At 33.9% G+C, this 121,130-nt stretch overlaps 17 protein-coding genes and 1 pseudogene across 27 annotated transcripts in view; 9 read left to right on the top strand and 9 right to left on the bottom strand.

Annotated features, from left to right (window-relative positions):
* Positions 1–6,014: 6,014 nt before the first annotated feature.
* Positions 6,015–19,044, bottom strand: LOC110610739 (phospholipase D zeta 1). 4 transcript variants are annotated; one of them, XM_021750797.2, is made up of 20 exons: positions 18,523–19,042; positions 17,585–17,686; positions 17,328–17,443; positions 17,085–17,226; positions 15,815–15,985; positions 14,844–15,017; positions 13,638–13,880; positions 13,423–13,539; positions 12,939–13,078; positions 12,692–12,841; positions 12,061–12,217; positions 11,465–11,974; positions 9,159–9,269; positions 8,684–8,830; positions 8,407–8,604; positions 8,076–8,177; positions 7,350–7,481; positions 7,125–7,190; positions 6,621–6,682; positions 6,015–6,533 (listed from the first exon to the last, which is right to left on the bottom strand). In XM_021750797.2, exons 1-20 carry the CDS (start codon positions 18,805–18,807, stop codon positions 6,302–6,304), a joined length of 3,357 nt encoding a protein of 1,118 aa, XP_021606489.1. In that variant the 5' UTR covers positions 18,808–19,042; the 3' UTR covers positions 6,015–6,301. The 4 variants fall into 4 exon arrangements, 3 of the variants coding, with proteins under 3 accessions (XP_021606489.1, XP_043811423.1, XP_043811424.1); XM_043955488.1 differs by having other exon boundaries at positions 12,692–12,804; positions 12,989–13,078; XM_043955489.1 differs by having other exon boundaries at positions 17,581–17,686; positions 18,523–18,539.
* Positions 19,045–20,436: 1,392 nt separating this feature from the next.
* LOC110610436 (60S ribosomal protein L19-3) lies at positions 20,437–22,786 on the bottom strand. Its single transcript, XM_021750357.2, has 5 exons — positions 22,607–22,786; positions 21,441–21,563; positions 20,948–21,261; positions 20,771–20,817; positions 20,437–20,699 (listed from the first exon to the last, which is right to left on the bottom strand). The coding sequence occupies exons 1-5, from the start codon at positions 22,716–22,718 to the stop codon at positions 20,675–20,677; spliced, it is 621 nt and encodes a 206-aa protein (XP_021606049.1). The 5' UTR covers positions 22,719–22,786; the 3' UTR covers positions 20,437–20,674.
* A 1,488-nt stretch (positions 22,787–24,274) lies between these two features.
* Positions 24,275–25,279, top strand: LOC110610609. Its single transcript, XM_021750609.2, has one exon. It carries the CDS (start codon positions 24,498–24,500, stop codon positions 25,068–25,070), a length of 573 nt encoding a protein of 190 aa, XP_021606301.1. The 5' UTR covers positions 24,275–24,497; the 3' UTR covers positions 25,071–25,279.
* Positions 25,280–29,937: 4,658 nt separating this feature from the next.
* Positions 29,938–31,106, bottom strand: LOC110610896 (ethylene-responsive transcription factor RAP2-3). Its single transcript, XM_021750968.2, has 2 exons — positions 30,728–31,106; positions 29,938–30,632 (listed from the first exon to the last, which is right to left on the bottom strand). Exons 1-2 carry the CDS (start codon positions 30,924–30,926, stop codon positions 30,052–30,054), a joined length of 780 nt encoding a protein of 259 aa, XP_021606660.1. The 5' UTR covers positions 30,927–31,106; the 3' UTR covers positions 29,938–30,051.
* Positions 31,107–33,465: 2,359 nt separating this feature from the next.
* Positions 33,466–36,465, bottom strand: LOC110611994 (stress protein DDR48). Its single transcript, XM_021752601.2, has 2 exons — positions 34,811–36,465; positions 33,466–33,862 (listed from the first exon to the last, which is right to left on the bottom strand). Exons 1-2 carry the CDS (start codon positions 36,155–36,157, stop codon positions 33,689–33,691), a joined length of 1,521 nt encoding a protein of 506 aa, XP_021608293.1. The 5' UTR covers positions 36,158–36,465; the 3' UTR covers positions 33,466–33,688.
* A 1,911-nt stretch (positions 36,466–38,376) lies between these two features.
* On the bottom strand, positions 38,377–40,164 carry LOC110610407 (exopolygalacturonase clone GBGE184). The gene is made up of 5 exons (XM_021750318.2): positions 39,964–40,164; positions 39,546–39,848; positions 39,173–39,462; positions 38,812–39,028; positions 38,377–38,722 (listed from the first exon to the last, which is right to left on the bottom strand). The coding sequence occupies exons 1-5, from the start codon at positions 40,162–40,164 to the stop codon at positions 38,498–38,500; spliced, it is 1,236 nt and encodes a 411-aa protein (XP_021606010.1). The 3' UTR covers positions 38,377–38,497.
* A 9,316-nt stretch (positions 40,165–49,480) lies between these two features.
* Positions 49,481–56,486, top strand: LOC110611700 (sucrose synthase 2). Of its 2 annotated transcripts, XM_043954589.1 has the most exons (16): positions 49,482–49,718; positions 49,791–49,912; positions 50,008–50,140; positions 50,998–51,149; positions 51,335–51,527; positions 51,821–51,939; positions 52,079–52,295; positions 52,454–52,549; positions 52,680–52,853; positions 53,465–53,581; positions 53,691–53,857; positions 54,252–54,476; positions 54,815–55,136; positions 55,209–55,453; positions 55,552–55,690; positions 56,083–56,482. In XM_043954589.1, exons 2-16 carry the CDS (start codon positions 49,848–49,850, stop codon positions 56,116–56,118), a joined length of 2,400 nt encoding a protein of 799 aa, XP_043810524.1. In that variant the 5' UTR covers positions 49,482–49,718; positions 49,791–49,847; the 3' UTR covers positions 56,119–56,482. The 2 variants fall into 2 exon arrangements, with proteins under 2 accessions (XP_043810525.1, XP_043810524.1); XM_043954590.1 differs by lacking the exon at positions 54,252–54,476 and having other exon boundaries at positions 49,481–49,718; positions 56,083–56,486.
* Positions 56,487–58,468: 1,982 nt separating this feature from the next.
* On the top strand, positions 58,469–67,259 carry LOC110611131 (probable acyl-CoA dehydrogenase IBR3). The gene is made up of 17 exons (XM_021751273.2): positions 58,469–58,948; positions 59,046–59,180; positions 59,303–59,443; positions 59,579–59,710; positions 59,968–60,153; positions 60,399–60,476; positions 60,629–60,748; positions 61,207–61,305; positions 61,405–61,522; positions 63,313–63,578; positions 63,687–63,881; positions 64,606–64,748; positions 64,918–65,002; positions 65,084–65,293; positions 66,148–66,300; positions 66,673–66,777; positions 66,899–67,259. The coding sequence occupies exons 1-17, from the start codon at positions 58,814–58,816 to the stop codon at positions 67,088–67,090; spliced, it is 2,493 nt and encodes an 830-aa protein (XP_021606965.1). The 5' UTR covers positions 58,469–58,813; the 3' UTR covers positions 67,091–67,259.
* Positions 67,260–68,793: 1,534 nt separating this feature from the next.
* Positions 68,794–71,273, top strand: LOC110611133 (putative FBD-associated F-box protein At5g56700). 3 transcript variants are annotated; one of them, XM_021751275.2, is made up of 5 exons: positions 68,794–69,004; positions 69,142–69,241; positions 69,438–70,349; positions 70,454–70,603; positions 70,749–71,273. In XM_021751275.2, exons 2-5 carry the CDS (start codon positions 69,197–69,199, stop codon positions 71,073–71,075), a joined length of 1,434 nt encoding a protein of 477 aa, XP_021606967.1. In that variant the 5' UTR covers positions 68,794–69,004; positions 69,142–69,196; the 3' UTR covers positions 71,076–71,273. The 3 variants fall into 3 exon arrangements, with proteins under 3 accessions (XP_021606967.1, XP_021606968.1, XP_043811133.1); XM_021751276.2 differs by having other exon boundaries at positions 69,428–70,349; XM_043955198.1 differs by lacking the exon at positions 68,794–69,004 and having other exon boundaries at positions 69,025–69,241.
* A 28-nt stretch (positions 71,274–71,301) lies between these two features.
* Positions 71,302–73,656, top strand: LOC110611132 (putative pectinesterase/pectinesterase inhibitor 28). The gene is made up of 2 exons (XM_021751274.2): positions 71,302–72,737; positions 72,821–73,656. Exons 1-2 carry the CDS (start codon positions 71,726–71,728, stop codon positions 73,516–73,518), a joined length of 1,710 nt encoding a protein of 569 aa, XP_021606966.1. The 5' UTR covers positions 71,302–71,725; the 3' UTR covers positions 73,519–73,656.
* A 3,604-nt stretch (positions 73,657–77,260) lies between these two features.
* Positions 77,261–81,348, top strand: LOC110611026 (annotated as a pseudogene).
* An 8,387-nt stretch (positions 81,349–89,735) lies between these two features.
* On the bottom strand, positions 89,736–91,048 carry LOC110610459 (RING-H2 finger protein ATL2). Its single transcript, XM_021750387.2, has one exon. The coding sequence runs from the start codon at positions 90,955–90,957 to the stop codon at positions 90,088–90,090; it is 870 nt and encodes a 289-aa protein (XP_021606079.1). The 5' UTR covers positions 90,958–91,048; the 3' UTR covers positions 89,736–90,087.
* A 944-nt stretch (positions 91,049–91,992) lies between these two features.
* On the top strand, positions 91,993–93,050 carry LOC110611837. Its single transcript, XM_021752350.2, has 2 exons — positions 91,993–92,214; positions 92,307–93,050. Exons 1-2 carry the CDS (start codon positions 92,128–92,130, stop codon positions 92,760–92,762), a joined length of 543 nt encoding a protein of 180 aa, XP_021608042.1. The 5' UTR covers positions 91,993–92,127; the 3' UTR covers positions 92,763–93,050.
* Positions 93,051–95,002: 1,952 nt separating this feature from the next.
* On the bottom strand, positions 95,003–97,261 carry LOC110611836 (probable acylpyruvase FAHD1, mitochondrial). Its single transcript, XM_021752349.2, has 7 exons — positions 97,055–97,261; positions 96,808–96,973; positions 96,631–96,683; positions 96,191–96,253; positions 95,778–95,828; positions 95,563–95,680; positions 95,003–95,304 (listed from the first exon to the last, which is right to left on the bottom strand). Exons 1-7 carry the CDS (start codon positions 97,166–97,168, stop codon positions 95,189–95,191), a joined length of 681 nt encoding a protein of 226 aa, XP_021608041.1. The 5' UTR covers positions 97,169–97,261; the 3' UTR covers positions 95,003–95,188.
* A 594-nt stretch (positions 97,262–97,855) lies between these two features.
* Positions 97,856–102,429, bottom strand: LOC110612064 (lipoamide acyltransferase component of branched-chain alpha-keto acid dehydrogenase complex, mitochondrial). The gene is made up of 8 exons (XM_021752717.2): positions 102,126–102,429; positions 101,837–101,983; positions 101,433–101,558; positions 100,556–100,932; positions 99,773–100,020; positions 99,062–99,150; positions 98,392–98,619; positions 97,856–98,252 (listed from the first exon to the last, which is right to left on the bottom strand). The coding sequence occupies exons 1-8, from the start codon at positions 102,327–102,329 to the stop codon at positions 98,139–98,141; spliced, it is 1,533 nt and encodes a 510-aa protein (XP_021608409.1). The 5' UTR covers positions 102,330–102,429; the 3' UTR covers positions 97,856–98,138.
* Positions 102,430–110,184: 7,755 nt separating this feature from the next.
* On the top strand, positions 110,185–111,839 carry LOC110611698 (protein DETOXIFICATION 55). The gene is made up of 2 exons (XM_021752085.2): positions 110,185–110,193; positions 110,282–111,839. The coding sequence occupies exons 1-2, from the start codon at positions 110,185–110,187 to the stop codon at positions 111,779–111,781; spliced, it is 1,509 nt and encodes a 502-aa protein (XP_021607777.1). The 3' UTR covers positions 111,782–111,839.
* Positions 111,840–116,420: 4,581 nt separating this feature from the next.
* On the top strand, positions 116,421–117,485 carry LOC110610522 (FCS-Like Zinc finger 15). 4 transcript variants are annotated; one of them, XM_043954611.1, is made up of 3 exons: positions 116,421–116,773; positions 116,927–117,024; positions 117,070–117,485. In XM_043954611.1, exons 1-3 carry the CDS (start codon positions 116,565–116,567, stop codon positions 117,129–117,131), a joined length of 369 nt encoding a protein of 122 aa, XP_043810546.1. In that variant the 5' UTR covers positions 116,421–116,564; the 3' UTR covers positions 117,132–117,485. The 4 variants fall into 4 exon arrangements, with proteins under 4 accessions (XP_043810546.1, XP_021606165.1, XP_043810547.1 ...); XM_043954612.1 differs by having other exon boundaries at positions 116,431–116,773; positions 116,930–117,024; XM_021750473.2 differs by having other exon boundaries at positions 116,429–116,773; positions 116,927–117,485.
* Positions 117,486–120,141: 2,656 nt separating this feature from the next.
* The window catches only part of LOC110611407 (dynein light chain 1, cytoplasmic), a 3,980-nt gene continuing 2,991 nt past the window's right edge, over positions 120,142–121,130 (bottom strand). For both annotated transcript variants that reach the window (XR_002487358.2, XM_021751718.2), the window contains one exon: positions 120,142–120,633. Coding sequence is in view for 1 of the 2 variants with exons in the window: in XM_021751718.2 (XP_021607410.1) it covers positions 120,551–120,633 (83 nt within the window). In the remaining variant the exon portion in view is untranslated. The remainder of the gene's footprint in view (positions 120,634–121,130) is intronic.

Below are 121,130 nucleotides of genomic sequence, written 5' to 3'. Positions count from 1 at the left end.
AGGTGATTGGATAGAGCAAGATGTGATCCTTCAGTCTTATATTAGAAATTTCTTTTGCCAATTATATATTGCTGAAACTCTTCATGGATGTGATCAAGTTCTAAGTTTCATCCTTTCCTTGGTTATTCCGGAGCTTAATGCAATTTATTATTTCCTATCTCTATTGAGGAAGTGTGTACGGCTGTCTTCCAATTAAGAGGTAATGAAGCATCAGTTCCTGATGGTTTCTCTGGTTTTCTTTATCAGTATAATTGGCATGTTGTGGGGTCATCTCTTTTGTCGTGCTATGCATAACTTTTATGAAACATGATTTTTGCTTAAGGAGTTTAATAGGACTAATATTGTTCTTATTCCGAAGTGTCATAATCATGTTGGTATTTATTAGTTTCGACCCATTAGCTTATGCAATTTTGTTTATAAGATTATTTCGAGGACCATTGTTAATAGGTTAAATCCATGGATGTGTTCTCTCATCCTGCTAGATTAGACTGCTTTTATCTATGGTAGGACTATTCAAGATAATCTTGTAATTGCTTATGAAGTGTTTCATTATCTAAAGGTATCTAAGAGTCGGTTGCACTCAATGGCTTTGAAGCTGGACTTGTATAAGGCTTATGATCAAGTGGACTAGCGCTTTTTGTGTATAGTGCTTCTCAAAATGGGTTTTGCTTCACAATGGGTACATATGATTTTGCAGTATATCTCGACGGTTAGTTTTTCTATTTTAATTAATGATATTCCTTCTGCTCCTTTTGTGCCTTCTAGAGGTATCAGGCAAGGAGATCCTTTGTCTCCATAGTTATTTTTATTTGTTTCGCAAGCCCTGTCTTACTTATTATCTTCGGCACATGATCGGGATCTTCTCCAAGGCATTAAGGTATCTCGCTATGCTCCAGCAATCACTGATATATTATTTGCAGATAATACTTTATTATTTGTACGAGCATCTCGACAGGAGGCGAGTAATTTGTTGTACATATTACGGTCTTATATTGCTGCTACTGGTCAGTCTATTAATTTTCAAAAGTCGAGTATCTTACCATTGAATCTACAAAGAAATATTTTATCATGGTTTTTTATGCATGAGGTAGCTTATTCTAATAGATATTTGGGCTTACCAATACTGTTGGGACGTTCGTGCCAGCAAACCTTGGCAAAAGCTATTATCACATGCTAGAAGTAGGGATGTAAATGGGTAGGGTACCCGTGAAATTGAGGGTACCCAAATCCGAACCCGATTATATATAAAATTTTCGACCCGTCCCAAATCCGTTTAGTATTTTAATTTTATTACCCGTACCCGTTCCAAATCCATTTAACAATACCCGCATAATACCCGAACCCGACCGAACCCGATTTTTTTTAATTCAATTCAATGATAAAAAATTTAAAAATCTGGATACTCATCTTCCTTTTCTTATGCACCACATGAATTTAATTCCACAACCATCATTATACATATTAAAAAAGAATGAAGCAAAAACTGTTATCAGCAATATCCAAAACCCACAACTGACATTCAAGAGAAATTTGAAAATCCAAAGTAATGAAGAATATAGCAATTCATACTAAAAATTAAGAAAAAAAAAAAGAAAGAAAGAAAAAGAAAAACAACCAGAATATAAAAAAAATATGAATGCTTATTATTATTATTATTATTTTCAATGTTCATGTGGTTAAGAGACGACGGATCAGAGGACGGACACAGGGGAGCAGGGTAGAAAATAATAAGACCCACTCTTTTTTTCTTTTCTTTTTCTTTTTGAGAATACTGTGGGAGATGTCAGATGTGTGGGAGATGTGGTTAACGGTGGAAAGTGGAACTGTGGGAGATATGTCACCGACAGGAGAGAGGAGATATCGCTGGAGAGAAAGGAGACGTCGCCGGAGAGAGAAAGGAGACGTCGCCGGTGCCGATGCCGATTGGGGTGCCGGCAGTCAGTGAAGTGGGGAGAGAGGGACCCGTGGAAAGTGAAACTGTGGGAGATGTCACCGACCGGAGAGAGGAGAATATCGCTGACTGGAGAGGAAGGAGACGTCGCCGAGGAGAGAAAGGAGACGTCACCGGTGCCGATGCCGATTGGGGTGTCGGCAGTCAGTGAAGTGGGGAGAGAGGGAAGAGAAGCAGGGGAGAGAGGCCCAGACGGAGAGAGAGAGAGGTAAAATGAAAAATGGAATCAGTAAAATGGAAAATGGAATGAGGGATTAGGGTTAGTTTGTTAATATAGGTAATCGGGTTCGGGTAATGGGTATCCGATCACTTAATTCCGAACCCTACCCGAATCCGAGACAGGTAAAATTTTTCAAACCCGAACCCGCCCAAATCCGTTTTATAAAAACCCAAATCCGTTCTAATAGGATTTGGGCGGATCGGATACCCGTGAAAACCCGCCCGCCTGACATCCCTAGCTAGAAGTACTACGATGGTTCAGTCAATGTTGGCTACTATCCCTTCTTATCCAATGTTCATCTTTTTGTATTCTAAGCAATTTTCTACTAAACTTACTAGTTTGTTGTTCTAATTTTGGTGGGGTGGTGATCAAAATTCTCCAAAAATTAGAAGGGTAAGTTGGCAACGCTCTTGTAGTTCGAAGTTCAACGATGGTTTAGGTTTTAAGAATTTTGAGCACTTTAATTTGACGACTATTTTGGCGAAACAATATTGGAGACCCATTTATAATCCATCTAGTTTATGGGCTAGGATTTTGAAAGGTCTGATTTGAGAGGTTTAAAGTAAGCGAAATAACTCTTGCATTTGGCAGAGTTTTTTAGCTGAAAGGGATGTGTTGCGTAAGGGTATATGTATAAATATTAGTGATGGCAGAGCTACTCATATTTGGTCTGATCTTTGGTTGCCTCAGTCTGATACTTTTCTATTGCTGCAATCTCCTACATGTCCAGATAATGTTATTATGGTGACAGATTTAATTGATCATAATACTCTTGATTGGAACTATCGGCTTGTGTTTAGCATTTTTCCACAGTACAAGGCTACAATAATTTTGACAGTTCCAATTGCACCTCTTGGTACTCCATATTTTTTAGTTTGGCGCTACACGAGGGATAGGCAGTATATTATTTGTTCTGGATATAAATTTTTTATGCATAGTAGTCATATTTTAGGTCTAGCCAATCATCCATTTTCTTCTGTGACTCTTCAGCTAGAGACGTGGAAGAGTGTTTGGTTCCTTGAGATTATACGGAAATTGAAATATTTTCTTTGGCGCACTCTTCATAATGTTTTACCAGTATTAACTAATATAGTCAAGAGAGGTTGTTCAATGGATTCTCTATGTCCTATTTGTCAGTCTAAGCCCGAGACTTTAAAATATATATTTTTTCACTGTTTTTATGCTCGCTTAATATAGTTTATTAGTCCCTGTACCTATAAACCTATTTCTACTAGTTTTTCTAACTTTCTCTTGTGGAAGGAGGCTTTATTGGCACAATCCAAGATAGAGATTCAGAGTTCCTTATTGTTGTCTTTAATAACGATTATACTTTGACATATATGGAAAGAGAGAAATCGATATATTTTTTATAACATGGCTCCTGATCCCATGCTTGCTTTGTCCTGTATTTCCCTTGATTTTTTACATTTACAACAAAATGGTATTTTGCTGCTCCTTCTAGTGTACATGATCATTCGGTTGATTGCAATGTATAATTTTCCGTTCATCAGGGATTCTTCAAACTTACTTGTGATGTGTCATGGAAGGAGCAGTTTAGTTACGAATATTGCAGGACATAGAGTGTATGGTATAATTAGGTGAGTTTGGTATTTGTCAACTCTAACAAGAAAAGCGCGAGCGATGTTAGAAAGTATCAAATTAGCTTTTGCTTTTAGATTATCGGCCATTATATATGAAATAGATTCACAAGTTTTGTATAATATTATACAGTATTTTTTGAGTCCCTTGCCATGAGAAATTAAGATATCAGTGATGTCAATATTGTATTTGCAGCGAGTTTCTCAGAAATATATATCACGACATCATAATATTTATTAAAATATTATGACAAAAATTTTATTTAAATCGAATTTTACAGCAGAATTGAATTTTGTTAACTTGTTTTTCCTGCCATCATTGTTGTACTAAGTTGCTGTATTTGCAGGCTTGCAATGCAAATATTTTATCGGTGAAAAAAAATTGCCTTCAAATAAATTAATATGCATTAAATTTTATTTTATTAATAAATTATTATTGTTAAATAAACCGAAAAAGTCAAATTAATTATAAAAATAATAACTTAAACGAAAAATGATTAAGAAAAACATTAAATAACTTAATATTAATATAATCAAATACTAAACAATTAGTCAATATACATATACCAAGTGGGTCAAAATCTAAGGAAGCATTTTGCTTGACAAGTGGGTATGCAAATAATCTTATTATTAATATAAAAAAAACTATGAATATTTTATTATAATATGAATGATCATCCTTAAACTCAATTAAAATAAAGCGTAGGAATTAGGTCATAAAATTAATAAATAAATGAAAGGTCGGTCAAGAACATACAAGTATGATAGGGAAAGATTGTTACATAGTGAATAAAATAAGATAAACTCATGGTTATAAGAGCATAGCAATAAAAATATTTATCTTCAGAAACTGTTGGTTGCAATATGATTATGAAAGGATCTTTGAATTAAAAACATATACTTTGTGGGTGGTTGCAACAAATCAATAATTAAATTTCATATATAAAAACAGTATGCATACGTATGTACATACTTTAGAATGAAAGATCATGGAATCTAAGATGGCTCTCTATATATATATATTATTTTAATTTTATAGTTACTCAATTTATCTCTCAATTTTTTAAACTATAAAATAACTTCACTTTTAAAATTCAAGCTAGTTGTACAGGTAGTTCAATACTCTGTTATGCATATGAAATTCATTAAATAAGTTAGAATGATAAAAAGTTGAGAGGTAAGTTAAATTTTTATAAAAAAATTATTTGATAATTAAAAAATATTGTAAAACAAAATAATATTATTTGGGTATTTATCTAATTTTTGTTATTAAATTTCTTCAAACAATTATAGAAGTGTCTTATTCTATATCAACATAGAGTATTCAATATTATTATTTATGAAATGTTCTTTTTTTGGAAGGTTAAATTTTAATTAATAAAGAATAAAAATATTTTATTCTTATTAATTTACTAATTTTGTTTGGTTGATTAACGGATAGTATCAAATACATGGCTGAAATTGAAGGAGTCAATTTGGGGGACCATGGGATTGGGAATTAGGAGGTCAAACATTACATATGATAATGACATCCTATGGTTTGGATTAAACATCAGAGTTAATAACCATTAGATGCATATGTATGGATCTTGATGGACTGTCGTCTATGGGACCATATATACACATTATGTGAAAGACAATTGCCATTCTTTTCACAATGGAATGTAAAGCAGAAAATAAATTATGTGGCTTGTGGGCCCTTGATTGAGAAAAGCATCGCCCCCAGTGTAAAAATTATAGGTGTTGAGAATATAATATTAAAAAAAAATACAGGATATTTTAATAATTTCTGAAAATATCAAAATGATTAAATTGATAATTCAATAATTTAAAATTTTTATTTGTTTATTTGATTTTAATAGAAACTTAAATTTAAAATTTTAAGATTTTATTTTCTTACAATTATTCCGACAAATCGTTTTCTATTAAAGGAAGGAGAAGTGGAGAAAGATATTTGAGAACATGAGATTATTAGCATTCCACTTGCAACTAGTTTCTACCAGTTTCTAGCATGGGGGATCATAGCGATGTTGATGTTCCATTATTCATCTCCTTGAGAAGATGGCCTTGCGTTTTGCAATCAACCAGTACTAAAAAAAAAAAAAAGAAAAGAACTGGTTTTATTTGATTATACTTTCTATTAGGGTTCTGTTTGATTTATGGTAATAAAGTTTCTTATTGGATTAAAATGCTCAATCCTACTGTGTGGAACCCTTGCCGTTGACAACCACACCAGCCAAATTGCAGCAATTACGCTTGTGAAGCCATTATTATTGAAGAAGGTAGATCTTGAATTTGGTACAACAGTGTTCTTTTTCATATTACATTTCTCTAAGAGGTCATCATAAATAGAACCCCACTCTTCTTTTCCATTTCCTTTTCCTCTCTAAATATATTTGCAACTTCGTTAAAGTCCTATTGCTCACCACCAGATGGCAGTAGACTGACTTTCTTAACAACAGCATTTACGGAATGATGAAAAATACTTGGGCTGTTGCTCCATAATTGAGAAGACCTTCAACTGCTATAAGACTAATAAAACACCTGAGAAGCATAGTATTCGCTCTCATTAAATACAGGTCTTAGATCTTCTTTGCACATGAAAGACAAAGGCAGAGAAACGAGATGTCCATGGATTGCCTGCAATCTCTCCATAGGATCTGTTTTTTTTATGTCTTCAAGCTTTTGTGGGGCTATTCCTAAATCAATGGTAGTGTGACCAACTTTTTCCTTCCAAAGGGCCATGCTTTGTCTGAGTGCAGCTCTGTATATGTGTGATTAGTTATAGCACGCCAAGTAGAGTGAAAGACATTAGGAGAAAAAAAATATTATTCATAGAAAGTATTCATACCTGGAATGTATAAGATCACTAGGAACGCAAGAAAAGACTTCCTGGTAGATGGCGGTATTTGCCTGCCAAATGAATCACCAGTACATGATTATTAATTTCAAGACCAAACACCAGGCAAGATGCAAATGCAATTCAAGCCTCCTCTTTGTGTGTACTTGATCTGGTTCACTAAATTAGAGAACAGCATGGCCAGGTCGATGGATGCACAGCATAACTGTCAAGCTACTGTGACTAGGTTGTCCATAGTGATTCAGCCAGATTGGGCCAAGTTCTAGGACACTCAAGGCCAGAAAGATCATCTGGATTGTTTTTCAGAATTTTGAAGTTTCAAAACATTTTTTTTTTCTGTTAGACTGTCCTGCCATTTCACCCCTTTCCCTAGCCTAGTAGAAAAGCCATATAAATACCCTACAACAAATTCTGCCGCTAAGTTCATTGTTGAACCAAAGTTTTGTTTAGAAAAATGTAGACTTCAAATAGATTACCATCAATTCTGCTTCTCACCTTTGCAGTCGCGACCCACATGTCTTTGTAAGTCGAATCAATTACTGGGTCTATTATTTGTTTGATCTGAGATGATAAGAAAAAGGAAAAAGGAAAAAGAAAACAGAAAGAGAGAGAATACATTATCAGCAGAATCACATAAGTCACTGTGGTACTACTAATATATCCATATTAAATTGCCTAAATTGTCTAGCTGATTATATTTCTATTGTTAGGCATACTGACCTCTTTGGCTTGAAGACCGAGGTGTTCAGACCACAATGAAAGGCGAAGACTCAAAGAAAATTTCCCAGCTTTCCAAGGCTTCCCTCCCATTAATGAGTCAACCAACTCTTTGTCTTCAATAAGCACACCAATCTAAAACAACAGATTCTCCTCAGGGATAAAGTTTCTTCACAAAGGATAGAAGTGAATATTATAAATGCCTATATTTTACAAGGATCACAGAAAAGTAGGTGGCATATAAAATTGAAAGGACCATAAATTTGCACACAGCTCGTTATTGCACATGTAATTTCCAGTGGAAAAAGAATAGAGTCTGGCAAAAACATTAGACTGCTATAGAGAAATTTTGAATTGGGAAGGAAACAGATACAGTAAAACTTCCTCCGTGGCTGCATAATAGTTAGCGAATGTGTAACCAAAATGATAACAACTGACAATAACCAAGACTCCGGCAAAGATGTTTTGGAATCACGGAATCCTTGAAATTATTCTTGATGGCGAGAATGCTAAATGGTTTAAGACTGTTGAAATGATTAAATCATTTTATGTATATTGTACCAACGTCCTTAAATTCTAGGCAAAACTTGTGAAACATATGCTCTGAGATCGCCATATGTCATAAGCAACTCAGGCAGGGAGAACACCATTTAAATTTTGAATACAATCATAATTTCTTGACCAGAAGAAAACACAAATGTCGCCAGAGGAACATAAAATAAGTGATACCTCTGAATCTCGTGAACCAAGCAAACTCCTATCATTGATATTGGCAGATCCAATCAAAGTTGTTGAGTCATCAATCATCATGATTTTACTATGCACGTACACCTGCATATCCAATACAAGAACAATATGATTTGTCAGATACTAGGGGAATATTACTGAACCTTAGTACAGGACATCACTAAGATGTTAAATATTGTGGCACGGTGCACAACAACTGCAATTGCCAATGAAAATAATAATAATACAATAATAATAATGATAATAATAAATACAATTATTATTATTATAAAAGGGCACATAAACAGTCAGATGAATGCATACAAGTCAATACCTGACTGGTGGCTACTGGACCACCATCAAAAAGTCGACCATAAGCTCTAAGACCATAAAAAGAAATGTAATCATGGGTTTTTGCACCAAGAACCTCATAAAGATTATGCAATATTGAATGATGTCCTCTGCAAATGGTTCGATATTGCCAATGCATTATGGCTCTCAGAGATGCAGCACCACTATCATCCAGACCCCCCTGTAAAACTAAAAGTTCAGTGAACAAAAAACAATAAATATCCAAATTTAAATTTCAAAAAATTAATCAGGAATTGAACCTGGAAACCAGGAATCAGAGGTATGACAACAATAACCCTGAAACACTTCTTCTCATTGTATGCTCGCAAGATACGACGATATAATGATTCTAATACACGATTCCGTATAGTTTCATCTCCAGAAAGACCTGATATAAAAAATTGATTCTGGGAACAGGTTCCCAAAAATTAAGCATAAATCAGAAAAATGCAACAATAATTAGAGGATTAGCAAGCTTCTGTAACCTCAAAGCTCTAGACAATCTAATGAAGAAAATTTAAAAGCCAAAGGAAATGCTTGAGAGTGTGTATGTTTGTGTGTGTGCGCATTGAGTAAGCACACTTGAATTCTAGCTACCACTCTTTATGGTTCCAAACATATTTCCTCCAAGCGTCAGCCTAATTTCTACAGGATATGATAGTTCGTAAGTTACTCATGTGATGAACAATAAGTGCAATTCACTGAAGTTTCAATCACATCAACAAAAAATTATACCTCAATATATATGAAGTGCTCTGCTTTCTCAATGAGAGAACAATAAGCACAGTGAATACTCTCCTCAACTTGGCTTGTTCCAGCAGACCACTGGCTCACACTCCTTACAACCTGAAAACGAGAGGTCATCATTGAAACCAGAGCATATAATGCTTGTGGGAATACCTCCAGTAAATAATGAAGAGAAAAAAAAAATAATTGTACCGTGATCCAACATGATAAGAGACCTTCTATCATCTACAAACAATAAATCATAAACTTCCTGTATGAGCTACAAAAGCATGATAAATGCATATAAATCCTTCATTTTGACTTTCCCAAGGTATCAAACTAGCACTCCAGGGCTAGTACAATCTTATATTTCAGAACTTGTTTCTTCCAAAGAACAACAATTTACTACAATATTGCTAAGCAGCTGATTAATTTAACCAAATAAAATATAAGATACTCTAGCCGACTTTAACAGAACTAATATGAAGCTCAATAACCATAAAATGATTAGCAAAAACTAAGTTCCATAATATAGGAGTTGAAGAATAAACTATTGGCATGTTTTGAAATAGCGCGGTTGTTACATTACATAACGGCCATTATGTAATGGGAGATGAGGGACCGTTATCCATTACCTTGTAATTTAAAAGCCCCCAAAATTTGCATGTGTAACAGCTGTTAAGGCAGTTACATAAGGGTAATGGCCGTTGCTAAACGTACCAGTAACGACCACTACTAATAATTTAATCCTTTTATTTACATGTCAAACAAAATATATTCTAAGATTCCAACAGTTCCAGAGCTATTTTCTTTGAAAATCTCCTTTTTTTTTTAATCAAATAATTCAATTTTTTCCTACATTTTTCTCATATAAGTTTAAATCCAACATAAACTATTCCATTTCTTAGGATAAACTACTCCATTTCTTAGTATCCTTAATCTAAAAGATGAGTTTATTTTTTATTTGTGTTTTTATTTTTATAATTTGCTTCTTTGCATTTCTTTTATTTTTTTTTGATATTTTTGTTGATTGAAGATCATTTTGATGTTATTTTTTAATTAAAATAATATTTTGAGCTATTAGTTTTTCCAGATAGTCACAATGTGATTTTTTTTTATATATTTTAAACTACACTTGAAAAATCTATTTCCATTAAATTAATTATAAGATAACTTTACATAAAATTTTATACTTGATTTATTAGTTATTTGTTAATGCTAATTGTTGTTCAATATTTCGGATAAATTATAAATTTAATATCTATGTTAATTATTATAAATAAAAATTAAGATATAGGTTTAAAGTTTAAAAAAGTTGAAAAATAAATTTTTATTAATAAAAAACATATTTTTGTAATTGATTTGCAATGTATTACTTAATTTTATTTTATTAATTTGTTATAAAGATATTTAATTTAAATTATATAATTTATATTTAATATATTTATATCTATTATATAGTTGTGTATATTAATTTGATTTATATTTATCAATATTAATTCATTTTATGATCTGTACAAATTATTTTTAAAAAATTTATATAGCGCTAGACCACTAGACCGATACCATTGTGTTACGGCAGCTATAAGCTTGTTTCCATAACCTGCAACCGCAACCACAAATGTGGCTGTGACCATGATTTAAACCGCAACCACAAATGTGGTTGTGACCATAATTTAAAATTAGGAAAATTTACTTTTTAGTCCCTGAGGTTTAATGTAATTTACACTTCAGTCCCTCTATTTTGGCGACCCAACACTTAAGTCCCTCACTTTCTCTTCCGTCCAAATTCGTAGTCCTTCCGTCCATTTAAACCGTTTGGTCAAAGAGTCAAAGGTGAGATGTGATAATTTTTTCCAAAAATACCCTTCTTTTAATGTGAAATTCCAGAAGAAGAAGAAAGAAGAAGAAGAAGAAAGAAGAAGAAGAAGAAGAAGCTGCTGCACAAAGAGTAGGAAGAAGAAGAAGAAGAAGAAGAAGAAGAAGAAGAAGAAGAAGAAGAAGCTGCTGCAGAAAGAGTAGGAAGAAGAAGAAGAGAGGGTTAATTTTGTCAATTCACGTGTTCCAAACGGCTATTTTGGACGGAAGGACTACGAAGTTGGATAGAAAAGAAAGCGAGGGACTTAAGTGTTGGATCACCAAAATAGAGGGACAGAAATGTTAATTACGTTAAACCTCAGGGACTACAAAGTAATTTTCCCTTTAAAATTATGACTATTGGAACCCAGCCAGGGTGTTGAGACCATCATATATCTCCTTACCAGAAAATTCTTAATATTTTGGACACTAATATAGAATTGTATACTACAGCCCACCTGACAACGGCAAGAAGTACGCGGACCAACTTGCGCAGTTTCATCTCCAAAGCCAATCTGATATCCCCGCTCTTGTGTTTCCCACCACTCTAAATCTGAAGTTTTGCTGCCCAGATGCGGAAATATATCTGAAGACATTTTAACATGAAGATCCGCAAGATCATGGTCATCCACAAATCCTTTCATTGGCATATCCGGACCAATAGGTGCAACTTTGGATTTCCGAAAAGCAAGAGAGAGACTTCTTCCAGGAATGGAGTCCAACCCATTTAATTTTGGACCTCCAACAGAAACATCTGGTCCTTCAGCTTCTTGAGGTAAAAGTAGAGGGATATCTTGTAAAGATGATCTAGTGGAAAAACAATCCTGCCTTTTCATTCCATTTGAATTATCTTCGATGTTCTTCTTTTCAACCTCCAACTCTTTGCTATTTCCCCTGTAGTGTGGAATAACCATGTGCTGCTGAGGCATAAGTAATGGAATTGATTCTTCATAAAGAGCTTTATTCCTCTGGAGAAATCCAAATTTATATAAATATTAGAAGGTTTCCAGAAAATTTACTAGAATAGTCATACTGATTTGCAGTGCTGAGTAACCTTTGCATAGTTCCAGCGCTGCACAAAATGCCTAGCTATATCACGACATGGTGGTCCCCATAGGGCACAGTGGACATCATGCCAAGGCATTCGAGGATATTTTCCACGATCCAGTTCATCTTTCATTGTATCTTCCCAAGAATTAGGTTCAGATTCCCTGCCATGTAAAATTGAAAGTTCATCATATTTATTTATAAAATGCACACCTAAAGCGACTTAAGTTATGTTGCAGCATGCTAATTAGTGTCATCGACACCTTGGAGATTTTTCAGACTCCAAACCTCTTTGCATTTCAGTTTTTTTCTTGTGACTGGCAATAACTCTAGGCTGATTGTATGCTTTATACTGCCAAGACATAAAATAAAATATACTAAAAGCTTACTGTAAGAATTTGAATCTCTTTAATTGATTGTGCTCCTTCAAATGCTAATTTCCATAATTTTCAATATATAATCTTGAAAATATTGTTAGCACGACTAAAAGGATGGTGTGTTTTGAAGCCCAGGATCAACGGCAACAGACATGGGATAAATTAACCAATAGGCAATCAATTGTATTTCATTATCTAAACCTAGATAAATGTCCATTCAACATTCTTTCAAATAATAATAATAATAATAATCATCCTTACCTTGGATTATAATAATCCTTTCCAGGCCAAACAAAAGGAGGGCAGTCACCCACTTTGTGTTCACCTGAGTCATAACGGCCAAAGCACAAATCCAGTCCTCCGACATAGCAAATCTGATAATCAACAATGACAAGTTTTTCATGGTGGGACCTAGAAGTAACCAAACTCTATCAGAAACAGAATAATTCCAGTCTCATACAGAAAATAGCTAATACCAAGAACCCTTAAAATTTCCAACAATGCATACCAAAGGTAAACACCAGTAGAAAAGTGGTCAGGATAACGTAAAACCCTCACATTCTCATGAATGCTAAGCAGCTTCCTCTTGCTATACACACTGTTGATTTTCAGAGCAAGAGCCACCTCTTTATATAGAAGAATGTAAATCTGCAGTCAAGAGATTTACATTATAACAAATCATCCAAATCCAACAGAATCAGAAACAGGTCTCGAAATTATTAGTATGAAGGAGTCAACAAAGTTCCATTGTTCCAAGCAGCATAAATTGCTGACAAAGCTTTTTCTACTATTCCTCCCAAAGTTTAATTCCGTTTTTCCAAAAAGAGATTATTTGACAGAAGAAGCAAAGGATTCATGTCCATACAAATGATTCACAACCCGTTATCACCTTAGCTTCAAGAAAAATGCTTTATAAAATCAAAACAAATGAGATATTCTGATAAGCAACTGCAGAAGCAACCATGATGACAATATAAAGAAATTCTAAGTACCTGAACTCCTTGCTTAGCCTTGGCTTCCAGCAAAGAATCAAGCCTTGAGGATGCATGGGCTTGAAAGGGACGTTGTAGATAAAGTTCAGGGCACAACCACCATCCACAAATAAATATCTGCAAAATTTTTAATCATCCAATATATGTTTCAAATTAGACATCAAAAGAACTACTGCTTAGCACAGCTAAATTTATGTGCTAGAGGTGGAACAGACCTCTGACTTAGCATCCTCGATTGATGAAGCAATAGCACTAAAAGCTGCCCTACCATCTACAAACCATTGAGCCTGACTACCATCTTCAGTCAAACCTCTGGGAGGAGCGAAGGAACCAAAGCGATGAGGATGACACCAACCTTCAGGAGGCCTAAGTCCAGCATCATTAATTGCGGCAACCCAATCTTTAACTCTAGCACCAGTCTTGGTTCGTAACCTTATGCTCCGATTACCACACATGACCTTTGAAGTTTCAAATCATCTGTTAGTGAGTGCAAAATCTATATTCCATCATTATATATAAAAAGAATTACCCAAAAATTAATTACCAGAGAAGGTAAAATCCAAGAACAATTTACACAACCATTGGTACTCTGAATCTTATTTTCTCTATTGGCGAAAAGATCCTATAAGCCTCCAGGCCTAAACCAGCTTGTTCAGGTAAATATGCAAAATTTACAGAGTTTGAACAGAATTTGATATATTGTTTTGATGCCAATATTTTAAATTATATAATTTGTATTATGAATTTATATTGATCAAAACTATAATCTAATTTTATAATACTTCAGTATATCATAGATAGTGTCATAAATTAGTTTCATGCTTTGTATAATTTTTATTTATTACATATTTTGTTCTCTATTATATGTACACATCTCTCGTCGTGTGCTCACATAAGCAGGCCCTAAAGAGAATTTTTTGGCACCATCCTTGGACTCCCCTCCTATTGGAGCCAACTATATTGTTAGCAAAAGCCCATTATATCCTTCCAGAATTAGACATTCATGTCTTGAGGAAACATGAAGAATTCCAAAATTTCTTCTCAACTCTTTTAATCTGTTGTCTCTCCCACATCTTTTCCTCAAAAACATGCCACATAAACAATTAGTCAAAAACTAATACATGGCAAGAATGCATATCATCAGCAACATATTGGTAACTCTCCAGATCCTTTCCGTACATAAAAAATCTCCTTAGTTTAATAAACTCAGCAGACGCGTAAACTATGATATACAATTATTAGTAGAGAACTAGAATAGACCATGTAGAAAACGTTAACATTAACAAAGTAAGATGAATGCTGAGAAGAGACGTTTAATGAATCCTTGAAGGATAATGTGGAGAAATCCCCTACAAGAGAAAATGATGCATATGCTGCTTATTCTACCAGGAGAAAAAAAAAATGATGCATATTCTGCTTACCTTAAATGCATGACGTAAAGGATTGCGTTCCTTTGTTTCTACAGCTAATGATATTCGGCCCTCACCACTACCATCTGAAGCTGGGAGTACATCAAAAACAATTATATCCAAAGGTTTGTTATCAAAAGGATCAGCCAGCAGGGCCAGGAAACCAGGTTTCAATACAGCCCACACCTGCACAAAATCATAAAAACCATGAAATTAGCATGATTGCTCTTATTAGAGAATCACTAGAAAACAAAGCAGTCTAATTCTTTGAATCATAAGTGAGTCACCAAGGCCAAATCAAACCATTGTCTTCTGGTTCTACTATTGTGATTCCCTCTTCAACTACAAAGGTCTTACTTTCCCAGCATGATCCAAATTTTTCGTGCTTAAATTTCAACTACAAATGAACCCAAATTTCAAGTCCAGTAGGGCTAAACTATAGAGGTATGATTTCAAAAGGGCATTTTAGATTGTTGGTTCTAGTTGCAAGAGATTTCTAAAGGTTATCATCGATTCTCTGTTCCACATTTTGACTTTTCTTCTTGTGTGATAAATTAATTTTATGTATTAGTGATTCTAAAGAGAACCCCAAGAATATTATGGAGAGTCTCATTATGTTTTGTCTAACAGAATATGCAGTTGATCCAGTTGGTTTTCAGAAAAATTCCTAAGTTGCGCCTACAAAAATTGCATTTCAAAAATGATGCTGAAGAAAGAAATGCTTTTGAAATGGTATTCGTTATATTTTAACAGACAATTTATATTAAGTATAACAAGATCTAAGCCATTAACCACCTAAATGATGAAAGGAGAATATATGAAAGGAACCTTTAAGTAAACGTGTGTACCTACGAGTGCAATTCAAGAGGCTTCGTATACATACATATCCTAAAAGAATATTCCACTTTAATTGTTCAGAATTTTTTTGGAAGATGAAAAGAAATGATTTCGCACCATACATCAGAAATACAAGGTTGCATTACCGTCTGCCAGTTGTCATTACAGCAATTAAACCATTGACAAGCACAACATTTCCCAGAATCATCAGTCCTTGGAATTTTTGGCAAGTGTCTTGCCATAACATAATCTTCTTTCAGCTTAGGGCCATACTCTGGAGAAAAGGACAACTTAGAGACCTCCAAGAATTTGCAAACCTATTGCGAGGATCACATATCAATAATGTGATAGGGGAGAAAAATGGGAAAAAAACAGTTCAAATTACTAGCAATCGGAAATCAAAAGAATTGAAAATCAATGTGAAATTACTCAAACTACTACGATCTAACAACCAAAGCTTTGCAATTATATAGTCACATGCAGTCCAAAACCACCTTCAAAATTTCAAATGATTTATCATCACATGGCACAGTTGATAAATATGCCTACCCAAACACAACTAGCAATTAACATTTGCTTTCAGATATTAATGTCTATAGCTGTACCTGATTAACTGAGCAGCAGCTCACAAGTTAAATGATGCAACGGTGAGAAAACTTAAGCTAAAACGAATGCTTATGACAAGCAAGCACACAGACTTGTAAGGTATTCAAAAACTTGCTCAATGCAGCATAACAGAAGAAGACAGAAATGTCGCCATTTGTCAATTACAGTACAAATTCCACGGATGAAAAGTATTTGGTCAGAAGACTTGGAACAAATAACAGCACTGATGCCTCAATGAGATGCCAAGTGCAGGCTTTCTGCCTGAAATTTCAACTGATTCACAAGAGAAGCCATGAAATTTGCATTGCGACAATTTTTAGATGGTTGAACTTCACAGGATCATCAAGTAACACGGAATTATGAAAGCTGACATCAAATTTTTGTTGCATATTACCAGGTATCAAAATATAAATGAATCATACTGAGTAAATAAATAACTACAAAGGGCAACATAATGAGGACATCTAGTTGCAGAAGCAAATTTGAGCGACATGGCAGTGAGGTCACAGTAGCAAACTAGCCTCTAGTAACATCTACTAAAACGTTTGTTTGGCTAAATTGGTTGCTAAAACTGCAATCAATCTATGTCACAATCCAATTGCACTATAAAGACTTAGTAGGGCCCAGCAGATGATGAAAGATTCTGCCACACCAGCTGTTTGATTGTTTAAGTAGGAAAAGGATATTATTTGACATTTTATGTTACCTGAAGTTATTTCCCCTACTGGAATCATTTTTATGATGAATTTGAAAAGAACAAAGATGAGAGTTGCAAACTTGAAAAATGAAGCATCTATGCCTTAAGCATACCTCTCTGGAATTGACAATATCTAAGTTGCCTAAAAAGTGATTTAAATATTCCTGCATTGCAACCTTTGCTCTGGCTGACATGGAATGCTGCCTCCCCAAGGCTGGACGTATAACTGGCAAGGCAGCACTTGATGGAACGTCTCTGAGCCAAGAAAAAAAAAACCTGTAAGAACTATAAAAAGTACAAGTTTATGACAGAGGGCATGTTGATGTTTGTGTCATCTTAACATGTGGAATTATTACCTGTTTTTAGCACTTTCATCGTTATGCAATGGAGTAGTCTCATCGTCAGGATCATCATCATCTGGCATCACTGGTGCATGATCACCTATTCCTAGATTTTGCAGCCATTCTTTAACCTTTAATATAATGTGCCAATGAAAAGTATATCAGAACCACACATCTTTTCAAAAAAAAATGTAATTGACAATACAAATGAAAGGTAAAACGACAATGTGAAACCAAAGATAAAAGGCAGAGCGATGTCTTTTTATACCCACATGCTCCTGCTTCTCATGAATTTCTTCAACAAAAGCTCGTCTCTTCAGTGCAAAGTGCAAATAGAATACTTGCGCTGCTTTCCTCAATAACTGCCACTTGAACTGATGGGAAAAAAATGCAAAACATTAAATAAAAATATTTAACGAATTCAAAAACTGATCACCGTTATAAAATTTCCACATTAAATAAAAATATTTAACGAATTCAAAAACTGATAACCGTTATAAAAATTTCCACACGTGATAAATTTCATACAATAAAGCAGCTATTGACCACATGGATGAATGGATATAGCAAACAGAGTTTATTGGAAATAACCACCAAAAGAAAACAGAGTAAGGAAGAGAGCAAAATGACGCCTTACAGAGAAAGCACTGAAGACGTAATTATGGATGCAGCTTAAACAAGGAACTCAATTATTTGCCTTTTTTTCAAAAAAAAAAAAAAAGAAGGAAAATCGTATTGAATAAGATAAAACTTTCTTCATTTATCCATTATATGTCAAATGAAGCAAATAACAATAAAATGAAACTATATTTAAAAAAAAAATACCATTACACTTCCCCTATAAAACAAGTGGTTCATTGTGAAGAATTCAACTGAATTCTTAAAAATCCATTCATTTTAAGTTAAAGAAAATTGAATTCCAATATTACAAACAAGAGAATTATTAGGAAAAAAAAAAATCAAAAGACAATAAGCTTATACTTGTTCACAAAAAAATATCATAATCAGGTAACCACTTTTTTTTTAATATGCTTTTCGCATATTCTCATCATTTAAAAGGAGCATAAAAGCTAAAAGACATTCCAAATTGAATCGTTGAAACCTCAATTTTCAATTCACTTCCAAAAAAAAATCAACGATACATATATTAAGATAAACGATACACTTGATTCATAAGCCAGATTAAGAGATCATAGAGATGAATTCGTGCCTGCTTGTATTGAAAATCTATTGTGTAAGACAAAAGCACGGGACTAATATCGCCTGCATCGGGTCTAGACACAGAGATGATGGTAGCCGTGGGCAGCTCTTCGAAAATTCGAGTTCCCTCCGGCGTGACGCCCTGAGTGAAAGAGAAGAAGGACGACAACATCGACTGATGATGCTGTTGATAGTGGTGATTACGCGGCGTCGCTGGCTCTGATTTCATTTGGACGTAGCGGGGACCATTAGTTCCGCTGCCGCTCCCGCCCATTAACTGCTCCGAGGAAGCCATTCGATACCGAAAATGTGATTGAATTCAGTAATAGGCGTCAAATCTTGGAACGTTTGAGAAAGCAACTCACACGAGAGAGAGAGAGAGAGAGAAAGAGAAAGAGAGAGAGAGCTATGTCATATCTGGTTGCTTTGCAATTGACGTTTTGTATGTGGATAGTGGATAGTCCGATTTTCCAGAAAACGGATCTGCTTTCTCCTTAAATCGGAGGGACATCATTGTGTGTCAATAAATGGTGGAACATTATACTGCTACCCGCCAATTTATTATTTAAAAAAGTTCTTTTTTTTTTTTTCTTTTTTTTCATTTTTTAACTTTTCTAGCGCTGGTTGGTTTATATAAACAGTCGACTCCGTTTGTTGGGATCCGTAAAATGGCTTATTGTACCACTGGAAAGTTTAAAAAAGGAAAAACAATATAATCCGCCTCGTCCCATAATTTTTTTTATTAATTTATTAATTTTTTTATTATTTTCATTTGAAAAATATTAAATTTTATTAAATAGTAAAAAATATTTTAAAAACTTTTTAAAAAATTAAATAAAATTATAATATATATTATTACAATAAACAATAATTTTGAAATAACAAAAAAAATATAATTAATTCTAGCATTATCAAACTAAAAAATAGTTTAAAACATATTTTTAAACTAAATAAATTTATGTTAAATGTAATATAACTTTTAAGAAAAAATATATTTAAATATGAACACATTTATTCAACTTATTTGCTTTTCAAGCACTCCAAGGCTTAGCCTGGTGGAAAGTGCATCCTATAGTCTTTAAAGGTCTAAGGTTCGACTTCCCCAACCCCTATTTAAAAAAAAAAAAAAAAAACTTATTTGCTTTTCAAAAAATTATTCTTGTTTAAAAAAAATTTATACACACTTTCTTATAAAATTATTTAAATTGGATTGTTTTAATATAATTAGAAGCATTAAATTCTTTTAGTAAAACTAACTGAATTCGCAATAACTTTTGAATTAACAATATTTATGGGCGAAGGAAATGGTAACCCAATTATTATTTAAATAATATCAAACACGTTTTAATTTTATATTTGTAATTAATGATTTATACATAACATATTCTTATAAATAATTTAAATTTTATTTACTCTAAATACAATTACATATAATAACTAAATTATTATTATAAAAATCAAGTTTAATGTTAAATTAACTACAAAATTCATACCCAAATTTCATTACATGTTTTATTTAACTCAATATATTTCAAATCCAATTATTACCCAAACTAGGTGATCAACTTACAAGAGAGATGACCTAAAGCACCGAACTAGTACATAAAGTGATGAAGAGAAATTGTCCCGTATTTTAGTTGTGTCCAGCTCCATCTCCCTCTAAAAATACTGGCGGCCATTTTGTGCTATGATGCCACTGGATTTTCTTAGAAATTTATGTTCTCAAAGAAAAATAAAATAAAATGAATATAATAAAATTTAAAAAAAAGTAATAAAAAAACTCTGTATCCCTCCACACGTCTTGCGAGTTGCTATAGCACCTCACTACATTTTTTGCAGTGCCTAGAATTTGCAAGAGCATAAAGATATCTTTATTTAATTTAATGCAAATCAGAGGGGAAATAGGCATGAATAAGAAGATATCTAAACTTAAAAAGTTCCTCATGTCCAATTGCAAGTTCCACCACGTTTGGTCAAGTAATTTATCAAGAAAAAAAAAAAAGATTCAACATACAAGCAAAAAAAGTACAGGTCACATAATTCTGTACTTGAAAGAAATAGAACATTCCCACAAAACAAAAACAATGCTTTTCAAAACAACTCCTAAACCAGATATCAGTATAATTTAGTCATCAATCGCCAGCATTCATCATAGTCTGCAATCACTTCTTGGATTTTTTTGCTCCCCTGCAAAACCACAAATATTAGTTTTGTGTATTACAAAATGGCAGATACCACGAGGTAATTTAGTGCCTTACTCAGTCTGTTGAGGGGCAGGTGCTTGTGGTGCCTTCTCTCCAGGTCCCTATGATACAAGACAATGAAATTACTACATGCAACGGATGCCATAAAAGAATATCTGGTTCTCAATGATTAAACACCACAGTTAAAGATAATCTGCAATAAAGTAATGCATTACAAATTATTTATTCTACCTGTGCCAAACGCTCCTCTCTTCTGGCAATCTTTCTCTCCCTGCTTGCCTTATTCTTAGCACGCTTAGCCTCAAACTGGTCAGACAAAGTCTTCTCTCTTGCCTTCTCAGCCTTTGATTTATGGATACTTTCCATCAGTACACGTTTGTTCTTGAAAACATTACCTTTCACCTTCATGTACATGTCATGATACATGTGTTTGTCAATTTTCTTGGATTCCCGGTATTTGCGCAGCAGGCGTCTTAGGACACGCATTCTCCTCATCCAGAGGATCTTAGTTGGCAGCCTAGCCTCCCTGGTACCCTTGCGCTTACCTAAAAACATAAAAGAAGTAAAACATATTGTTAATCAGAACAATTAGAAAGTATTGAAACCCAAGACTTTTGTGAGATATATATTTCAACTTGAGTGTCAGTTTGCCATCATTTTGACACACAAGGCATGAAATTGCATCAATTTAAATGGAACCAGAAAATTCAGAATGAGAACGTACCATATCCAGAGTGGCGACCCTTTCTCTTGGCCTCCTTCATTCTGCGAGCACGAGAACGTGAGTGAATCTTTGTTGGTTTCCTGATGATGAAACCATCCTTCACTAGCTTTCTAATGTTCTGCCCTGCAATAAATAACCATGATAAACAATTATTCATGAATTGTAGGGAATATGTGTATATATATATATAAGATCAAATCAAAGTAGCTGGTAATATCTTAGCCTTCAAAATATTAACATTGACAGAAATGACCAGATGCTATAAAAGCAGTATTCTAAGGGATAAACATGTTAAGCATGTCAACCTAAAAAGTAAAAAGTTATTCTCTATCCATTTGACGTGAAGAACCATGCTAAATTCAAATTGCTTGACAAATGCATAAACTCTACTGAACAAATAAGGTAGCCTCATCCTACCTCAGAAAAATGCCCTCCTAAATTGCATGAGACTCTGATTAACAAAACATTTATATTAAGCTGATTTTCTTACAAAAATATTATTTACTAACAATCATAGCAGTCATCTAAATGCTGTATACGAGGTTTTAAAGGAAAACTATGGCTGTATCGGTTAATAAGAGGAGTAATGATGTGATATCAGGCCGTTCCTCTTTTTTTTTAAGCTTATGCAAATCCCTCTTAAATATCACGTCTCAGCAATGACTCACTACAAAACCCACTGTCACTGCGACCACTTTCAGATACTCCGCAAGAGCCACAGCCAATTTCCCTACTAAAAAGGAATAATGGAGCTTTTTCCACTATCGCCACTGTCACCTCAGACGATTATCTTCTAACAACCCCCAGCACTACATGACAATTCGACATTTTCTATCTTGGTTTTACGTTTTTCGTCTTAAACAACTATAGTTTGATTTGTTTCGATTGTAGATCAACTTTATGCGCACAACTGTGATTCTGAGTGAATGAATTAACCTGAATATTTTTTGGATTTTAGAATAGTGCGTAGGTTTTGCTTGTATTTTAGAATCAGCTACCATTTAAATTGGCAATCGAAAATATCTAAAGAGAATATTCACGAGTTCAAACCGGAGCATAATTTCCATTTAAAATCAAAAGCTCATACATCTGAGGTTCACTAATCCGGTCTGCTCTTTTAATCTGGAAATCAAATTATGTGAAGGTGGGTGAAAATGGGCACTTACTGGAGTTGGCCATGGAGATTTCATTGACTTCATTAGGATCAAGCCAGACCTTGCCTTTCCCGCACTTGAGCACGCTAGCGGCAAGCCGCTTCTGGAGCTTCAACGAAACCATCGTTTCTCCCCGTTATCACTCGGCGTGATGCAAATGGAGGGTTTTGCGATTGAATACAGATGCAGTCTTATACTATGGCATACAGGTTAGGGTTTTTCTTTTTGATATTTACATAAATTGTCCACGAAATATCTAGAATTTCACTTTTCTCCCCCTAGTTTTGAAATTGACAAATATCTCTAGATCTTTTAATTTAACAGCGTTTTAATCCTTTAAAGTTTAAAATTAGGATAATTACCCAAATACCCTAAATTTTACCACTTTTGCTAGTTTTATTCTAAACTTATTGTTTTCAACATATCTACCATCAATTATGCTGATTAAGTTAATTATACCTAATACTGTTAACAAATTTTATTAAACTTAATCATAATTAAGTACTAAGTAATTCTAATCAAAACTTGTAATAAAATATAAGTTATAGAGCTTTATAATTTAGAATATATGATAATTTTATTTAAAGTAATATTTTTCATATATTTAAAATAGAATAAAATTAATATTATAATCTTAAAATGATTTCAAACCCAGTCTTAAATCAATACCTTTTTTTTTCCTTTACCAATTTAAACCCGAACTTAAATCAAAACGAAATCTTTTCTTTTACCAAATAAAAAAAAAAATAAAGATACTAATAAAATTTGAAAGTGGCAGTTAATTGTGATTTAATTTACATGTTGATAGTGATTAAAGAGTTAATACGATAAAAAAGTTCAATTTAACAAGATGAGCTAATGATAGAGTAAAATTAATTCAATTGCATAACTTAAAATAGGTCAGTTTAAAAATGTGATAATATCATTGAAACTATTAAATTTTATGATCTTTTAAATTAATTTTCATAAATATAATTAGGTTTGCTAAACTAATCGCTATATACACCCGTAGTGGATATTAAATAATTATATTAACTGTATTAACATTCTCCATTCGACACATTAAAAAAAAAAAAAAAAGAAAAAAAAAGTGAAAGGAAATTTTGTTTAATCACTTTGATTGAGAAAAAGACAATTGTTTTCTATCATTATATTAAACCTAAAAGCTATTTTTAGATCTTAATGATTTTTTTTTCAGTTGGGACTGAGAAAATAGAAATTTAAATATGATTTTTATTAAATGAGTGATATTTTTTTAATTATCAGATTAAATTAAATTAAATTATTTATAACATTTATAGTAAAATATGGAACAGTTATCATAATTTATTTTAAATGACAGCAATAAAATTTAAAAATATTTATGATATTTATTTAATCTTAATATGGTTTGTCATTGAATACTAATTAAAAAGGAGGAGTTAATTATATGTATAAATAAGAAAAGACATTTTAATTAGGTTTGAGAAGTACAAAATAAATTAGGGAATTTTCGAAAATTTTAGGATATAAAAATATCTACAATTTTTAAGGATATCATCATTACTTTGGTGGGCCTAGAATATTTGAAGGCACAAAGCCCATTAATTTTGGGTCAGAAACAATCCATTCTTCAAGTATCCAAAATTAGCCACGTGTTAAAAAATGAAGCAAATTGCCGCTGAGACTCAACCCGCCAGCACACAACACGTTCCGTTTACCATTCGCATATCCTGGTACTTGTCAGCCACCGAATCCAATTCCCTTTCCAAATTGGTTTTCCCTGCCCTTTATTTTCCTGGACCTTCCTTTACCCGGGAAAATAAGTTCCCCAGCCCACATACCTTTCTTCTCAATCACTAATCCCTAATTCTCAAAATATCATTCTTATTTGTCGTTTCTGTACCTTGAATCGGCGATATCCATGGATGTTTCTCTCATCGCCGATGCGGTAACTGTAGCCTCGCAGCAAGGGTTAGGGTTTGCGAATTCGCCTCTTCACCGACAAAATTGCGTCTCCAATGGCAACTTTGCTCTCTCCGCCAGATTCCTCCAAATCTCCGCCGTTATTTTGGATGCACTAGCTCCTCCCCCTGTTAAATCCAACTCGTGTAAAACCACTCGCCGGACTCTTCTTCGCAAGAAGCGGCGGACGAGGCGGAGATCGTGCAGCGGCGGAGGATACGAGGAATTCGGTGAGGATATCGGGTTTTGGGGTGGTGACGGTGACGGTGATGGTCCTTTTGGTGGAGCTGGGGGAAGTTGGGGCGGTGGCAGAGGGTGGAATTTTGACAGATTTGGAGGGCAGAATTGGGACGAGTCATCGTGGTCGTCTTCTTCTGAGTTTGCTTATGGGTTTGTTTATGAGGTGATTTATTGGATTGCCTTATCGACTTGCATGCATTTTGCTTTCGAGAAGGTTGTGAGGATCATGGCCAATGGAATTGGTGATACTGAGAGGGAGAAGGTTTCTATGAGATTGACTTCCGTTTGCTAATTTGCTACATGATATGAATGGAAGGTAACGAATTGGGGATAATAGTTATTGTATTCAGTTGGGGTATCATATGCTAATCACTAGTTGCTCTATCTTACTTTTCACAGATAAATGTACATATTGTATATATTTATTTATCCACATTGTGTCTGTGAATTGATAATGTTCCACTTTGGTTTATAATTTTCCATTTTATTTCGGTCTGCAAATTTTTTTTTATTTTATACCTTGACTGAGTCAATGAAGTTGCTCTGGCCGAGTAGTTAGTTGGCAATGGTGCTGGTTTCACATTTTTAGTCTTTGACAGAATTGCAACTTTAGAAGCCGAGTTCCTTAAGAATGATACTAAATTAAGTAGTTATAATGTGGGACAACAATTACATTATGCTATCACTACGTTGAGGTTCTAGATTGAAAATGGCAGAGGATGCTCAAGTGTCATTGTCTCAGGACATATGCACAAGTGTCATTGCAGGATGTATCTTGATGGAGACACTAGTAGTTTTGCATTTTTTATAACCTAGATGGCATTCTTCTTATTTAAAAACTGCATCATCCTTGGTTCATGGTATCTTCATGTGTTACACTGTAAATATAGTTTACTCAAGTTTGAATATCAACGAAACTTTGATGAAATTCTAGGGTTTTGTTCTTTACCCTTTTTCTCATGACTAGCTGTTAAGGTGGGTAGATATTGAAACACATTTGTTGGGTAGAGATGGTGCCTTATTATGTATTTTCTATGGCGACACTCTATGACAAAATTTGTATGATGGAAACAGACATAGTTCCATGGACTTCCTTATGGAAGTGTTCCTAGTGTTGAGCTTTGGAATGTCCAGTGTTGCCATGATAATTACTCATGGCAGTTCCATTATTTCTTATACTACAAATCTTTATATTGTGGTTTCTCTCCATCCTTCCGTGGCTCTGTGTTGTAAATCGTTTTCTTGCCGTGCTTCTTTCTTAATCGCACACAAGCAAACATGTCAGTTTTGGAAAACTTGATTCTACCGCAATATTCTCACCTTTTTTTCTTTTTCTGTTGTTTATCAACTGCTCATATTCTTTACTTTTAACCTTTCTCCAATGTATATTTGCTTATATAACTTGTCAGATTGTAGATGACTTGTTTTGCCATATTGTAGATGATTCTCTTGTTCTTTGTCACTCTCTTAGGTAAGATTTATATCTCAAGTATTTCTGAAGAATGAATATTTTTCAACAGATGAATACTTTATGAAGGTCGTTGTTTTGCGGGGTGGGGTTGTATTAGAGTACATGTATTTTAGAGTTTGTATGTAAATTAACGAACTTGTCTCAAAAAGCCTTGAAGAAAATGTTTATTTTTAGTTTGTGGCTCTGGCCTTGTAGGCGAGACTGGGTATTTAGCAACAGTATTGCTGTTCACTTGTATCTGGTTGTAGTATGATCTCTGGCAATGCAAATAAGGTCCTCTTTCATCTCATAGGACTTGCTTTTTTGGAGGTTTTGGATGTACCTATTATTAAATATGTGGAGATGGTAAATCTTGATACAGACATGAAAAAAGAAAAATAGTGCTTGCTTGTCCTAAGAGTGAGTATTTTGACATGGATATGGTGTATAATGCATCTACATTCTTAACAAAATACGGAAAGTGTCTTGTAGTCTGGTTGTAGACCCCTTGGTGAAACCCAATGAAGGTTAGATAACTTCCTCATGGACTACATGCTATCCCAGCTAAATAGTCTTATCTGATTATTCTCTTTCAAATATACAAGAACAATTTTCTCTCATGTCTTGAGAAATGAAGCTGGATTCATGATGTTGGTGAAGTATCGTACTCTCCCCCACCCCTATCTCTCTCTTAAAATATTGAGAAAGGAGATTATAATTGGTGCAATTTGAATGTTGGTACCCATTTCTAGATTATCATCACTTTAACCGTTAGGCTAAACAACGGTGAACTTGGTTAACTTGGTTTTTGATTATGAGAAATCAAATAAAATCAGCTGTTCACATTGGATTTCAGTTTTTGGAAATGCTTGTCCATATGTAGAGCATTGCACTAGTTCAATGGGTGAGGAATTAATGTCACGGACTTGGTATTTGTAAATCCCAATCCGTACGGCAGTTAACCCAATTTGAAGGAATTGTGGAGGTGTGACATTTTAAGCATGGGTGAGCGTTACACACACTCGTATTGGTTAACGTATTTAATATTCACTCCATGATTGATGGAATGCTCTAGTGTTTCTATTGATTTAAGTGTTTGTTAACCTTGTAAACAATGTACGAGGCAATGACAAGTGTATTATCAGTCAATACTGTTTGGTTCCAATGTCGTGTGAAGTAGTCTTAATATGGTAACACTCCCACTTGCACATGTCTCGAGTAGCTTCCAGTTTTGGATTTAGGGCCCAAACTAATCATCAAAGAAATCAATGAGATATAGAAATAGGGTAGTCCATGTCAACATCATAAAGAACCCATCAGTTTCTTCTTTTTTTTTTTTTTTTTTTTGGGGTTGGGGGGGGGGGGGGGGGGTGTGGTGTGGGGATTGAAAATTGGACGACCAAAATGGCTTTTGATTTCGAACCTTTTAGTTAAAAAATGCTAGTCGGTTGGCTTTTACAAAAGATGCTTAAATTAGTCGCCAAAAGGAATTTCCAGATGCAAATTGGGGGTGGTAGGACCTTCCTAATCCTCTCTTCTTCTAGACTGAAGAAGATGCCATGGATTTTCACCAAGTTGCTATTAACCAGCTAAGTTGAAGTCAACTGGATTAATTAATATTTTAAATATAAAATTGGGTCTTGAGATTGTGAAAATTAACAAGAATGTGTGAAATCTGATCTAAAATATCATTTTCTTTGCGAGATCAGCTGATATGATCTCAATTTAAATGGCCCCAATTACATTACATGGATTATGGAACACAAAAAAAAGAGGGTTGGCGATTCGTTTCATCCAAGGAAAATGTGTATATCGATTTGGTTCATGCATCTTTAACTATGTTACATTAGCAATCTAATCTACCAATATATTCTATTCTCGGTAATTGAATTTGACATATAACTTTTTGTCCTTGACATTTACAATAAATTTTTTGCTCACCATCATCCCCCAAATAAATAAAGCTTTTAGCACAAATTCCCCCACAAAGTAAAAAACATGCTGAATTATTAATTAAAGTATAATTTGCACTTAAAAGGTGGAGTTGATACAATGTTGGGTTCTTTTTTTATTTTTAGTTAATAATTTTAAGGTTTATGAGGCTGAAAAGGTCCCTTGTTGTAGATTTTGATTCGATTTTTAAATTTGGTCCAATTTATATGAATAATTTAAAAATAAAACTAATTTTAGTTCAAAAATGTTGTCCACATAAATTCTGATTTATTTAAAAATAATTAGGCTTTAACCTATTTCAAAATAAAGTTAGGCTAACCTAATTGCAGTTTCAAATCTGCCAATGTTGTCATTGGTAAACTGAGAATATCTGTTATCTGTTTGTAATGTTTTCAATTTAGAGGCAGAGAAATTAGTATGATGTGGGTAGCTCTAGTTGATAATCAATCTCTGTAATTCAAGTCAAATTGGATTTACGTTTCAAAATTGGGTAATTGTAATGTCAATGCGGGTAGGGCCGTGTAGGGGTAGGGGAGATGCATCTATTATTAATGTTGGGTAGTGAAATTAGACTAATGTTTGCAAATTATCCAACAACCATAGTAGAAGATTGGTTGATTCCAGGCAAAACCAGTACACAACACCCCAACAATGACTCATCTAGTGGAGAAAAGCACACAATTCCCTTGATTTTGTTGATACATGGGTCCACGTTTATTACTTCTTAGAATATTTACACGGTAATTAAAAAATTAATTAAATTACTGTATCTCACTTAATTATTCCACTTTTTTATGAAGAGTTTAATGGAGGGAAATTAAAAGTAAATGAAAATAATTATTTTATTTCGTAAAAATAAGAGTAATTTTTTTATCAATCAATAAGAGTAAAATTGTCAAAAAATTATTAGGACTTGTTAATTTATTTTTCAAAGGTATAAATAACTTGAGACAAAATGATAGGGAAAAGGGGACATAAGGATCACTATTCAACGCATGCCAGAAAACTTCCCATCGCTAAGTTAATGAATGGATAAAGGCTCTTTTTTTAAAAAAATTGCTTAGACTCTGCATCGTAGCTTTTAAATTAAATATTTAATCACAATTTATATTGTGTTTAATATAAAAATTATAATTTAAATTTTTTATTAATATTTTTATTTATTAGTTTATTAAAATTTAAATTCCAGATATTACACTATAGAAAAATTTCTAGTAACCTTAGGTTTATAAATATGATTTTTTTGCATTTCTCCTTGCTACTTGACATTAGATTAATTAAAAATATAAAATGTATTTAATTAAATTACTAGTTTTTTTTTTATTTGGTACAAGTTTGAATTCCTGATGAACATAATTTTAAAATACCATGATAAACTACAAGTATTTATTTAGTATTGATTTAAACATAGGCAAAAGCAGATTTGCAGCCTACAAACTCACGATCATCACATAATTAAGTTCTTTTTCATGTTTAACCATGAATATGAAATCTTCTTTCTCCTTTAATCAAATGAAAATTTTCATTTAATAAACAATCCATTTGAATTTTTTAAAACTAGCTAGTGTTGATTAGTAAATCCACAATTGCGATATAGTGTATGTACTATAAATATATACTCATTAAAATTTATTTAATGCCAAATTTAATTATAAAATACTTTTTGAATTAAATGAAACTCTTGAACAATCATTTCTTTTTTAAGAAAATTTAAATTCAAACAAAAAAAACAAAACTCAATAGGAAGCGATTAATCTCAAGCAAAACCAGTCTAACACATTATGGAAAACAGTAAGCATCAAACATAAAACGCGGCAGCAATTCTAAGCACAAACCGCCATTACTGCATCAACTTGTATATGCATATACTTTAAAAAGAAAGCCAACGCTGATTCTGATGGTGGCTCACCAGGTCATCCAGCATCCACAGGTCCACCGACTCACTCGTCTCACAGCTGCTTCCACTCAGCTGATCAGCCGCCATCTCTGGCTCCAATCCCAGAAACGTTTCTAGGTTCAAGATTTGCTCTTTCAGCTCATAATCACTGCTCAGTAATTCTTTTTCATGTCCAACACCCATGTATGGCTGCTGCGCTGGTGCTGCTACGGCGCCACCGCTGCAGCTTTGGACTGTAGCAGCAGGAGCCATCATCGGGCACCGCTTCTTGGATTGTGGCGGCAGTGGTGGAGCTTGAGTTGCTGCTGGTGACTGCGCAAAATTGAGCTTTGCCTTGTCTCCACGAATGCGTTTCGCTGCCTCATCATAGGCTCGGGCAGCTTCTTCAGCTGTATTATAAGTACCGAGCCAGACACGAACACCCTTGTGTGGGTCTCTGATCTCAGCAGCCCATTTCCCCCATGGCCTTTGCCTTATTCCTCTGTAAATACTCTTTCGAATTCTCTGAGTCTTGTTCGATTCCATTACAGTGCTACCCTTCTCAGTCTTCTCCACTAAAATCATATAAAGAACAGAGAACAACAATCATGCAATAAAACCAAAGGCAGATATGATTACCCAATACCCAGATAAAATAGAAAAACGTTACCTTGGTTAAGCTTAAGCTTTGGCTTTTCATGGAGTTCAAGATCCAACTGGGTAGATATCTGTTCTTTATTGGCATTATTAGGGTAGTCCAAGCCAAGAAAGTTAGACAAGGTGTCAAGATCAGACCAGAGATCCTCGGCATTCAATCTCCGGCTGCGTTTCACGGCAACGAAATCGGAGATAATAGCACCACCACACATGTTTCCAAGCAGCGTGTTAAGGTGAGAGACGGAGGAAACAGAGGAGAGTGTCTGCTTTTTATAGAGTGACGGTTACAACCAAGCTACCAGAAGAAGACAATATCTCTTAAACGTTTTCCGGGTGACGTTTGTCTTTTATTGGGTATTTTGATCGTACGGTGAATATTCAATAAAGTAAAAGTGGGGAAATGAGAGAAGCCATCAGAGATTACAGACAGACGTGGCAATGCTGAATGCTGAATGCTGAATGCTGAATGCTGAATGCTGAATGCTGAATGCTGATGAGGTTTATTTTTTATTATAGGATAGTGGGGACCGCTTACTTGGATGCGTAAGACGTTGACGTGGCATTCTATAACCGGATAGAGATAGTTGCTGGTTTTTTGTGCTGCCGTGTGTAACGCCCGTCAAGGAGTAGTTCCAAGAATTGCAACCGCCCAGTGAAGGGACTTGTGTTTTTTGACTTTTTAGTCCTTCTTTCCCTTGATAGATTTGCAATTCCCCCAAAAATTTTGATATGTAAATGAATTTAAATATATATTGATTGAAGGTTATTGGTCTGGATCAAATCGATTAACAATTAAAGGTTTTGATTTAGTATGACCAAATAATAAAGTGTCTTTAGTTTCAAATTTAATTTTAATTTTAGTTCAATTTCAATTTAATTAAATTTAATGATTACAAATTGGTTTTCTAAATAAAAAAATTATGATTTTGAGTTTCAATTCGATGTAGAACTAATTTTATCAAAATAATTTAATAATTTAAAATTTAAATCAAACCAAGCTAATTTTAATTTCAAACTAACCTCTGGCCAGATCTACGCGTATTGCACAAAAATTCTGATACGTTTTACCTGCTTTGATATTTTTATAATAACAATACTTTGAAAAGTATGGACAAAAAAGATTACACGTGCAACGCATGCATATCATAGTTTGTTACTTCATCATGTGTCCAATGCAACGAGTACTCATGATTTTTTTATACAAAATTAGTATACAATTTATCTTTTTTTCAAAAAAAAAAAAAAAGACAAATCGTTATTGAATTCAAAAAGAAATTTATTCATAAAATCTAAAAAAAAAATTTCTGTATATATAACATTTATTTATTTATTTTAGTGGGCAAAATCCATCCGTTGCTCGTAAAAACAAAATAGAAGGCAATCATGGCCAAATTGTGTGGCATCAACATTAAGGTGTAGCATTATTGCATTTGTTGCCACTAATCAAGAAATGGGTTTCTCATGTCATGAACCAAAAAACTTTTGCTTAATGTTATTAGACTAAGAATTTATAATTGTGAAGTTTTAAATTGAAACCAATTATTGAAAATAAAAATTAAATTGTATGGTAATTTGAGTTATCTCACATATCTAATTCTGAGTAGCAAACCTTGTCTGCTTGTGCATTGAAAGTCTTGATTTCTCACCAAGAAACAAATCTGAGTGATGTAATGATTTAGGCCTTCACCTTAATTTCGCTTCCCATTTTACTTTTTATAGACTAATTATTGGAGGTCATATCTCGAAGCTATCTTAACCTATACGGTATTTGTCCCCAGCACAGCACAGCACAGCACAGCAGCTCCAACTCACAATCAACACTTGTACATCACAGCCCTTTTAGATAGCTATTACATTAATGATGCATCCCAGCTCTGTTATTGAAGCTTCAATGGATAAGTTCACTTCTTATTGCCATACTTGCAATGCGCAGGAACAAATTGTTAAAAGTGGCAAAGGCATCTTCTATTTAAGTTAAGCTCCAGCGAACTGGGAAAGCATCCAGGATACCCAATTTTGTTAATTCAAGAAGAAAACAAATCATTGTAACAAAAAAACATTAATGAACTAGAAGACTACTAACAAACATCATCATCCCCCCTCCCTCTTAGCCCTTATCTTCTGCAGCCCTTTTTAACCATACTCTCATATTTGGATTATGAGAATCAATATATATGGCTGTGTTTGTGCGTTGGCAAGAGAAAGAAAGAGAGAGAGAAGAAGAATTGGAAAAAAAAAAGCCTAGACCCTGCCAAAGGGCTATTTTGGGTTCAGGAGAACTGAGATCAAATCACAAGAAATGGTTCAATTCAACTCTAGTTCTGTTCTACTTTGGTTTTGTTCAAATCAAAGCTAATTTTTTTTTCCCATTTTTCTTTTTTAATTTGATTTTGGCCCTGAATCAAACAGGTAGTTCTAGTCTATCTAATTTTAAGTAGTTCTGGTTCCGGGTCCAACTCCACTAATTCACGAACTATTATCATGATCAGGTCATACCTCCTACACTTGGCCAGGTAAATGGATGTAAATGTACTCTAATGAAGGACAGAGTTGAGCCTAAATGATAACCTTTAAGCCACAAACATGAAAAGTTATGTCCACCACCAAGCAAAGATCCGTACTGCAGAACTTCTAGACAGACGAGAAATGTCGAGTCATTGAAAACAAGATTGAATTAATGGACAAACAGAGCAAAGAGAGACAGACAACACTTCTCAGCTATTCAATACTCTCTCACATTACATTGCAATATAATAGCAAAATTCCAAAGCTTCTTTGAAGTAGCAAATAATGTTTCCATTGTCACAATAAACGGAACTGAAATTCAACAAGACATATATTTAATCCACAATTATCAACTGAAATACATATAATTCAAGCAAAAAGTGATCATTCCCCACAAATTTAATAACAGGGAGAAGGTACCAAACCTAAATGAAAAAAGCTAAAATACAACGTAAATTGCAGATTCTTTTTAGTCTACCATTTTTGTCAAGCGGTGAATGGTACTCCTTGCAATCCTATTAGCAGGATCGATCTTCAGAACAGTCCTCAGGTCTTCTGCCCCAAGTTTGTACTTTTCCATACTTTCATACAGGAGTGCACGTTGTACAAGAACAGATACATTTGCATCGTCATGTTCGAGCACCTGTATCACATGAAGTATGCCATAAATTTCCTACTTTAGAAGCATAGACATTTTAGAAAAATGCTAAATGATTAGCAAGAATAAAGCAGGTTCCGGCATTAACAGAAAATAAGTCAGCACATTCAATTACTTCCTTGGTCAGCATGTTGAGTAATGGACTGATACCAGTGAAACTTGCACCATTATGCAAATTGCTGAACTTCAAATGGTCATCGCTTAGTTATTTGTTTCATTGGGTTTTATGAACTTATCTTTTTAATATGTTCAGTAAGATTTGTTCACAGTTACGTGGTGCAGGTCCAAGCAAACTCCGCCGTGGACCAGACAAGGTAAGCACCAGATTGGCCAAATAGGGTACTTCAAGATAGCACCCCAAAGGCCAAACTAGCAGAACCTATACCACTAATTAACCATTGTGTATTGCTTCTCTTTTCATTTGTTCTCCATAAAGCATTAAACTAAGTCATTCTTATGTGCATACGATGAGTAAGTTCATTTCTTGGATTTCCACGTACATATAACAAAAAAATCTTAGGATCTGATATTTTAAGCATAACTAGGATATTTGATAGATTAAAAAATTAGGAAATTTGAGAAGACAAAAGGAAGACAATAATTGAAAGGATAGAAAACTTTAGGGGAGATGTGAAAAACTCCAGAAAGAGAAATTGAATCCTCAGCTCTGTAGACACAAATCCCATACAATTCTACTACTATTCTTTATATGTGCAACCTAATAAGCTAGAGTTGTACAAGTAACTGAATTAGTTTTAACGACCGAAGTGCTAACTATCAACACCTTATTGTCTTTCCGCCTGTAACAATGACAGTAACAACTTGGTCTTAAAGAGAACATCTCAATTTCAGAAAATCAACTACAAAAAAATAAAGTAGGAAGATGATAAACATGACTACAGACCATAGGATAAATGCAAGAAATTATTATACCTTTGTACAGTCAGCCACAGCCTTCTTATATTCTCCAACTTCTTTATAACATGAAGCTCTGGAAGACAAAACTTCCATGCTGGAAGCCTGATCACCAGTTTTCTCAAGAAGTACTATAGCCCAAGACAACCACTTGATGGCATCAGCATATTGGCCCTGCTTTTGGTTATCAATACCTTTGTTCTTTGCCGCAGAAGCTGAGACCCCAGCAGGAGGAGGTGGAAGCCCTTCAAGCTCAGTGGTGGCCCCACCTGAATCATTTCCAGCTCCTCCTCCTAAGTCTGATTCCAATCCCCAATCATCAACTTCTGAGAACTGCTGCCCTCCCATTCCTCCAGATGTTGTTGCTGCACCTCCCGAGGAAGAGGAAAAGAACATGTCAAGTGGATCTCCACTTGATGTTTGAGCAGGAGTCTGCTTCTGAGAAGTAAAGACATTGCTGGGCATCCCGAAATCATCAACATTAGAATTGGAACTGATATTTGATCCCATGAAATCAGTGTTATTTGCACCGAAACCACCTGATGGAAAAGCTGTGGTGCTTGGTTTTGCAGCATTTTGAAAATCTCCAAATGCATCATCTCTTTCACTAGTCTTACCAGTTTTACTTGCCGAATTAAGACCACCAGATTGTTGTTTTGATCCAAAATCAACCAAAGAACCAAATGGATCCCTGTTTCCACCCACTGCACCTCCACGTCCAAGTCCACTTCCAGCCATACATTTCATTGAAGGACCACCGAGATTTGCACTTTTACTACTACCAACATTGGCATTACCGAAACCAGTAGCATTAACATTACTACTGTTAATATTGTATCCACCAGTATAACCCCCAAAATTATTATTAGATCCAAAACCATTGCCACTTTTCACTGAATTACTCGTTTTTGGCAATGAATCAGCCAGATTTCCCATCGAATATGCACTATTGCTCGATGTGGTAGCATTTTTCAGAGGAACATTGCTATTGCCCTTATTTCCCGGCCCCAAAGCAGAGCTAACTAGATCCCCAAACAAATTTGGGTTCTTCTCCACGATCCCAATCCCAGAACCTGAAGCTGTCGAATTCCAGCTCTTCCCAAAAATATCACCCACCATAGAAGTGGGTCCGTTTAGTCCAGGTCGTGTAGGTTGACTAGGTGCGGGTTGGTGAGCCCAGGAAGGCTTGTTGGGTTGCCACGCGGGCTTTGGTTGCGTAGTTGTTGAAGATGTATATGACGAATATGACGAGGAAGTTTGGTTCTTTTGTTCGTTGAGGGATTTGGATCGGTTGGAGCCGATCCCGAAATCAAAATTGAAATTGTTTAAGGACCCAGATGATCCTTTCTCATAGTTAGAGTTCATTTTGGCCTTGTATTTCACAGATTCAACAAAACATAGAACAAATCTGTTGGGATCTAGTAGGTGAAAATCAAAATCTGTTAAAACAGAGAACGTACCTGCTAATTGAGAGCGAGAAAGTCCCGATCAGAAAATCCAAGAAAATGACGTATATCGGAGAAAGGAGAAATGGGCAGCAGAGGGTGGTGGGTGAGCGTCCGATGGAAGAGAAACCAGAGGGCGATGCGATGACCTCTTCTCTGTTTCCTATGGAGTCGGGTTTAGGACAGACTTCCCTTCCACTGTTATTTTTGGGAAGTCGTTTATGGTTTCCACTAATCAAGTGTTTAAAATGCTAAAAATAATTAAAATTACCATTTCAAAAAAAAAAAAATAATTAAAATTATTAATCCCCACTTTCATTTAATTTAGTTTAATAATATTAGAATCCTTTTCAAATTTAATTTAAAATTTAAATATCAATAAAAAAAGAAAAATTAAAATAAAATAATTTAAAACTTTAAGGTAATTAAATAATTTTTTTAAAATATAGTATTTTTTCCCTCTCAATTTTAAACCTCAACCGGTCTTTTTTAAAAGGAAAATCTAAACCAGGCATGTGCTGGTTTAAAAGCTTATTTCTCTCTATCTTCCAGTTCGTTAGTAATTTTTAATTTTATAAAATTGGATATATTTTTAAATTAATAAAATTATAATATTAATTTTTTAATAAAATTTGATATTCATTTATTTCAAAATTGCTACCATATTTCTGATTTTAAGCACAAATTTGGCAGTTGAAATTTTAATAAATAGAACATTATTCTAATCCAAAATAAGATATTTAATAAAATGATCAACACTTATTTTATATATATGTAAGTTGCAAATATTTATTTATTTTTTTTTTTAAGCTTGTACTCAAGAAACCTGCAACTATCAAAGCTGAGTGAACATTTTAAGAGCTCTGAACTTCAAGAACATTCAATCAGTGATGTGATCTATGTTTCTTGTATTGGAGGCAAATGTTTAAGTATTAGATAAATGTATTCTGTCTCTCCATCAGCGATTCCTCCATACTGGTTTACATCAAAATCTCCCTCCGGAAGTCCGAAATCCGATTCCGGAGATTCTACCGGCGCCGGTGGTAGAGGTGAAGGAAAATCAGCTGATGGTCCTGCATCTGGGTCTGATGATGGCAGAATTCTGGCAGCTACTACATTACTTGAACGAGAAGATAATGTATAAAGAGCAAATAGAGTTATGCAGAATGAGAGCATTCCCTTCATTTTCTTCACTATCAGTTAGGCTCAGCTTTGAAGCCAGCTTATTTTTGGCTTTGATATTTATAATCCAAAGCAAGTAAAGAAACTGAATCATTTGCTTAAATATTCATTAATTTTATGACTGTTTTTAATTTTATATTAATTAGTATTTAATTTGCCAACTGTTCTTAAAATTGTCACATTCGTTGCCGAGTGCAATTTGAAATTTTGGTGAGATTTCCTTTAAAATCGTTAATTAAATAAGATAAATTTATTTAAAATGCATGAATATTTCTCAATAGAATGATTTATGGCAACTAATTATATTTTAAAAGTTTTAAAATCATTCTATTGAAAAATATTCATTTAGTTAACAATTTTGAGAGAAACATCGTTTATTTCAAATCATACTCATCACCCTTGGCTAGGGAATAAGTCTGACAAATATTCTCTAGCAAATTTAAGAATCTTATGGTTTGGAGTGAGGTTACAATTCAATATTCCAATACAAAAAAAGGTCGGGGATAAATTAGAATAATTCAAGACCCATCTTATCGAATTACTTGGAAAAAGTTATGAAATTTTTGTATTTATATTTCAAGTCCATCATAACCTGTCCAGGCAAAAATAGCAATTAGCTATAAGCAATTAAACCCTTTTGCAAAATCAGGAGTAAACCCAGAATTCCAATTATAAATTAAAAAAAAAACAACAAATTTTGGATTATTAATATATAAATCGTCAACGAGATGAATTATATGCTTAATTTTATTGGATTGCTGGTAACTCCTCGTTTTGGTTATCATTGTTTTTTGTTTTCCAATTGATTATGAGAAACTGGCAAGGATTAAATTGCTGTAAAACTTAGACTTATCTTGAATTTGAAATTTTCGCTTGTGAGTTGAAAATAAAAAAGCATTCTAACTGGCAAAGGTGCATGATCATATTAGACAAACTTGTATTTTGCATAGCTGCAAATGAAGTGAAGGGAAAATATATCAATTTCTATTTGATCCAAAAGCTGCATCGCCTTGTACGTAGTTGTAGCTAATAATACAAATGCTTGATGCTTGGTATATATTGCAAATTCAAACCCTTATCAGCAGGGTGGTGGAAATTGAATCCCAGAATAGCTCACTTCTGCATTTTCACATACAGAGGAGAGAGGGTTTTTTTTAGCACCAGTGTACTTCAAATTGATGTTTGCCAACTGAACTCTTTGGCAAGGAAATTGCTTGCTGCATTCAATGTCCACGCCAACTTCTGAGGTGGTGGTTCCCCTAACGTTCATGTATTTAACATCGCTGATCTGTACCTTTGATGGCTGCATGCATGCAAACGTCAACTAGTTATAAGTTTTGTTATATGTTTATAGTCTTTACTAAGTGATTATAATTGTCAGAGAAAACTAACCCCCTTCGACTTGGATCCGTAGGATTGATCAATAATAATGGGGTTTCTAACTTCGTGCATAATGAGGTCCCGGAAGGTCAAGGCTGTAGCTTTGCTTGGAGGTGATACTCCCCATGTTTTGATTCTGATTCCATTCTCAGTTTTCTTCATTGTGCAGTTTGTCACAAGAATACCTTTCACGTCCTTCTCATCCGGGTACTTTCCAAGACTACCAATGCTGTTTTAGACACTTGAAACAGGTTAAGATCATAGAAACTCGTAAAAACAATTACTGAAACATGCTTCCTACATCCTTAACTTTAAAGGGTGTTCGCTGGATTGTGGAAGAGTGTCGTTAAGACACTTCTTGATGGTAAGTTACCTGATGCCATGTCCAGGACCACAGATTACTTTCTTGATGGTGATATCGGTGCTTCCTTGAATCATGCCAACGCAATCATCTCCGGTTGCAATAACACTTCTATCTATTACAACTTGACTGGATTGGCTGATATGGATACCATCAGTGTTGGGGCTATCTTCAGGAGCTGTTAAATGGAGATCTATGGCTTTAATATTCTGGCTGAGAACAATACCAATGTGGAATCCCATGGGATTAACAGAATTTATTTGTCTTATAATTCCATCAGTCACATGATATAATTTAATAGACTGCACCAGGAGAAGAATTCGTCAACCCAATTTATATTAATATTGCTTTGTAATGAGAAAATTCTAGTAGTTTAGTTGCTTACTGCTGGAAAAACACTGCCTGAATGATCGTTATATTTCCATACATTAGGGCCTTGGCCATCAACAATGCCGTTTCCAGAAATCACCAAGCCATTTATATTTTGGAATATCATCCAAAAATCTTCTGAATAACAGGTCAAATCTGATAATGCCTTGAGAGTTCCTACAAGTTGAAAAACAATGGGAGCTGTATTGTTGCATGGTCCAACAAATACCATTGATGAGGCTACGAAAACCCCATTAGGAACAAGTAGCCTCGCCTTTCCTTTCCAATTGCATGCAGCATTCCATGCCCGAATGAGATGCTGCAAATTAAGAATAAACCCACAACGCAATGATCAGTTGTTTTCAGTGAAGTTGGCCAACTCTATATATGTATGCAGCTCATTGGCACTAATACTTCTCCATGTCAATTCTTACCAATGCATTATCCTCCTTTGGATCAGTTTTCGCACCAAAATGCAAGATGTTAAAGATTTTCACAGTGGGATCTTCACGACCAGGAAGACGACTCGGTTTAATCATGCCACCGCGCAAACCCTTGGCCTCACAAGAAGCCATGGCTAGGCATAAGAGAAGAATGGCATTTGCCAAGAGTTTTTTTGTTATGGCTGTTTCCATTCTTCTTCAATCCAATGATCTGTTGGTCCAGCTGATGCTTCTTCTTCTTCTTCTTCTCTGGTGTAAGACAAAGAAAAATAAGAAGCCCCGACAAGGAGGCTTGACAGATGCGATTGTGACAACTTCTCTTTCCATTTTTCATTCTTCTATGGACATGGTTTTTTTCTCAAACAGAGATTTGCAGGATAAATTCTATCTATAGAATTAGAATTAAGGTGTCTTGACTCCCATTGATTATTTTTGGTTAGCTGTTTGTTTCTTTGGTTGATCCTTTGCCATAATTAGCGTCACCTTTCTTGCATAAAAATTGGGCTGCTGCTGCTGCTTCTCCATTCTGGCCACCAGTTTACCACCAAGCATTTAAAAGACCCGATTCCTTCCTGATTTAGAGGAGAATTTTCTCGCCAATTATTTACTCATAATATCTTGTAAATTAATGTATACTCAATGTTAGTGGTAAATTTTCTGTTTTCGTCCAATCCAATCAATTGTAAAACCATATAATACGAATTGAAGTTATCACATGCCGAAAGTATTAACATGATTAATTCAGCGCTTTTCTCAGTTAGGTAAGATTTTTGTAGATAAAATAAATATTTATTAGAACTATTTTACTTTTCAGTGAGTTGAGTTGATATGAATAGAATTTAATATCTGATTAGTAGATTAATGATGCTCTTGTCTCACATATTAACGACTATGAATCTATGATGCTTTGGCAACTATAGTAAAATGATAGTCATTGATTATATATTGCTTAGTTTAGGAAGTGTTGTTCTGTTTTATTACAAAAAGGGTGTAAAAAAAAAAAGATGATGTAAAGCCAGAGAATGGAATTTAAAGAAATCTTCTTTTTGCGATATGGAAGTATCAAATACCATGCATATTGTCGTTTGACTCTATCTCTAGAACCTTATCATTATACAACTGTTAATTTGGCTTTTAGAATAAAAGAATAAATCAAAGAGAGCAATAATATGTGAATCAAAGTATGGTTGTCCATCCCAATTGCCTATATATGGATATAGAGATCATATCATGGATGAAATACGCCTTAATTATGGAAAATTTTATAGTAAAACAGACACCTTATGCATCTTTAACTAGTAATTAACAGTCCACAAACACTATTATTTAATTCTCTCCCGTACTGTAATTGAGAATTTAAATACTGATAATTAGAAAGGAAAAAAGAAAAAAACTAACAACATTCTAAAGCTTTTCTAGCTTCTACGCTAATTGGTAGAATGAAAATGGTATCTCCTACCATAGTCCATGGTCACAAAGCCACCGTGAATTTTCATTGCCTCGTCGCTGAAGATGACAGGCTCTCTCACAGTGTCGGTGCCACTGCAGTAGTATTGAGCAATCTCATAACTATTGGAGACGATGACTGGCATCCTCATCGTTGAAACTTGAGGTCCATAGTAAACTAATTGTTGTTGATTATTTTGATGATGCCTGTTGTTCTCTGACCTGCCGCTCGAGCTGCTTCGATCAAACCCTTCATGCCCGATCCTGACAAGATGATCCAATTGAGTGGATGCCATTTTTAGAGATGCTAAATCACAATGCTATCTATAAATTTGAGAAAGTTTCTGTTCTTCTTGCTTCGCATTTTGTTTGTGTTGAGGCAAGTCCTTATATATAGGAGTCATCTCTACCTTAGCTTCCAATTTATTGGTTTTGTCGCAATCATCTTTAACTGATTCCTTCAACTTTTACCTGCACTAATAAAAAAATATTCCAAAGTACAAACTCATATATATATTAGATTTATCATTTTTACAAAATAGAAAAATTAAAGTGATAGGTGTGAAGTCCAATATGTTAGTATAGAGATTTTTTTGTATAGAGATTTTTCTAATAGATTCTAGTAGTAGTGATGATCTAAAATCCAGAAAATAGGGCTTTACAATGGGTTCTGTAAAACTGGAAAAAAGCCTTTTTTTTCTAGAAGAGAGTATTTCTCCTTTTAGATGTTTTTTTTTGTCTGCTAGTGACGTATTAACAGAACGTATATCATTGGACCACCTGTCCCTGCTACGTTGATACGGACGTACGAGGGAATCAGATCTCTGTCCAATGCGTAACGGCCCTGATTCTCCCCGGACGCGCATGCGTATGGACCCACATGACGGACAGGTGGGTCTCCCTCCTGATTCTGGACTGGACTGGGAGATAAGTCACGGGCCGAGCCCAAGAAGGATCTATTCATCGGGCCTAAGAGGTTAAGCCGGCCTGATTGAGGAAATTGGTTGGAGTCCGATCTGGAGGGGAACGGGCTGGACCAGTCTCACGGAGAAGGCCTTGGACCCCCCAAATGATGGGCTCACGATATGGGTCTGGCCCCCGTCCGAGGTGGAGAAATCTAGCGGTCATCAAAGTAGGTTCTTGTATTTTTTAGTAAATACCTTGTAGACTTGGATCACCTATAAATAGATGAGGTATGTGTACTGAAAAGATACTTCAGAATATATAATATCAATACATGTCAAGATACTGTCATCAAGATATTATCATTTAATCAAAACAATCCAATCCAAAACATGCTAGCCAGATTTTTAACTACCAACACTACTCACGACTTGTGGTTTGCCAATATATTACAGTATATAATATTTACCAATAAGCACCACGAATTGGCCTTCCCTTGGGATAATAATCCACAAAATTCCTGTGGATAACGGACGCCGGAGCTGTGTTTACGCCCTGAGGTGGCTGAGGAGGGCATCTCCCAAACCTTTTGGGTCTTCCGAAATATTCATAAATATCTTCCACCTGCATTTGAGATGCTCTAAATTCTAAAAGTAACATCTTCACATGCCGTGCCCACACAGTCCATCTTTCTACTCGTCCTAATCCGAGTCGATGCGGAGGCTAATGAATTATTCAACCATTGATGGATTCTCTATGACAGTTCTAATCTCAATTGATCACTACTTCCCGTTAATTTGGTATCAAAATTTTATAAAAATTTAATTCAAACATATATCTTTTAATTTATTTTAAAAAATATATATCCACCACATAATTTTTGTTCATATATAATACATTAAAATCATCCTTTGTATCACTAATTTATAATATAATCTGATGATCTGGCATCCAGAGAAATAGGGTTTTACAGAGGTTTTTGGAATAATGAAAAAACTTAGAGCTTAGGGGAGGATCATTCTCCTTTTATCTCTTTTCTTCCTCTGCCAGTGACGTTCAACGGCGTGGCTATCATTGGACCACCTGTCTCTGCCATATTGATTCAATTGTACGAGGATATCCGGTACCTGTCTCATGCGTAACGGCCCCTGATTCACTTCGTGCGTGTGTGGACGGGTCTACAAGGCTGAAGGTGGGGCCTTCTTCCCGATTTCGGGCTGGGCCGGGAAATAGGAATAAGACTGAGCCCAAGGGGATCATCCTGAGGAGCCATGAGGGCTGAGCCAGCCTGAGAGGCAGTGGAGACTGGATCGGCCTGGTTGAGAAATCCACATGCACCCTGTATAAAAATTCAAACGGGATGGACCTGTTTGTATTGGGATCGTGTGGGCCTCTAAGCGATGGGCCGTGATTGAGGGCTTGGCTCCTGACCGGAGTAGAGAAATCCAGCGGTCATCATAATCACTTGCACTTAATATCAAATATATTAAAAATTTCACAATTTAAATATATATTTTATTGACTTATCACTCTATTCTACCATTTCAATACAAGATTTCACATTCTTAATGCCAGTTATTCTAACTTACACTTAAACAACTTCCATATTGGATAAACTGAAAACAAAAAATCACATGGTTAACAGCCATAAATATTACTAATAAATTATAATTCAATTTTTTAAATTTAGTAAAACTTAGTTATGTATTAATAAATTAGTCAATTCAATTACTATAAATTTTTATATTTGCACAAAATAATTTTGCATCTTTATTTAATTTTCATATTTCACATTTGAAAAGATGGATGTAATAAAATAAAATTAAGTTGATCATTTGAATGCAATATGCAATTATATTCCAGCTCAAATAACCCTTTTCATTTTTTTTTCATCCTATTGATTTAATTAGGATAAAAATAAATTGTCACATTCTTTATTTGATTTCATTTTATTTTTAAATATAATATATTTAAATTTAATAAATATGGTGGTTATTTTCAAAAATTAATAATATATTTATAAGTAACTATAATAATTGATAGTGTAAAATTAAATTATATTTTTTTACTAAATTTCAAGAATTAAATTATAATATATCATCAATATTTAATTGTATTAAAAAAAATTTCTCTATCTTATTAATACTTTTAATGATAAGAGTTTCATTAAGCTATAATGTGATTGATCGGTATATAAAATGAGAGAACGTGAAGTGGTTAACGTTGATAGCAATTATTTCAATACTTAAATAAGTAAACTGAAAATAAGTGCGAGTATAATATAATCTTTTACATTTAACGGTAATTACAAATGTAATGTAATTCTTTAAATTTAACAAGTGATTATATAAAAATTGTATATCTTAATTTGTATGATGTTAATTTTTATATTTAATTAGTGTTGAAAAAATAAGATAAAATAATGAAATATGAGTCGTGTTGAACACTGTCCTTAAACATTTATTTTGTAATCCCCATGATTAAACAGGTTCTTCTAAAATTTAATTTCCAGAATTAGGACAACAAGAATTCATCTCTAATTTATAATTAGCAGAAAACACAGAAAAAAAAAGAATAAAGTAGAAAAATGAGAATTCTTCTCTTTGTAAAGATGAATGTTATTTATAGTAGAAAAACCGATCGTTATATATGATTATAAAAATCTTGAGATAATATAATAAAATCATAATGGTCATATTTAATATTATATTTAAATCTCATAAATAAAATATTTAATGGCCATAAAATCTTTAACGACCATAAAATCTTTTGAAATTTAAATTAATTTTACAATAATCCCCCACGGATTTCAAAACAATTTTCATTGTTGGATTTAGAAATTTAGTGTATGTATTTCGAATATGGTGCCTTTTAGATTATGAACCAGACCTAGATTAATAAGACTTAACATACAGAGTATTGGTGAAACTTTTATTTCTATGAACCAAAAACTCTTTTTTGTATACTAATATCCCATCAATCTCATAACACTCCACAGATCTTATTGTCAATACTGTTTTGCGCTAATAGGCCATGCGCACGCCTGGTAGTTCATAAGTGTTCTAGAGATTATGTCACAATCTCATAGAAGCGGTCCCACTCCACACTTATATAGGTGATATCATCAAGTGTATACTGCAATTTATACACCATCTATAAGGGATATGAATATCATTAAGAGCTTCTATCTCATCCTCTCGTTAATGCAGTCTAGCACTTCTCACACCATAGGAAGGGACAACAATAAATAGTGCTATTAGAACTAACAAGTGACTTGTTATTACCCATATGAACCTTTTTCATGGATTCTCCAATCACAAAGGTTGAGTTTCCATCACTGTTAATTTCAAATTGGTTCAAGTCCCATTTTCCTCTCAATGTTTCATCTATTAGTTTTCTCCCTAAAGGTTTAGTTAGAGTATTGGCCAAATTCACTTCTGACTTCACATAATCAATAGAAATAGTTTCATCTTTCATCAGCTGCTTAATAATATTATGTCTCATACGAATATGTTTATTCTTACCATTGAAAGTTTTATTCTTTGCAATGACTATTGCCGGTTGGCAATTACAACACATTGATACAGATGTGTTGGTGAAAAATTCATTAAATGCAACAAACTCCCAATGATCTGTGCATATTCAGATTGGGCAACATAGTCACCTCTATTTTTCTTTAATTGACAGTTAGGATCATAAGGGGTACTCACTGGTTTGACATTGAAATGTCCAAACTTCCTTACAAGCTTCTCAACATAATGCTCTTGTGATAGTATTAGACTATCATTCTTCCTTGTGATTCTAACTCCCAAAATCACGTTTGTCTCTCCCATATCTTTCATATCAAATTTAGAGGTAAGGAAAGTTTTGATTTACAAATTATATCGTAACTTGTACAAAAAATAAGCATATCATCCACATATAAACAAATAATCACAGATTCATCATTTATACGTTTTGTATATACACACTTATCAACTTCAACAGAGGTAAAACCATCATTCAACAAAACTTGATCAAATTTCTAATGCCACTGTTTGGGGTCTTGTTTTATACCATATAATGATCTAAGAAGTTTGCAGACTTTATTTTCTTAACCAAAAATAATACAACCATCAAGTTGTACCATATAAATTTCTTCTTCCAAGTCTCCATTTAAAAAAGTTATTTTAACATCCATTTGATAAATAACAAGTTTATGTATAGAAACTAAAGCAATTAATACTCTAATAGAATAAATTCTGTCTCAGGAAGCTAAAGCAAGTTTATATATAGAAGGTAAAACAAGTTTATGTATAAAAGTTAAAGCAAACTTATAAACTTGAGTTTATAAGTTTCAGTATAATTTATAAACATGCAATCAAAAATTTTTGAACATATATTTCATTTCTTAGGATCAGGAAAAATTAATTTAGCAAGACACCCCACACTTTTAAATATTTTAAGTTATATGTATAACATTTCCAAAATTCATAGGGTGTTTTGTCAGTTTTCTTATAGGGTCCCTCCAAAGGTTATTAGGTAAGGAAGAACTTATTAATAAAACATTCATCATTCCTTTTAATGTTCTATTTTTTCTTTCCGCTACTCCATTAGATTCAGGTGAATAGGGTGGAGTAAATTCATTAATTATTCATTCTTTTTCACAAAAGTCATTAAATAAGATATATTTTCTAGCTTTATCTGATCTAATCCTTTTTATTTTCCTATTTAATTGATTTTTTTTTACTTCAGTTTTATACAATTGAAACATATCAAATACTTCATCTTTGTTTTTAAGCAAATATATTTTAGTATATCTACAATAGTCATCAATAAAAGTTACATAATATTTTTTATAACCTTTAGTCATAGTTTGTTTTAAATTCCCCAAGTTGTGTGTATTAAACTAAGCAATTCAGATTCTGTATCTGTAGTTGAACATGATTTTTTAGTTGACTTATAACTCTACACAAATCTCACATTTATGTAAACATGTATTACCAGTGCCAGATATTATATCAAGATATTGCATTTTTTTTTCAATATAAGAAATAATAACATGTCATAATCTAGCATGTCATAAATCAAAGAATCAAGCAAGAAGATGCATTTCAATTTGTTACTGCAGAAATATTGAGAACAAAGAGTCCCTGATTACAATAACATTTTCCAATAAAAATTTTATTTTTTGTTAGTATAATTTTGTCTAACTCAAAAGATACCTTAATTCTAGTCTTTCCCAATAGAGCTACAAAAATTAAATTAGCTCTCGTATTAGGTACATGAAGCACCTCATTAAGTGCCAAGGTCTTGTCATATGTGAGTTTGAGAAGAATTTTTCCAAGGACACTTGCAGTCCTAGAATCAGCCAAATACATATATTCTTCTCCTTCCCCCACTGTAGAGTATGAGGTAAACACATTTCTGTTTGTACAGATATACCTAGTAGCACCAGAATTTACTACCCATTCTTGCACCTTAGCTACAAGAAAAGTTTGAGAAATGACCGCAGCAATAATATCATCTCCTTTTTTGGTTTAGGAGGATTGTCATTTATCACTCTTTTCCTGCACTGATATGCATGATGACCCGACTTACCACATATAAAACAATGTCCTTTCTTTTTAAAGGTGGAATTATTAAACTTAGGTTTGTAATCAGATTTTTTATTTTCGTACATATTATTTGATTTGTGCACTTTTTCTTGTACAAGATTTGCTATTGTAACCAGCATCCTCAGCAGTATATTTCAGGTTCATTGAATCCCATATTTCATTGAATCTCATATTTTCTTGGCTTCCTTATAGGAACAGTAGTTATAAAAGAGATCAGATTTCATGCAATTTGGATCAACAGCAGATACAGGTCTTGATTCTATGAGTGTCGAAGCAACGCCATGCATGTCAAGTTTTGAAAAAAATTCTCTCTTGTCATCTCCTTTAAAATTCATTTGCAGAAGCAGAGATAGTGATAATGTCATTGAAAGTGGACAGTGCAGAAGTAGAGATAGTGACAACATTTGATTTCATTTGTATAAAGATAAATCCTTAAGATTGTTGGAAAAATAGGATAAAATAATGAAACCTGAGTCGTGTTATCACTGTTCTTAAGGATTTATTTTGTAATTTTCCAGAATTAAACAAGTTCTTCTGGAATTTAATTTCCAAAATCAGGACAACAAGAATTTATCTCTAATTTATAATCCAGTAGAAAACACATATAAGATAAATAATAAAGTAGAAAAATGAGAGTTCTTATTTTTATAAAGATGGAGGCTATTTATAGCAGAAAAATCAACCGTTATATATGATTATAAAAATCTTGAGATAATATAATAAAATCATAATGATCATATTTAATATTATATTTAAATCTTATAAAAAAATTTTCAACCATCATAAAATCTTTAAAACTATAAAATTTTCAATGACTATAAAATTTTTAATGAGCATATAATATTTTAAAATTTAAATTAATTTTATAATAATTAGTACCGGCTAGTATATAAAGAATTTCATAATTATAAATGAAATGAGAAATATTCTCATACTATACATTTTATATTAAGAGCACAAATTTAGATGAAGAGTTAAAGATTTACGATGAAATTGAGTATCATTGTATCTGATTTTTATACATAATTTTATTCTTAAAATCAATTATTTTAAATAATTATTGTGTTATATTATTATGTTTGCTCAGTCCCAAGTAAAGTAAAAATTTTCATAATTTAGAGCTGATTTGTTTATATAAGATAATTTGTATTTGCGAAAATTATTTTTTATCAAAAATTATTATTCAAGAAAATAATTAAGTTTTCATTGTCTGCTTTGTAATATTAAAAAATAAAAATAATTTTACATTAGTAGTATTCATAACATATTATTAAAAAATTTAAAAATATTTATTTTTTATTTGATAAAAAATATTTTTTATTCATGTAAAAAAATATTTTTGGTGCAACAAATTCAGACGAGAGTAGATTCTAAGCCGTTGTTTGCAATTATTCATTTAAAAAATAAATTTAACTTTTTTCTTTTTATGAATGGTTTAAATTAAAAATTAAATTATTTTAATAATAATAATAATAATAAATAAATCAATTACATTAAATTATAAAAAAATTTGATTTGAAACGGATCACGTGGATAAACCTTTAGAAGGCGTGACCGTCTATGAACAAAAGGAAACAAACTCGAACACAGAGCCCACCGTTTCGATTCAAAAAGAGAGGGAAGCTGTTGAAGTCCGATGCCAAGTGCCCCTTCTTATTCATCAGATTTTTTGACTCTCCCGGCAGACGCAGAGTCACTGGCTATGTTCCTTTCTCTCTGTCATCTCCTTTTGGCTACACTTGCACCTCCTCTATTTCACCTCTCGCTCTATATATTGCTCTACATGCTTCTCCCCAACAGGTATCTCTTCCTATCTATCTTTATTATAGTCTCTCCTTTGCCTTTGATTTTAATTTCTTCTTGTTTCTGTAGAGTTCTCTCTTTGTTTGCAGATAATTTTGAGGACTGTTGGTGATAATTGTTTATAGAATGAGAGAAAAGGTGCAGGACATCCTCTCTACTTACAAGATCGAGCTTGTTTCTCTTCTCTCCAGGTTAATTCATACGTATATTTGATTTCATGTGTGTTATAGGTTAGGTTATTATTTCAAAGGATTTGAGAAATGGGTTTATAATTGATTTTTTCTAGGTATGTTGCTCAGGGGAAAGGGATACTGCAACCCCATCACCTGGTATGTGAGCTTGCAGAAGTTATTAAAAATGACGAAGCAATGGAGAAGCTTAGCGACAGCCCCTTCACCACTATCCTTGAATCTGTGCAGGTAGACTCACATTCTGTTGTTTCGAATTGGATATGCACACACTCGCGAAAAAAGGGTAATGAAAGAGAAAATACAAAAAGGCTCGGCAATGTGCCCATGTACACACTGAGAAAATCCATAGATAAAAAAATTGCTCTGGTCTCGGGAGAAAAAAAAAACATACGGGACCACAACCCCTCACCCCCGACCATCTACTGATGGTACAATATATTTAAAGCTTTTAATGCACAATAATGTTCATGAGCCACTCTAACTGATTCAACTTATTAGTCTTATGTGCATTCCAATGTATGCGTTTGGCAACAAATGGATGCTTAAAATTAAATTATTTTTTTTTCTTTTTTCCATATTAAGGTATTATGGGGATATTTAGAAACATACTTGTCTAGTGATTCAGGATCTATTTGTGTGATTTTCCCAATTTTCAATAGAAAATGGAAGAAAGAGAGAGAGAGAAAATTGCAGCTGGTGAAAAATGATTCTCATGAAATTCCTATCATGGGGAATTGAGGATAGGTAAGTTCTCACTTCCACACGACAGTAACATGGTGGGATTGTCATGTGGAAAGCCGACATAATGGTGAAATCCCCATCATGTAATTTAATACTTCTGTGTCTTCCAAAGTTGGTAAATTTATGTCTTTTCCCTTTTTCCCACCTTGGCTTTCTTTCTCTGTTATTATTATTATTTTATTGTTATTATTATGGTGAAGTTAAACTTTCTACATAATCTTATTAAATTATGAGCCTGGATGTTATGCAAACATGGCCTTTTTTTCCTTTAAGGATGTATGAGTACTAACGGGAATTTGTGTGTTTAACTCCCTTAATAACTTTATTCTTTAACATGTACTTAGGAAGCCATTGTCCTGCCACCGTTTGTTGCAATAGCAGTTCGTCCAAGACCTGGTGTTTGGGAATATGTTCGTGTTAATGTCTATGAACTCAGTGTTGATAGCTTGAGCATTGCTGAATACCTTCGATTCAAAGAAGAACTTGTGGACGGACAGTAAGAATTTCTCTTATATGATAAATTATGGTTACTGAGTTTGGAAAATTTTTGCTTACCATAATTTTAATTTTTTTTGTAATAAATTGGGCTTAGACTCAGAATGTTGTTTTATTTTCCAACTTTTACAGCAACATTCTTCGTTGACAAATTAATCAGCATTTGAACATTGCAATTTGCACCAGGTGTGATGACCGTTATGTGCTCGAACTTGATTTTGAGCCATTTAATGCAACATTCCCCAGGCCAACCCGGTCAAAATCCATTGGAAATGGGGTTCAATTCCTGAACCGTCACCTGTCTTCAATTATGTTTCGTAATAGAGAAAGTTTGGAGCCTTTGCTTGATTTTCTGCGCACACACAAGTATAATGGCCATGTAAGTTTCCATATTGCTCTTGCCAATAAGTAAGTCTTTCTCAAATGTTTTCATATTCAGGAAGTTGCTTCTTTTTTATTGAATTGTTCATTACTTAACACTTCCACATTTAAATTCTCTTAAGAACTTTGTTAGGCTTGCTTTTTGATTTGCCTATGAATTATACAACAATGCTGGGCTTTATATATCATGCCTGCATGCGTTCATGGTTATGGTTATTGATTTTTTTTTTTGGTTTTGAAATGGGAAAAACTTAATACCAAACCTTCTAATTTCACCACTATATTCTGCAGGCATTGATGCTTAATGATCGGATACAGAGCATACCCAAACTTCAGTCTTCTTTGGCAAGGGCAGAAGAACACCTCTCTAAGTTTCCCCCTGATACACCATATTCCGAGTTTGAATTTGAGTAAGAACTTATTATGTTTCACGTCTTAATTCCTCTTCTCACAATAAGTTTAATTCTTAAAGAACATTCTGCACCATTACCATTATTATTATTTTAATCAAGTACTTATGATTTTTCACTTCACTTTTCTTAACTACAGTTTACAAGGAATGGGATTTGAAAGAGGTTGGGGTGACAGTGCGCAACGGGTATCAGAGATGGTGCATCTGCTTTTGGACATCCTTCAAGCTCCTGATCCTTCTTCCTTAGAGTCATTTCTTGGGATGATTCCTATGGTTTTCAATGTTGTTGTTGTGTCTCCGCATGGTTATTTTGGCCAGGCAAATGTTTTAGGATTGCCAGATACTGGTGGGCAGGTATCTTTGGATTATCCCAAACTTAAGTGTCTAAGATTTCCTGTCATAATGCATTTGTTCGAATTCTAGAAAAAGCAAGAAACCTTCCATTTTATAGGTAGAGAAAAGGTTCTCCATCTGAAATGTAATGCATTGTACCATTGCTTATCATTGCACAGATTGTTTACATACTTGATCAAGTGCGTGCATTGGAGAATGAAATGGTTTCTAGAATACAAAAACAAGGATTGGATGTTACCCCAAAAATCCTAATTGTAAGTATTATATCTTTATTAAATTCGCCTGATAGAAATATTCCATATTTTCCTTCTTACACGTTCACTTAGTTTGACTTGGATTTCCAACTTTGATGTTCATCTTGCATGTCTACGAATGGTGTTTAAGGTCACACGACTAATACCTTTTGCACAAGGTACAACATGCAACCATAAGCTTGAAAGAGTCAGCGGAACAGAACATACTTATATTCTGCGGGTGCCATTTAGAACTGAGAATGGTATTCTACGCAAATGGATTTCAAGGTTTGATGTGTGGCCATACTTGGAGACCTTTGCCGATGTAAGCAATTGGAAAAAAAAACCCCTTTTTGTTTCCTTGCATTTTTCATTCTTTTCTATTTTCCTCCATTGGGATTCTTTTAGTAGTATAATAAGCACTCTACCTCATTTGATGTGTGGTCATGTTTTTCGATCCTTCTAGTTATGAATGCAAGTGAAATCATTGTGAAGAGGACTGCATCGGAATTCATCCTTGATCCCTTTGGGGATTGGGATGCTTTCATATGGTAGAATAAACATTCTTCCTTGTGTTGGCTTCTGATCCTTCTAGTTGTGACTCTAGACTTGTGAGTGACATTGCAGTGCAGAAGCCTGCATTGGAAGCTTTGAAATTTCTTGGCATGTTAAACACTGTTCTAATAAGAAAGCGTAAAATATGGCAATTGTTAAAAGTTCAAGTATTTTCATGATAAAGAATTAATGAAAGAAAACCTGGATCAAGTGAAATAATGAAAGAATTCAAATGTTGAAAGAATGAATGTAGAAGTTGAATATCAAGGTTATGACAGCAGGATGTCATGTAGATAGAATTCTGAACCCCATGACTGTGTAGTGTCTTGTTTATATTTTATTTTATCATATGAATGTTTCTTTATATTCTTCCACCATCAGGATGCATCAAATGAAATTGCTGCTGAATTACAAGGAATTCCAGATCTGATCATTGGAAACTATAGTGATGGAAATCTTGTGGCTTCTCTGTTGTCTTATAAGCTTGGAATTACGCAGGTCTGCTGAGCTTTCAATATTAATATTCTGAAAATGCAGTACGACAATCAAAATTTTGATCAGGGGCATATCTACTTGTTTGATTTCTCAAATTGAACTTTCCATGTAGTGTAACATTGCGCATGCATTGGAGAAAATAAAATATCCAGATTCTGATATATACTGGCGAAAATATGAAGACAAGTACCATTTTGCAAGTCAGTTTACAGCTGACCTTATTGCAATGAACCATGCAGATTTTATCATCACTAGTACATATCAGGAGATTGCAGGAAGGTAAATGAAACTTCCAGGGGAAAAATGGAGATCTGATCAAGATTTGTCCCCTACATCAAGTCTCAGTTGTTTTGCCACCTTCTATGTTTCACTGTTTTATTCATTATGATGCTTGCACATGTTGGTCTAATATTTTTATTTTTTATGAATTTAGAAATATAGCATAGTTTTCATTAGGTTCATTTCCTTGATTAGACTAAACATTCTATGTCTATTGTTTTTACCGTTTATGATTATAATTTTTACTTCAGATATAACTTAGTTACCATTAGGGTTCCTTTACATGACATAGCTTTTAGTTTCTTACTGCCATTCGTGTCTTCTGTTTCTGCTAATGTTTCTATTTGAAAGCATGTATCAGTATTAGCTTAAAAAAGTTGTTTTTTTTCCTCAGCAAGAATAATGTTGGACAGTACGAGAGCCACACTGCTTTTACCCTTCCTGGGCTGTATCGAGTTGTTCATGGCATCAATGTTTTTGATACCAAATTTAATATTGTCTCTCCTGGAGCAGATATGAGCATTTATTTTCCATATTCAGAAAGGGAAAGAAGACTTACTGCTTTACATGGTTCAATTGAAAAACTCTTGTATGATCCCGAGCAGAATGAGGAACATGTGTGAGTAGCTTTTGTGCTGGAAAAATTGACTCTCACCTGCCATCTGCTACTTCTCATATTGCAGTTGATATATAGAGTGCCAACAATCTAATTACTGTTACTGAGATACCTGCTTAGGATTCTGAAGATACTTATTTTGTTGGATACATTATTCTAACTATTAGTCTTTGGTACTACAAAAAGTAGAATGGTGTAATCCAAAATGATCTGCAAGCACAATGAATTATTGGTTCTATATTTATGGGATAGTTTAATATTTTTTGAGTAACAGATCATGATTGACACATGGGTGACAATGTTGACAATGTTTGATACCTATTTCATCTTTGCAACTGCAGTGGATTTTTGAGTAACAGATCAATGCCTATCATCTTCTCTATGGCAAGACTTGATAGGGTGAAAAACTTGACGGGACTTGTTGAGTGCTACGCTAAGAGCAGCAGGCTAAGAGAACTTGTAAATCTTGTAGTGGTTGGTGGTTACATGGATGTGAAGAAATCTAGAGATAGAGAAGAGATGGAAGAGATTGAAAAAATGCAAAGCCTCATAAAGCAATACAATCTGCATGGCCAATTTCGTTGGATAGCTGCCCAAATGAACCGTGCACGTAATGGTGAGCTCTACCGCTACATTGCTGATGCAAAAGGTGCTTTCGTTCAGGTAAGTGGTGAATGATGAAATGCTTATGTTAGCTTCTTTATACACTTTGTTAATTCCTTGTATTTATTGCAGCCTGCTTTCTATGAAGCTTTTGGCCTCACTGTTGTGGAAGCCATGACTTGTGGGCTTCCTTGTTTTGCCACCTGTCATGGAGGCCCTGCAGAAATCATTGAGCATGGCATTTCAGGGTTCCATATTGATCCTTATCAACCAGATAAGGTCACTGCACTTTTGATCAATTTCTTTGAACACTGCAGAGAAGATCCTAGCCACTGGCACAAGATTTCTGATGGAGGGCTTAAACGAATTTATGAAAGGTATAATTGCCCTCAGAACTTAAACCTTGTAATTTTACTCCCAGTATAACTGGTCTTTGAGTTTATATAGTCTCACTAGTTCAATCTCAAATTTGTAGGTACACATGGAAGATATATTCTGAGAGGTTGCTAACATTAACTGGGGTTTATGGCTTCTGGAAGCATGTGTCTAAGCTGGAGAGGAGAGAGACAAAGAGATATTTGGAGATGTTTTACATGCTTAAATTTCGAGATCTGGTTAGTAATCTTACATTCTTATTCTCCTCAAATTCCTTGGTACTGATTGGCTTTGATAGCCAGTATGATATCCTTATTCTCTTAGCCTGGTTTTAAATAATATTAGAACATTTATGGATTTTCCATGGTCCCTTATAACATAAATGTCGTGGTTATAAGTCCTTATAACCACGACCACTTATGTGTCTTGATAGCCAGTATGATATCCTTATTCCCAGTATTATTCTGTTATTGTGGTTGGGATCAATGAATAGGATGTGATGATTTAAATTGGTGGATTTTCTTGTTCTAAACCATTGCCAATCCCAGACAAAGCCTAGACAATGAAGCTCAATTTTGATCCAAACGAAAGGGAAGTGGATTGATTTTTTTTTCTTGGGTTTTTGTTGTAGGTGAAGTCCATTCCTGTAGCAATCGATGAGCAGTAGTAAAATCTATGAGCTGAAGAAGCTGCCAACTTGTTACTTTTTAGCTTTTTTTTTTTTTTTTTTTTTTTTTTTTTTTTTTTTATGTATAAAAAAAGACCGTTTAGCATGTTTTGCGGTTTCCTTTGAATTGTTAGAATGTTATTGTATTGGTAGAGCAATGTGAAAACTCTTGGCGAAATGCAAGGTCTATTGTGTCGTGCCTATTTGTGGCATACTGTAGTGTTTGCCGTCTCCTGTCTGGCCATGTCCGGCTTCAGAATCTCGAGATAGTCGATTGGGCCAAACATGTTCGGCAACTATGATATGAACAAGGAAGAAAAAGTTGGAGGTGAAACAGAAAACTGGAAAATTGAAATTCCAACCTTTTTCCTATCATGAAACAGAAAAGTTGGAGGTGAAAAAAAGGTTAACAAAAACGGTGACACTACAATGCCAACACCCACTAAATACCAAGCTCTTAATTCATGGGAAGGTTTTTCCTTGGACTAGCTCGGTTTTAGCTGATTTTTTGATATTTTTGTTTGCATATGAAAAATATTTGAAAGATTTATTATTTAATTTTTAAATATTATTATTATTAACACATAAGATCTATTAAAATATTTTTATTTTTTTTTCGTCAATAAAATAGATCTGCTCTGAAAAAAATTTTAAAATCTAATTTTTGCTATCAATAAATCTTCTATATAGTTTGACATTATTAATAAATTAATTACTCTATTTTTAAAAATCTATTAAAATATTATTTTTTTTATTAATGAAATAATTTTTTTTAATGAAGAAAAAAAAAGTAATTTAATTTTTTATTATATTTTTAATGATATAAAGAGATAAAATTTAATAAAAAATTATTAAAAAAAATAAAAATATTTAAATAGATTTTTCAAAATTAAAAAATTAACTCATTAAAGATAATATTTAGAAATTAACTTATTAATGATAATATTTAATAATTAAATAATAATTTTTTTAAAATATTTTAATTTAACAACCGAATAAACAAATGATTTTAATTTAAGAGTCAAATAAGCTTTTTAGATACAAAATTTATGATATTAAAAATATTTCTAAAAGAAAAATTTTTATATGCATTCAGGTGATTAAGTCAATTTATATGCCCAACCAATTTGAAAAAAGAATATCATATGTATTCCTTCTATTGTTTTTGGCTTGATTTCTACTTCATGCCTTTGTGTAGGCGACAATATCGGTCCTTTGTGGCTATCCCTTGCCACGGAAGGGCAACGATGATGGTGTCTTGGATTTGCTTTTTCGCTTTTTCGAATTATTTTACAGGTCTTCAGTATTTTTTCTTTATAGGATGTTTCCTCAGACTTAGTTGTGGATTGAGCATTGGTGGCTCTGCTTCGGCTCTAAGGAGATATTCCATCAGTGCAATGTTGACAATTCGGGACTGCATTCCTGTATCCGGTAATTCACACTCTCACAGCTATACAATCGACTGAGAGCTCTTCGACATCTGGCGTGCATTTGGTTTTCATTTTGAGCTGCCTCTGCCTCTGTCTCTATTCTTCTGAGAGCTTCCTTGTTTTGCTTTAGCACATGCACGAAATTTTGTTGTGTTTCTACTGTCCTATGGTTTCAAGCAGTGTTGGGTTGTCTGCTGCAACGTGACGACTTGGTTGGGCTTTGCAGCTTTTGCTAATCAGTGACTATGGTGCTAGGCAGATGGTGCTCTAGCAGCGTAGTGCATCGGGGAGTCAATGAGTAGGTTGGGTTGTGGTTGTAGGGTGTGGACTGAGAGTTGTGGACCTTGGAGTTTTATGGGCTGTGGGTCTTAGGGTTTTTTAGGAGATGGGTTGTAGTTTTGTGGGTTTGAGTTGTCGATGGATTGCTGTAAAGTCAGTTTTTTTGGGTTGGATTCTGATTTTTAAACCTTTTTAGCTATGTAATTAATCTATTTGTCCATAAAAAATGCAATATATTGTATTATTAAAAAAGAATATATTTTTTAAATCTTAAAGAATACGTGATGAATATGTTGATTTTACAGTAAATGAGTGTATATATTGAGATACCCACAATTTGTTTTAGGTCAACCCACATACCTGTTTTTTTTTTCTTTTTCCCTACCTGTTTGTTATGTCTATAATGGAGCACAAGGTTTTCCATTTTATCCTAATTGATGCGTACAATCAATTGTAATTAGGTTTCATGATAACCAATCATTTTTCGACCTCAAGCTTTGACCATCTGACATTGGATTTTATAATTTATAATCTGGTTTCATTTGTAACTATTAGTTTCGCAGTTGAAAAGAATTATTTTCACTTGAAAAAAAAATTGATGGAGAAGAAATTTGAATTAAATTTTTATAAAATTCTTATGAATTGACGTCGTGGTTATCATCGATGAAACGAAATAGAAAAGCTTGAAACAGCTTCTGTTCCCAAAGCATATCCGTATCTGCACCTCGCTCTGCCCATACCTCACTCGCTGCTTCGTGCTTACGTGCCTCAGCCTCGTAGCCTCAACACGCGTCCTTAGTCATATTTTCCCAGTAACATCCGCTGCAAGTTCATTATTGCATAAATTTATCTCACGCGCCACGCGGCAGCTCGATTTCTGCAAAGTGCTAAATCACTTTATCCGGAGATTTTCATTGCGGAAACACTACAATTTAATTTTTTTTTTCTTGTGCTTGAAACGCCCTAGTTTCTCCTAAGATTTGAATATGGCGATCCTTTCATCTGACTTGTTAGGGCAAGTGCAGGAAGCTAACGATTTTGATCGTCACGCTTTGTTTCGCTATGCTTCCGCCAATGTAGCTGGATTCCCCGCCTCTCCCTCCACTTTCGTTGTCAAACAGGTATTTGTTTGTTTATCAGGATTTTGATCCTCTTCTGATATTTTACTTCTGATTATTTCTATGTTTTTTCTGTTTATTCGTATGTGTAACAATTTAGTTCGGGCATGGACAATCCAACCCTACGTTTCTACTAGAAGTGGGTACCGGAGTTTCGGTGAAACGATACGTTTTGAGGAAGAAGCCTCCTGGCAAATTGCTTCAGTCAGCTCATGCCGTCGACAGAGAATATCTGGTATTTTCGGTTAATTGATTATTTCCAGGCTTTGAATGCTGAGCCTTTTTTTCAGTCCCCTCAGAAAAAAGAAAGAGCAAATAACAAAAGCTTTTTTTTTTTTTGATATTTTTATGCGTCAGGTTCTGCGGGCGCTGGGCGAGCACACACGAGTTCCAGTTCCTAAAGTTTTCTGTTTGTGTACAGATCCGAATGTAATTGGAACTTCATTTTACATTATGGAATATTTGGAAGGTCGCATTTTTATAGACCCCAAGCTACCGGTATGGTCCCCTCCCTCCCTCCCCGCCCTCAAAAAGAAAAAATAAAATAAAAACACAATAATTTGGATATCTTGTGATTGCTGTGATATAAGTTTGAGGAGTAGAAAAATCGAGCCAATAATTTTGTTTGATCAGGGTGTGGCACCTGAGAGGAGGGGGGCAATATATCGAGAAACTGCCAGAGTGTTGGCTGCTCTACATTCCGTTGATGTGGATGCTATTGGACTAGGGAAATATGGACGGCGAGATAATTATTGTAAACGACAGGTGGGTTGTATTCTAACTTTAGATGTAGCTTATCAATTCTGCTGCTTATCTGAGTTACATGCTCATTTGTACCTAGCAAGGGCACAATATTGTAGTAAAATCTTTTGTAACTTAGGTTGAGATTGTTTAATGTGCATAGTGGGAGCGGAAGGAAATGGAGGGGGACTGTTTGGAAGAAAAGTACTGGGGGCTTGAAGTGTTCCTTCGCTACTTAGCGGTGGTACTTGTGATTTATTTTAATTTGATTCTTTTTCTAGGTAGAGAGATGGGCCAAACAATATATTGCATCAACTGGTGAGGATAAGTCTCCCAGAAATCCGAAGATGTTGGAGCTCTCAGATTGGTTGCTGCAACATATTCCTCCTGAAGATTCTTCGGGGGCATCAGCAGGCCTTGTTCATGGAGACTTTCGCATTGATAATCTCATGTTTCATCCTACAGAGGTCTGTTGCACTATTGGTTCATTTTGATTTGAATGCATATGTTTCTTCTTTGGCTAACTTATATGCGTGCTTAAATTTTTCTAGTCAAGTATCTCTATCAAGTCTATGCCAGAGAAAGAGATGTGAATGCAGTACAATTTATGCTTTTGTTACTTGTATTCTGGTCAAAGCTCAACTTTTGTAAATAATCTGGAACTGCATAATTTATTTGTCATTTCTCTAATGAGAAACTCTTAGTGGTGCAGGATCGTGTAATTGGAATTCTTGACTGGGAATTGTCTACTCTGGGAAACCAGATGAGTGATGTTGCTTACAGCTGTTTGGTATCAAGCCCTTTTTTCCCTTCTTCCCTTCTGCGTGTTTTTATTTCTACCTTGTGATGCAGATTCTGTAACATTCTGCTTAATCGCATAATTGGTGAAGAATTTATTTTTCTTTTACCCAAGTTAATTGCTTCCTTCATTTTTTTTGGCAGGCATATATTGTGGATACAAACCTTGACAATCAACAATTGGGTAAAGGCTTTGAACTTACTGGAATTCCAGAAGGGATTCCTTCACAGGCAGAATATCTGGCTGAATACTGCTCTGCATCTGTAAGATCCAATCTTAAGCTTTGATTTAATTGTGTTGGCTTTTAAAATGTTAATCCTTGTGAGGAAATCAAAGTATGTATCAGATATATGCAGTGAGTTTTTAGAAAAAAAGAGATCTAGTACTGGATGAGTGACAAAGGCAATACTGTTAGGCTAAAAGCTTAAAAGTATCAATCAATTAGGTTTTCACTTTGCAGACTATATGTTCCAAATTCCCTTTTGGTCAATTTCTTCATGAATTTCTGAATGTAATTTTAATATTTAAAAGACTAAGGAATCCAACTTGTTTGTTCAACTAAAACTCATGAAAGTTGATGTGGGTTAGGTCCAGCAAATCTTATACTCTCCCATAAAATTGTAGCTACTGTGCATGTGACCGTGCATTTTGGTCTTCTAGCTGCTTATGCTTGATATCTAGTTTGCTGAAAAGATTGAAAATCATTAATTTGGTGATCTAGGGAACACCATGGCCAGCCAACGTGTGGAAGTTTTATGTTGCATTTGCTTTGTTCCGTGGGGCATCTATTTTTGCAGGTGTACATAGTCGATGGATCATGGTAATCTCTTGAATAGAAAATTTGTTACTTTTATTTGTAATCTTGTGTTAAAAGCCTTTGTCATGGAAGGCCAAATGTAAAATCTCTCATCAAATGCAGGGTAATGCTTCTGGAGGTGAGCGTGCCCGAAATGCAGGAAATCAAGCCAATGGTCTCATAGACTCTGCATGGGCCTTTATTACAAGAAAATCCATCCTACCTCCTCACCCTCCATCAGGTAGCTCTACCATTTTGTTATTTTTTCTGTCTACCAACTTTGCCATAGTCAGCAGACCATACTTTAGAAACTTTTAAGAACATTATTTTGGTATAGAATTACATAATTCATGCCCAGGACACAGAACTCAATTAATAACGAGAACAATAAAGGTTTTAGAGGGCTTGTGGAAAAATGAAGCCATATTTATGTACGGAGTTTATATTGTACTTCTCTATAAGGGAGAGGAGAGAGTTTTTGTCAAAAGTCAAAGTTCATCTTGCACCAACAACATTCACTGTTAGAAATGTTGTACAAAGGTGTAATGTGGCCAAGTAAGAAATTTGCTTCCACGGAGAATCAAATGCCCCAACACAGAAGTGTGGTAAGTTAGCAAGGGAGGAGTGAGAAAGGAAGGGGGGGAGACATAAGATGATGTGGAAGGAAGAGGTACCAAAGGATTTACAAGTTTTGGATATTGATGTTGACTTGGTGTCTGTAGAAAGATAATATTTATTGTTGTTGTATTTCACAATAGAGATTACAACCTATTTATATATAAGAGACGATATCTAAACAGGAAGGAAAATCAAGTCTATGATTATACACATTTAAGATTAAGTAACTGATCCATCTATTAATATTTACTTCCTATGTTAACATATTTACTTCCTATAACCTATAACACTCCCCCTCAAGTTGGAGCATAAATATTAATCATGTCCAACTTGTTACATATATAATCAATTTCAACCATAAGGACAACAAACCTAAAACAATCAAAATAAACAAAAGATCAGAAAAACATAACCCGTGAACAGTAACTCGTGAACAGATGAACCGTATCTGATGAAGCCAGATGTCTCCAAATGTTACCCTTTATGAGTAACCCAAATGACCTCTATGGGTAACCCAAATGAACAGAGCCTTAAATCTCCAAATGTTATTTGGGTAATCCCGATGAACAGAGGGCTAAGTCTCCAAATGTTATCCTTTATGAATAACCCAAATGAATAAAGCCCTAAGTCTCCAAATGTTATCCTTTATGGATAATCCAAATGAACGGAGCCCTAAGTCTCCAAACATTACCCTTTATTGGTAATCCAAATGAACGGAGCTCTAAATCTCCAAACGTTACCCTTTATTGGTAACCCAAATGAATAGAGCCCTAAATGTCTAAACGTTACCCTTTATTGGTAATCCAAATGAACAGAGTTCTAAGTCTTTAAACGTTACCCTCCAAATGTTACCCTTTCTTGGTAACCCAAATGAATAGAGCCCTAAGTCTCCAAATGTTACTATGGATAACCAAAATGAACAGTACCAAAAAACGCCTCCACCCAACACCCAAACGGCAAACAAACCACAAATCTGACAAGGGGCTGCAAGGCGACTTTAGGTGGACAGTGAGAGATAAATATTACTCTAGATGGATAACACAAAAGAACAGGAGCCCAAAAAAAAATTTAAATCTCTAATGAGGCTCTGATACCATGTAGAAAGATAATATTTGTTGTTGTTGTATTTCACAATAGAGATTACAACTTATTTATATATGAGAGACATATCTAAACAGGAAGAAAAATTAAGTCTATGATTATACACTCCTAAGATTAAGTAACTGATCCATCTATTAATATTTACTTCCTATGTTAACATATTTACTTCCTATAACCTGTAACAGTGTCTAACAAACTAAATAATGAAAAGAGATATAGAGGTGATCCAATTATTTTGCGATTAGGACTTTGTTATTATTTTTTATACTCAGATCTTTTTACCTAAGCTGCTTTCTTCTTTTTATTATGTAGATCCAATTGCACAGGATTACATAACACGACCTGGTGGTGAGAATGAAGTTGAAGGCCTTACAGGAGTGAATGGGAGGTTTGTTCCCAGCAAAAAGGTGCTTGAACTGAGGAAAAAATTGATTAAGTTCATGGAAGATCACATTTACCCTTTGGAAAATGAGTTCTATAAGCTTTCTCAGTCATCATCACGTTGGACGGTGCACCCAGAGGAGGAGAGATTGAAGGAACTAGCAAAGAAAGAAGGACTGTGGAACTTATGGATACCTGTATTCTTTTAACATCTTACCAGACTCCTCTTTCACTGTTATTACCATTTTTATTGGTAAGGAATGTGTTTGATCATGAATTTCTTGTGAACTTGCATTTTTCTGCAGTTTGATAGTGCTGAAAGAGCAAGAAAAATGATATTTGATGGAAGCAATTACGCTGTCTCCAATGATGCCCATGATCAATTACTTGGTGCGGGCCTCTCAAACCTTGAATATGGGTACCTTTGTGAGATCATGGGCCGTTCTATTTGGGCTCCACAGGTGTTCAATTGTGGTGCACCTGACACTGGAAATATGGAGGTAATTTTTTAATGTCTGGAAAAAATTTACTACTTTGGTTACCACATGAGGTTCTCCTTTGACTATCAAAAGGTGTAACCACTGTATCTAAACTCAAGGGCCAAATAAGTGCAATTCAAATTTTTTTTCCAAATAAGCTCAATTCAAGTTTTTGGACCAATTAAGCCCCTGTATTTTTGTTCAAATAAGTTAGAATATATTTTTTTAATGATAAAATGTTATTTTTTTTAAATAATAAAATATTATTTTTTATAATTCAAAATATCAAAAGTTTAGTATTTTAATTAACATAAGAATATATAGATATAATGAATAATTTTTAAAATTACAAAAATGAAAATTTATTATATAAAAAGTATTTTTATTATTAAAAAATAATATTTTATTATTAAAAAATATTATATTAGATGAGAGCTTATTTGGCTCTTGACTAAAAGTACAAAGGTTTAATTGGACTTATATTTGTAGGTTTTATGATATTTTCCCTTTCCCAAATGCTAAGAATGGAAAAGAGAGTAACTGAGCTGCTCGTATGAACACATAGAACTATTCTTTATCCTGCTGAGTATAGTGGCATGCATGAGCTACATAAATCTTGCATTTCTTAAACTTCATCAAGATAATAGTTGATAGAATTTATGACATCTGCATGTAGAATGATATGGTTGGATTGCTCATTTAACATCTCGAAGCATTATTACTTGGGTTATTTAATTTGTATTAGGTATTGCTGCGCTATGGGAACAAAGAACAACTACTTGAATGGCTTATACCAATTCTTGAGGGAAGGATTCGTTCTGGATTTGCAATGACGGAACCACAAGTTGCATCTTCGGATGCTACAAATATTGAGTGTTCTATTAGAAGGTATCTTATTGAAAGGGAGGGGGAGGGGTGGAGTGCCTATTTTAATAAAAGCATATAGAAGTTATATTTTATAGTCCGTCCCTTGGGGTGTTAATTATTTCTGATATGTGCTAATCTTTTTGGACTTCTGCTCTAATTATCACTAGCCATTTTGGTTTTGCTTGTATAGGCAAGAGGATTCCTATATCATCAACGGGAACAAGTGGTGGACAAGTGGAGCCATGGATCCAAGGTGTAAACTTCTTATAGTAATGGTTAGTTCTTCCAGCTTGGTTACTTGTTTAGACATGATTGTTCTATTGTTGTGTTACTAAAGCTCATTGGAAAATATGCAGGGAAAAACTGACTTCACTGCCGCTAAGCATAAGCAGCAATCCATGATTTTAGTAGATATTGAGACTCCTGGCGTATGCATAAAGAGGCCGCTCATGGTCTTTGGCTTTGATGATGCACCTCATGGTCATGCTGAAATTTCATTCAAAAATGTATGCGTGCCTGCAAAGAATATCCTATTGGGAGAAGGTCGTGGGTTTGAGATTGCCCAGGTAAAGTTGGTTCCTTCCTATTTAACTAATTTAATGAACTTCCACAAGTTGGTTTCCATATTCTGTTGATCTCTGAATAAATTTTGAATTCAATCGCTGAGGCAGTCAACTTGGGCTTTCGAGTTGAACTGCAGGCTTCATCAAACTTCGACTTGTATAGACAGGATTCTTGAGTTTTCCTGCTTTGCAATTTTTTTTACCAGTTCCACATTCAACCTGTAGTCTCAGGCTTGTTAGAACCTAGTTTATCTAGAATATGGATTGCTCTGATACTGAAAGAAAACAGGAATGCATGACATCCTTGTCTAGAAATGTGGTATATCTGAAGATAAACTTCTCTATTAACACTTCTTAGATAATTAAAAAGTTTGTGGCGGTTCTTATTTCAAACAGTACAGGGTTTCGTTACATAACAAAAGAATCTGTGGCTGTTCCTATTTCAAAATGGTACAGGGTTTCAGTACATAACAATTGCATTTTGTTCCTACAAGTGTTATAAAGTAGTTTCAATTAAAATGTGGTATGCTAATTATTTTATGCTATAAAAGTCCAAATCCTAATTCAAGTAACAATACTGTTTGATTCTCTACCCATGTTTGCTTGCATTTTGGAATGCTAGTTTTAAGTATCTTGTGGTCTGGAAACACAATTGCTAGTGATGCAGTGAATTTTGATAACTGTGGTTAGAACCTGGTTTTCTGCTTATATTTGGGAACATCCATCTATAAAACATGTTTTGATTTGTTTACCAGGATAGAGTTGATCTATCCAGTTGGTGAGTGACTGCTCTGTGGTAGTTGTAGTTCCCACTTGTAGGAGAATTTTACATCTTTGTTGGCTCTGCATCCTTGCAGGGTAGGCTGGGCCCAGGAAGATTGCACCATTGCATGAGATTGGTAGGTGCTGCTGAGCGTGGAATGCAGTTGATGGTTCAAAGGGCTCTTAGCAGAAGAGCATTTGGAAAATTGATTGCTGAGCATGGTTCATTTCGTTCGGATATTGCCAAGGTATTATTTGATTGAGCTTTTTCTTAGAATTATTTCCTCTCAACAAATTTTCTTTCTTTTTTTTGTGTGAGGGTGCCCAGTCGTGATAGTTTCAATCTAAATGCATGGAAATTGGGAACTCCATTCATCCCCTCAAAAATTGAGTGGCAGAGTAGAATTGGGTTATTGTGTGTTAGAAATTTGTCCGCATTCTGATCTTACACCCTAAATCTTTTTATTTTATGAGTAGTTGTTGGCTTGTTGCCTAGCATTAACGCTAGGCACACTTTAAAATTCTTATCCTACGCTCTGCATCTTTAATCTTGCCTACCCAGCTGTTCCACCTGAGTTGCATAACGATTGAAATCTTATTTAGTTGGCTGTTCTACGCAGTGCCGAGTAGAGCTGGAGAAAGCCAGATTGTTGGTCTTGGAGGCAGCTGATCAGCTTGATCGTCTTGGGAATAAAAAGGCCCGTGCAACTATTGCAATGGCCAAGGTAAACTTTGGCGTGTCATCTTTGAATTCAGCAGGGGTTATTGTTCATTTATTCTCTTCTTTTGGAAAAGAAAAAGTAAAGAAAATATATTGGGTGGTAATGTGGAGTTTATATGGAACAGTTCGCAGCTCCAAACATGGCACTTATGGTGCTTGACATGGCAATGCAAGTACATGGTGCAGCGGGTCTATCGTCTGACACCGTTTTGTCACATCTTTGGGCAACAGCAAGAACATTGAGAATTGCAGATGGTCCAGATGAAGTCCACTTGGGTACCATTGCCAAGTTGGAATTACAGAGAGCTAAACTCTGAAAGCTTCTGGGGAATTTTTCTTCCTTTCTTGTAGCAATTTATATATCGAAACATCTGATTGGAGAGAAATAATGGTGGATATGTATAATTACAAATAAGATCAAAAGGATTCTTGATGTGTAAAACATGAGAACCAATATTTTCTATTAAAATTCCATAAAATTGAACACATTTTTCTTCGCTTGAGTTAAACTCTTAAAGGTAAGTTATAATCGATTTATTTTCTTAAGATGGTGTCAGGGTTTCTCATCAAACAATTTTCACAAGTGTTTCACGCTTGATCTCAGGAGCGAGGGAGGTTATATTAAATTTTTATATTCACTCGAGAGATAAGTCTCCTTACCTTTTGAGAATGAGTTAGATTTTTTCAAAAAATCAATAGCGTAACTGGTCTTCATTTTGAAGATATATATGTATGTATAAGCTTCCATTCATGAATGATAGGGAAGTTTGTCAACTATGGAGGGAGGGCTGGGTGCATGCATTAGACCCATTCCTTTGTGACATCGCACTATCTTCTAACAATATATGTATATTTACTATTTGGCTTCTGATGTTGGTAAGCATTATAGCGGTCCGTATCAAAGTTGATTAGAGTTATAAATAAAATTAATCAAAATTAATTTTCAACGTTTTATTCAAAAAGAAATTAAAAAGTCTCTTTTGAAAATTAAAAAGTATTTTTTAAAATTTTAATTATTAGATTTGAATAATTCAAAATTAAGATTGAGTTTGAATTGAAAGTTTTATGGCTTTGATTCCACTTTTTTGAATCAATATCAGTCTGATGGTGAACTCTATATTTCTGACCTTGAATTAGCTGATGCTTATAAATTAATTTTTATTTTATTCTTTGTATTTCATATTTACGCTTTTAACAACTAAAATACAGAAATTTTAAAAATATCATATTTTTTTTTATCATTCTTCTATTTTTCTTTTTTACACTATAGTAATATATATTTTAATTATTATAATTTTATTTTATTTTTAAAAACCTTTTAAAATCTCTTTTATATTTAATAAAATTTAATATTTTAATATGAATATAATTAGAAATTTAATAGAATTTTTTTAATATTTATGAAAAATAAAGTGGATAACTTTAAAAAACCTAAAACCTAATATTCATTTTAATTCTTCTAATCTATTGTCTAATCAATATTATCACATGGAATCCTTAAATATATGAGTTGAGGATATTCTTTTAATTAATTAATTATTGTAATGAATAAAATATAAAAATTAAATAATAAAATTAATCTATATAAATTAATTAATTTAACTATCAACGAGTATTTAAATAAGCGATTTGACATTTTAAGAATTTAATCTTATGAATAGGGACGTATATTAAATTTAATTTTTAATAATATATTAAAAAATTACCTTTCGATATCAGTTCCACCAGCAAAGCTAAGCATAACCGCAAAGTGAGAAGTTTCTCGGAAAGAGAAGAATGGAGAAAATTAAAAATTAAAAAGGTTAAATTTGGCATAAAAAACTATATCTTCAAATATCATTTTCGGTTTAAAAATTCTTGTAAATTTTATTAAAAAAATAAATATATCTAAATAAAATTACATTAATTGAATAGAGACGTATGTTAAATTTATATATTCTAATAAATGGTAACTTTATTATATAATTTGAAGGCAAATTTGATTTTTTAGGCCAAATAAAAAGGATTTGTCTATTAGCAGTCGGCGGGCGATCAACGTTCCATTTTCAATCACAAGCAAAAGGTAGCGACTAGCAAGCGAACATATTTGCATTTTCACGAAATTTCTGATTTACCTTTTATTGACTAAAAAATGAGCATGGGATTAAAGAAGCAATCCATATATATACTTTTCCCTGAAAGTTCTTTACTTTTGCCTGTAAACTTGAAAAGCATTCAAAGATCTCAATTGGGTGAGTGCTTATTCTCATTCTCTTAACAATCCTTGGCTGTTATTGTTTGGTTGCTCAGAAAAAATGGAGGGAATTAAATCTTTGAAACGTTGAAATTATTTTCTGTTACAATCTGCCTTTTATCTGTTGCTCTGCAGATTCTAAGGGTCTCAACTCGCTGCGGCGCTGCTCTTAGAACCAAATAGATTAGAAATGCCTAAACCTTCGTCATCGAGCTCCAATTTTGCAATGAAAAAGGTAATTAAAATTCTTGGATTGTTTCTGTCAAGGGAAGGGATTATAGATATGGAAAATTTTTTGGGAAGAGAGGCTGGGAAGAAATAACTCCATCATGGAGGTTACTTGAATGGTTGAAGAAGTTGTAAAAGAGTTTCTTTGTTTTTTTTTTTCTGAGATGGTATCCCTTATCTCACATTTCTTTAGTACATTGCAGTGTTACAGACAAGAGAATAACGTTGATGCAGATTGTTCCTGTTGCCACTTAAAAGAGAAACAAGAAGAAACTGATGCAGAAGATCAAATTAGTCGGTTGCCCAACGATGTACTTGTGTTAATTCTGTCTCATTTGCCTATGAAAGATGCAGCAAAAACTAACATCCTCTCCAGAAGATGGAGATACTTGTGGACATTCTTTACTGGTACTTTAGATTTTGATGCATCACTTACTTTAGAAGAATTAAGATTTCCCCTTGGTTCAGGTAATCTAAATTCCCTCCGAGAAGAAAGGCTACGTTTTGTTAGATGGGTTGATCAAGTTCTGGGATTACATCAGGCTCTAACAGTGGATGGATTAAGAATTATATTTGATGTTGGCTATGAATGTGATGTAGACAATTGGGTCAAATTTGCTCTGGATAAGAAGGTTCAAAAACTTGAGTTGGATTTTACTGATTTAAGAATGGCTGATTACTCTGAGCTCTACGCTTTTCCTTCCCACTTGTTTGAAAATTCAAACCCAAGTTCCCTAACAGCACTGCATTTGAAGCGTGTAAATGTGACTGGAGGTACTCTTGAGTGTCTGCTATCTCATTGTCCATTTCTTGAAGTGTTAAGCGTGAAGAATTCATCATCTCTATTAAGTTTGAACATTTGGGGTCCAACACTAAAGCTGAAGTATTTAGAGATATGGGGCTGCAGAAATTTTGAAAAACTGGAGATTTCTGCAGTAAATTTATTATCATTTTCATATCGTGGGCCTGAAGTTGTTCATTTTAAGCATGTTCCTCAGCTTCTTGAACTCAGTGTTGCAGGGAGTTTCTTTAAAGTCGTTGTTGATAAACTTTTCAAGCACTTGAGTTTTCTGTCTCAATTAAAGACACTTAACTTGCATTTCACTGGTCCTCTTGTAAGTTTAATTATGTTACTTATGCTTTATTTTTCCATAGACAGTCCATCCTTGCCATGATTCTATGAACCTACTTGTGATTGTTTTCTTGTTGAAACTTGCAGAAGCTTATTATGACAGGCCCACAGCAATTTCCCGAATTAAATAATCTCAAATATTTGGAATTGAAAGTTTCACTTCTAGAGTTTGGGGACCTCTTTTTACTCGCTCCTCTACTAAGAGCATCTCCTTCACTGCATAAACTTACCTTGTTGGTGAGTGTTTTCTTTACTTTGAAATACATCCTTCTTTGTAGACTGGTAAATTTATGATCAGTTGACATGTGGGCATTAAGAATCAAGACTTTTTTTCCCTAAATTCTTGAATAAAATATCATTATTTCTTTTCTCCTTGTTCAAGATATGTTATGCAGAGATGTCATCTGGAGACTTACAGACTTTAATAGATGAGCATACATATCATTGCCTCAAGGTGGTAGAGTTTATTGGGTTTGTTGGAAGCACAGCTGAAGTTGAATTTCTCCTGCATTTATCCAAGAATTCAGTGTCCCTTGAGAAGATGATCATCGATCCTTGTCGACCATATCCTTTAGGCGAACTATTCAAGTCTAGATCTCAAATATTGAAGTCAAAGTTCAGGGAAACAAAGGAGTATCTATTGGCTAAAGAGCGTGCCATTGAACTCCAGCAAAAACTACCTTCTGATCTTGAAATTGTGGTGCTGTAGTTATCTTCTGCGCACATTCTGAAATCATAGTCACAAGCGTTTGATAACTCCCCTCTTTTTAGATGTGAAGTCATGCATGATCTAGCTGGACTGAAATTCTTTGTATGAATTTATATATATATTTTTTATTTTACAATGTTAATACATCGTAAATCGATTTTAGGTATAATTTTTTCATTTTTAACTGAGAATTTTTTTTATAAGGTTTCATCACTTATTCTTTTTAGGAGAGTTTTTTTTAGCATTATTAGTGAATATTATTGCTAGGGGCGTAATTCTTTGTTTTTTTTTTCCTATTGTGCATATGTTGTGCTTGTGGTGCTCCTAATTAAACAGCATTGGTCCTCTCTGATCCCCGAACAAAGGCATCTGCATGTCTATATTGGTCATGGTCTCTCTTGACCTTCCATTTCCTAACAGAATTAACTGTTTCTCTCTCCCTCTATTTTTAATTTTACTATTCTTGTCTTCCTTCTGCTCCCTCCCTCCCTCCTTATATATGAGTCATGTAATCGATCTCTCAATCCAGAGCCCTGGGGGCAATATAGAATAACTACTCCTTCAGGCGAGCCCCAGGAGCTCTGTAGATATACATATATTGCCCCCACAATTCTTTTTTCCTTCATTACCTTGTCTCATATCTTTTCAAGATGAGTAATGGGTATGATCAAGCCGAAGAATCAGCAAAAAAGAAGAAAAAGATTGCCGTTATTGGCGTCTCATCAATTATCCTGGTTGCTATGGTAGTTGCAGTGGCGGTTGGGGTCAATGGTAGTTCCTCTGAAGAATCCGGCGCTACTGGCGAGATATCCACCTCCTCCAAGTCCATCGTGGCTATTTGCCAACCAACAGATTATAGAGAAACCTGCGAGACAAGTCTTAGCAAAGCTGCAAGTAACACCAGCGACCCTCAAAAGCTTGTTCAGGCAGGTTTCCAGGCTGCCATTGATTCTCTTAATGAAGCCATCAAGAAGTCCGAAACGTTGCAAGAAGTTGCAAAAGACCCAATGGCGAAGCAGGCTCTTGATGATTGCAAAGAGCTAATGGATGATGCAATTGATGATCTGAAGACTTCTTTTAAAGAGGTTGGAGATTTTGATGCAAGTAAACTGCATGAGTACGTGGATAACCTCAAAATTTGGCTCAGTGCCACCATAACTTACCAGCAAACTTGCTTGGATGGATTCGAGAACACCACTGGTCCTGCTGGGCAGAAAATGAAGGAAATCTTGACCCTTTCTAGCCAACTTACTAGTAATGGACTTGCTATGGTCTCTGGCCTCGCTGATATCATCAGGGATTTGAACCTTGCAGAATTCACAGGCCGTAGGCTCTTAAATGACAAAGGTTTACCTTCATGGGTGACAACAGAAAAGCAGAGACTCCTCGCCGAAACTGCAGCAACAATCAAGGCTGATATTACTGTTGCTCAGGATGGAAGTGGCCAGTTCAAGACTATTAATGAAGCTGTCAAGAATATCCCCAAGAAGAGCAACACAACCTTTGTTGTCTACATCAAGGAAGGAATCTACGAGGAGCAAGTCACCATCTCAAGGAGCATGACCCATGTCATGATGATCGGAGATGGTGCTAATAAGACAAAGATCACCGGAAGTCTCAGCTATGCTGGTGGCGTCCAGACATTCAAAACAGCAACAGTCTGTAAGTATTAATTCTCTCCACAGCAATATCAAAAAAAGAGTCATTATACTCGACAAATTCTAAGTTATTTTCGATTATTACAGCGATCAGTGGAAACCACTTCATTGCCAAGGACATTGGATTTGAGAACTCTGCAGGAGCCATTGGACACCAAGCCGTAGCACTGAAGGTACAATCTGATATGTCTATCTTCTATAATTGCCAAATGGATGGCTACCAAGACACCCTTTATTCCCACACCTACCGCCAATTCTATCGTGACTGCACTATCACCGGCACCATTGATTTCATCTTCGGTGACGCAGCCGCCGTTTACCAGAATTGCAAACTTGTGGTTAGGAAGCCATTAGAAAGCCAGAGATGCATCATAACTGCTCAAGGAAGGAATAACTCACGTGAAGCCACTGGTTTCGTCATCCAAAACTGCACCATCTCAGCCGACCCAGCCTACTTCCGTCTGCGATTCCGCAACGCAGCCTATCTTGGTCGTCCATGGAGGCAGTTCTCAAGGACCATTATCATGCAGTCTGAAATTGATGATTTGATCCACCCAGAGGGTTGGATGCCATGGATGGGTAGCGTTGGTCTCGACACTTGCTCTTACTCTGAGTTCGAAAATAGAGGACCTGGTGCTGATACCACCAAAAGAGTGACATGGAAGGGTATCAAGAAGGTCACTCCAGAGGAAGCTGCGGATTTCACCGCCGCTAAATTCATCGATGGAGACCTTTGGATTCCGGCCACAGGCGTTCCTTATACTCCTGGCATGATCAAGGAATAGACAAGGAGGGGGACAACAAATGTTAATTGTTATATGTATATAATTTATGTTTGTTGGTGGGTGCTTGCTCCATGCCAACTTAAAAACACTTGCATGTGTTTTTTTCTAACTAATTACTAAAAAGAAAAAATTTCATTACATATCATTAATTTTTTTTTAATTTTGAGGATTGATGGCCGTAAACATAAATTTTGATAAGAGAGTCAAATCCAAAATCTATCAAAAACATGAATTAGCTATTAGTGCCAACTTAAAAACACTTACATGTGTTTTTTTAACTAATTACTAAAAAAAATTCATTATATATCATATATTTTTTTTATTTTGAAAATCGCTAAACCATTAACATGCGTATGCAGTAAAATTTTTATAAGGGAGTCAAGTTCAAAACCTAAAGCCATTACACGAGTTAGCCATTTAGTGCCGACTTAAAAACACTTACATGTGTTTTTTTTCTAACTAATTACTAAAAGAAAAAATTTCATTACATATCATCTTTTTTAAAAATTTTTTTCTTAATTTTGAAGATCGCTGAACCATTAACATTCGGTCTACAGTAGAATCTTTATAAGAGAGTTAAAGTCCAAAACTTATTAGAGGACATTACGCGAGTTAGCCTATTAGCATGCAACCTAATTCAGAGCAGGCCAGATTAATCAGGGTTCGGGCTCATCCAAGAAAGACTCAACTCATCTGACATGATGGAAAGTAGTAGGGGAGCAGGCCAAGTTATGCCATGACGCTATCAGTACGAGCGACGAAAGGAAATTAAGTGGTCGTCTGACTATGGTGAAAATACAGGTACGTCTATACATACAACTCTATCTGATAGTAACAGGTAGCACTATAGTAGGGTGGAAATAAGAAAAAAATAAATAAAAGAGTTTTGAATCAGACTAAACTTAATGATTTACACCTAATCTCTACCTCTTCATGGATATCAAATTATCAAATCTCACACCAAAATTTGAATTTTCTTTCTATTGCATTCGAAGTAATACTCACATGTTCATTTAGTGTGATACTTTCTATAAGTATAATAGCTAAATTTTAAATCTAAACTCTCTTTTTACATTAATTCAAAAATATGAATTATTCTTTTAAAAAAATCACACAATTAGACGCTTTAACACTATAAAAATACTTGTTTTATTAGTATTTTTCCTTGGAAATCAGAAATTTAAATTCTTAAGAATTGCAGAATTTTTTTTTTTAATTCTTAACCTTATTAGCCATTTTTTTAATATTACAAATCAAAATACATATTATTAGTTTATTGAAAATATTATCATTATTTTCCATAAGTACTGTTAAGCTGTGTCACTATAAATTACTAATGCACTTATTTTATTTAATTAAATAAATAGATATCTAATTAAAAACATATATCCAGAGTTTTAAAAATAGAGATAGGTTCTTTCACTGTTTATTGAATCCAGAACACTAAACTCCATAGCTTGTATCAGTAATTAGTGGAGTTTTTTTCTTAAGGATAATATTCATTGAAAAAAATGCTTGAAAGCACAAAATACAAAACCTACCTACAAAACTGAAGTCTTAAAGCCTTCATAAACATAAAATTTTAAGCCCAACAAAGAGCAAAAATCCAAACTCAAAACTAAGCGTATTGGCCCAAAGAAATTTGAAACCCTAACTACATGAGAGAAAGCAAAACAATCTTGTCATGAATAAGGCTAAACATTCGAAAAGGGGCCAAGATGTTGGCAGCAAACAGAGAAAAAGACAAACCGAAAGCTTATACAATTCGATTAGCCGCTTCCTCGCCCATCTAAAATTCAACCAATCTAAATTAATAAATTTATTTAAATAATTATATTAGATTAACTTAAATATTTCATTAAATTTGCATATTTTTTATTAATTTTTATTGATTAATCAACAAATAACATTTTATTTTTAATTATTTATAAACTATAAACATAAAATATCAACAAAAATTAAAATATTTGTATCGGTCTCAAATTCAATTAACAATTAATATAAATTGTCCAAAATCATTTCAAATTTAATTATTATTACATCAATAAAATTTGAACCATTTAATTTTATATATTTTAATTAATAATTTGTATAAAAAATATTATTTATTAATAATTTTTATTTAAAAAATTAATATTTTTTTAAAAATCAAATTTTAATTTTTAAATAAAATTATATAAAAATTTTATAAATATTATTGTAAAAAAAAATCACCTTTTATTTATTTATTTATTTATTTTTTGTCATTTAGTGACAGGTAACTGCCATTTTACTAAAATGTTTATGTCTCTGTCATTTATAATTCGGATGAGTCAAAGCATCTCCATACTAGCAGCTATTTAATTTTTTTTTATATTTGTGCTGCTACGACTGCAAAATTCAATTCGAATTCATGTTATTCTAAATTTAATTATAACTAACTAAACCTATTTTATTAGAATTTATCAAATTAAAATTTATCAAATTAAAATAGATCATATTGACTACTTAAAAATACTCAATCGGTTATACCATTTCTAATTACACATCCTAAATTTTAACTTTTTTATCTCCTTTTATTTTAGTAGTTTGTTTGAATATAATACTAATTCAATTTTTTGTATCAATATTATTATTAAGAAAGTAATATTTCAATTCAAATTTTTTATTTTTATTTTTATTTTTCATTTTTCATTTTTTAAAAAATTAAAAATTAGTCATATGTACCTACCATATATTTTGTAGATTCTATAAAAGTAAAATTAATCACATTTATAAAAAAATAAAATAAATATACATAAATTACTTTAATCTTTAATTCGTATAAAATTTAAAAGTAATTACAGTTAAAATAATGGGTAAAATATTATTTTTATATAAATAATTAATTTAATATAAAAATATATACTTTACAATAATATTTATAATTTTTTAATATATTTTTATTTAAAAATTAAAATTTAAATATTTTTTAAAAATATTTAATTTTTAAATAAAATTTATTAATAAAAATTATTTTTTATATAAATTATTAATTAAAATATATAAAACTTAACTGTTTGGATTTTGTTCGGGTTTAACAATTAAGTTTAGTTATTTTATATTAATTTTTAATTAGATTTAAAATAAATTTTATTAATATGAATCGAGTTGTAATTTGGATATTTTAATTTTTGTGGATATTTATATATATTGAGTTAATTTATATATTTTTAAAATTAAATATTTTAATTTATTATTTTTATTATATTTTTAATTTAAAATAATTAGGTTTATAATATTTTATTTTATTAACAAAATAGCTCAACAACTTAATTTTTTTTTTTTTGAAATCAAACAACTTAAATTTTATATTTAACAAAACAAAAATATATTAAATAAATATTGTGTAATGCTATAACTAAATTATCTTATGTTATTTCATAAATTTACAGTTAAGCATAATATTGATATATATTATTGAAAAATATCAGTTTAAATCACAATATTTATTGCCTACATAAACTTTAATTTTCATTTACAATATTAATATTATGTAATATATAGAACAAATATTATCAATATGTTAAAAATTCTAATTTGTTTCTAGCAAAAAAAAAAGTTCTTCACAATTTTAATGGGGTTGAAAAACTTATTTTATTATTTTAAAATGTTAAATATAACTTTACTATTTTAGTAAATTAGAATAAGTATAAAAATTTTAGAGATTAAAAGGTAATTTTACTCAAAATATATTTACTAATAAAACTTTCAAAGGGCGAGATGCCCAGCGGGAAACCAGACAATCCAAACTTTTGAACTTCTCGCTCTCTTCTCTCTTTCTTCCTGGTGAAATCTCATTGCCATTACCACAAATCCAAACTTTCTCTTCAGTTTTCCCGGTAACCAATCACACCATAAGCCCTACCTCTCTACTCCATTATTCTGCCATTCCTTTTCTACTCTTTCTAATTGAGTCCCAAATCCTAGGGTTATAACTTACAATTGGAACCCCAACACACTCTGCCAAAACCGATTTGAAAATGACTAACAGAGAAACGCCTTCAAACAATATCCACACTGTCCAGGCAGAGAGAGACCTAGGAGCCAACTGGGAGGTAGATCTCGCTTCAAAGCTCGAAGACTACCTGTTGAAGATTTGCTCAGGTGAAATTAGGCCACCGAAGACTATAACACTGACGCCTCTGTAAATTTTGCTGAAGGTCAGGTTCTTTGTGCTTTTATGTTAATAAATTCTTTTCTTTTCTGTTTTCTTGTTAATTAATTGCTGTTTATTTTGGGGAATGTAGCTGCTTTGCTGCTTCAAGGTTCTGTTCAGGTGTATAGCAGGAAGGTGGAGTATTTACATACCCTGGTGTTGCATGCTTTGGAGTTTATTTCTCAAAAGAGGTTATTTCCTCTTCAATTTTTATCATTTCTTTATGGTGGTTAAGTTCTAATTGGACTAACAAAGCAAATTTTCTTTGTAAAAAATTAATTTCTATCTCTAAGTCACTGGATATAGATTTTAGAGGACTTGTTCAATTAGTAAAAGGTCACATCTTTTTGCATTTAATTGTAGAATAATTGGTGAGAGTGCATATATGTAACTTTTAATTCTGTCATTGTGTTGGTGACTTTTAATTTTCAAAAATTTATTATATCTGATATGTAAAGCATAAAGCTGACAATTTGTTATATATATCTTAGAATGCATTATGTCCCTACACACCCATAAGTTATTCTTGTTTTGTCAACAATTTCATTTCATAAGGTTTAGTTTGTGGATATAGCTATCTTGAATTTGGTTTACTTTTACATTAGCTTGCCCATTTATTGCGAGCCACTATGCCAACTATGCAATCCTTTTGATTTTATGCATTTTGAATAGGCCGGAGCAATCAGAGGGCACATCAGTTCAGCCTGAGCAAAGTTGTTCCCATGCAGTTTCTGATGAAGAAAATGATCAATTTTGGTGCTTAGATGATATCTCTGGTGTGTTTAAATACTGCACTCTATATATTGATGCTATAGTGCAAATATCAGCTAAAGTGTTCATTATACTGCAGTGGAAGCAAGGAATTCCTTAGATGATTCAACTAGTAAAGATGCTTCTTTCTATCATTTTGTGAAACCACCAGCAAACCTTGTTGTCCTTGAAGGTGATTGCTTGGATACCAGCGGTGATGGCGGAGAATTAGAATCATACCTGGTATGACTTATGTTTGCACCTTTTCTATATTGATGAATTTTCTATCTGCTTGATCTTAAAAACTTGTCTTTTTCTGCATTCTTGCAGTTAGCCACCAATGATCTCTATAGGAATTTTATTCTTTTAAACCCATGTGATTCCGTGGTAGTGGATGATTTTTTAAAGGGTGATGAAACTGGAAAAGTACCAAATAGTATTTATAGGGGAAGCTCAACTTGCAAGAGCTTTCAGTCCCCCACAAGACGTTCAGGGGGAACTGCACGCAGATCATCACTTGGAAAGAACCTTGATGAAAATCTCAAAAAACCTCCTATGGCCGATGCTTATGATAATTATGAAGATAGTAACCATGAATTTGATATGGAGGATGGATATTCAGAACCTGGGAACTTGGAAGATTCAGAAGATGACGATGTCAACTATGATCCATGGAAACCCTTAAATCCCCATGAACCTGGGAACCTAAAAGTGAAACCTTTTAGAAAAGGTTTTTAAAGAACTTATCTCTCTTATTTATTTTGGTTGCATTATAATTTCTTTGTGCATCTAATAATCACTTGTCTTGGATTTTCTTAACAAGCAGTAAAACCTTACGGAAGGAATGGAGTAAATTTTGCCAAGCAGACCTCTATAACTACTCAGTTTCCTCTTGCAATGATGCATGGTACTATCAATCCTGAATTCATAGAAATATGGAAAGCACGACATAAAGGATATGGAAGCAACTCCCATTCTCCTCCTTTATATGAAAAGGTACTGATTTCTTCAAAATTGTATTACCTGAACTTGAAGTTTGTTTTGTGATTGTTGTATGATGCTTGATGTTACTATTGCAGCTAAGGCAATCCCTTAGTGACGAATGTAACAACTCTAATGAGACTTTTGGTGATGCTAATAATACAAATAAAGGTATCGAACACGACGATGAAATTTCAGATTTTGAGCAGCCTGATGAGATGTCAAAAAGTATGTATATGGATGAAGATTTATCTCAAAATGAAAAGGTTTGTAGGTTTGTGTCTTTATTAAAGTTTACATATGATAGTATAAGGAATACCTGAAGTTGCTTATTGATTGATCTTCTGCAGTTTGACGATAGCTCTACTCAATTTGATGCCAATGAAGCTTTTCGATATGAAGAGCCGAGTTCTCAAGCAAGCTTAGAAGATCTTTGTCGCTTTCACCTAGTAAGTATAAATTTGTTTGGTATTTTGCTAGAGTTTAGATATATTTTAATATATTTAATCAAAAAAAATTCTCAAATGCAATCTAATCTAACACTTCAATTAACTTCACGATGTCCATTCACACTGCATTTCTTTTGCTTGGTTATTATGGGAGTGTGAAAGCTCACTGATAATTTTATCACGTAGGACGCTCTCCTTGCTGACATAGCTGAAACTGATAAACAGACTGAAATGGCTACTCGAGTTTCAATGTGGAAACAGAAAATTGAGCACAATTTGGAAGAACAGGTAATTAGAGCTTTTTGATTCCCTCACTTAAATCTGAACTTTAATTTTGATCAATTATAGCTATACATCTTATTTTCTTCTGCGCTTTTTAAGTTGTACACCTTTTTACTCTTTTAGATTGAAGGAAATTTTTGTCTCTGATAGGATGCACGCTCCCCTTTTAATATTCATGCCTATGGTGAAAGAATTCTTGACAAATTATCTTTTGAAGCTAACCGTGATAATATCATGTCCTTTGTTGATATTGTGGAGGGACAAAAAAAGCATGACGTGGCTCGAATATTCTCTGCACTTCTTCAGTTGGTAAGTCCTTTGATACATTTTAATTTTGCCTAGCTTGGTTTTTTTTTTCTTCTTTTTGTTAAAAAAATAGCGTGATTGGTTAGCTAAAGTAAAAAGGGTTGGTTAGCTTAAAGTAAAATGAGTTGTTTTAAGAGAGATAATTTTTTTTCAGCAATTTTGCTTGAATCGTCTACTAAATAGATGTTTATCAGTACTATTCAACTAAATTTCTAATTTTAGGTGAATAATGGGGACGTTGATTTGGAGAAAAGTGGAGTAGCCGGTGAGTCCATTTGTTACACAGCAGTGAATCCATTTTATATCCGGCTACTCAGCCACGACAAGAGAATGAAGTTTCAATTGCCAAAAAAGAGAGTTAAATCGCCTATATTTAAAAGGATATGAGAAGCGTTCAAGAGATAAGTTTAGCTTACTAACATCCCCACTCATCAATTCATCATCAGAAGGTGAATCAACAGTGCTGCCATCACAAAGTAACCGCAAAACATCTGTCAAGGTTGGGAAGGTCAGCCAGTGTAAGGCGCACTCCTGAGAGTAAGAGGATACGATATGTCCAATGGTTGAACCAATAGACTTGCATTCTACAAGGTGACACAGAAGCTGTTAGCAAGTTTTCCTTTCATCCTCCATTGCTGAGGCAATTCAACTTCTATGCTGAAAGACTCGGAGAATGTAATATCAATCTACTTACCATCAACTCCCAAGATGTTTACGTTCTCAATTTAGAAAGCATTTCATTGGGCAATTATTAGCGTCTTTGTATTGGGCTTGTCTAAATGAATCTGGAAAGGGCTTTTTATTATGAGCTATAGTTGCAGTCTTGTTGACTAACCGAAGATATTCACAGAGTAATGGCTTCATGAGCTTCATTTTTTTTTTTTTCTTCTTTTGAACAATCCAAATAGGATTGCATTTAAAAGGCTATAAAAAAGCTCAGCACAAGAGGGCTTCATGAGCAATTTGATACGATGAATTTTAGCATATATCACTACTTTTGACTAATTTATTCATTTAGTTTTCGATGGACGGATTCTTTCGACGTCGGACTATAAAATGAATGCGATCATTGCGCACATTTCAATATGGGAGGGTTAAATATAATAATAGGTAAAAATAATGTAATATGTTCTCTTTTTTTTTGGCTTTAAATCCATTTTTATTTAATTATATGAAGTTTCAAGTTGAGATTCCAATCGAGTAACAAATTACAGAAGTAGACAAGCCTTTTCCAAGTCTCCAACGTCTCTCCTTTCAATAAATATTTACGTTTAATACTGTGATTTGCTCGATGCGCTTGCGTATGCGTATAATTATAATTTTATTCTTTTAAATAGTTTTTTTAAAAAATAATTTTTAAATTGATATTACACAATAACCACTTAAAAAAGAGTATGGGCTAACATTTAAAAAGAGAATCACGTAGTAAGAGTCTAATCAGATTATACTCAATTCAATCGATAAAAAAGAAAATTTAAACACTTCAAGTTAATCTCATTTCGATTTTTCGTCAAAACTCGCCTTTCCAACTACAGGGTAAGCCTCCATAGGAAGTTAGTGTTAATGGTTACAATACAATAGATCTCCGTTACGTCTGTAATCACGGGATTCTCGATCAATTAGCTGACGAGATCCTTTATCAACGAGTCTGCCACATCATTGCCGAATTTTCAAGAAATACTATAATTAACTTTATTTTTTTACAGTATAAAAACTAATGATTATAAAGATAAAGGTACACAATTCTTATATAACTACTCCTGAGTTCCAAACATTACAATACTCTCGCCTTTTTCTTTAATTTACTGATTTGAGCATTTAAGTGGTTGTCGTAGACGCCAATCACCTCACATTTTTTTCTTGCGAAATTGACCAATTACAACACAGTTTCATTCTGACCGCATTATTCGGTTTCATTGTCGGAAAATCTATTTAATTCTCTCTATTCATTTGGACTAAAACTATTATCTTATCCCCCTTCTCTTAAAAAGAAAAATTTTTTCTTTTCTCTCTCGAAATGGTCAGCGATTCATGAGCTGCTGCTAAAGTTATTACCAATAAGGGCAACTGCGAAGTTCACCAGGTGGCTAGAGGTGATAACGAAAAAGCCGATTTTCTGACTAAAATTGCGACGACAGAGGAAGGAGAATCGTGAATGATATCTGTGTATATGTTTTTGACACAGAATGATCAGCCAACCGATGAAGGATCCGCTAAACAGGTAATAAAGAAATTCTTTAAATATGTATTAATTAATGGTCGGTTGTACAGGAAATCCTCAACTCAATTAAGGTTATGATGCGCAATAGAAGATGAGGGTCGATAAATCGTTAAAGACATTCATGAAGGTAATCGTGAAAATTATGGAGGAGCTCAAACGATCCCCCAGAATGCATTTAGATAAAGATACTACTGGCCCATGATAATACAGGATGCAAAAGAACTTATCCAAAGGTGTGATCGATGTCAAGCGTGTAACGACCCGAAAACCGAACCGCTACCGGCGCTAGGATCCAGATTCGCTTAAGGCCGCCGGGACCCGTAGCGAGCCTAATATGAACTCTGTGTACCTGATAAATCTCATACATGATCAAACATAAAAATAAAAACTGAAAAAAAACTTTCCTGCTATTTACCAAGCTTGACCTGCATACACTATGTTTGTAAACATAGAACCACATACTAGAGCTCTCCTCATATGCTTTAGATGGGTCAGCATATTATACATCAGGCTTGGTTCAACACATTTCTCATCAAGAAACATTCAATAAAGATCATGCATAACAAGGGATTAACCATACACTAGGGCAAAGCACAACTCTATCCATTACATGACATTATATATCTATACATTTCATTACATACTAGTCCTTTATTTTACATCATATCCACTACTCTATTACATAACAAAACCATAGCCAACTCATACTCATAACTCTGCTGACTCTGACTTTCCATAGCTAACTCTGGCCCTGCAAAACTGGGGGTGAGGGAGGGGTGAGCTACTAGAGCCCAGTGAGTAGAACAATAAAACAGTTCATTAATTATATGCTTTCATGAAGTGCGCCACATCACAAACATTTCACATTACGGATTGGACATGACCTCAAAACTCCCTCTGTCAGTGCCCGGCCCCCAAAGGAGCTCACACAGGATTTTCATTACATAACAGATCTTGGGCTATTGAGGTCGCCTTGGTTCATCCACATCAACAGTAAATAATGCAATGCATCATATTCGTGACACTAGTACAATCAACCTATGCCATATAATCATGATGCATGAATATGCTTTAGGCATTTGATTTATCATATTAAAGGATTTAGTTTAGTTCCACTCACCTCTGATCAACTGCTGAACAATCTCTGTAACTCTAACTCTGTGGGCCTCCTTGGTTCCTCGGGGCCGCACCTACACAGGTGGACTCAAATGAGGACCAAACATACTCTAAACAACTCATAAACAACTCCCCAAAAACCCCCTAAAACATCATAAGCATGCATGGAAAAATGGGCAAAGAAAGGCTGGACAAGGCACCTTCGGAGGCAGGTTTGGCGGCCGAACACCCTCTCCAGAGACGAAACTCGGGCACTTTCGGCGGCACCTTCGGCGGCCGAAAGTCCCTTCCAGATCCGAAAGTCCAAACTTTCGGGGGCAAGGTTCGGGGGCTGAAAGACCTTCCAAAGCCAAAAATCACCCACCTTCGGCGGCATGTTCGGCGGCCGAACCTACCCTCCAGAGACGAAATTTTCAACTTTCGGGGGCAAGGTTAGGCGGCCAAAACAGCCTCCCTAAGGGGTTCGGCGACCGAACCTTGCTTCGGCGGCCGAACCTGAGTTTCTCAGACAGGCAAAACCTGTTCCAAACTCATGCTTCTAGCCTCCAAAAACCAAAAACACACCCATATCATGCCTGCCAACTCTCACCAATTACATAAACCATATACTAAGCATATAGGGGCCTAACAACTAGTTCAAACCCCAAAAACAACATCAAACATCATCAAATCACATATGCTCAACATATGCTCAACTTATAGATCTACTAAAAACCATCCCATAAAACTCTCTTAAACTCTTTAAAACATGCTTTAAACATAAGGGGAGGTGAGGATCCATGCTTACCTCTTGAAGACCGAGAGGATCGATGGTCCCAACGTGGAGATGTGGTGGAAAACGAGCCAAAGTCTCCAAGTTCCTCAAACTTGCCTTCTTTGCTCAAAAACTCTAAAAACCAAGTTTAAACACATTAAAACATGCAAGATTTGAAGACATCTCATGAAAACATCCCAAGGGAAACAAAACCTACCTTTGACCAAAAACAGAGAGCTCAAACACCCTCCATTTCCGGTCAAAGGGCTTTTATAGGTGGCCAACCGCCTCTCCTTCGGCGGCCAAAACTGCATGCAAAATCATGCAATGTTCTGCGGCCGAACTTCACCTTCGGCAGCCGAACCTTGCATTTGCCTCCTTAAATTTTTCCTTTTCAAAACTCAATTCCTTTCTCATTCAAAACCTTAAAACACTTAAAAACATTTGAGAAAACCTTTCTTTTACCTTTCTAGGAACCTCCGACATCCTCGAATTCCATATTCCAATGGAGATTCCGCTGGAAAGTAAGAATTCTGATGCCGGCGTCTAGCCAGGTATTACAAAGCGCATGCAAGCAGCCCGAGATCTCAGGAAGTTCTGAAGAAATGCAATTCAGCAGTAGAGCCAAGTCACGTGTCTTTGATGTAGGAGACTTAGTTCTTAAAATAATCGATGTAACAAGCGATAATCGATGTAACAAGGCGAGAATCCATCAGGCCATCTGGGTGTTAGTTCCACTAAAAGGCTACAAGGCCATTCGGACATCGGTCCTACGTAACAAGGCATCTCATATGAGGCCACAAGGCTGAAATCCGCTAGGCCATCCGGGTGTTAGTCTCACTAAAAGGGTACAAAGCCAGTCAGGCGTCGGTCCCGCATAATAAGGCTACAAAGCCATCCGGACGTTAACCCCACTAAAAGGCTATAAGGCCATCTGAGTGTCAGTCTCGCATAATAAGGCCACAAGGCCATCCTGATGTTAGTCTCACTAAAAGGCCACAAGTCCATCCGGGCGTCGGGCCTGTATAACAAGGCCACAAGACCATTCGGACATTGGTCATCGGTTCCACATAACAAGGCCACAAAGCCATTTGGACTTCAGTCCTGCATAACAAGGCCATAAGACCATCTAAGTATTTGTCCCACTAAAAAGCCGCAAGGCCATTCGGGCATTGGTCCCACATAACAAGGCCATCCGAGTGTTAGTCCACTAAAAGATCACAAGGCCATCCGGGCATCGGTTTGACATAACAAGGTATCTCATGCTAGGCCACAAGTGTAACGACCCGAAAATCGGACCGCTATCGGCGCTAGGATCCAGATCGGCTTAAGGCCGCCGGGACCCGTAGCAAGCCAAACATTCATCCTATATACCTGTTTAATCCCATACATGATCAACAATTACATAAAAATTTAAAACTTTCTCATTTAATCATTCATTCTTTCTTTCTTTCATTCATTCATTCATTCATTCTTTCACCAAGCTTAACCTGTGCAGGCACAAATCATAACATAAAACCTCGCACTGGAGTCCTCATCAAATACTCCAATGGGGTAACATAACATACATTAAGCTTGGTTCACAATAATTATCATTAAACATTTAAGATCATGTACTAGAGAGGGATTAACAACATACTATGGTCAAGCACAACTCTAAACTTCCATAAGCATCAATACATTACATTTCTATACTATACTTTTACATTACATCATATTCATGTCCACAGCTAACTATTACATAAAACATGACTCTACTCCTGCTGACCTCCTGGTCTACCCTGTACTTGCAAATCTGGGGGTTAAGGGAGAGGGGTGAGCTATAAAGCCCAGTGAGCAGAATAAATAAACATTCATTTTAAATTTCATGCTTTCATGAAATGCAGCATATCACAAACAAATCACATCAAGGATGGTATTGTCACCAATAGCCCTCTACATAATTCCATAGTGCCAGAACGTAGAATGGGTCCTGGTCTTTCACTTAAACATAACATTCCAAAGTGCCAGAACGTAGAATGGGTCCTGGTCTTTCTCTTACATGGTGCCAGCGAACGTAGAATGGGTCCCACTGGTCTTTCATTCCGTACCGTACATAACATATCATCACATCATAGATCGAGGGCTATGGATCATCCAATATCCATCCGCATCAACAACATATTATGCAATGCAACATATTCGTGAATTCTAATGCAAGCAACCTAATATATCTCATGGCATACGTGATGCATGTATCATGCTCAAATTTATTTATTTGCTTTGAAACATGAAGAGTTATTCCACTCACCTCTGGCTGAAGCTCTAATGACTCTGAAGCAGTTATCTCACTGCTGAAGGCCTCGGTTTCTCGGGTCCAAACCTACACAGGTGGACTCAAATGAGGGACCAAACATCCATAAACATGACTCTAAAATACTCCCCAAAAAGCCCCTAAAACACCTTAAAACAATCATAGAAATCATGCAAAGGAGGGCTGAACAAGGCACTTTCGGTGGCAGGTTCGGCGGTCGAAAGGCCCTCCAGGCTTAGAAAGTCATGCACCTTCGGCGGCACTTTCGGCGGCCGAAGGTTCCTTCCAGAGACGAAACTCATGCATGTTCTGCGGCACCTTTGGCGGCCGAAACTCCCTTCCATAGCCGAAAGTCCACTTTCGGGGGCAGGGTTCGGCAGCCGATACATGCTACCACAGGCAGGTTCGGCGGCCGAAAGTCCCTTCGGCTACCGAACCTGAGTTCTTCCCAAAGGGCAGAAACTCAGCCTTCCTCATGCATAAACCCCTCCCACTCAATCAATCATACATTTTCCTATTCTACAACATGCATACTCAAGCATACAAGTTCCTAGGGGCTTCAAACTATCCTAAACCCCATCTACAACATATCAAACATGCATATCCAACATACATTGCTCATAAACAAACATTTAACCAAAAACTCAACATAAACCTACACATGCATTCTACCCCAAGAAACTTCATAAAACTTACTTAAAACATGAAAGGAACTATGGATCTACTCTTACCTCTTGAAGAACGAGAGGATACGTGATCCAACTCGGAGATGGGAGACATTTCAACTCTTTGGTCTCCAAGCTCCAAAACTTGCTCCTTTGCTCAAAAATCTTCAAACCAAGGTAAAACTTGTTAAAACATGAAAGATCGGAGGAAAATCATAAAAAACGAACCATGGGAGAGCAAGAACTCACCGTGGCCGAAAATGGAGAGAAAACTTGCCCGTTTTGGCCATGGAGCTCTTATATAGGGGCTGCCAGACCACCTTTCGGCAGCCTAAAGTGCCTCCAAAACTCATGCAAGTTCGGCGGCCGAACATGAGGTTCGGCGGCCGAACCTTTGAAACTTTCAGAAGCCTAACTTGCCCCCCTAAACCATCCAATGTTCGGCGGCCGAACCTGGAAATGCCTCCATAGTCTTTTTCATTCAAAACTCAATTTCTTTCTTGCTTAAAACCATAAAATATAATAAAACATTTTATGAAAACATGATTTTACCCTTCTAGAGGTCTCCGACATTCGGAATTCCACCGGACGGTAGGAATTCCGATACCGGAGTCTAGCCGGGTATTACAACAAGGTCATTCGGATGTTAGTCCCACTAAAAGACCACAAGGCCATCTAGGGGCCAATCCTACTAAGCAAGACATTCTATATCTAGGCCACAAGGCAGGAATGAGTGAGGTCACGCGACCGAGCATTTGTCCCATTTCATAGAAAGTCTCCAAGGCATTTGTCGTTACTCTTACAACCACTCCCTCAAATCCAAAACTTTTTAAAGGAAGAAGGCCATTTGACGATCGGCGAAGGCAGGACAAGCTGCTACATGAGCGAATGAAGTTACAAGAAAGAAAATGGTCGAAGGCTCATTAGGGTTGGAAAGTGCTTAGAAGTCTACTAGGACTAGATAATGCTCGGAAGCTCGTCAGGTCTAGAAAGAGCTTGGAAGCCCGCCAGGTCTAAAAGATGACGAGGAGCCTACCAGGGCCAGATAATGCCCAAAAGCTTGTTAGAGTTGAAAAATGCCCGAAAGCTCACCAAGACTGGTTAAGGCAAGAGAAAGCCAGGGTGTTACCATATCACTCAGATCAATTTTGGCTAGAAGATGGACAAGATTTTGAACGGGGTGGTCACCAGGACAAGTAAGAAAAAAGCGAGGATAGCACGCGCTCAGCTCGAATAAAAACTGACTTAGGAGGATATCTGCAAGACTAACGACCAGGTGTTAGTCCTGGTTAATAAAAATCCCAAGTCATACCGTGACCGGAATTTCATAGCCACAAGGCAAATGCCATTTATGGGCAAGAACAGGTAAAGCAACGCGAGTATGAAAGGCTAATCGAAACAAGCCATATGCCCCAAATTGTGAGGACTACCGTTACCTTCGAATTTAAAGAATCGAAGACTAGCGAGGGGTTTCTGATATTACACAATAATCATCTAAAGAAGGACATGTGTTGACATTCGAAAATAGGACTACATGGCAAGAGTTTGATCAGATGATGCTCAGTCCCATTGAAAAAAAAGAAGATCTAGACACTTTTGGTCGATCTCAGTTTGGCTCTTTGTTAAGACTTGCCCTCTCACCTATAGGATAAAGCTCCATGGCTACGATTCGACTACATTATTATCAGATTTCCAGAAATACTATAATTAATATTAAATTCTTACAGTATAAGAACTAATAATCACAGAAATAAAAACATGCAATTCTTACATAACTATTCTTGAATTGCGAGCATTACAATACTCTCGCTTTTCTCTTATACTTACTAACTTGAGTGTAAGAGGTTTTCTCTCATACTTATTCAAGTAACTTGAATGTAAGAGTGACTGTTGTAAGCGCTAATCACCTTATATTCTTTTTCTTACGGATTGATTAATTACAACACAAGTTTATTTCAACCGCATTACAAATTATTTTTTTCAAAACAAAAACAGAATTATATGTTATAGCGGTTTTGTTTTTTTTTTTCAATCATTTTTCTTTATCCGTGTTAAATAAAAATTGTCTTATGTATATAAGGCAAAAAGTTATGCCGCAACAAAACAAGAACAATATGAATGTGATTGTTAGCATTTAATAATTTTATATCAAAATAAATTTCGTAATTATTAAAATATTTATTGGTACGACATTTAGATTATCTTATAATTAAACTCTAGAAATGCAAGTTCCAACATCCATCATTCTCTTTATTAAAAAAAAAAAGTGAATTACCTAAAGATATATTAAAAAAAATAATATTTCCGATAACACGACTTAAAAGTCATCCACTGTAAATGGGAATCAAAAATTAAATTGAGTAGGGAATTATACACGGGTCAAAGTCAAACAAAGTAACCCAAGGGCCAAGGCGGCGATGTATCTACAAGGGAGGCCCCCTCCCCCTCCCACTTGCACATCAAATCGCTCTCATCTAAATAATTTTCTCGTCCCCTCCAGTCGAGTCTACGTAAAGCTGACAGTACCCAAACGTTTCTCATTCAACGTCGTATACAGCACCACGTCACACCTTACTCACATCACCGAGCCCACTTTACGCTGGTTTTCGTCTCTGCCGTTTTCCAGGTCTGACTCGCTCACTGACCCACCGTAACTCGCTTGGTTCACTGAACAAGGAGATGCATTACCTCTTCTTTCTCTGCTCAGAATCCTCCTAAAAGACAACATACGACTCATCGGCGATCTATAAGCTGGAGACTCGGTGACTGCCTCGTCTTCGAAATTTACGTTTCTTCTGGGTACTTCTATCGTCACTCCCAGCATCTCCGCTGGTTTCCTTCGACCCCCAAAGGACGAGGTAGATGCACCCACATGGTCTCCCTCGTGCTGACATGTGGCGCACAAACCGGAGCTGGAACCAAGTTCAATAACATCCACTGACGAATCTAACTGGGCGGACTTTTCCGGTACGGGTTCAACAGGGGAGCGGCAGAGGGGGCAAGTGGAGTGAGAATGGAACCACATGTCAATGCACTCGATGTGGAAGCTGTGGTTGCATTTGGGTAAAGTGCGACCCGTTTCATTCTCTTCGAATTCAGATAAGCAAACGGCACACTCAATGGAATCCGGGTGGGTCTTGGATGAATAAACAAATACAGGCAATGATGTAAGAACTGCAGCATCCAAACCACGAGAGGGGATGGTGGCATTACTGGCGGTGGGATTGGAAGGGTCAATATAAAATATAAGATTAGTACGGCGGTTCCGTGCGCTGCGAATCTGGCGGCGTCGAGCACGGAGGAGGTACCAGCGGGCGTAGAGGTGGAGACAAACCATCAAAATTACAATAAATAAGATGATAACAATGGCAGTTAGCATAATCCTACCGCTCAAAGCAAAGGCTTCGCTGGACTCGTTGTAGGGAAATTGTGGGTCAGAATCCATAGTGGAAGAAAGAGGAGAGTGGAGAGGGGAGACGGAGAGAGGGGATGTTAAGTATGAGAAGAGAAGAGGAGCAGGAAAGTTCTTGAGGTCTGCTATGCAATTAGAGGCAGCATTTCATGGTCTAAATTCTAAAAGCAGACGCTAGTCGCCAGGGTTGACTCGCGATTTTTGTGAATTGTCTAAAATGTCCTTTATTCCATTTCATGGTATTTTATTTTATTTTCTATTTTTTGTTAAGATTTTCTAGTCTTCGTTTAATGCTTCATTACAGAACACGCCCTTTATTTTATAATAGTCAAATAACACTGTTAAGATTAAGGCTTGCTAGTCCATCGATCTTCTCACTGTTGATTTTGTTTCAGTTTGTTGTTGTTGGTCTTTCGGGAGGTTTTGCCGTAAAGTGATTAATAATTAAAAATTTTGCAAACATCAATTAAGATGATGTCCTGGGACAGAACAGTAATGATTATTAATGGTGTACCATCTATGCATTCATGATCGTTACACCAATATTGATCGAATTTTTTTATTAAAAAGATATGTCTCATTATTTAAAAAATAATAAAAAGTTTAATCAATGAAATTGTTAAAGTTGGATGAACCAAATTAGTCATACCGAAAATCGAAAAAATAAACAGTAACAAATCAAGGTTAATTAAACCCCCTGTGAATAGAATTGCTAATCAAAATTTTTTTCAAAGAGTTTAATGCATTGGTATATTGATATTAAATCGCTTTTAAAATTAAAAAATTTTAATTTTAATTTTAATTAGAGCTGATTATATAAAAATTAAATATTTTTTTAATCTGATCATAAGTTTTACTTCTATTATATATTTATATATAGTCTATTTTTATAGAAGAGAGGGTGTTTTTAGAAAAAAAAAAAAAAATGTAACTGTATGAACTTTTAAAATAATCCCCTATCGTCAGGTGAGTGTCAGCTAAATAATACTACTGTGTTAAATAAAGAGATCGTACGTATTTTCCATTGGAATTTTAAACTAAAAGATCCCTTCGCCATTCTCAAGTGGCCATTCCTAGTTGCCATCACCACCTTGAGCCCCCCCCCACCAGCCTAGATTGCCCACATGCCTCTTTACATCTCTATATATTCACTCCTCATCTGTAAATTGAATCCAACAAAACCACAGCTTTAAATACACAGACATGGCGAGTAAGTCTCCCGTATTCCCAATGCCAGAGTCCCATCACTTCAGCGACTATGGCTTTGACCCACAAATCGACTACTTTCAGGTCTCACTCTTTAATTACTCTGTCTTCTGTGATATATGATCTCGTCTTCTTTTTCAGACTTACCCATTAACTTGTCTTTGTGTTGTAAAAAGTTCTTGGAGGAAGCAAGGAACCACCAGCGTGAGACAACTATAGACTCTTTGCATTTCAAGCTCCAGAAACCCATCACCAAAGATGATTCTAGCAGAAAGACCCACAACACCAAGAAGAAGCACTGGTGGAGAAAAGCCTTCTTATTTTTCAAATGGAGGTGGATCCACAGTCACCATAATAATGATCTTGCAGATGAAGAAGATGTCCATGAAGCTAGAGCTCGAGCATTCAGGGCATCAGTATCTGGTCCTGTGTACATAACTGAAAGCAGAAGTGGTTCAAGTACTCCATACAGGACCGTTAACCGCCCATCACCTGGTACGCTCGCCGGTAATCTGACGGCAGCAAGAAAGGGTGATTTGGAGATACCCTATTTGAGTCTGAGGGAGCTTAACATGGAGCAGCAGCAGCAGAGGATGTCCACTTCTGCTTTGCCAGTATATTTGGTCACTTAATTGAGATGTTTAAGTTTTCATTTTTTTTTTTTTGGCTTTGTGCAGTTACTGTTTCAGGATCTTACTGACTAGCTTGTAACTACACAGTTGTTGTTTGCTAGATGATGATGGCTGTGGGTTTTGCTTTGGGAAAGGTATCCATTATTATTATTTTCTTGGGCTTTCCCACTCTTTTCCAGATTTTCCGAAGTGCAAACTGCAAAAGGTGTTTGTTGCTTTTGGAGGATTGTTGGATTGGATTATTGATTTCTGCAACTAATAGACTACTCAGTAACTCGGTGGTTTAACTAAGTCACTTTCACTCGTTTTCACCTTTCTTTATTCTCCAACTATCACGAGGCTTGTCTTCCACATTATAAAAATAAAAGAAAATCCATTGATGGATCTTAGGCAGAACCTTGAGTTTTGAACTTTTCCAACGGTAAATGCTTGTGCTTTTTCAAATATGAGGATATAGCTTTCAAATGGGATTATTTTATTGGGTATAATTTACTCAATAATTAAAGAAAATCCCCTTTTCTTTTTCTTGCATATTTTTCGACAGAAAAAGATCCTGGAAAGCTTGTCGCTTTTATGCTTTAGAGAAATCTGTCCACCTGTGAATAAAATGAAGTGTGAAAGGGCAAAGCCTAACGTGTAAGGTGTTGGCTTGTGATATGGGTCTTGTGCAGTAACATGGGTAGGGCATAAGCTGTGTTTGTTTGATGCACTGTGCAAGAAAAGATCATTTTCTTGCACTGACATGCCGTGTAGGTAATGAAGAAGTCGGCAACTGTCTATTTTTGGTCAAGAAAAGTCTTTGGATAGGTACGTCATTGGAGATTTATGGTATATGAAGTGGAGGTCCATTTAGTGCGGAAGAAAATAACAATAGCTCTACCGTCAAGCAAATAAGCAATAGGGTATAAATAAGCTGTTTGAGTGGTACAGTTGTGTTTGTTTTCGCATGATGGTCCTTTTTCTTTATGGGGCTGAAAAGAAGACTGAAGACTGGAGGCCCCTTTTCGATGGTAATTACTTTCCAATTTCTATCGTCATAATGACCATTCCCTTTACTGATTTTGACATGACATTTCTCAGGAATCAAACGCAAGTATTCAGCTTATCTTTGCACTGTACGAATCGAAAGCAAAACCCTTTCTATCAAGCTAAGCTAAAATAGATATAATGGAAGCTATGGAACACAGATATATCAATGTCCATAGCATAAATCCAGTGAACGGCTCATTATTCTCTTCATTCACGGATTCCCTGAGCTCTGGTACTCCTGTCTACGCCTACTCTGGGCCACAGAGCTGTGGCGCTGGAATTTGAGAGGCTTCAGAGACGCTGATGCACAAGCTGTTCCGCGGAGCTACACCGTATTCCAATCGTCGGTAATCTCATCGGACTCTTGGACTCTGTGGTACCCTGCAGGAGAAGGTTTTCGTTGTGGGTCATGACTAGGGAGCTTACCTGGCGTGGTTCTTGTGTCTGTTTAGACCAGACAGTTTTGTTCAACCTGAGAATGAGGTTTTATCCTAAAAACCCCACGTTGAAATTGACGTGATTAGAGGATTTTATAGTGATGATTACTACATCTGCGGAGTTCAGGTTTTTTGTTGATGGGTTTTCTGCATTGCTGTTGAACCTTTTATGAAGTACTTGAAGTTTGCATGGATTGCTAGTGTTCATCTACTGTTTGAAGTTACTATAAAATCAAGATTCTAGAGGTGAAAAATTGGGCATTTAGAATTATAGAATTGCTAATTTGTTTGCACAAACAGGCATCTAAAGAGTAGACAATTTGAAAGTGATCCTCTACTTTAGTTTCTGCCTTGATTCTTCTCCAGTTTTACCTCTTGCCTTTTCTTCTCAATTTTTTCCGCACCGTGGACAGGGGCTCAAATAAAAATACCTGTTAGGTTTGTCGTTGGAGTTCAGGACCCTAGCTACAATTCTTAGGTGACAAGGATCATATAGAGAAGGGCGGGTACACGGGAGATGTTCCATTGTTGCAAGTAGTTGTACTGGAAGGAGTTGCCCGCTACCTCAACCAGGACTAGGAGAAGCCTGAGAAGATCACTAGACACATTATTTCTTTCAGAAGTTCTTATTTGCCATCTAGTGTCGTCTATGTCAGAGCGTGTATATGTTGGAGAGCTTGATTTTGCATTTTCCTGTGGTGTGAAATTAATTTTTAAGTGTGCTTCTCCTGTAAAGCCTCTTTGTAGTCGGTAAACATATGTCAAGGCCGTAACTGTGTTCATAAAATCATTATTACTTCATTCCAAAAGGTTTGTCAACACCAAGCTCCATGCTTCTATGCTAGAAATCCAATTTCATTATAAAATACATAGTTCATCGCTTATGTATCACAGCTTGGGTGACTCTGGAAAGCAAGGCCATTATACTGAAGTCAGAAATTGAAAGAAAAATCCCCTTGCTTAATAACTTCCTGGCCTTCTGCGGTTTTCGACATTAAAGTGAACATCAATAAGATCTGTGATCCCAGCAGTTATCTTTTGACCTACTTTCACGGGGCCAACACCTTGTGGAGTGCCTGTGCAAAAGGATTTCAAGCCAACAAAAACATGACATTTACCTATCTCAATTCACAAGTGTCTACGATTAACAATTAACTACTCAGAACAGGCAAATAACTTCCATCGAAAAGCTTGCTAAGTGCAAGTAAATTTCAATGCGAAAGAGGATTCCACTGCTATTATCCAACATCAAAGTAAAGAAAGCTATATATGACCATAAATGGTCATTAAATATCAAAAACTAAAAAATGAATCAGGAGAGTTCAGCATGGTACCTGTCAATATAACATCTCCTTCAAAGAGTGTCATGATTGAACTTATGTGACTAATGAGATAAGGAATCTTAAAAATCATATCTTTGGTGGAACCTTTCTGTCTTATATCTCCATCTACCTATGGAAGAAGATATCCATTCAACCTCATCAATTTGAAAATCCCATTCAAAATGAAAATGCAAAGAATTAAGTACAGAAAGAGATGATTTTGACACCTTTAACCACAGTTCCAAGTTGTCAGGGTCAGGCACAGCTGACTTGGGAAGCTGCAACAAATGTTTGCAGAATCAAAATTTGGAGCATGATAAACAATACCGTGAATGATAGCACATACAAATAAAGAACAAGATAAATCTTAGATACGATCCTTTATCAAAATCAGATATGATTGTTAAGCGCAAAACTCAAAACTACAAAAGACGAGAAAAGAAAAGCAGAAGTGAATATGCCTGAAGGTTATCTTGCATGACTCAGTCACCACCCATCGCAATCCCAAATTCAGTTAGTGTTGGAAATAAGCCTTGGAATTCCAAAACTATTCTAGTTATTATTTTTTTCAAAATTCGTTTGCTGTTGGCATGCTTTAACAATAGAGATTAATAAAAAGGAATCTCAGTTCGTTTCTTACAACAGAACTAATAGGTGTGAATGTATCCTGCCCTTTAGCCACAGACCATGGAAGTCCTGCAGACTGAAAAATATTAAAATGAAAAGGCATTAATCAGAAAGAAAGAAGTATCCATTGCATGCAAAATTCTGAAATACTCGCATAAAATAACCAATAGAGAGAGAGAGAGAGAGATGTCGCATTATTATTATTATTAGAAAATAAATTTCATCAAGTGCAAACTAAAAATAATTAACACAAAGAAAAGACAAATGACTTTTTTACAAATGTTTGACATAATACTCGACTTCAAGATGATGATGACGCGTACAACCCCAAATCATTCAAATAAATTGATCTAGCAAAGAATGTCATAATGTTTACTCCTTAAAATGATCCCATATCTCGAAACTAACAAGTCCTACACCAATTAGCTTATAGACAGAGGATAGAAATTTTACCTTGGCAGAAGCTTGGATTTCCCTAGCAGTCATATCCAAGGCAAGAGCATAACCTAAAATCCAAAATCGACCAGTTATGTCTACTGCAGTCTCATCAATTTTCTCATATGAAAAGAAAAGGAAAAAATAAAAACAGCTTCCTCTTGTCAATAATCAATCACCAGTAACAGCAAGTACCTCCAACGTAATCCATGGCGATGGTCTGGGGCACATCGCGAGCTTTCTTGTTGATCACGACGGCGAGCTCCACTTCATGATCCAGCGACTCCAAGGGATGGGGAATCTCGATATTCCCTCCATTCTCCAAGTAAGACGACGTGGGTTTGAGAAACAAAACCGGCTCCTGAAGATGGCTCAAGTTTGAAAATTGCAATTTGAATTGATTATTAAGATCTGAACAAGAATATATAGAACCAATCATCACCTTAGGAACAGCGTTGCCAAGTTCTTTGGCGTGAGCGGCGTAGTTACGGCCAACGGCGACAATCTTTGTCCCAACTTGCAGGAGCTTTTGGATGCCTGATGATGCCGTCGCCATTTCTGTTCCTTCTTTCGTTCTTCGAAATGCGGGTTAGTTCCTTTGAGGCTTTGACTTTACATTATGAAGCACTAATTTTCATTCTTTCCAAATAAATCAGTTATTGAAAAAAAGGAACCGACTAGCTGGAATTTAAGCTGAATTTTACATGAAAGAAATTTAATAATAAGTAATCAAATATTTACATTAAGATTTATATCAAATTAATTAAATTTTGAATAAATTGTATATAAATTTATACGTAAAAATAGTTGATCTAATAATTAGTAAATCCATTCTCATTTAATATAGAGTGCCTCATTTTTTTTTATTTTTATATTTGTGAAAAGAATTCAAATGAAAAGGCTTTTAATTCATATTTTCTAAAACTTCTCAAGAAATTCAATTAAAAATTTCTGACTCATATATTAAAAGGGTTGTCTGGTAATCATATTATTTTTAGACCATCTTATCCAATGTAATAGATTTTTTTTTTGTTGTTAAAGTATGTCATGAAACTAAAAGATTTAGTTTTTATGGCTTGCAACAATTTGTTTTCCGGTTTTAAAATATATAAAAAAAATTGAATAAAAACAATTCCAACTATACAATTTGTTTTGAACTTGAAAAAAAAAAAAAAAAAAAAAGCATAGTCAACACCAAACATATCCTCAATCCTAAAATGCCATTTCATGAATTCACCGAGGATAAAGCGAATGCACAAATGAAAACTTACAATTATTAATTCAAGTTTGAAATAAAATTGTTACAAACTAAAGGAGCACAAGGAATAAATAATGTAGGAAACATTGCACATGCCATATTTATATATTATTACATTTTAACCCGTCCCAAGTATTTTTGCTATTCATTATTTTAAATCTTATTGGCAATTTGGCACTTGATAGAAGTTTCCCAACAAAATGGTTCTCTCATCTGCTTCGCTTTGAATAACTGTACAGTAAAGAGGAGGCTGTGAAATGAAAACCTATCATCTCAAATACAACATCAGTAATTCTGGTTTTTCAATCAATTGTTTCCACTCAGTGCAAAATTTTGCAACTGTTGCGCCATCCAAAACTCTATGGTCTGCACCAACATTTACCTGCAGAAAGTTAAATACCGTGTTAGACACGGGCGCGTCATCCAAATTAACTATAAGCTCATTCGGTGATGAACACAGTATGATCTATATATCAAGACACATAAAATGCAACTGAAAATAAGAAAGATGTGTAACTTACAGTCATGATTGATGCAGGATATACATTCCCATCATCTGCAAACTGTGGAACCTTCTGAATTCGACCAATGGCAATAATGGCAACTTCAGGCAAGTTGAGGATAGGGGCACCAAACTTCCCACCAATTGCTCCGACATTGCTTAGAGTTATTGTTCCACCAGTTATATCCTCAGGGTTAAGCTTATTTTCTGATGCCAATTGTTGTAACCTTGCCAATTCCTTCGTTATCTAAATATACAAATGCACATTTTTCTTGAACGTCAGTAGATGCGGAAATAAAATAATGTAGTACTTATGCGAAGTAACCTCAAAAGTATGCATAAAAAATTAACTAAGACTCATCAAATGATTAGCCATCTCGTCATCCTTGTGCTCGCTTACGGTCTAACACATTATAAGTTGCAACTTCCAAACTAGTTTCAAACTACATTTGCACTATTTATGTTGTTGCATTCTGAAAAATGATGGTCAAATAGAGCATTTCATATGCATTGGCTTTAGGCAACAATTGTAAGTGAAAAGATCATATTCCATGATATTTCAATTTATGCTTTTTCTTGACAATGTGCAAGGACCAATTCCAAACTCCAGAATATCTATTCTGTTGTACTTAAATAACTCATAAATAGTTTTGGCATATAACACAGATGAAAAGTGACGCTTAACTTACCTCCAAGATGGAAAGAGACTGAACATCTTTTATGTTGGGCACAACCAGACCATGTGGAGTAGCCATGGCAATTCCTATATTGTGGGAACCTATAATATTCAATAATAACTCCTGTTAGGAAGAAGACAGGAGAAAGGAGGAATAATAGCATTGATTAAAGATTTATTAAACATGATACAAGTGACACCAACATACAAGTCTGTAAATTGTTATCAACATTTGACATCAAATTACTAAAACTTCCATTTATTGGAAACACACACACACACACACATATATATATAACACATATAAGCATCCATCTGCCCATATAACGTGTAGCAAGAAACTCAAATGAGAAGATTCCAGATATGTATCTTTATTCATGGAAATATCCAACGTTTTTACAAGTAATCCAGATTGTGCATTGTTATAATCTCTATAGCACGAAATGCTCCTGTCTATGGACATTTCAAACGCTTTGTTGACTGCAACGCCAATTTCCAGATAGACTAGACCTCCAGAGATCTTGTGTAAATCTCCACAATTCCAAGTTCTAGTTACTTGATGCTACGTGCTTTAGAAACCAGAATTATAATGCTGGTATGTTGCACACCTATTCTAAAACTTATGGGTTGCTTTTTATCATTTAATAAAGATTATTCATTAGAAGCACAACATAGCCTATAAACTATGTACTAGCAACTACTTGGCAGAATAAAATCAACAAACCTTTTAGGATCACCTCTACTGTTTCCTCATTGAAGGAACTATTCAGCCACGGATATTTGTTGAGGGCCATTGAAAGTGACTTTATCAATAATGGAAGGAAAGTGTGCTTGACGCCTGGATCAGGATTATTATTCTGGAAAGATGCTTTAAGCTCCACTAGTGTGTTGCAATTAATCTCTTCTACATAATGAAAATGTGGAACTCTTGCAGCCATGGACATTGTCTTCACCATGGTCCGTTGGAAACCCCTGAAAGAATATAACAAATTTAACTTGTTAACTTTAAAAAGGTTAGGATATTAGCAAGTCTATTCTACGAGAATGCATTATACTCAAAATTAATAAAAAAAAATTGCTGAATGAAAAGATAACAAAATTATTATCATAAATCATACAAGAACAAATGGGAAGGGGGACTGTTTTATAAACGCTTTTGACTTCATAAAAAAAATGCATTGTATGATGAAGTTATTAGGCTTTTAGTAAGAGGGACATTAAAATATATGGACTTCTTATTGGCAAAATATATATATATATATATTTGGACTTATGCACCAAAAGGGCTAAGGATTTACAATATTAGTTAGTAATTCTATAATGAAGTTTGAGATTTTATGACTAAAGATTTAGGATCTGGGGGAACTCCACCATGCTATCTCCATAGGCATTAACAAAATTAGATGCATAGAACTGGGTATCATACTATTGTTCATAAACGCAGTCTAGAGGTCCACCTAAATGATAATTTCATGGCATCCAAGATTATGTTTGTATCTAATATTACCTTAGTGGAACTATCTTGTCCTCATGAAGTGGTCTTATTTCAGCTGATGCATCTGAGTATTTCTCTTTTTCCCCCAGAAACTGGTTCCCAGAATCAGCTCTCACAGTTCCAGGTGATTCTTCAATTACTCCCTTCTGAATGCCATATTTAAGTACATCTTCCTTTAATATCCTTCCATCTTTCCCAGTTCCATGGACATCATTTAAATTTATATTATACTGCTTTGCAAGGTTCCGCACAGCTGGTGTGGAGAGAACTCCACCAATATGAATTTTTTCCAGCTTGGGATCAACTGACTTTTTATCTTCAGAACCATCATGCATCTGTATGGGAGCTTGACATTCCTCAACAATGATTTTTAGAAGAGTTTCTCCAACCTACAGTAATATTGACTTTTATTCAGACAGCATATATATTAACCAAAAGTATATTGATCTTCTTCCCTTTCCAATTCCAACCTATTTCAACTTTCTTACACCCTATATTATTTTCATTGTCTAATAGTTAACGAAAGCATGCTACATTTTTCAGGAGTTGCAAAATTTTAAAGTGAATGGCAAACTTTTTTTTTATTTGCCGCAATAATTTTGGGTAAATGTTGAATAACTTTTTCAAAAAACCCATTTCCCTTTATTAGAAAGGAGGCTTCAGCTCTCAAACCTATATTTCCTAAATTCATCTGGTTTGACTGGTTTAGATTAAATTCAAAAAGAAAAAAAAAATCCTAAATCACGTCTCCCACTTGTTGGAATGTTGCTAATCCCACATATAGAACTAACCAGTCTTTCTCACAGCCAAAAGCCACATTTCCAACATCAGACATGTAAATGAAAGAGGTGAAGTCTAACATGCATAAGTTTCAAATTTAGATTCTCACCTTTACAACATCTCCAGGAACAGAGAGAATTTGAGCTACTTTCCCCTTGTAACGACTTGTTATTTCAATAGTTGCTTTGTCACTCTGAACCTCGCATAATGGTTGAAATTCCTCAACTTCATCCCCCTGCAAAAAGCACGGTATCAACATTCGTTCCCGTTGTTTATGGGACATAATTGAGCGCATACAGATTGTGTAACAGAAATTCACTTCAAGTTTCATGAACAACTTGGAAGACACTGAAATTTCATTAATCCACATAAACATTTGTTTTTAAAGCAAATATCCCAATTTGTGAAGACGGCCAAACTTGAAGTGGACAATTTCAACCAATCACTAAACAAACATTTAATTAGTGAAAATAACATGAAAAGAGAGAGATAGAGAAAGCATAAATCACTCGCCTGACGCACGAACCATTTGAGAAGTTCGCATTCAGCGATGCCTTCACCAGTTTGAGCTAAAGGCACATCAACTATCCCGCCCACTGGAAGATCCGCCAAAGCATGAGTCGAAAAGCAACATTTATTCACCTTACATCGAATTCTACTCTGGAAAAATTCCGGTGAAAACCCAAAAAAAAAAAAAATCAACATTCCAAAGATAAATTTGATAATCTATTCATATAAACAAAAACAAATATTCAAAGCAAAAAACTGAGCTTGATTTGCAAAAGAAGAAGCAGAGGTTCACGTCAATAGAGTTAGTAATCGATTGAAACGATTCCGAAGCGTTGCTACAGAAGCGCCGCAGGAAAAAAACACCTAGAGATGGATGTCCGAGCTCCGTGACCAGAGAAGGCGACAACGGAGACGAAGCTTTGTGAGTAGAGGGAAATAGAAAGCGCGTGGCGGAGGTGGAAAGCCGCTGTTTGAGCGAAATCCTCCGAGCGATCATCGTGGTAGTGGATCACCGGAATAACGAAGAAGAAAGAATCGTGAAGGTACGTTAAACTGCGTGCCAATGCCACATCACTTGAAGGTTGAAGCTAATCAACCATTTGGATAAGCAAGTGTATTATTAATTTAAATAATATATTTTCAGTATTTTTATAATTTTAAATTTAATAATTAAATATTAGAAATAGTTAAATTTGTTAATTTAATAATTATTTTTATACTTTGATTTATTTTGAATAAATGATAAAAAAAACTCTTAAAAACATTGAGATGTTATTCAAATAGATGAGTTTTTTTATTATGCAATTGTAGAATTGCATTAAATGTTCAGCGGACAAAACTCAAAATATTTGTGAAAATAAAGAAATTAAGTATATACTCCCAAACTAATAGAACTAAAATCCAATCCAATAACACACCTCAAATTTAAACAAAAAATTTGGACAGCCTTCAATTTCATTCCATTGACCGATGGAATACCATCCAACTAATATACCAATACCGCTATACATATATCACGTCAAAAATAAAAAACAGACTTTTTTTTTTATTTTTTTAGTAAATGAAATTAAATGATAGAGATTTAGTATTTTTAAAATTTAAAATAATTTTTTTATAGGTTCGTCTTATGTGAATAAAGTTAAATTATTATTTAAAATTTAAACAGCAATTGGTTTAAACTTTAAAAAAATAATTAAAAAAAGAGAAACAAGGCGAGGGGAGTTTTGAGCGTTGTGAACAGTATTGGAGAATGCACCATTAAACAAATAAAACCAAATCCTGTATCTTTGATGCTAAGCATGGCGACGGGGAGGTGAGTTGGTGGCGATAAAAATCAAAGAATCATTATAATAAAATAATCTCACGTTAACGCTCCGTTTTATTTTATGAAAATATTTTTTTCTATTTAAAGAAAATAAATTCTTTTAAAAAAATAATTTCATCTCTTAAAAAGGGAAACAAATATTTTACACATTTTAAATATTTTATTAAAATTTTATAGATAAATTTATTAATATATTTTTTTATTAAAATTAAACAATAAAAAATAAATTATTTTATTAAACAATATTTTTTACTGCAAAATATTTTTAAATATAAATTATTTTTTAAAAATAAAGAGAAAGATAAATTTGTAAATAAATTAATCTACATGGCTTAATTTTAATTAAAATAAATTATTTACTCGTTATAATGGTAAATAAATATGATCTTAAATATATTAGCTATAAAATATTTAAAATAACAAAAACCTAAAATAATTAAAATAATTTTTTAATAATATTTAAATGTGCTTTTTTATCCTAAAAAGTCTTTTTTGTTTGTTTTTTTTATTTTATCAAAGCTAACAAGTCGACATATATGGATCTCTAATTATAAAGATTAGAAGCCCAGCTGGTTTGGCATGAGAATCTTGCTTAACAGATCGAGTTTGGATTCTTAATTGAACTTTTTGCTTTACACAGTTGAGCCCAATAGAAAGATTCAAGAATCATTAATTAGTAGGCGCATTACTCATCACTAATGAGTCAGTGCCAAATGATTCAAATTGCCTTAACAAATAGACTTGGGTGTAAATTGAGAGTCCCATTGTTTTTCTTTTAGAAGTCAATGCCATGCAATATCACTTTGGAAATTATATACGATCAATCCAAATTTATTTTTCTTTTTTTTTTTTATAAAGAATGATATTCAACAAGAGATTTTGAGAGCTCAAAATATAAACATCCAGTTACAAAACAGAAGTTTTAAGGTACAAACCTAATAAAAAGTCCAAACGCAAGCTCAAAACTAAGTTCATAAATCCAAAGAAACCTGAAACCTGAAACCTTAACTATAGGAGAGGGCAAAATAATTTTCTCACTTTGAGGCTAAACGTAAAATAATTTTCTCACTTTAAGGCTAAACGTCAAAGAAAGAGTTAAGATGGTTGCCACCAAATAGAGGAGGAGACAAGCTAAAGCTCATACAATCCAAGAAGCGGCTTCCTCACCTGTCGAAGGACTAAAGAACCTAAGAGTAGAACCGAAATGTAGCTAGAACTTCATCCAAACTGTGAAGGGTCCACTGAGAAGGGCTCCTCGACACTCTAAGCCTTAAATCAACCTTCTAATAAACAAATTAGAAAGGGCAGAAATCCCCAAGATTGTCGGCAAAAGTAGAAAACTTAAAACTCTTTTTCACAATCAATATAAATAGATCTATCTCTTTAAAGTACCACAGACGAAGAAGGATAAAAAGTAAAGGAAAAAAACATGAGTCTTGAAAAAACAATCATCGTTAAAATCTTAGTCTTTTCTTCTCGCTTGGAGAAAATGCAAATGCATCTATGAGGACGAATTGGATCACTTACATGCAATAAGAGCACAAAGCACAAAGAAAAACAAAGAACAAAATAGATTCAAAAATTCCTCCCATAAAAAAGTATGGATCTGCAATCTAATAAAAATAGTCAATTATTTATACACAAAATCCTACAGATTTGTAATTCAATAAAAAAAAAATCAATTATTTATACACAAAATCCTACTTACGGGTGGGAAGGAAGTAAAATCTATTCTCTAAGTAGAAGGAAGGATAAACTATCCCCTATTTAGAAAGAGCACAGGACAGCAACATAGAGGTAGCAAAAAGAAAGACGATTATTGAAGAAAAAAAACTGAAAAAATTGAATATAATTTATATATATAATAATTTCAGGTTGACTGAACATATATAACTGAATACTTATAATTATTTTCTATCAGGCAAAGAACAAACTAGTAAAAAAATTATATATTTTTTCTTGATAAAATATTTAATATAATTAAGTCAGATTTATATTAAATGCACCTGTTATAATTGGCTATAAGATAAAGTGATATTTTTAAGATATGGGCAACTTTTCTTTTACACGAGGAAAAACAGTAACCTAATTATTTATTGTATTATAATATAAATATCAATCAGTGAATACCTAACCTAACATCACAGTATATTATAGCTATTACAATTATTTACACCATGATAATTGACCTAATATAAGCACTAATTATCAATTAATTGTCTTAATTAATGTTTTATTGTAGAAAAAAATTATAAATTATTACATTATCTCATATGTTTACCTAATTTTCTTTGTGTATGGTCGCATAAATATATATATATAGAGAGAGAGAGAGAGTGAGACTTGTTAATTAATGAAATCCATGTGAGGTAGCTAGTTTTCTATGTGGATAGCCAAGTTAGGTCATGTATAGAAAATAAAACTAGGAAAAGAATTGTGTCTTTTAATATAAAAATAAAGGTTAATTTCTATATTCTTCTTATTGGATTCCATGCAAGTGGGAGAAGTTGGGTCTTTGATATTTTAGAATAGGGTTCACATGTTGATGTGCCCCGCAACCAAATTCTTCCACGTGATTATCATTATTTATTATTATTTCTTTTTTTTTTCACGTGTTAATTTCTTCTTAAAGGTTCAGCTATTTATGGTGTTTTATATATATACATAAAAAGAGCATGATTCCTTGAAGTTTATCTTGGCCTAAAAGCTATTGCTGTAGCTGCTTGAAATAGGATCATACTTTGGCTTCGTGTCAAAGAGAAATCACATTGCCTAAATCATTAATGACCTTTTGAATAGGAGCTGTCAATAGTTGCTGTCCAATTTCGTATTGAAAAGACCAAACGTGAGATTTGTTTAAAGAGGATCTTACGATTCCTATATAGTTTAGAACAATTAAATAATTTTATTTTTCCACTGACGAAAACTGTCGAGATTTAAATATAAACCTTTTAATTAAAATTCATAAATTAAATGAAAACTCAAAAAATAATTTTATGTCTCTATAAAACAGTGGTGAAACAGCAGAAGAAAAAGAAAACCCATGATAACAAATCTCCAACCTGTCACTTAAATATTCTTGCAAGCACCTTATTTTATCTAGAAGGTTTTGGCACAATTCAAATTATGCCTTTGAAGATCTGCCTCTAGTAATGGGCATTATCCATGACTTTCTTTTTTTTAACATAATACCATTCAAAATTCAACTTAATTTATTTGCAATAAGCCGTCTTTCATGTCATTTAAAAAGCAGATCATAGTAAATCAATTACTATTTATTTTTCTACACCAATTCTGATTCTTCAAAGAAATTAAATAGCGCGTATCAAATTAGATTGAAAACTATTAATTGCTTACAGTTTGGGTCAATCCTCCTCTTTGTTTGCTGCCAAAGTACGGATTCAAATTAGAATAATAAGTAATAAAAAATTCAATTACCTATATTTAAGATTTAGTGTCTATCTCAATTTTTCGATGGAATTGGTGTTCTGCTAGAGAGATTTATACATACCAGTGAATGAGAATGCTATTAAATCAATCTAATTTTCGAATGTACTTAAAGTGACCGAAAAGTCCTCAAAGCACTTAAATATTCTTATTAGGCTGAAATAAGCCCATGAGGATAACGCTATCGATAAAGCAACATGATTTGAAAAAAAATCGATGTGGGATTTATGTATATATTATTATTTCAATTAAGTTATTTTGTCTAAAATATTTTTGCACAATCTAGTCTTTGCCTTTTACTTGAAGATCTGCCTCTAGTAATGGCACTATTCATTGATTTTTTTTTTTTTTTTGAATTTGAGAACTTTCAAAATTAAACTTAATTTACTTGCCATTGAAGTAAGCTTATGAATGTGTCACTACCCACAAAAGCTAACATGATTTGCACTTGTATTTGTGTATATATTATTGTTGCAAGCACGCTCTCTTTTTCTACAAGGTTTTGACAGCCACCAATTTTTGCCTTTTGAATATCTACCTCTATTAATTAGCACTAGGTGGATAAAGATGACCAAATAATGTGGACAAATCTGTTTTAAGTTGATTCTCTCCACTATGAATTTCCAATTCTAGGGGGATAGCTATCATGATTAGGGTTTAAAATAAAGCAAAAATTGTTGACTAAGTAGAACAAAAAAGGCTTTGAGTGCAATACATGAACATGATCTAGTAGCTGGAAATAATTTCAAGGTCATGGGATCACCTCACTAAAGGCTTTTAATAATTAGACTATAAGATTCACTAAATCCATTTGTTGTGCTTCACATTTGACTTATATTTCTTATATTATGATTGATTTTTAAATTTTATTTCTTTTTATAGATATTTACGTATATAAATTTTATATTTAAAAAATTACTATTATATACGATAAATATTTCATACTTAATGATATATTTGATGAATAAATAAATAATACAATAAAATTTTAGTTACATTTTTAAAATTCACTAAATCATGATTTAAATTTTATTCGATAATATTAATTATTTTAATAGTAAATAGATATTTTAATATTGGAGCATAGCCGACTGGCAGTACTATTAATTTGTCACGCGTTGGGGAAGAAGCGAGAAGGGTGGCTTAATGTGTTGGGAATTCTTACATACAAGAGCCTGTGCCTTTGGCCCCAAAACCACGGCATTTTTCATGTCCCAAAACTCCAAAAAAAGAACGTTTAAGATCTCACCATTGGATAATGTTTCATTTCTCCCTAACTACCGTTATTGTATACCAAATCTTATTTATATGATACTTAAGAGTATGGATCGAATCGAGTTCTTTTCGAATTGGATGCTCAGATACTTGTGATGTCAGTTAATTGTGTTTTGTTAGATGATTTATCGTTTTTTGGCCTTTTGGTTTAAGATTGTAAACTGCTTCTATCTAGTTATGAGGAAGCAAAGTGTGTTTTTGTTTATAGATCTGCGAATGATGTCGCTCATGTTCTACCAATATCGGCTCATTCTGAGTCAGGTCAAGGAGTTTGGATTGATATCCGTCCTCCTCATATTGTTTCTTTGTTCTCTTTGAATTAATGAAATTTTCTTGTTATTAAAAAAAAAAGTGCCCATTTATTTATGAAAAATAATTTATATTTAAAAAATATTTTTTAATAAAAATAAATTATATTAAATAATTTATATAGGGAGAAATATGGTATCATCTTGAAATTTAGAATGGTATATGTTTATTTTCACATTTTAGGGCATGATAGTTGAAAATGATATATAAAAGTGTGATTTGAAATGGAATTGATAGACAACATTATTTATTCATAGGAAGTGGGTGTAATAATTTTCGAAAAGATTTATTCAATTTGAAGGAAGAAGAGATGCACATGCATGGTTCCCATGTATGCGTGACACCAACATATAATTTAATTTCACGGTTAATGTTGATTTATATATTTTACCCTTTTGGATTCAATGGAAATTAAAGCTTGGCATCACAGAATTAGAAGATATTATCTTGCTTAGTAATAATATTTAAAGTTTTATTGAAAAGTATTTTCTATAATCAATGGAGCTTATATTAAAAATAATTAAATTAAATTAATTTAAAATTTTCATTTTTTAAAAAATTAAATTATTTAATCTAATCAGTTGAATTCAAATTCTAGAAAAAATTGATGAATCAAAATTTCATTTTTCAACCAATTGTTATTAATTTCTGAAAGTAGAGTTAAAAATATAATTAAAATTAAAAAATAAACCATAGTCTAAACCCATAAATTAAAATAGTTGGATTTATTTTTGTCCTATTTGAATTAGTTTTAATTTGTTATATATATATTTTTTTACAATTTTCAATTCTCACTCCCTAATGATACAGCCAGAAATTATATCATGGATGAGATGCGGTGCGTCAAAGTACAACAAAACTTGTTGTATTTTGACAATTGACAGAGGTTTTTTAATTTTATATTTCTTAATTTAGAAAAGCATTATAAAGGCTGACAGATTGAGTTGCCTATTAAACTGGAGTTGCCTTATTGTGCTTTTCATTAATTTAATGATTAAAATAATAAAATTCCAATAAAAAGTATTAAAATTTATAAATTATTTTGTGCTTAAATTACATACGCATGAGGCTTTAAAGATAACAAGATCCACTTAACTCTCTCTCTCCTTTTTTTTTTTTTTTTTTTTTATTAATTGTAGAGAAAAAGCTCATAAAAGAAGAAATGTATAAAAGGAAATGGATATAGAAAGGGGTTTGGCTGCGTACCTTTAATAGAAAAGCTGCGTGCTCAATACTAAACGCGTGGTTTTTTTTGTCATATGGAATTTAATTTAAATCCATAAAAATAAAAGTAAAAATAAAAAAATTTGGGAAGAGGGAAGAAAATTTTGGTAAATTATCCAACCATAAAGTTTCAAATTTAAATCTTAGTTCGTGTTTTTTTTTAAAAAAAAAAAAAACTTTCTTCTATTTTCTGCTTTGCTTATTTTCAGTTAGAAGTGAAATTTTGAGTTAGATTTTTCGCACTAAAATGAAAAATTATGGGTTTTATTTATTTATTTATTTATTCTCAGTTGAGGATATGATGAATTCCAAATTGTAAGTGGATATGTTGGGCTAAATTTGGAAAATAACAAAATGTAATTTGATCAGTATGGTATGGAGAAGACTAATACAGCATTGGACACGGTTGAAATAATAGAAAATTTTTATACAGATCTGAAAAATTAAAATTTTAAATTAATATATAAGTCTCACAATATTTTTAATACATGACAGTAGATGAATAGTTACTGGCGGTCGATGGATGAAAGAATTTTCCAAAATAAGGTTGATTTGCTGTATCTTTGCAATTGGACACTCTGTACGCTCCCACCACTCTCCTGGGCACAGTGCTGTCATCCCAACACTCAACAACTAACTAAAATCCTCCCACCACCTTCTTACCTATAAATATATATCTCTTCACTCCTTCCTCTCTGCTAACTCTCAAAACTTGCAGCACTGAAAAGGATTAAAGATGCTTTCTATAGAGAACTCCCAAAACTACCCGACAATGCCAGAGGTATACTTTTCTTAAATTCAACTGCAAACTCTTCTCACTGCTCCTAAATTTCTCAGTCCACGCTGATTTTTCTCCTTTGTTTTGGCAGGTGGTGGATGAGCTAAAGAAAATGGCAGATATCGGCTTCCCAATAGCTGCTATGAGCTTGGTGGGTTATCTGAAAAACATGATTTTAGTTGCGTGCATGGGAAGGCTAGGAAGTCTGGAGCTCGCCGGAGGTGCCTTAGCTATTGGTTTCACCAACATCACCGGCTACTCAGTCTTATCAGGTTTGGCCATGGGGATGGAGCCACTTTGCAGCCAAGCTTTTGGGTCGAGGAATTTGTCAGTAGCATCAATGACTTTGCAAAGAACAATTCTGATGTTACTCGTGGTTTCTTTGCCTATTGGCTTGTTATGGTTGAATCTTGAACCTCTCATGCTTGCTCTTCATCAAGATCCTGAAATAACCAGACTTGCGAGTTTATATTGCCGGTTTTGCATCCCAGATCTTGTTGCTAATAGCCTCCTACACCCTCTACGCATTTATTTACGTAGTAAAGGGACTACATGGCCATTAATGTGCTGCACTTCGGTGTCCATTGTTCTACACCTCCCAATCACCATATTCCTAGCCTTCACTCTTCGTCTTGGGGTCCCTGGAATTGCAATTTCAACTTTTATCTCTAATTTTAACACTCTCTTATACCTATTATGTTACATGTATTTCACTCGTGTCCCTGAGGAGCCTTTGTACACACCACTATCACCACTACCGCAGCTTCCTCCTTCACTGGGAGTAAGGGAATGGGGGATTCTAATTCGACTGGCTGTTCCGAGTTGTGTGGCTGTTTGTTTAGAGTGGTGGTGGTATGAGTTCATGACAATTGCGGCCGGATACTTATCGAAACCTCGAGTTGCTCTGGCTACATCAGCGATAGTAATCCAGACCACATCTCTCTTGTACACCTTACCTACAGCGCTTAGCTCATCGGTCTCAACACGAGTAGGCAACGAGCTAGGAGCTGGAAGACCAGTTAAGGCACGTTTGGCTACAGCAGTTGCTATAGGACTAGCTCTATTAAGCTCATTATTTGGGCTGGTATTAACCACACTAGGAAGAGAAACATGGGGGAGAGTTTTTACAGAGGATGAACAAGTTCTTGAGTTATGTATGATTGTTCTGCCCATAATTGGAGTATGTGAGCTAGCGAATTGTCCACAAACCACAAGTTGTGGGATTTTAAGAGGAAGTGCTAGGCCCGTTATTGGGGCAGGAATAAACTTCTACTCATTTTACCTGGTGGGGGCACCAGTGGCCATTTACTTAGGCTTTGTTTGGGAACTAGGGTTCGTGGGTCTTTGTTATGGACTTTTAGCCGCTCAAATTGCATGTGTAGTCTCAATCTTGACGGTGGTATACAAAACAGATTGGGAAAAAGAGTCGTTAAAGGCCAAACACTTGGTGGGCAGGAGCACTGACGCAGTAATGCCACATGAACACCATATAATCAAATGCGAAGAAGATGGAAAAGGGAATGAAGAAGAAGAAGAAGAAGAAGAAGGGGTAGGGTTTCTCAGATTAAAGATAGAGGGTGCAGTGGATTGATTTTGAAAAGTGAAAAAACAAAAATTTTAAAAAGAAAAAAAAATCATAGAAGTAGTACGGCGTTAGCAAGGACAAGATTTCAAATACACTTTTTATCTTTATTATTTCTTCAAGTGACTTTATAATATTATTATATATTGCACTGATTTTCCTCTGCTTTGTCTTTTTTTTCTTTTTTTTTCCTCAAGGCTTTTCTAATTTTTGTCCCTTCTCTTGTTATGACCTCTAACATGAATCTTGGATTGGGAAATTAATTAATATATATATATATATATATATATATATATATATATATATATATATATTTCCGTCTCTCTTACCCATATAAAAAATTATTTATTCTTTTAAATATTCAAAGCATTAAATTTTTTTAATTAATTTAGTCTTGAAATAAGTTTATTTATTTTATTTATTCTGAAATTGGAGTATTGCTGTTTGCATATTTTATTGTATTATTGAAAAGTTTTTAATTAATATACCAAATTAAGATTTAACATTTTAGGATAATATACATATTTTCTATTTAATTAAACAGGATAAGACTATTTGGAATTATTGTATAGCAATTGCCAATCACTTGCCATATTTTAGAAAGTTCTATAATTATTTTTGAAATAAATGTACAATTAAGTTGTTTAATTAAAATAAAATATATTAAAATCAAATTATTAATTTTTATGGTAAACAACTATACATCTAGCCATAAAATCAAATTCTTTTCAATATATTCAAAGCAAAACATATGTGCCATTTATTTAATAATTAAATATAAAAATAATCATAATATCAAACATTCATTCATTTAATACAGTTGGATTTAAAATTATAAATTTTTAAAAAATATTAATTAATCATATGAAATGGTCATGTTTATTTTAATAAATTACTAAATATAAAAAATTAATGTAAAAAATTAACGAGTATTAGAGATTTGACACTCTTTTCTTTGAAATGATATTGATAATTTATTGAATTAGCGAATCGATTCAATGCTAACAGATGATAATACTATGAATATATGACGATTCAATGCGAACACGATAATAATACTATGAATATATGATGCATTTGTATTAAAACTTTAAGGACAAAAAGGCTGTCTCTTTCAAATCTGAATACATATCTTCTTTTCATCCACATGAACAAAAAAGGGGTAAAATGTGACTAAAATGAAAGAAGCTAGCATGCATGTGCATCTATGGACAGCCATGGGCAGAGCATGTGTAAGTAAGGTACATACAAGCCAGAAGAGAATAAGAAGAAGAAGAAGAAGAAGCAAGGAAGAGCATGTGCCTTGCACATGTACAACCACTTGCATGTAGGTAGTATTTCGTTATCTCTATCAACAACAGGCATAGTGGCTGACTCCAACTTGAACATCACTGTCTCTCTCTTTCATTTTCAATATGGAACATTGTTGCTTATCATCCAAATATCCCCTCATCATATACATATATATATATATACACCATTCTTGGGAAACACTGTGGACATACAGTACATGGAATGTGTGACTAAGAGTTGCTGAAGCATGAAATGAATGGTGGCGGCCGGACGAAATTAATTAACCAGCTCAGAAAATGAAAATTTGAAGTTGGAAAAAATGAAAAAGCTGTGTAGTCTGGCCCTGAGACTGTGCTTCAACAGTGAAGAATTTGTTGCAGTAGGAGAAGAAGCCTGGTTTGGTGGTCCAAAACGTAAAAGAAAACCAGTGTTTGCTCCCTGAAAACCCATCAATTACACCTTTTATTTCTTGTGTTTTTCTACTATATTATTGAAGTTGGTTGCTTGAGTACATCTAATTATTAATTAATGATATTGACACAAATTTTTCAGAAGCAAAAAATGATCATAGTCAAATTTTAAAATTATAAATGGTTGGGTAAAAAAGCAAGCAGATATTGTAAGAGCTGATCATCATAAGTCATATATTAAAATTGAACAAGGAAATAATAATATTATCACTTGTGAGCACTAAGTAGTAATTTATTAGTCAGATTAATTTATACTCATGCGCATTAAATTATCTCTTAAATTTTAAAAGTATTAATTTTTGAGTTGATTGTTCTTGAAATTTAATAAAATTTACGTTTTATTAAAAAAAATTCGAGACTGTTACCACTAATTAAAAGAGAAGGATAATACAATGATGTTATTAAATTAATTCAAATGTACATACACTATGAAGCTAATACGTTGGGCTGGTTTTATTATTATCTGAAAAAAAAAACAATTTTCAAGATATCAAACGTTCAAATTAAATATGTGGACCCGGCCCATCAGTCCTTCATATAATGAAACCCAATAAGCATGCTTGGGCCTAAAATCCTATGTTCTTAATGTAACATTTAATATGTTATCAATATTAGTTTAAAAATCCATCTAAAATTTTATAATTTAATTTAATTTTTAATAATGATATAAAATAGACCTTTTGATTATAGATTCCTCAAAATTGGAAGTCAAAAACTAAAAAAAAAAATAGTTGAAATGGTATTAGCCATTAGATTATGACGCATCAGGCATATCTTGAATGGGAGATATTTACAAAATATCTTCCAAAGAGATATTTTTCCGCAGTACAAGGTAGGATGGGATGCAATAATTTGTTTCCAACAATGGGACACCATTTTTTTTTTATATAATTTTAAAAAATATATTTTTTTAGTCCGTTAATATTATAAGAAAAAAAATAGTCAGTACACAAACACCTTACCTATGTCACAATGAAAAGAATTTTAGGATGGATTGGCTTCCACTTGCCCACTTCCTCTGATGCCGGTAGTATATTGAGATATAAAATGTGGATGATATTTTAAGGATTATATATAGACCATCAACTTTTTTACAGAATTGTCTCCAAAATCCATGAAGCATCCCATGCATCCACATCCTGGATTCTATACCCACTTCTCATTCTCAATATATATCTTTATATTGGTCCCTACTAATCTCTATTATTTTTGTTCTATTGCTTTTTTTTTAAATTATTAATAAATGAAAATTTTAGTTGTTTATATTTTTTAAATAAAAAGAATAATTTTTTATAATATAAAAATTAAATAATAAATTTTTGTTTAAAATATAAATATTCTCACCAATTTTTGTTCAGATGCACCAAATTGAATCATTAAAAAGTAAGATGATGCTAGGTTTTTATTTTTAATCCTCCTCCTTTCTTTTCTGTAATATTTAATATTTTCTTTTCATTTACTAAATTTAAATTTAAAATTATACAGTCATAAAATAAGATTAATTTAGCACATATTTTATTATGAAGATACAGTAATAATGTTGAATTTATAGGTAGCAACAAAAAATAAATGTTGAATTTGATAAAGAAAATTCTGCAGTGAAAGTTGATTTGATACCTAAATGTATCGTCTTTCAACTCAAATCTTGCTTTTAGGTTTTAAACGCAATTAGTCATATAAATGTTGGCTTGAAATTATTTTTAAAATAAGTTAAATTTTAAAAATAATTATCCTTAATTATTCAAATCAATCACATCCTAGGACTCTTTACTTTGACGTCGGGTGTTTGATTTTTATCTAATAATACAATGATAAATTAAAAGATAATTAAAGTGGGATATATTATTTTCCTTATTAAAGTGCTATATTCCCTCAATCTCATTTAAGTGATATTCAATGTTTTTCACAAAAAATTAAAATTATTGACTAACTTTATTTGTTTAAAAAATCATAATACTTTTGGAGTACCATCAAGGTTTCAATTGGAATAAGGAAGACCTAAAGCATTGAAAATAATTGAATTTTCTTTATTTTTTTAAAATATTATTTGAAATTAAAGAGTCTATAAAAAACTGTCACGTCATCTCAACTTCAAAATGGGCCTTACACAGTTGAGTTCAATTAGTTGGAAACTGGGCCCCACTTTCTATCATTCTCAGGACACGCACGCGGCCCAACACCTTCTTCTTCATTCAAACCCTCCAGCAAAATGGCCGATGGGAATGGGACCCATGAAAGTGAAATTAGTAGAGTTGTATTCGACCCACATGTCGGCCTAAAATGGTAAGAATTACGTGGACCCACTTGGAGGGTTCAAGTCCTTGCGCTTTTATCACTTGATTGATCAACGTGTCAGCTACCTGCGAGGTGGGTCTTCTTCTTCAGCTCACGATGCGCAGAGATTTGTAGTCGGATGCACAGAGCCTCACCCCTCAAGCCATGGACACGTACTCATGTGCCCATTCCGTACCATTCATTTTCCGACTTTAATTTGGAGGGTAACTTGCTCGCCTACATCAACTAACCCCAACTTAGGCATTTCATCAAACACTTGGCGAGTACCGTCATTAGGTAACTTGCAATTTTTCATGGATGGCTTACAATGGTTGTTTGTGAATCATTTGGCTAGGATCTGATCTCTGTATCAATAATGGATTATGGGAGTCATTAGTGAGCTGTAATGTACAAAGTGAAGAGGGAAGAAAACAAACAAACAAAAAAAATAAAAAAGGAGAAAAGTAAACAAAAAAGAAATTGGAATGGAAACTGAAAAGAGATACGTGGCAGTTAATAAGCATAAGAAGTCAAATCGTTGGCTAGCTAATCGTCCTGACTACTGTGCTGTAATGGACCCACCAATTCCTTTCGTCTTTCTTACCATCTCTCTCTTTATTTATTTCCCTTCAATTTCCAAAACACTATCTCTTCGACTCTTCCTCCTTCTCCGCCGCTGCAGCCGCCTTAGCCAGTCGTTGGAGACGCTCTTTGTCTTGTTGTCGTTATAGAAGAGAGAAATTTTATAATGAGAGATGGTTGGTTTAAGTATAGTTTTGGAGGCACAAAAGGGTGGTGTTGATGACAAAACCACACAAGTGATCAGCAAAGCCACTGCGATGATCAATAAAACTTCTTGTTTGCTTTCTTCAAGCTCTGTTTATCCCCACTCATCTAATTTTCTTGAGCATTGCTTTCTTTGTGGACAGAAACTCTTGCCTGGAAAAGACATCTACATGTATAAGTAAGCAATAACAACCCTACTTTTCCTACTATTTCATTTTTAGTTTTTTCTTGACTACCCAGATTTTAATTTTTGGACATTAACCCAACAAGACTTCATTCTAACTTGCTAATCTTTAAAGATGGATCCTTTTCTCCTTTTTTGGTTAATAAGCAGAGGAGATATAGCTTTTTGTAGCGTGGAGTGCAGGTGTAGGCAGATATTTATGGACGAGGAGGAGACCATGAGGAAAGAGAACTGTTCACTTGCAGCCATTAAACCAACTTCTGCATCTTCCTCTTCTTCTTCATCATCATCTCCTCATGCTTCTCGTAACAATAGAAGCACCAGAAACCGAGCAGGTGGTTTTGCATATTGAGAGAGAGACAGAGGGGGGGGGAGAATTGAAACTGTTCTCTAGCTCTCTCTCTCTTTTTTTTTTTTAATTTTGAAATGACATAGAAATCCTCTGTGTCGTTTTCTGTTTTGCCCTAGTATCTCTTTTGTAATGACAATGATATCCTCTATAGTTTTAAGCTTCCTGGTAATGGAATGAAGCCAAAAAGGGCAATCTGCGGTCATATTTCAGCCTCAAGTATGCAAGGAAGCTGCCAAGGTTTGGTTTGTGATGTATTTGTTTAGAAACAGTGTTGAAGGAGTTTGCTTAAACTGGACTAATTAGTTGGTTGATTATGCTTTTTTTCCATAAAAATAATAGAAGGGTACTTGTCTATATTGAATCCTTAAAGTTTATCTATTAATAATTTTTTGGTCCAAAATTCCTTAATAAAAAAACATTCACTTTAAATTTAAGTCCTTAATTTTAATGGAGTTTCATTAATGAAATGCTTTAGAACCTGAGTAGGAAGAAAAAAGAAAACTATTGATCACCAAAGAGCAAGAAAAAAACCATGCAAAAGTTCTGGACTTTCAAGTTCTCGTGTATGCTCATATACTCTCAATGTTATATAGAACACAAAATACAGCAGAAATTCAAGAAATAGTAGCAGGCGAGATGTTATGGATACAATAAGCTGGCGTTGAGTCGTTGGGCTGACTAGAGGAAGCAGTGTTACAGTCGAGCCATAGAGGAAGCAGTGTTACAGTCGAGCCACTCGAAGCAAGAGACATACCAAAAAGGAATGGCCGACGTGATGACCATGAATTGGCGACTAGTATCATCTGTAAGATGAGAAAGAGGCTACGAGTCTCTGCGGTGTCAACGAGAGAGATGTGAAGAAGAGTATGATGTGTGTTGATGGAAAGCTACAAATTAAATTTTATCAATGAAAAAATAATTTATATTTTAAAAATGTTATATATTTGAAAAAAAATCATAAATTCAATTTGATTTATATATATTGAAAAAAATATCAATTTGCATATATAGTTTTATTAAGTTTTATATTTGAAATGAAAACAAAATTTAAAAAATTACTTAATTATCTATAATTGTGTAAGAATATAATATTGTGGGTGATGAAGAAACTTGCACTTGATTCAAGAATTGGTACCCACCAACAAATTTTATCAAAGGCCCCATGAACAGAGTTATATGTATATATATATACAAAACTTTTGTACATCAGACTGATTATATTCTATAATTTTTTTAAAGCTGGTACTTGATAAGGATGATTAAGGGAGCAAGGAGAATAAGCAGATATGGAAGAAATTCCCATGAAGTAAATCAATTACATAATTTGAAGTTTTTAAAAAATATAATAATTATATTTGTTTGGTTGATATATTTTTTTTTTACTTTTAAGCAGTTAAATTTTTTTTAAAAAAGTAATTTATTTTTTCTAATATAAGTAAATTATTTAATGAGAAGTGAACCCATTTAAACCGAATAGCACATATGTATTAATGAGAAAATTTACTATTTAGTTAATATAGCATAAAAAAATTCAATAGATAGTTATTTAATTTTAAAAAATATATTAAATCATTTTTATGATTTTAAAAAATTTACTACATTTGAATCACTCAAGAAAAATTTAAAATTCTATAAATATAGAGCCCGACTAATTAATATATGAATATTTTAATTTATTTTTTAAATTAAAAAATCAATTACCTGTGAATTTTTTTATATTATAAAAAATAAATAATAAAAATTTAATAGATAAAATTAATAAATATTCTTATATTATAAAAATTAAATAATAAAAATTTAATAGATAAAATTAATAAATAAATTAATTAATAAGTTTTTTAAAATTTGATACGTTAATATTTTTTTAAAATTGATAAATTAATTAATAAATTTTTATATTATAAAAAATAAATATATTAATAAGTATTTGTGTTTAGAGGTATATAATAATAATTAGAGAGAAAGGCAAAGATTAAAAAAAAGAAAGAAGAAGAGGATAGAATCTTATGCTTTCCAATGTGTAGAAGCAACTGGTTTGAAAGGTAGAAACCCTAGAAAGAGCATAGCAGAGCATACCTACTAGTTAGAATAATTAGGGTTTGCCCCCCACTTGTTTGTTGTAGTGATGCCATCCACAAATCCTCCCATGCAAAGGGACACTTAGGTTCCCACGAGAATGCAATTATTATTTATTTTAATATTTTTAGGATAAAAAATGCATTTCACACAAATTTACATTTTTTTAAAAAAAGAAAAATATTATCCATGAATTCAATACATAAAAATGTGGTGGAATCTATAAAAACAATCATAAAATTTTATGATCTTATTCGGTAATATTAAATATTTTAGTAGTTATTTACGATTTTAATAGATATTAATAGTTAATTAAATAATATAAAAAATATTTTTTTATAATTTAGTTTTTTAATTTTTAAACAATAGTGTTTTGACTTTAAATACTACTAATAAAATTATTGTAAAACAGAGCATATGTATCTATATATATTAAGTTTTTTTTATTTAAAATTTTACATACTAATCCTAGTTAAATTTCAATCGACTTTAATACTGATTTTATTCAATTCAATTTTTAATGATTTTTATTTTAATTTAAAAATGGATTCAATTTTGGTTTAATTTAATTTCTTACTGACATAAAAAAATCTAGTTTAGGTATTTTATCTTCAATGTTCATCAATCCTAATAGCTAGATTAACAAATTATTTATTAGTAAAGTCTTCAGAATAGAATACCATATTTTGGAGTTAATTATTGAAGGTAATATTCTGTTTTATATATTCAATCCCAGATTCTATTTCCAAAACCAATCAACTTAGTTGAACATTATTCCCTCAAGTGGGAATTAATTTGGAATATGAAGTTCAACACTGCATACTTAATTATGGAATACCTTACAGCAAAAATATATAAATAAATGTGTGTAGCATCAACAAGCTTTTATTCAATAATATTAAAATTATGAAGACCTTCTGGAATTTACAAATTCCCGATAAGATGGAAGAAAAAGAGGTTAAAGAAAATTACTTCCTGTTAATTGTCTCTTTTGTATACTTTCTGGGATGTCTTGAAAGATGCAAAAGCAGAAGCAGTCTTCTCTCATAAGAACGTTTCTCTAGTTTTTGTACAACACATTGAATTCTAGTCTTATTCCAGAATTAATAAGTTTAAAAACCAAAACACTAAATATTGAATACAAGGGGAGCAACAGACTGGAATGGCCACAAACATTCAAGTGAAATTAAATTAAATATACAATTTGGGGCACAGTAATCTCTGGCTAGAGTTTTTTGCATGCTAGTAGATTTTGTTAAAAATACACACTGCAGCCATTGATTCATGTAGCATAATTATCATGAACTCGCTATCCCCATCTTCGTGATTGATCTCCATCCTTCTCACCCAGATTTGAATAACAGAACTGCCTTCTGGTCCAAATAGAAATAAACAAAGTTGTTTGTTTCATGAGTCACATATGAACCTGTAGAATGTGGATACCAGAAACAAATAAATGAGAAACTGAATATCCTGAAATTTCATCTAAGAGATGAAACAAACTTGTATTCCATTTCCCACAAACAGCATAAACAGACATCATCTACAAGGGTGGAATTCAAAATAATTTCCGTTTTTATTAAGAAGACAACACATGCAGTCCAGATCATGTAATAAAATAAACAGATATCTAAGTCTGACAGCAAAAAAAATAGAGGTTATACTAAGATTACGCTCATCATGGGCATTTGACTGCCTAAATAACTTTCTGAGCAGATGTTGAAGCAGCCATACCGTATTTGTAATAGAGGAGGTTAGCACTAATCCTGGCAGAATGCTCAGCGAGGATCACAAGAAACATGCAATATGGATCGATTAAGCTGGGCAAACCTAGGAAGCGAAATGTTCTGCTAACAAGCTGGCAAAAGCTGAAGCTGCAAGATGACTAGACAAATCCCCCCGCCCCCCCTCCCGGAGGCCCAC

Source organism: Manihot esculenta, chromosome 3 (assembly GCF_001659605.2).
Source record: "Manihot esculenta cultivar AM560-2 chromosome 3, M.esculenta_v8, whole genome shotgun sequence".
Lineage (NCBI taxonomy): Eukaryota > Viridiplantae > Streptophyta > Magnoliopsida > Malpighiales > Euphorbiaceae > Manihot > Manihot esculenta.
The sequence above is the reverse complement of the archived record's forward strand: the minus strand, read 5'-3'. Positions and strand labels throughout refer to the sequence as shown.

What these genes read in the sequence shown, in the direction of transcription:
- LOC110611133 (XM_021751275.2), top strand. Translation starts at nt 69,197, where the DNA reads ATGCCTAAACCTTCGTCATCGAGCTCCAATTTTGCAATGAAAAAG. An exon ending in CCAATTTTGCAATGAAAAAG is followed by an intron (nt 69,242 to 69,437) that starts GTAATTAAAATT and finishes AGTACATTGCAG; the next exon opens with TGTTACAGACAAGAGAATAA. An exon ending in TGCATTTCACTGGTCCTCTT is followed by an intron (nt 70,350 to 70,453) that starts GTAAGTTTAATT and finishes TGAAACTTGCAG; the next exon opens with AAGCTTATTATGACAGGCCC.
- LOC110610436 (XM_021750357.2), bottom strand. Translation starts at nt 22,718, where the DNA reads ATGGTTTCGTTGAAGCTCCAGAAGCGGCTTGCCGCTAGCGTGCTCAAG. An exon ending in GAGAGGAGCGTTTGGCACAG is followed by an intron (nt 20,818 to 20,947) that starts GTAGAATAAATA and finishes CTTGTATCATAG; the next exon opens with GGACCTGGAGAGAAGGCACC. An exon ending in CCTGCCCCTCAACAGACTGA is followed by an intron (nt 20,700 to 20,770) that starts GTAAGGCACTAA and finishes GTGGTTTTGCAG; the next exon opens with GGGAGCAAAAAAATCCAAGA.
- LOC110610407 (XM_021750318.2), bottom strand. Translation starts at nt 40,164, where the DNA reads ATGGAAACAGCCATAACAAAAAAACTCTTGGCAAATGCCATTCTTCTC. An exon ending in CAGGCAGTGTTTTTCCAGCA is followed by an intron (nt 39,463 to 39,545) that starts GTAAGCAACTAA and finishes CTCCTGGTGCAG; the next exon opens with TCTATTAAATTATATCATGT. An exon ending in GGTCCTGGACATGGCATCAG is followed by an intron (nt 39,029 to 39,172) that starts GTAACTTACCAT and finishes TGTCTAAAACAG; the next exon opens with CATTGGTAGTCTTGGAAAGT.
- LOC110610739 (XM_021750797.2), bottom strand. Translation starts at nt 18,807, where the DNA reads ATGGCTTCCTCGGAGCAGTTAATGGGCGGGAGCGGCAGCGGAACTAAT. An exon ending in AGGCTAAGCAAGGAGTTCAG is followed by an intron (nt 13,079 to 13,422) that starts GTACTTAGAATT and finishes TCTTGACTGCAG; the next exon opens with ATTTACATTCTTCTATATAA. An exon ending in CTCTGATTCCTGGTTTCCAG is followed by an intron (nt 8,605 to 8,683) that starts GTTCAATTCCTG and finishes TTAGTTTTACAG; the next exon opens with GGGGGTCTGGATGATAGTGG.
- LOC110611994 (XM_021752601.2), bottom strand. Translation starts at nt 36,157, where the DNA reads ATGAACTCTAACTATGAGAAAGGATCATCTGGGTCCTTAAACAATTTC. An exon ending in CTGTGGCTGACTGTACAAAG is followed by an intron (nt 33,863 to 34,810) that starts GTATAATAATTT and finishes CATGTGATACAG; the next exon opens with GTGCTCGAACATGACGATGC.
- LOC110610896 (XM_021750968.2), bottom strand. Translation starts at nt 30,926, where the DNA reads ATGTGTGGTGGTGCTATTATCTCCGATTTCGTTGCCGTGAAACGCAGC. An exon ending in AAAGCTTAAGCTTAACCAAG is followed by an intron (nt 30,633 to 30,727) that starts GTAACGTTTTTC and finishes ATATGATTTTAG; the next exon opens with TGGAGAAGACTGAGAAGGGT.
- LOC110611837 (XM_021752350.2), top strand. Translation starts at nt 92,128, where the DNA reads ATGGCGAGTAAGTCTCCCGTATTCCCAATGCCAGAGTCCCATCACTTC. An exon ending in CACAAATCGACTACTTTCAG is followed by an intron (nt 92,215 to 92,306) that starts GTCTCACTCTTT and finishes TGTTGTAAAAAG; the next exon opens with TTCTTGGAGGAAGCAAGGAA.
- LOC110610459 (XM_021750387.2), bottom strand. Translation starts at nt 90,957, where the DNA reads ATGGATTCTGACCCACAATTTCCCTACAACGAGTCCAGCGAAGCCTTT.
- LOC110612064 (XM_021752717.2), bottom strand. Translation starts at nt 102,329, where the DNA reads ATGATCGCTCGGAGGATTTCGCTCAAACAGCGGCTTTCCACCTCCGCC. An exon ending in CGATTACTAACTCTATTGAC is followed by an intron (nt 101,984 to 102,125) that starts GTGAACCTCTGC and finishes GAATTTTTCCAG; the next exon opens with AGTAGAATTCGATGTAAGGT. An exon ending in GACAAGATAGTTCCACTAAG is followed by an intron (nt 100,021 to 100,555) that starts GTAATATTAGAT and finishes ATATTCTTTCAG; the next exon opens with GGGTTTCCAACGGACCATGG.
- LOC110610522 (XM_021750473.2), top strand. Translation starts at nt 116,565, where the DNA reads ATGGTTGGTTTAAGTATAGTTTTGGAGGCACAAAAGGGTGGTGTTGAT. An exon ending in AAAGACATCTACATGTATAA is followed by an intron (nt 116,774 to 116,926) that starts GTAAGCAATAAC and finishes TTGGTTAATAAG; the next exon opens with CAGAGGAGATATAGCTTTTT.
- LOC110611131 (XM_021751273.2), top strand. Translation starts at nt 58,814, where the DNA reads ATGGCGATCCTTTCATCTGACTTGTTAGGGCAAGTGCAGGAAGCTAAC. An exon ending in ATAATTATTGTAAACGACAG is followed by an intron (nt 59,711 to 59,967) that starts GTGGGTTGTATT and finishes TTCTTTTTCTAG; the next exon opens with GTAGAGAGATGGGCCAAACA. An exon ending in ACCTCCTCACCCTCCATCAG is followed by an intron (nt 61,523 to 63,312) that starts GTAGCTCTACCA and finishes TTTATTATGTAG; the next exon opens with ATCCAATTGCACAGGATTAC.
- LOC110611700 (XM_043954589.1), top strand. Translation starts at nt 49,848, where the DNA reads ATGAGAGAAAAGGTGCAGGACATCCTCTCTACTTACAAGATCGAGCTT. An exon ending in CTTGTTTCTCTTCTCTCCAG is followed by an intron (nt 49,913 to 50,007) that starts GTTAATTCATAC and finishes GATTTTTTCTAG; the next exon opens with GTATGTTGCTCAGGGGAAAG. An exon ending in TGCCAGATACTGGTGGGCAG is followed by an intron (nt 52,296 to 52,453) that starts GTATCTTTGGAT and finishes ATCATTGCACAG; the next exon opens with ATTGTTTACATACTTGATCA.
- LOC110611132 (XM_021751274.2), top strand. Translation starts at nt 71,726, where the DNA reads ATGAGTAATGGGTATGATCAAGCCGAAGAATCAGCAAAAAAGAAGAAA. An exon ending in ATTCAAAACAGCAACAGTCT is followed by an intron (nt 72,738 to 72,820) that starts GTAAGTATTAAT and finishes CGATTATTACAG; the next exon opens with CGATCAGTGGAAACCACTTC.
- LOC110611836 (XM_021752349.2), bottom strand. Translation starts at nt 97,168, where the DNA reads ATGGCGACGGCATCATCAGGCATCCAAAAGCTCCTGCAAGTTGGGACA. An exon ending in CGCCATGGATTACGTTGGAG is followed by an intron (nt 96,684 to 96,807) that starts GTACTTGCTGTT and finishes TTTGGATTTTAG; the next exon opens with GTTATGCTCTTGCCTTGGAT. An exon ending in ACTTGGAACTGTGGTTAAAG is followed by an intron (nt 95,681 to 95,777) that starts GTGTCAAAATCA and finishes CTTCTTCCATAG; the next exon opens with GTAGATGGAGATATAAGACA.
- LOC110610609 (XM_021750609.2), top strand. Translation starts at nt 24,498, where the DNA reads ATGGATGTTTCTCTCATCGCCGATGCGGTAACTGTAGCCTCGCAGCAA.